This window comes from Dreissena polymorpha, chromosome 4 (genome assembly GCF_020536995.1).
Source record: "Dreissena polymorpha isolate Duluth1 chromosome 4, UMN_Dpol_1.0, whole genome shotgun sequence".
NCBI classification, from domain to species: Eukaryota; Metazoa; Mollusca; class Bivalvia; order Myida; family Dreissenidae; genus Dreissena; species Dreissena polymorpha.
Genome location: NC_068358.1, coordinates 95393139 through 95523085, shown reverse-complemented (window position 1 = coordinate 95523085; position 129947 = coordinate 95393139). Strand labels below are relative to the sequence as shown.

The 129947-nt window shown below is 34.5% G+C and overlaps 3 protein-coding genes across 7 annotated transcripts; all 3 read right to left on the bottom strand.

Annotated features, from left to right (window-relative positions):
- Window positions 1-13774: 13774 nt before the first annotated feature.
- Window positions 13775-17990, bottom strand: LOC127879061 (uncharacterized). 5 transcript variants are annotated; one of them, XM_052425652.1, is made up of 8 exons: window positions 17900-17981; window positions 17382-17426; window positions 17007-17093; window positions 16597-16675; window positions 15867-15993; window positions 14941-15145; window positions 14131-14211; window positions 13775-14000 (listed from the first exon to the last, which is right to left on the bottom strand). In XM_052425652.1, the coding sequence occupies exons 3-8, from the start codon at window positions 17082-17084 to the stop codon at window positions 13839-13841; spliced, it is 732 nt and encodes a 243-aa protein (XP_052281612.1). In that variant the 5' UTR covers window positions 17085-17093; window positions 17382-17426; window positions 17900-17981; the 3' UTR covers window positions 13775-13838. The 5 variants fall into 5 exon arrangements, with proteins under 5 accessions (XP_052281612.1, XP_052281613.1, XP_052281614.1 ...); XM_052425653.1 differs by lacking the exon at window positions 17900-17981 and adding an exon at window positions 17809-17894; XM_052425654.1 differs by lacking the exon at window positions 17382-17426 and having other exon boundaries at window positions 17809-17919.
- Window positions 17991-58215: 40225 nt separating this feature from the next.
- LOC127877832 (uncharacterized) lies at window positions 58216-75734 on the bottom strand. Its single transcript, XM_052424096.1, has 17 exons — window positions 75672-75734; window positions 74601-74684; window positions 73396-73476; window positions 72554-72616; window positions 72203-72286; window positions 70304-70378; window positions 69531-69593; window positions 69330-69404; window positions 68583-68645; window positions 67559-67621; window positions 66742-66804; window positions 60362-60412; window positions 60057-60110; window positions 59740-59935; window positions 59269-59346; window positions 58982-59047; window positions 58216-58736 (listed from the first exon to the last, which is right to left on the bottom strand). The coding sequence occupies exons 2-17, from the start codon at window positions 74642-74644 to the stop codon at window positions 58383-58385; spliced, it is 1473 nt and encodes a 490-aa protein (XP_052280056.1). The 5' UTR covers window positions 74645-74684; window positions 75672-75734; the 3' UTR covers window positions 58216-58382.
- A 3687-nt stretch (window positions 75735-79421) lies between these two features.
- On the bottom strand, window positions 79422-107267 carry LOC127878635 (uncharacterized). Its single transcript, XM_052425162.1, has 18 exons — window positions 106975-107267; window positions 104934-105102; window positions 103866-103927; window positions 96069-96134; window positions 90920-91003; window positions 89877-89951; window positions 89116-89190; window positions 88728-88929; window positions 88341-88418; window positions 88010-88090; window positions 87402-87688; window positions 82788-83102; window positions 82252-82323; window positions 81502-81576; window positions 81093-81294; window positions 80664-80741; window positions 80314-80394; window positions 79422-80024 (listed from the first exon to the last, which is right to left on the bottom strand). The coding sequence occupies exons 1-18, from the start codon at window positions 107265-107267 to the stop codon at window positions 79734-79736; spliced, it is 2586 nt and encodes an 861-aa protein (XP_052281122.1). The 3' UTR covers window positions 79422-79733.
- Between the last annotated feature and the right edge of the window lie 22680 nt (window positions 107268-129947).

Genomic DNA, 129947 nt, shown 5'->3' with positions numbered 1-129947 from the left:
GTGAAATGCCATAATTGCTTTATGTTGTATTGTGTCATTGTATTCGTTGTGGATTCAGGCTTTTTTTCCTTCTTTGCGATTGGCCATGGACGGACATTTCACAATTTTGACACGGCCAATTCACAATCCTTTCATGTCCGTGAATATTTACAAAAACGGCCGTTTTTAAATCGTGAAAAACGGACTGTTCGTGCTCAAAACTGTAAAAAGAAGAAGAAGAAGATGTTTAAAGAAAAAGTTAACGCACGCATGGACACACGACGGACACAGGACCATGACATAAGCCCCGCTGGCCAGATGGAGCTAAAATAAATATATATTTTTTTTAGGTGGAATTTTTTTGACCAGAAAGGGGAAACAAACAGCCTAGTTCGGCGTCTGTTATAGAAGGTAAAAAACCCGTTTCTAAAATGGGACCCAGCAATACTTCTTATAGGACCCAACAATATTTCTATATGGTACCTGACAATATTCTTACAATGCTTATTATACATGGGACCCAACAATGTTTCGTATATGGGACCCAACAATACTTCTAATATAGGACCCAACAATATTTCTTATAATACTTCTATATGGGACTCAACAGTATTTCTTATATGGGACCCAACAATATTACTTATATGAGACCCGAAAATTAGTGTAAACATGTTTATTTCTTATATGGGACCCTACGATGTTTATTACCCAACAATTCTTATTACATGTATTTAGGCAGAAATATTGCAATAATAAAGCTTCAAACAAGGATACATCGTAAACAACCTAATAAATAAATATTCTGCCCATTGGGAATTGGCAAAAATGACTTCGCAAACTGGAAATCTGAAATTGGAAATTCTGCAATCTGGTACAAAGATGGCGAAGATCACAGCTTAATTGCTTTATTCGTCCATTTAACAGATTTTAATGGCATAGAGGTTAAACGACTTTCGACAGCTCATTGGTGTTAATCTGTTGTGTAATGTCAATAAAGGTGTGGAAAAACTCGCAAGTCATGTTTATAACATGTATTCCCTATCAGAGCAGTATGTGTAAGAAAAATAAATGAAATAATCCAGGCAATTTGTTTCATGCTTATGCAGTGCAACTGTTAACAGATATTCACTTTCATTTTAACCCATTATCAGAAGTACCACTCAAAATGTGCAGCTCCATGAAAAACACATACATGCCAAATATGAAGTAGCTTTCTTCAATATAGCAAAAGTGATTGCAAAATGTTAAAGTTGGCAGAAACAGACCAACAGGGGAAAATCCATATGTCCCCCACTATAGTGAATGGGAACATAAAAAATAAAATGGGCTGGGTGGTGGTGGGGGGGGGGGAGGGGGGTATAGTGTAAGGGTGTGGGTGGTCATTTATAAGGTGGGGGGAGTCTATTGTGGTATGTCAGTTAAGAGTTGTTTTGTCAAATTATCAGTCAAATCTAATCATAAATAAAGAAGTTATGGCAATTTTAGCAAAATTAAATAATTTGACCTTGAGAGTCAAGGTCATTCAAAGGTCAAGGTAAAATTCAACTTGCCAGGTACAGTACCCTCATGATAGCATGAAAGTATTTGAAGTTTAGAATCAATAACCTTGATACTTTAGAAGTAAAATGGATCTAAACACAAAATTCACATAACCAAATCTTCAATTTTCTAAGTATAAAGGGCCCATAATTCCGTCAGAATGCCAGTCAGAGTTGCATGACTTTGCCTGCACAGTCCCCTTATGATAGTTAATAAGTGTTGCAAGTATGAAAGCAATAGCTTTGATACTTACGGAATAAAGTGGACCTAAAACCAAAACTTAACCAAATTTTCAATTTTCTAAGTATAAAAAGGGCACATAATTCTGTCAAAATGCACGCCAGAGTTATCTAACTTTGCCTGCCCAGTCCCCTCTTGATAGTTAGTAAGTGTACCAAGTTTGAATGCAAAAAGCATTGATACTTAATGAGTAAAGTGGACCTAAATCAGGGGGTTTTCAGCACTGTCTGCGCCTCCGGAAAACGGAGGCACTCCCAAAGCAAAACGGACCCGATCCCAAACCAAAATATTAAAAAAAAGTCCCAACTTCCAAAAAAAAAATTTTTTTTTTTCTTTAAAGAATGAAGTGTCTTATAACTTGTGTGACTAACCAGTGTTTGTTTTGGTAAAAAATATCTGCTATAAGGTTTTGACTGTTCAGTTCTTATCTCAGAGTGTAACTGTAACTAATAAACAAAATGCAGTACTTGAATAAACGTTGAACACGCCCAATATTGCATCTGTTTATATAAAGAAGACAAAATAACAAATAAAAACAAATTTATTGTTAAACTACTGAATTATTTAAGCATGATATATTCACTATTTTTCCCAAATGAGCTGTTTAATCGAAGCAAAATTTCCCCAAATGGCCAATTGTGTCGATAAAAATTCCCAATTTGGTCAGACTCCTTTTCCCAAAATAGACAGAAAAACCCCTGTAAATGCAAAACTTAATCGGACGCCTACGCCAAGGTGATGACAATAGCTCATAATTTTTTTTCAAAAAAATAGATGAGCTAAAAATGAAAAGATGCAAACTAACATGAAAATTAAATCTTAACAAGCAGGCTGTAATGATACCTTTGAATTTGATTTTGCCATTCACTGGATAATTCAAGTATCATATACATGTTTGCCCTAGGTGGCAGACCATTTAAAGCGGGTATATACGATCTTGTCAAATATTTATTAATTAATATAAAATGTGCAAAAACTTATTATACATATATTTCAAAATAAACTAAAATACAAGTAAAGAAGAACATTTGTCGGAAAATGCGAAATAAGCAGAATATTTAAAATTGAAATCGAAAAGCCTGTACAGCCGAATTCGCCAGCATGTATATCATGCATGTAAGATGTGAATCTAAATTTAGTTTAACGGTTCATTTTAAATTCCTGCAGCGATATTGATTCATACGACACACGAACACTTACTTAAAAGACGAATGCATCGGTTATTGTAGGAAAATATGTACGAATTATCTTCGTCACAATCAGCTTGGTGCGCAAGTTTGCATTTGCTGCATTTTATGAAATTCGTCTTAAATGTATCATTTTTCTTGCATATTGCGTGTTATTATAGCATATTTGTTTCAATATATTACAATTTAACGCATTTAAAAATCGAATATACCCGCTTAAAGTTATGTTGCTTTTTTCCTAAGAGATGTACATGAATATGTGTGCCAACTATCATTTGCATACTTTTGACAGTATTGAAATTATCATAACTATTTATCAGCCTTGAAAAAAACTGACAACCATGATGCGAAAGTTGGCCATAAAAACTTATTTTCTTTGAACGTTCTGCTAAATTGTATTTCACAAGATTGGCTTACTCAATAATTAGACAATTTAAACAAGAATATTTACCTACTTACTTCCCAATATTACCATTCAAAGTATCATTACATCCATTAAAAACTGTGAACTAAACATACCATTGGCTTTCTTTTCCTACAAATTATTGCAAAAGTAACTTAATATTGATTTTATAAAAGGTACCAGATAACACAAGACTAAACAAAAGGTCCAACAAGATGTGTTTGTGAAACACAATGTCCCCCTATATGACGTTTGACCTTGAAGGATGACCTTGACCCTTCACCACTCAAAATGTGCAGCTTCATGAGATACACATGCATGCCAATATGAAGTTGCTATCTTCAATATAGCAAAAGTTATTGCAAATGTTAAAGTTGGCGCAAACCAACCAGCAGACCAACCAACCAACCAACAGACCAACAGACAGGGCAAAAACAATATGTCCCCCACTACTATAGTGGGGGACATAAAAAAGCCCAATATTGCTCAACAGCTATAATAAAGATTGCTGAACTCTTATTGATTTGTGGGGTTGATTAACTTGGAACATAAGATGAATCTGATAGCTCATTAATTTTTGTAAAAGATGTGATCTCCAAGGAAGGAGCAAATTTTAACCAAAGGGGCATTATTTAAACAATCCTGATAGTGGACCAATTAGAGACGCTAGATACCAAATACAAATGTATAAATGCTCTTTCCTTTTTGTTACAGGGAAAAAAATAAGAATGTGGCGTCTCATCAGGATCCAAACTGTTTGCTATTCTAATAATATTCTATGAAAAAAACTCGAAGAAAATGCTAATTTTTGAAATTCAGCAGATGAATTAGAGCAGGAGACACATTTCCCAGCATGCAAAGGGTTAACAGCTGTTTTTGAGGATACAATTATGTTAGCGAAAAGCCATAAGCTGTTTGATGACAAAAGTTATGTTAGTAGTTTGACATCCATTCATGTGTGCTTCTTCATGATAATGGCATCATCTATTTATTAAATATGAGTATATGATATAACTAACCTTCCATGGTAGATCAGACACACTATAGTCATAAAGAAGCTCCTCTCCTGTCTGAATGTCTCTTTGAGCAAATAAGCATAGGTATGGTTTTTGTGTGTTCATTTTCAGCACAAAATAATTGTAGATGTCACTATCTATTAATGTAGGAAAGTCCATTAAGTCACTACTCAAAAATACGTAATAGCCAATATGGCGGCGCCCTTATTATCGATTCTGGGATTGTCTATATTGCGGAGGATACTGGCAGTGGTCAATGTATAGTGATTGAGCATGCCTGTATTTACGTCATCGTCCAAGATGGTGGCAAGCAGAAAAGAAATTACGATGAACGGCAAAATGATAAATAACATTCGAATTAACAACGGATACCATATGGTTATAAGGAAATAATTTAATGGGTGTGTCAATTAACCCTCAAGACTAATTTTGAGATTAAAACAACACATATTTAGTAGAAATCTGCACAGTGAATGTGTGTCACTGAAACCAGTGTTAGAAAATTGCAGTTCAGTCTACTAGCAATACATTTTAATTATATGGGTCTCAACATTAGTCATTAAGTGTAAACATGTCTACTTCTAATAAAGGGCCAGGCCCAACAATTTTCATTACTTATATGGATACCTAAAGTGTTAATTATAGATTTAATGTTAATTAAATTATAAGGGACCCTAGAATGTCAACTTGTATCTTTTATGTTGGACCCAACGATGCTTTTTACGTATATGGGACCCAACAATGTTTCTTATATGAGATCAAACAATATTTCTTACAATACTTTTTATATATGGGACCCAACAATGTTTCTTATATGGGACCCAACAATACTTCTTATATAGGACCCAACAATATTTCTTATATAATATGGTACCTGACAATATTTCTTGCAAAATTTCTTAAATATGGGACCCAACAATGTTTCTTATACGGGACCCAACAATACTTCTTATATAGGACCCAGCAATATTTCTTATATGGTACCTGACAATATACCTTATATGGGACCCCACAATATTACTTATATGGGACCCAACAGTATTTCATATATGAGACTCAACAATATGACTTATATGAAATCTGAAAATTAGTGTCAACATGTTATTTCTTATATGGGACCCTACAATTTTTATAACTGATAAGAGGCCCAACAATGTTTATAACATGTATTTTGGCAGAGGAAGAAGTATTGCAATATTGCAATATCATCTGTTTACCACCACTGTTTCCCTTTGAAAGAAAGGAAGTATCTGAAGAGAAGGGGAATGGGAAGCTTGGTATTAGTTTATAGCCGTGTGGATACATAATTATGGCTGAATGTTACTGCTTCTGTTACTGATTATCATAAAAGCTTTAAAGCAACAATCAATATTCCATTAAAAATTTCCTCTGTATTTTGGCAAAGAAATATTAATCTTAGTCTTTTACAGATGACACAGAGGGAAAGTTTTGAAAAAAAATCGGTTAAAAAATAATACAATATAAGAAGTGAAACTCCAGCTGCTGGAGCAGTATTGAATTTTCATTAAAAACAATTAGTAGGTCCTTTATTTAAGGCAAGTGACCGATTGCCCAAACAGTACAAAACAGCACAATACAGCACAATACAAACCAACATAAACACAAAATATGAATAAAGCTGGGGTCACCGCCTTGGAACGGTCAATGCAAAGCATTGGGGGTTTAAACCTGGTTATAGAGCGCTCAACCTCACACTTGGCCCAGCAATATTCATAATACATTTAAGTGTAAATAAAATTTAACGTCATAGCATTGTTACTCAAGTTAAACAATAATAAAAGGGAATTAAAACGCATTCAATTTAATTGCTATTTAATTACTCAATTGCATTGAAGATACAAGAGTAACAGAATTACAACTTTTTGACGAACGATCAAATAAAACTATTAACAATTGTCAACTACATTCCTTCTTTATAGAAAAGATTTGAGAATACAGAATCATAGAGTTAATATCTCAGATAATCATCGCGCAAATACAGGAAGAAGCAGCAATAATGGGTGTAAAAATTCCATATTACATAGCTTGGTTGTTTATGTGACTGCTAAACAAATTACAAGGCATTTTCCTGAACAATTCCAGGGAACAGTTAAGCATTTGAAACTTGAAATGTTTTATTTTATTCATAAACCCATGTGGGACAGACAGACACAGTGATTGCAGTATAGCTCCAATCACTTGTGGTAGGGGAAAGCCATATAAAAAGCTACAGCTTTTAAGTGGAGCAAATAATGGTTATTACATGTAATTAACCTTCGGTTTATGACAATTTATTGCAATTTTTCCCCAAAAGTGCCCGTCACATGGTATTTTCCCCTTTTGAAAGGTAAGGCCGTATCCCAGAGTCAATTGTTTGTTTGCTTAAAGGATTTGATGCCCATTTTATTTGTTCAAACATATAAAGGCAAAAACATGTAGTGCCAGCTGAAATTGAAATTAACAAACAAGATTAAATGACTTAAGGTCAAGGCTACAAAGAGGAATCTTAAATGATGCACAGTACCAACTCCAGGGATTTTCTTAACTCTTTCAGTGCTGGAACCGAATTTTGAAGGCCTTTGCAAACAGTTTGGATCCAGATGAGACGCCACAGAATGTGGCGTCTCATCAGGATCCAAACTGTTTGCTATTCTTATAGTATTCTTTGAAAAAATTCAAAGAAAACGCTAATTTGAGAAATTCAGCAGACAACATTTTAGCAGACGACAAATTTCCCAGCATGCAAAGGTTTAAGAACTTGACTTCCACTTGCACAGATCCTAGGCCCAAGCGTTCTTGAGTTATCATCCGGAAACCACCTGGTGGACGGACCGACAGACCGACATGTGCAAAGCAATATACCCCCTCTTCTTTGAAGGGGGGCATAAAAATCAGTTACTTGTTTTATTTCTGCATAAACAAACTGTTGAGTGAAACATCTATCAGACATGAAAATCATGCAAGATTAATACATGGCTCTATATCTAACATAAATGATATTTAAATTTTCATAATATTTAATGATTAATCAAATAACTGTAGAGAATGAAATTTTGAAAGGCCTTATTACTCACTTAATGTCATAAAGACTAGTCACTTTAGGGAGAAGTTCTGCAAAATCTCAAACAGAAGAAGGAATAACGTTGGTCCAGTTCTTTAAGATTAATATTAAATTGTGTTTTGGAAACAGTCAATCTTTAGAAAATTGAAAACAGTTTAGACAAATGATCGTTGTTGGCAATGTTATTGAAACGACCATACTATTGACTGCTAGCCGCTGACAATCGAACTGGACGGGGCTTTATAATCAATAATCGAGGTGACTGCCAACAGCTGTTGTGTTGGAATGTATTTGAAACTCTGACCTTTGGGCAAAAGAATTTGGTTGAATTTAGATTGATCAGGTTTAATGCCTTCTTGAACCCAAATTAAGGTCATTTTGCAAGTGGTCAGGACATGAACCAGCTTTCCTACTTCTTGTGACCAGTATTAGCCAACCACAAGTGACCCACTTCTTCCCAACTTGATTCAGAGGTTGGGGAAGAATGACCTACAAATACAATGTTACAATGTTCGGGAACCAATCTCTATGAAGAAACTTTATCCTACCCCCAGATTCAAACCTAAAAATTGACAGTCTGGCGCTCTATCAACTGAGCCATCAACTCAGCTAGCTGGGCAGGCCCAAAACATTTTGGATTAAAAAAATCAATGCACAGAAAGCAGAAAGCATACTTCATTTTTAGCATATGATCATATAACCGGACATTACCTAACTTTTGGTTCCTAAACATCAGTAAATTACAGACTGCGCATTGCGATAAATAGTTGATATTTTAGATGATATTTAATATATAGCATCTTCAAGGTCTGTTCTTTAAAACGCACTGATTGAGTCGTAATGGGAAAGACTCTTTGTCAAACATTTCGGTATGTTTTGCTGACATTTATATACAATTTTGTTGATTTCTGTCTCGTTTCCAAATCGAGGTTAAACATTGTTCGCGGCCACATGCTAGTATAACTATGTTGGCAAGCAAGAAGTTTAAGCATTAATTTTAAGGCCATTTAGTAGTCCTGCCTGCAAAAGTCCATTTCAGTTTTGATTCGTGTTTAAAGATTTTGCAGCACCTTAAATGAAATAAAGAATAAGGACAATAACAGATCAAGCGTGATAATATGCGTATTGCTAATATATTATATTAAAATATATGAAAATCTTGTTGATTCTTACAATAAATGACATCAATCTTATAGTTTTATTTATGATCCATGTTTAATATCGATGATTATATATGATTCAAATAATTTCATGGTTTTTAACACGCCCATATCTTTCTGATCTATTTAGGATTTTCATCAGATATTTCACACAAGAATACAAGATCACATATAGAAAACAATCAATAACAATAACAAAAACATGAATATTATTTATAACTGGCAATATAACTTGGTCCTTGTAAACAACAAAGTTCATGTTTCGACATTTTAAATAATATGTTAAATGCCCCCCTCCTTGAGTGGTTTTGATCATGTGATCCGTTATAGCTACAACTGATCCGTTAATGCATGAATTCTGCGGCGAAAAAAAGGTAACACAAATACATTTTGGATTTGACAAGGCGGACAGTCGCTCCAACATTATTTTGCCAACCCGGCTAACATCTATAATTAACAGACAATTAAATTTGCCAACTTGTTAACAGAAAGCCAATTTAACATGAGCGGATCAATGTGATTTTAATAAATCAATTTACTTATTAAGAAACTATGTTACAGTTGGTCGATTCTTTAAATGTAATTTAGCAATCTGTGAAAACAATATGTATATATTGTAATGTCAATATTACGCCAATAATTTACTACCAACATGGAACTTCTAACAAACAAACGCAGTCAGTCTGTGCTATGCTTAGAGGGTCACTCGTACTCAAAGAAGCACATGTCTAAGTCAACCATATGATGGTTATGCAGTAAATCGAACATGTCTGTACAGTCGAATTTGCCTGCATGTTGCATTTTATGAATTTCGTCTTCAATGTATAATTTTTCTGGTATAACATTCTATCAATATATAACAATTTAATTCTTTGCTATTATATAAATATAATCGGTGATAAAACGCGTAAGAAAGAAGACGGTGAGCCACTGACAGACACAAAAGACCTTTTGTTTGGATGTTTTTTCGTTTGTGTATTTTGTGTATATATATGTTTATAAATGTCATATAAATGTCATATCATAAAAACAAATGAAATTAAGAACAACATATTTGCGGTTTTTATGTTATCCCATTCGCAAAATGGCACTTACATGTATTCCAATAAATGTAATGTAGGAAATGTAATGTTTTGAATTGGCTAACTGTCAACAAGTTGGCAAAATTAATTGTCGGTTAATTATAGGTGTAAGTCTTTGATAGGCATATAGAACGTTTTGCCGTTGAATAAAAATAATGTAGGAGCGACTGTCCGGGTTGACAAAATAATGTAGAAGCGATTGTCCGAGTTGGCAAAATAATATAGGAGCTACTGTCCGCCCTATCAAAACATTGTAGGAGCGAATGTCCGCCCTGTCAAATTTAGCGTTAGCTAAAGAAACTTCAGCGTACAGTTTATATAGTATTGACATATCTGTACGCTGAAGTCAACCCTGTATCGAAAGTCAACCAGAGTGGTGACAGATTTATGTCACGCTATAAATCAAAGACAGTATGTTTTCTTGGATACATTCCTTCATATATTGGTGAATGAATATAAATTACTGCATCGGGGCATATTTTAAGATTCAAATGTTTCAAATGCATCTTACAATAGATGAAAATAACTCTCATCAGCCTGAAAGTCATAATTTTGCACCATTGTCACTTTGTCATGTGACGAGTTTTCATTTGGATACTTTCGGATCGACCTTGACATTTTTTGCTGGAATTGTAAACATTACTTTCGTTTTCTGAAATCTATTATTTGTGATTAACAAGTTACGTCTGGTGGATTTAAACACTGATTTCAAAGTGAATTTGGTAATTTTGAATATTTTGTACATTGATTTTGTATTTACACTACAATTTGTTTACAAAACAAGCAAGAATAATTATAAAAAAAAAACGGGAAATGTCTTTCTGAATTTGTAAACAATTGAGCACATGGTTTGTTACTAAAAATAGAAATAACATCATATGACCGTGAAATCTCGGGAGATTCGCATTTCAATCATGTGTGTCACGTCACTGTTTTTCTCGATAGACCAGTTGAATGTTATTGTTTACATTCGGGATTTTCCGCGCATGCGCACTGGCTGGTTGGCAAAAAACACTGGTTACAGTAACGTAAAACATGTATACATGTCGTTTGTTTAGTCAATAAAACGATACAAAAATCCGAAATAAACATAAAAACTCTTAAATAATAGTGCAAAAATATAATATTTAGTACCAATAAATGTATTTTCATAAATATAATTACCTCTGTATAAAAATACATATTAATAATATTAATACATCAGACTAAAAACTGGCAATCCAACAAAACAAAACAATAAATATTCTTTCATATTTTTTGTGATTGTAAGATTTTGGTAAATTATATTTCAAAGATAATAACACATACATTAATTTGATTATAATTATAAGTGGTGCAGATATTGTTATTGTTCATAAGCGAACGAAGGTGCAAGAGGGGCATTTAATCAATTATAAAACGAAGCCCTAAAAGCGGAATACATTACAATTAATAAACATTGTAGTAATTTTATTTTACATGGAATGAATTACCGTTTCGTTTCCATCGAATGACAATATCATAAAGTTTAGCATACATATGAAAAACAAGAACTGCATATTAAGCAAATTAAACTGTCTTTGCATGCACTCTCTTTACTGGTGGTAAGGAGTGATAACAATCTAGCATTTTATGATAAATATATCTATATATTAATTTATTTTACGCAAGTATTTTTTACCCTTTTGTTGTTTGCTTGTTTTCATGTCATTTCATACACTACAGAAACGTACAATCTTAACATGAATAGCCGAGTTTACATTTGCCGGTACTCGTTAAATACGTTAATTGTGTAGCAATGAAATTGCACAATATTTTTAATTTATAGTTATTAACACTCTATTATTATGATTAAACAGGCTAATATATACATACACTAATTCCTGTTAATCCATTTCGGACAAATATCTTCATTTTTTAATATGTTCAAATATTTTATTAAAGCAACTGTTTCGTATTTTGGCTTTACAATTTTGCTTAGATGATCGCTCAATATGCCAAGAGATGACATGGAGGTATCATAAATGATGTTTAATGACCAGACACTTGTATGCCACATGTGGTTTATGCAGTGGCCAAGAATAGGTCCCTGGATTTATCACACCATGTGTTCTTTGTAATTGTTTGGACAGTATCCGATCATAACGAGATAATCGCTTTATGATGAACAAAAGTGCAATAAAACACCGGGTTAAAACGCTGAAACAAAGAGTGTCAAAATTGGTGTGAATAATTAAATAAAAACAATTACATTTATCAAGAGAATTTATTTAATGTGTAACAAGGCAAGTTTTTACAGGCATGTTCAAATCAGTTACTATATGTTGCGTACATAAAGTCGATCTATTTGCTGTTTGTTTACATCCTTATTTTTGTTCGTTCATTAAATTTGTTTTATTCTGAAAAAATTTCAATATCAGAGAATTTTTTATCTAAAAAATGGTCGCGAAGATGTGCCAAGTAGAGATTTTTATGGTAACTGCATACCGTGCTCGTATATTGTGTTCCACTCCAGATTTCGTTTATAGTAAAAACAAATAATAACAACAATATAATCGTTCCAAAAATGCATTTCCTTGCACGCTTATGTTTAATTCAGACATAGTTAGTAAAATTATATTTGATATAGTGCATGATTATCAATAAAAACGATTATTATTTCAACTTTCTCTATAAGCGCTTATATGAATTTCACCTCTTTTTGCCAACCAGTGGGCGGAGTGTAATATTTGCAGGTGCGCGTGACTTCACTCGTCAACTGGTCTATATGTTAGAGCAGAAAAGATAAATGTTAAATGTTTAAGATAGTATTTTGTAAAAAAACATATCAGTTAAATGTGAAAAATGTCAATCTTTCCAATAAAGACATAAAGTAGCTGATTTGGGCCAATAACTGCTTTTACAAGCTGTTTTGGAGCGGTCTTTGTTAACTGTCAACTTTTCGTATATTCCTGGTTGACTTTCCTACTGGGGTTGGTCCATAACTTTAATGTTGCGCCATTCAAAATTCATAGAAAGCGAATTTTAAAGTTATTGAAGCCAGAACTAATTTAGCGTAGGAGCGATTGTTTGTGGGAGCGTTTGTCTGGAAACCTTATCAAACTGATGTAAAAGAAGTCTTAAACCATTTATTGCTTTTCCCCAGAACAACTTTATTACGCTACTGATCCGGTAATAGTAACATGACTGTACCACTAAGGCTAGTCCAACTGTCTTGTGTGGTTAAAGATTCTGTTCTTTTATAATTTATTTCCCCAGTCTAACCATTGCAGTCAGCCTAAAACATATATTGAACTTGTATCGCATGGAAATGATCTGATGCTACAATCATGCTTGCTTTCATGAATGTCACTATATCTGCATTAAATGCAGATTATAGGTTACATTTGTTTGTTTGCGGTAACAAGGTTGTCACCTAAATTCGTGCCACGGCTTTACATGTTTGAAATATGTTTTCATTGTCAGCAAACGTTTCAGAAACTGTGTCCTAATTATTGGTTGCAGTTTCAGTTTAAATTCAGTCATTTGCAGAATAATTTTAATAACCAAAAATATAAATAAACCTAATAAATATTATCGCCACTTACCTTTTTAAGTTTAACCGCGAAAATTGGCAATTTTTATTACAGAGTTGTCGGGCGCCGAGTTGTCGTTCGTTGCTATGCTGGTTCCCGGTAAATCACTGCGCCGAGGTTGGTCAATCTCATACGCAGTGGCCTCCCTTATTCTAGAAAAAGACATTAATGATTGGCGAATGCCCAAGGGAAGTAACTGCTGTGTGGAGTTTGACCTAATGTGTGCTAATGGGAGATATAGGCCCGACAATTCGAGTAAAATTACACATGCAAATTTGAATTTAAAAATAGTCATGAGTATGTTAAGCAGCCTTTTTTTAAGTGGGTCTTCAACTGTCGGGTCCAAGTGCCCGATAATCGACTTTGGGACCCGACAATCGACTAAAGACCCAACAATACGGCCGTAAAATGGACGTTTGACCCACCATTTTACCCAATCTGAAACTATATATATATATATATATATATATATATATATATATATATATATATATACATCTTATTAATAATATAATACATTCAATTATGAAGTTACTTTAAAGTAATAGTTATTTAAGTCAAATGTAAGGTAGTAATAGTGTGTGCTTTAAAAACGACACGCATATAAGACTAACACTTTATAATATATTAAATCGTGCAATTAAACGAAGGACAGTATAATTAAAACGAAATATTTTATTACAAACCAGTACCTCGTAAAGACGCATGCCTGATTCAGGAGCTGTTACTTTCATAACGTCTTTTATTAATTTTGATTGCGTTGATGTCAATTGACATGCCTGCAATCAGTTTGTGCACATTTAGTACAATGTTTATATACATATATGTTTTTGTTATATGCTCATTCTCAAATTTGATTTGATTACAATGTATAACTCTGTCTTTACATTAATTTAATTGAAGTCTTACCTCATCGTCTCGCATTAGAAGCGTATTTGTAATTTTACGTTTGTGAAACTCAGCATTTGTTTTACAAAATTCCATGGCATTCTGAAATAAATACGAAAAAATACTTCATGATGTTTCTTTGAAAGTCAAATTCATGTTTGTGTGTCAAATCACATTTATTTTAATATCATCACACAAAACGGTATGCTTGAAAGATTGCGAACCTTAATATTCCTGAAAACGAATAGGCGAAACGAAACCCCCTTTATACTAGCATACTTATACAAAAACAACACGTCCAGTTTATAAAACATGTATTTGTCTTCCTACACTTACACGTACTTTAAATTACACTGCCAACTGTATTAAATCCGTCAGAAATAATATTAACATTTTTGTAATGTTACTGGATGGAAAAATATATTTTCGTAAATACAAAGTTGATATAAATTTTCAACGCATTTACTGAAGGCTGTAACATTTTTACAATAATTCACGAATTATATTGTTAAGATCTTTCATCATCATTGAACATCCACTTGAGGGATGGTTACTATTGATTTTGAAACTTACTATTGGATCTATGTTGTATTTACATGTATATTGTTTCATGGTATAAGCCAATGTCTTTCCCCTATTTACTTCAAACTCAAGTCTTGTTTTATCTCTAATAACTAGCCAACCAATTTGGATGATGTCATCTCAAAGCGTTTTCAAGTTATAGTGCTCAAACAAAATGACCTATGGACCGACCAGACCATCCGACGGACAGGTGCAAAGCAATATTGTCGAAGGGGATCAATACTAAATTTATTCCTGCAAATTACCAACCACAAGAACGTTTAGAAGAATGTCCAAAATTTGTGTCTCGTCTTCAAAAGAAGGATCCTCCTGTAAAGTACCGAAGGCGTCGGTCCATTGATTGTCGTACAATTCTGAATATCGCTGACCAAGTTTCTCGGGTCTGTTGAAGTCGCTCAGATCGGCGATAGCCGGATTGTTGTCTGCCATCTTTCTCCCCATTAGTTGACTCAGTCTGTAAACAAACAAATTACGTTTAGTTTATGTTGGATGATTTGTTACGTGTTGCTTCATTACTAATATTAATGAATTTGATATACATATTATTCATGTCCCATAAATTTAGATCACATTTATTTATGTTTTATGTTGCCCGTGTAAAACTTTGATTCTTTTCCAAATTCGGTTACATATCTTCAACGATTCTCATCTGGTTTTCATTGAACATGTACGTATAATGGGAGTGATGTCACCAAAAAGATCCTCCCTATAAATGATCAAATGAGTTTTCGGAATCAATCAAACTCACACTGCGGTAAGAAAACAGATGAACATTTCATTGCGTGGCCAGTAGAGACCGACTACGTTTGTCAAGAGCTATCGGGAAGTGTAAGTGCTTTGTAAATATGCTTATATAGTGTCGCAGCTGTGCTTATCTTTTGAAAATATGTATGGAGCTGTCACTGATTTACATGTATGTTCTGTTCTGGTAAAAGACGTTAAGAATGACGTATTAAAACTAAACTTTGAACCTGGTGTGTTTGTTCTATTAAAGAACATGTATGCCCACGAAATAGTGAATCAATGTTTCAAACTTTGTATCTTGAATCATCGGTTAAGTAGAAAGTTAACGGACAAGCCGAGTATTGCATATTCATGTTAAATGCGAGGAAGAAATATGTAACTTATAAAAGCAGAGATGCTTACTATATATCATAATGAGCTCTAAGGCGTACCTATTGTTTGCGTCATCCAATTCTTGTTTCGTATTCGCAAGCTCCTTTTCAATTTCCTTCATTTTTTTCTCGGTAAACGCGTGACTATAATTAACCCGATCAGCACTTTTTCTGTTTTGCTGCAGTTCTAGAATAGGCATAATACTATTGTCCATTAATGGGGTATTTACAATAAAGGGTGAAAATTACTGTATTTGAATTCCTTATACTAAAGACGAAAGTATCAAATTGCGCTGTCAAAAGCTGGTAATCGGGGCACTTTTATGTGTTATGTATATCCTTAAGATGTGTAGCAAAATCTAGAACACTTTCTTTGTTCACTTTACAAACTGCATGAGACACGCAGTGAATTGTGTACGTCATACAAAGTCTTGTTCAAAACACGGGATTCGCTTTCTTGTGTATACATTAAAGATTACATTGTAATAATATATTTTTTTATCCTTATGATGTTGATGATGAAATTACTATGAGAGCACTGTGATGTATAACTCAGTTGTATCGAGTTCGTTTAATGTGTAACATTTTGACAACATCACACAATAACTTTTGCGATACAATTCACCGCCACACAACAGTCCATATTTATTCGATCGCTTAGTTCGATCCCTCTTATAGTATATATAACTGTATTTATAGTAATCTTTTTTCCAGCATTACGATATGAAACGTCGGTTATTAAAGGTTGATGAAAGGATCAGCCTTGCAATTCGTTAACATATAGCTTTACCTTCGTTTTCCTTTTTGAGTCTGTTTATGTCTTTCTGCATTGCCATAAGCTTTTCTGTCAGGTGAGGAGCTTGTTCAATCTTTATAATAAATGTTATAACATTATAACAATACGATTCAGCTTAATTAAGAACGTCACTTTCAATGAATTTAAGGTAAATCAATTTACACTGATGTTGCATATTTGGCTCTAGTTCCTGTATGAATGTAAATAGTTTTGAAATGAATTGGAAGAATAATAGCTACCGGTAGTCAATATATACTTCATTTGAAAGAAATTATAGAAATGGTAAAAACAACTAAACAATATACGCTGTTTTTTTAATTGTACTGACGAATGTGGAGCAAGATTTAATATTATAAAAATTCCGTTTCACTGGAGTACACGTATTTTAAATTGTGTAAAGTCACCTGATCTATTTCTCTCTTCAAATCCTCCCTTTTTATCGAATGTAGCAGCTTCAGGATGCTTATCAACGAATCCGCCATTTTGGATAACTAAACAAATCAATTCAAGTTGGAAAACACATCCATATAAATACAAAGTAACTTAAAACCCCGTTAACTAGCATATAAACACATAGGGGCATATATGTTAACGGTAAATACATTTTATTGCATGCTCTGGTTAAAAACATAGCAATTAAAAAATGTTGCCCTATTCCTTATGCGGCTGAGGTAATGTTTCTTATTGATTTAAAGCATCATTTTAACTTTGCAAACAATGGACTTTAAATATACCAGTATTGCATTGCAATAATCATAATATGTAAATATTGCACTTACTTGAGATATGTATTCACTCTTTTTTCAAATAATACATACTAGTGTCTGCAAATTTAAAATAAAGACAGTAATAACATAATGATACAAACAAAGACACAAAATGACAATAAAAACGTAAACAAATATACAATGTATTTAAAACACTTGTTCGTACATGTCTTATATCGGCGCCAATCAAATAGTAAATCCACATACAGTTTAACATTTATTGTTGATAATCATTTTCAAGCTCTGCGTATTGGATTTAAATCAAAAATGAAAAACTTTAAAATAAAAAATAAATAAAATAAAAAGGATTGATTTTTTCTAAAACGACAAATTAATATATTTCTATTTATCTGCGAGGATGGTGCGAATAAACGTAACCTATTTAATACACTATAAATAGCTAAATACGAAATACGTTCAAACTAACATTACGACATACTTGAGCAATTCTTTAAAGAACCATGTATATCTCAAATAAGTAATACAAACTCCATAACAAAGAAAGTACAACACAGAAACACATAAGTTACATTTCAAATGTCGAATCCTGACATTATTTGCTATGCGACCGTTAAAAACTTCCGCCTTCAAGTTTAAATATTCGCTGGTGTCCGATCGAATTGTAAAGCGGTATTCATATCGGAGCAGGGTACCAGGTAAGGTTTACGAACTTAAACTCCTACGAGCGTGATATGGTTAATGTAAATAAACCGAAGTTATCTGAACAAGCGGAACATTTCAATGCACCAGTAGTTTAATGTTTAAGCTGTGTATCTTATCGGTGTATTTAAATTTAAAGACGATGATACCAAAATGAACATAAATCACCTTGTCAATGACCAATTTATCGCGAGCATAAGGCGCTATGAATTTAACCAGATGAAGGTGTTATAGAAATCTAAAAAAATGGATGCCAAGTTTAAGGAGACCAAATATGGCATAGAAGTTAAACATTATTGATTATCAGATATAAACACATTTACTTTGAGACTAACTGTAGACCAAATATCGACCATCGACAGCTAGCGAGTGCATTACCACGGCCGTTAATCACGCGCGCAACTTATTTTTTGAGATGCATTAAAAATGAGCCGACAAAACTCCCGTTGTGGCGCTCAGGCCCGAATGTTTTGAAATTTCATGTATAATTTTACAGGGAGATTCGATTTTATATGTTTTTCAACATATTTCGCATTATTTTTTAAATTGGGCAATGCAATGCGATTCAGAGAAGATTTAATCATCAAAAAATGTACAGAAACATACATTACATATAAGTTGTGGCATGGTGGAATTTTAAAGCATTTCGATGAAATTTTTTTGTGTGACGAAAACATGCACACCCAATGAAATCGCTAAAGGCATCAAACGATTGCGTACAACATACATTAGATGCTACATGCGCAAACATATTGGCTTCTTGCCGACGTAGTATATAATTTCGCATTTTTCCAAAAGAGATGACGCAATGCAAAGGAGATGGCGGTATTAAAAGGAGGTGGCGCCAATGCAGGATGTATCAATTAACAGTCGTATGACAATTACATTATAACATGACGTACATTTGATAGATAATGTTATTTGCTATAATAAAAAAATAAAAGATAATTTATATACTTTCTTTTTCAACGTATATTCGAAGGCCCAAATCTTTACAGAACATACACACATTATATAATACATTAGATGTAGAAAAAAAAAGTAATAAACTCAATTAAGAAGTCACTAACATAGTGTACGATTTTTACAAATTAATTGTAATACTAAATTACACCAATGTTCAACATTATAAAAATAGTTCATCGACAGACATATTAAGTTTAAACCTATTTATTTTAGATCCATTAAATAGAAAGCCTAAGGCTTATTTGAAACGTTCTCGATTCCGTTTCCTGGGACTAGAACCAGTACTTGGTGTCTTTGTGGGAAATCTAAAGAACGCTTCCACAATGGGGATCGAGCCAACCTACTCACGATCGCTAGGCGGACAACATATCCACATTACCACGGCGACAGCCATATTTGTATATACAGTATGATAATTCACGAACTAAACATAAGATACTTCTTCTTCTTCTTGAAACGATGAGTTGTATTCCTTAATCCAAATGCTTTATTTACTAAAAGGCCTAGGTAAACGAATCTTAATTAGGCTTAAATAAGTTGTTTTTCCCACTATCAATTCCAAAATTTTGAAGAAAGCTCGGTCTTTTTCCGTTTACTTTTTTATATTATACATGTTTAAATGTTTTATCTTACACAGACGCACGTTGAAATCCATATAGACATTATTAGAAAACTACTTTTTCTAATTAAAAACGCACGCGACTAAAATGTGCTGAAGAAGTCTTATACACAAAATAATGTAAGCACTGTAAACATAATAGAAACCATTACATTAAATATATCACTTAAAAATAGCTATAAATGTGCATTTGCGCCACCTCCGATTCTGAGCGCCACCTCATAGGCACTGGCTCCATCTCTTTGTGAATAATGCAAATGTATCTATTAGATCGGCTAGAAGCTGATGTTTTTGTGTACGCATTAACTTGTACAGGCTCAAAGCAAACGTTTTATGTAATGAGCGATTTAATTGGCTGGTAACTTTTGCTCGTCACACAGGCAAAAGACATCGACTTGCTTTGACGAATTCTATCATTCCAAAACTTATAAAGGTCCTCACGTTTTCAAATGGGTTGTGATTGTATGTTTCTGTAGATCTTTGGATTAATTTATAATCGCTGAATCGCACTACATTGGGTGATTTTTTATAAATAATGCGAAATATGTTGAAAACACATATGAAACCTAATCACCCTGTAAAATTTTCGTTAAATGTCAAAACATCCGGGCCTGAGCGCCACCTCGCAAGTGGCATTGGCTCATTTATAAATGCATCTCAAAAAATAAGTGGCGCGCGTGATTAACGGCCGTGATTACGACCGCGGTGTTTCGTTACGGCCACTAATTGTTACGCATTGTCGCTTGAGTGGTCTCAAGAGAATAATATACGAATGCGCGAATTCACAATGCGATATCATACTGCGAAGCATGTAAAGTCAAACGGGCGAAACCACGGTGTGAGTTTTCGAAAATGTCTTATAATGCTCGATTGGTCATTGTCAGCTCGGGTACTACTTAAATGTACCATGGGTACTCTTTAAGTATACTTAAGAATACAACGGGCTAGGAAAATATACCTGAGCGTACTCGTGAATTCTAGCTCTATATTGGTCGTTCTGTGCGATTTTTTTCACATAATTTGTTAATTATAATTAAAATTATATAATCATAATTATGTTAATATTTATGTCAATATTTTATCAAATGGCCTTAATATTAGTGAAATTCATACTTTTTTGATAGATAGACTTTCATTTTTCCTCCATTCACGAAGAGCATAACATATAATACAAGCAAGGAAGTACAATCAAGTATATACACACACATGAGATCATAAATGAAACAAATCAATACATTCAATTAAATTATTTACAAAGATAAGTATAACTAACTATGTAGACGATAAATAATTGTTAATTCCTAATGAAAATAATCACATTGAAATAATAATTAAAACAATATTTTTTTCAGTGTAACTTATTCGCCGAGGATATGTCTTAAAGCGAAAGCGAAAATAAAGACATAATAGACGAATATACTAAACATGTGTCATAGGTTTTGCCTTCCACGGAAGGCTGCTATATAGTGTTAAGATACACTAATATAGACTGTAATACACTAATATAGATAGATGGATAGAAATGTCAACATATGTGTAAAAAAAAACAAAACAAAAAAACACACAAAACCTGGCTCAGAGCGTCTAACACTAGTTCATGATGCTAACAGCAGCCTTGCACAATTTAAAATGCACAAAATATGAGTCAACAGTTTCAGATATCATTTTCAGCAACGATGCACTTTGTTCTAAGCCACTTAAGTGGATGAAGCGCGAGAATTCCGTTATACCGATGCATTCAATTAGAGTTGTCCATAAATGTTTTCGCTTATCCTCTAACAGGCGGCAATAACACAACTTATGAATTACGAGATTAACGGTTTTCAGGCAACAATGTCTGCATTCTCGTACATACTGTCTCGACACAAACATACCAATGCTATTCATTATAGTTTTACACACGTTAATTATTCTTGGGTTGTCTTTTGCTACTCTCCATAGAGGGGAGTAATTATTGGAGTCTATTACATGCACAGTTACTCCCCATTGATCGTTGCCTTTGATGCGACTCTGTATTTCGTTCGTAATGTTCATTACGACTTTTCGCTCAACTATTTTTTTCCATTGTCGCTTTGTGGGGAAATTTCCATCCTGGACGTATGATCGTAAGACGTTTATTAAGTCGTACTTTTGTAGTATCCTGTATGCATCAGGGATATATCCGATGCATTGGCCTTCTAGTTCAATGTGACGTATAAGTCTTTTATTGAAGATATCTTTCGCTAGGTATTTAGGATTCAATCTGCATATTTGGCCGAAAAATGTTAGTTTTCTGATTTCCAGTTCATTCACTATCGGGACGGTATTAAGGGTTGACATACAATAATCGGTTGAGATGCTTCTGTCATACCATTGCATGTGTTTCAGGCAAAAGTTATGTGCAATAGAAAGTTGAACAAGATCACTTTGTGAGTTGTTGTTCCATAGCTCACAGCCATATAGGGCCTTTGGGATAACGGATGAGTTGAATATCGTTAAGAGAGTTGGTGGACTCAGTCTTTCAGGCGCTACCCCTTTTGAGCACAAGCTCATGTATGTTCCTCGCAGTCGCACGCATGCATCATGAATCGCATTATTAGTGGTCAGAAGAGAGTTGCATTCAATACCAAGATGGGTATACTTGTCGCTAGCGGGCAGACGATCATGTCCTAGATAGAAGGTTAAAGTCTCTTCTGTCTTCTTATAATAGACTAGTACTGAGCACTTCGATGCGTTATAAAGAAACCTCCACATGTTTGCATATTCATAGCACATCTTAAGCATCCTCTCCAGTCCATTTTTAGAGTATGATACTATCACCATATCATCGGCCACAGTAGGCGAAGCCATATTTATGTCATAAATGCACAGGCCATCACCACTCTCTTCAAGTTTCTCTATCAGGCCATTTATGTAGCTAATGTACAGCAGCGGCGAACTTTTGCCTCCCTGACGGGTTCCTTGCCCGATCGGTAGTGGTTCCGAGATCAATCCTCGATGGCGAACGCGGCTTGTTGAATTTCGATACATTTCACGAAGTGCGAGAAGGGTGTTAGTATCAATGACTGGATCAGGATCATAAACACCGGAAATTGCTAAGAGTTTATGAAATAGTCCATCGTGCCATACCCTGTCAAAGGCCTGTCGAGCGTCCAGGAAACATAGATATACACTTGATCCAAGCTCTTTTGCATAGTATAGACATTCGCGGAGACTAAAGCTAGTCATTATGCACCCAAGCCCGTCCTGAAATCCACCTTGTAACTTTCTGATAGAAGCGAGTATACCGACCTTGCACCGGCTTAATAAAATCGATTCATAAAGCTTTAGCAGCGTTGACGATAGTGTAATTGCTCGGTAATTATTAGGCTGGTCTCGCCGCTTTCGCCCGCCTTTAAATAGTGTAATAATCTCACCTTCCTTCATTTTGTCAGGTACATTACCGCTGCGCAGCATAACTGTATATAAGCGTGATAGGGGTTCAGCGATAATGTTCTTGCCATACAGCATGTGCTCATGGTAGATTTCATCGGGACCACAGGACTTTCCTTTAGATAGCTGATTTATACTAGACTCAACCATTGCAGGTGAAACAAAAACATCTTGAGACGGTGACAGGTTAGTCAATGCCTGCTCCACTCCCTGTCTAACAACATACTCCCAGTGTGAATCGAAGTCCGGGGAGCTTGAAGGGGTATTCAGGTCTTTAAAGTATTTCGCCCACTGCTCCGTTATTTCCTCCCGGCTTCTATACATCTTCCCATCGAAGTTGATGCCACCTCCTATGTCGGCACCGGATCCCCGTTTTCTTAAGTTTACTGTCCGCCAGAAACTCACACTGTCATGTACAGAGTCATATTCGAGTTTATGGTCAAGTTCTGTCATAAATTGTTCACCGCACCGCCGCATGGCCCTCCGGAAATGTGCTTTAAACGCTTTATAATCACGATATTCCATGTGCTGCGCGCCCCGTGGCCTACCAGCGCTGCACCACGCGGCACGAGACGAGCTCATATGTGCATGTAGTTCCGTGAGCCCATTTGTCCAGAACGGTTTCAAATGACGCCTTTTACGTTTCGTGGGGAAACATGTATTGGCACAATCACGCATACTGCTACACAACACCGAATACAATTCAGTTGCATCTCTAGCACTATTTGTATCAACTTTAGATAATGTTTCACACAGAGTGTCACAATATTGCAAAACATGAGCAGCTTTCCAGTTAATGCATCTTTTTAAATCACTGATATTGTCATCAACATGAATCTCAAAATTAAAGCAACATAAAATTGGTCTATGTCTAGAAACATTTAGACAAACATTATCAGCAATTTCACAATGTGTCACAAAATACAATAATTCAGTTGGTACAAAAACAAAGTCAATCAATGAGGAATATCTATCATCATAGAAAACATATGAATTAGATGGACCAATACATGATTCATGAGTATTAACGGCATACAAATTACAGTCGTAAGCAAATCGACTTAATAACCTGTTTCTAAAGCTATGTTTAGGAGATATAATGTCTGCATTGAAATCTCCTAGAAATATTGCTTCACCTTGCTCACAATAGGTATTATAAAGGTCATAAAGGTTGTTTAAACATTCACAATATATCTGATTAGAATGATTAACACATGGTAAATAAACTTGAAATATGTAAATGTATTTCCTCGGAGCAATTTGCATTTGTATTCCTGCAAAACACAAATGCTTCGGCAGGTTTTATTAAAAAAGAATCGTGTTTCGTTGTCCTCAGCGCGTTTTACAACAACGGACTTTTGCGGGAATAAAACTAAGATACAGTCTTAATTGGTCGGATACGTTTTTGTACATGTACATTTACCGTATCCGGGGTACATTTCAGTAGTACCCGAGCCGACAATGACCACTCGAGCACTAGTAATGTCTCGTCTTATTGCTGCAACGTTGATTAGCGTAATTTTAATATAGCATATTTACTTTTTTTACAAGGATTTCGTTTCATAACAAAATCTTAATAAAGCACACAATGTAAAACGTAACAAGAGAACGTTAAATTACGATGCCATGTCGCACGAGAAAGCGAGAGAAAGAAAGAGAGAGTTACCGCGTTCACGCATCGTGATCTCGTTTTCTCGCATATTGAATTCGCCCCATTTATCGTGTTCTTGCTTTCTCCCCCATTTAATTGAGAGGTCGACCATGAAAAAAACAAGTGACCATAACAGAACACCGTAGAGAAAAAATCTCAATGTATTGAGTCACCTTTTGTCATCTGATATGGTCTCCACTGTTTCCACCAATTTATCTTCCCGATTAATCCGCATAGTAAATATGCAGTACATGAGTTTAATGTTGGCCCATCGGGAGTCTAATAAACTTATCTCTGAACATCGATTTGTTAAATTTTAAATACGTTTTATGTTTAGTCCTTATATGTTATCAGTAATAAACCTGCTCATTATATTCAGTATACTCAACTATGAATCTGACATCAATACGCAATTAAGAGAACGAATTCCTTACGACAAAATAATTCAATGAACCTTTTGCATGGGAGGAAAGAAACACCAATATTAATGTTAAGGTCACTAGGTAAAAACCTTGAGGCAAAATAGCTTGTAACATGCCATTCGTTTCAATACAATATCTCAAGCACTCTTGCCCTAGAATCATCCAAATTGGTTTACTGATTATCTTGACGGAACAAACAGACGACATTTTAGTTAGATTTAATAGGTCAATAGTGAAGATCCTAGTAGCATGTTATTGTTAATTAATCTATATAGATATCTAGACAACGACATGACGTTCGAATATTCAGCTTGGTATGCGTACTTCAGGGCGTAGCAAGATGAAAATGAAGTGTACGCCTACGGCATTAGCGAGGTGCGAAGCGCCGAGACAGGGGAGGTGTGAGAGGGTGTATCCCCCCTCTCACAATGGCGGTATGGGGGGGGGGTCTGTCCCAGAATTGTTTTTAATGAAGACGCCATTTGGTGGCATTTTACTCGTTTTTGTTGTACAATATTTTGCAGTCGCCGAGACCCAGTCAGAGTTATTTGATTTATTGATTGGATTATGCAAAACGCCATTTTCAACAGTATTTTAGTTTTATGCGGCTGTCTGTGAACCTGATATCTCCTCGGGTATTATACGACAATATTTTTAAGATTGGTGCGCTTTCCTCATAAAAACAGTGGTGACTGAGCCATGAATAAACCATGTCAAAATGACAAAGAACGTCGGAAAGAAAGATTGCAGAGCGGTAAACTCGATTTTCCGTATCCTTGTTTACAATGGGTTATCGCTACCGTCTGAGCTATTGTGTCAAAATTTCAATGACGACTCGATCATAACTTATTAATCTCACAATCAATTAGATAATTTAATATGTAACATTGTGGAAATTTATTTTAAACAATTGTGTTCTCCCAAAAAACCAATATGACCTATTATGAAAAAGTTAGAAAACATTGTGGAAAAGGAATGAACGATCGCAATAACTTTAAAAATCCAAAATTCTGATGTTATCGGGGTCATTTTATCTTTTTTTCACAATCTTTTCGAAAGATAATTGAACGTAATTGTTTCAGTTGGATCAGTCCTAAAAAGTCAATGCCCGTTTTCTTTCTTTTTTCGCGTAAACATTTCCAAAACAGTTACTCCAGATATTTCGTTTTCACTGGAGCAAATGTTGAGCTATGTACCGGGGCGCAGCTGCCAGGAGTCTTGTTTCTAATTCCGACATCAGGTGGTCAACGAATGGGAGGAACATATTAGGCTTCTAATAGCCAGATGTGTGGCTGCTGGAAAATTCGGCGCAATAGTGTCTCAAATGTGGTGTCTGAGTTACTTTTCCCTTAAGTGTACGCACAATGCGTTATAAAGTAACTTCGATTTTTCAATGTGTACGCAACTGCGTTTTCGCGTACGGGCTGCTACGCCCCTTTGCTACTTTTAGGTAAGGAGTGTCTTTATAAAGCAGTTCAAATGTCAAGTTTTACGGACATTTTAGCAGTGACTTTGTTTTTGCAAGATATCTCGAGAGGTATTTGAAGTAACAAAATCGCGCTTTTTTATTTTGGAGGACATCGAAACTGCAAACGATTTCCTTCTAAATTGTCAGCACCGCAAATATCTTCGTAATAATCTGTTTGGAGAAATCCCGTGCCATCTCAGAACAAACAATCTACTCTTTGGATGCGTATACCTTAACCTTGAGCAAAACAAAACAATAATTCTTAGGGTCCAACGATAAAAACGCTTCTTATATAAATAAACTGGTAACAACCCTCCATATTTGATGTCGTGTGTCATTCCGTTGTTGTTCCGAGTCTTTTCACTCAGTTTAAACTCTCTTAATGCCCTATCTTTCAAATATCTAAAAATGCTTCACTTCCCTCACACTTCAATGTTAAAACGCTGCATCAATTGCCTAAACTAGTTACATTCGCTAATTTCTTAAACGATCTAAGAACACCTATGGAAAAGAATTAATAGTTTTTTTAGTAACTTGTTTTCTTATCCACTATTGTATGAATGTAATTCACATGCCATGTTTAAAGTATAATTATAATAATAAAAAAACCTTGAAACCAAGTTATTAAAACAAATAAAACGAATAAAAACAGTTTAGATATGTATTGGAGGAGCTCATTAAAATCCGGACCATTCATATGCTTATTCGGTTAACGGAAAGATTAACCTACCAAATTATATTCAATACATACTTGAAATCATGATCAAAACGCATCGGATACCAAGAACTATTTCCTAAACAAAACATGCGTCCCATATTAAGATAATGTTTTCATTTCAAAGTTTTATTTACATCGGTAAGTTCTTTTTAAGTAACTTGCATATTCGGCATATAGCCCTATATCCACATACCTAGTTTGACAAACCTCAATTTTGTACTTTTTGAGGTTTCGTAGGGTCCAGATTTTAGAGTGTTTTTTTTTCTGCAACCAAAAACATCACAATGCTTGTCCGTCTAAACCAATTTAATTATTGAGCCTATTCCTCATATTGATTTCTCTCCTGAAACTGTGTCTCATTTATTTAGCTTTATAACTTTCTTCGTAATGACATAATCCAGATTTTGGAGTGGGACAAACGAGCGGAAAGACACACGGACAAAAACAATTATTGTGCATACTCTTTATCTGGCCCTCTGCCCAAATACCAAGTTGAACCAACCTAGCTTGCGTACTAATAAAGGTTGATCGCAGGATCCAGATTTAAGTTTCCATAATTTATGTAACCATAGAATCTGTAACCATAGCAACCACACTTTTGTGTGATGAAAAAATACGTTAATATTTCCCATACGGTCCTCTTTCCACATACTAAGTTTCATAAACCTATTTTACTTTTTCTTTGAGTTCGACAAGCTCCAAAACTTAGATTTCAAATTTGTTTGTAACAAACTCATATGTTACCGAAGCTATCAAACGTTTTATCAGACAATACAACTGAATACAACTGAAGTAAGGTACTATGAGCCTCTATCCACATACCATGTTTTATTAACGTAGCTTGTTCATGTATCGCAGGACCCAGCTGATACTTTTTGATTATTTTTGTAACCATAGCGACAACGATTTGGTCCGACGAAAGAACTAAAATAACGCGCATATTCCCTATTTTGCCCTGTAACTAAATACCATGTTTAATTAAATTAGATTCTTTTTAAAGTTATCTCAGGTCTAGATTCTGACGGACGGACCGACACATGGACAGATGAATGGACCGGGGTTAAACCTACAGTCTTTTCAACGGTAAGTGACCTATATTAATAGTAAAAGTATATACATCAATGAAAACAAATATACTAAAATAAACACACATTTACCATATTTCATATAAAACCCTTTACTGCCGATTAATTGTGTTTTATTTTCTTTACGATTTTTTGTTTGACCGTAGACTTTATGATCCAAGATCTGATTCGACCATGCCTTGCGCTACGCCTTTAAACAGAAGACTTCCGCCCTCATTTAGATATATTGCCGGCCATACAATGAACTTCACCAACGGGCCCGCTTGTGTGTATGGTCGGTAGGCCTCGTTATCAAAAGGCTGACCTTTCCTATCGATTTGTGTATCCATAAAGAGGGGCGGATCTTGTATCGCCATCGACCAGCATATGTCTAGGCATTTTTGACAGTACGTTTTAATGATAATATGTTTGAACAAGCCTAGTCCAAACACGTTCGTCATCTCAATTGCCATTTCCTGAAAGCAAAATATATTATCAAACCATTGTTATAAAGGGCTGATTCATTTTGGATATTCTTAAAGAAACCGTAGATGTTCATTTAATTTGCATGATATTGCAGAAACAAGTAGTCTGATGCATTCATTGTATTAGGTATATTCAAAATATCAGTGTCTACATCAACATAAAGATTAAGTCGTATCTACAGAACCTCAAAAACTTTATAAAGTTTCGGATAAATAGTTTTTTTTCTAACAATGTAAAGCTGTAAAATAAATTAAAGATAATTTTGAGCGGTATGACACAATGGCATATACTTTTCTCTTGATAAAGTTAAGATGTGTTAATACATAAAGGAATACAAAAGATGTCGTTACGTGTCGTAATTTGGGATCAGCCTTATATTTCTACCTCTCATCTTTCAATTTCTTCAGTAAGTGTATGTCCGATTCCTGTAAATATTAGTCTATCTATTAAATATGTTTTAAAATATCATAACATAATTACACATGTGTCAGATTTCGTCCTCTTTAATATCAAATTAATCCCGTACATAACATATTATTTGTTTAAAATACCATGCTCCGATTGTGCTTTAAGTACAAAAAGTCGGGGTGTATTTCAATTAATCATAAGAATACACCGTCCATTTATGATAGTATATGATATCAGAAAGCGATTTTTTTATAAGAAATTGTTAAAAGGGCAACCGGTCTCTTTGTATAAAATCGGCCGATCAGTCAGCATCACAACGTTGAACGTCGTCTAAGTATACTGTTTGAGGACCGATAGGGATGCCAATATATAAGCCAGGAGGTTCGAGTTTATCTGTGCAATTTCATATTTAAAACCGCATATTTTTTTTACAAAATATTATGTTAACGATAAATAAAAAAAAAACTAAATTAAATAATATTAATTAAATGCACAAATGAACGTCTTAGATCTAAATTCCATTCTTAAAGTTGGTCATTTTGAAGAGAGAGCAATTATGTCATTTCTTAAGTATAGCTTTGTCGTGATTTTTGGTAAACAACAACCATGCGTTATTTACTTTTATATTTACATTTCACTGTATTTAAGAAACGTTTTTTGACTATGAAGGAATTTCTTAGTTATCACAAGAAGCTAGACAAATATCGATAACGAAAACATCGATGATAGAAAAGTCGATTAAGCCTCCCATACTTGCGGTTAGAATTGAGCAGGCATCCGAATGTAACAGTGCACCTTGGCCCTTTGCAATAACGTATGTTATCGGTGTTTGGAGATTAGCCTACATAACGGACCTTTGTTTCGTATACATTCCATAACAAACAAGAATCATAGAAGCTATAATATATTCCAATGTTTAAATATCGATGATCTGCTGTGTACAAAGTTCAAAATGATGATTTTACTTCAATATTAAAATAACCTATTTTAACAGTACTCTACCTTAAAGTAGGTCGTCACAATATAATAAGCCAAAGCTGGTTTTATGACAATTACTTTGAATGCCTGGGGTTACAACTTAAAAATCAATTTAATATATACCAGTGTTAATAATTGCCCGTGAATACAAAAGATCGCCGCTATCTGTTGAGAACAAAGTAACGAATCCCAGACATATCAAATTTAACCCCGCTGTAGTAGCATCCACTATAAACGAGGTTACGCAACATCACACTATAGTTTTATTTTCCTGCAGCTATTAATAGCCTCATATTATGAATAACCTGTGCTGAGACAAAAATACTTCAACATTAACACGCAGTAGATAGTGGACTATTTTAATCATGCATAAACATTCTCTTCCGCGACACGTATAATACAAAATTGTTTATTGATTTTTTTTCTATATACGCTCCGTTAAAAAATATTCCATTTAACACGATATTTTACATTATTTTTCCATTTGTGAATGAATATAGTTGAAGAACTCAAACCTCTTGCATACATTATGAAACTCTTTCTCGTGCGGATGCGGCAGATGCGACAGATGCGGCAGTTATCAGGTTTATCGTAGTTAAGAGCGAACTGACTTTAAAGTTTTAGAACTAACGTTAGTGTTTTTTTTTTCCAACTCCATTTTATTTCAAAATTGCAAACAAATACATGAATAATAAGCTAAATATCAATATGTAATGCATTCACTGATATGAATCAGACAAGAGCATACTATTTGCTGCAGATTACCTAACTTTCAAAGTACATCATTTGTTATAACATTGAATCAGGTGCACGCTTTAATAATAACACAATTGCATGTGATTTTGTTTTGGAAAGAAAAAATAGGAAAAGGAAAAGGAAAACAATCCAAAACATTACCAAGTGTGTGTAGCGTAAAATATAGTTATGAGTTGTCATAACACATGAAAATGGCACAAAGATTACTTTGCTTAAAAAGTTACAAGCAAAAAACATTTCTTTGTTGGAGATAACATAACTTTTAAGAACGTTATTTGTTTTCTCTTTGAAAACAGGTAACTTCCAGGTACACAATTTGTTATCTCGTTGAATCAGGTACAAAGATGTAAACGTGGCACAAAGAATCCTTTGCTTAAACAAGTTACAGGCAAGAAACATTTCTTTGTTGGAGATAACATAACTTTTAAGAGCGTAATTTGTTTTCTCGTTGAAAACAAGTTACTTTAAGGTACATAATTTGTTATCTCGTTGCATCAGTTGCACATTTAACAAATAACACTTTGGCATGTGATTGTGTGTTGGAAGGAAAATATGAATAGTAAAAAAAAAGGAAAATAACAACAACAACAAAAAAAAACAGACACACTACAAAAAGGACAATTGAATCCCAGTTTGTGTAGACAAAAAAGTTAATATGAATGGTAATTACAGATGAAAATGGCATACTGAAACAATAATACGGCAGGCATTTTCCAGTAAATAAGGACAAAAAGTAAGTATAAATAAAAATAACAGATGGCAAAGGCATAAAGAAACTATAATAGGTGCATACATTGATACTGAAAGACTTTTAGGTTTTGCATTTATTTGATAAATCGAGATACGATGTAGCTAGCATTTGTAAAAAGTAAAGACAATAATAAAAAACAATCCTCAAATCTTAATTCTAAGTTTGTGAGAAAATTGCATTAAACAATTTCCATTCACTATCAAAGGATTCTAAATTATTTTTTGAAATTGCTATTTTAATTATCAGATTATATTCGTACGTTATATATTTCTTGGCTCCTGTTATGCTTGTAATGCATATATTCATTTTACACTTATATAAGTATAGCTTAATAAACAAAATTGCAAGCGAACATCTAAAACCCGTTGGTTGATAAAGGCAGTTTGATTTTCGACTTTGGAGTACAGCTTGATCACAGATCGAACGTTTAATTTTCGATGTGAGCTAAATTGCGCTGATAACATTCTGATTCAGGTTTTAAATCGCACATCACAAGCGAAATGCTCTGATTTAAAACCAATGCAATTCGAAGTCCATTTTATGCAAGTTTTAAACAATAAATATGTATAAATACGATGCTGATGTGTTTTTCGAATAGTGTAGGAAACTAAAATTCATTATTTTTAACGGACTTTTTCACAGATTTTGACATGTATTAAAGTGTGTCATTAAATTCTTTATATTGATAAATGTTAAATTGGATCTAAAAAGCTCCAGTAAAAATAAGAATAAAACTAAATTAAGAAAAACAGACACGCTTAACTGGGCTAGAACCACTGATTCCTCGAGTAAAAGTCTAACGCTAAGACCACTCGCTCATCCGTGCTCCTACAGTCATGTATTTTATACTTTGTATTAGCAATATTCGTAGTGTCACAACATTTAACGTCCACAACAGAACTCTCGAAATTATTCACTCGTTTCGCGTTGCAACGTTTTATACTTTTCAGGTTTTTAAATCGTGAACAGATGCATATAATTAATATTTTACAGCATAGTAAATGTTCAGTATTAATGTTTCCTCACAAATATCATAATTACATAGACCATTTACGAATCTGAAACCATGTTGTTTTTTTTTTATTTTGTCAATTTACCAAAACATGAAAAGGTCCCTTTAAACTTGTGATGAAAATGTAGTTCCGATTCAATGATGTTTTGACAAGTACCGTCTCATTGATATTGCACGTTAAAAGTAACTGTTGGAGTGAAATAAGAAGCATATGAATAATTGCTATTCTCCACTTATTCACCGCCTAACATGAAGTAATAATCTAACGTTTGAGTCAAAGAAGTGTTGAGACTGCCTGGTTCACTTTAGAAATAGACATATGTGAGGTAAAATATTGTCATGCCCTAGATTGTTTATGAAAACATGTGTTTATGTTCATGTACATTGTTCATTTTTACCGTTTATGTTTTGCATCTAAATGACTATGTCACTGTTATTTAATGCTTTTATTGGATGCTGTGTGGAAGTTAGAGCTGATAACAGCCGAAGCCTACCTTTTGCGCTTCTTTATTATTTGTAATATCCTTTTTAAAAGTCTCATTGTTTAAGCGTCTGTTAATGTGGCAGCCATTTTTGCATAAACAGGAAGTTGATTTCCTGATGCTGACATAAGTGCCTTCTGGGTAGTTTACACTGACTACAGTATTTTGACAGTTTCGTTATACAATATCTTTTGTTAAATACTCATATTCCTTCTTAAAAATTGTTTAAAAAGGTAATAGTCATCTTTATAAATGATTTATTGATTTAATTGATATGTATTTGACTACTGCTTCATTGTAATATCGTCAGAAATATCATTTTAATATGAGTGACATTTACCGTGTCAAGAACGCTCAAATTTTATTGTGCGCTCTTGCGCGCTTTACTGCTCGTTGTTTGTGCGCTTTTTGTGCACAATTCATATGTGCGCTTTTACGTTATTATTGCACAACGTTATGTGTGCGCTTTTGGAGAGTATAAAAGGCACTGAAAATTCTCATTCGAGGACTCTGAACTTTGTTTTCCTAGGTGTGAGACCTATTTTATTTTTCTTATATAAGCATTTAAAATACATTTTTCAATAAGACTTAGCTATTAAAATTCAGACTGAATTTTATAAATACTTAAAAATTGCATTTGTCATCTTTTTAGAACATTATAAAATAGAAAGTGCAAATACTTAACATGACACATGTACGTGTATATTGCTGTATTATAATGTAAATGTCTGAAAATTAATCTGTCTGTTAAGAAATATATATATTGAAAGTTGTTATTTATTTATTCGTTATGAATGAATAAAATTTAGAAAGGTTATAAAACTTGAGTTTGTATATTTTTTTGACAATTTTAAAACAACTGAATAGGCAAAATGTTATTCTTAGTTTACTGTTTATCAGAGTCCATTTTAGTTCCATGTTAAACTTGAACAAAAGCTTCAAGTTTGGAAAAGTTAAAGAAACAGAAGTAAAATCACAGCTACCGCTCGGCTCGTGACATAATTTATGGTGGCAGCGAAGTGGAATCTTTGATTTCTACATAGATTCAGCGATTGAATCCAGTCTTCGAAAGCAAAATGTCAGACTCCGAATCAGAACAAGAGAATGAAGTATTCTTCAGAACAGCAGCTAACCAGCATTCTGAAGAACCATATCAAGAAAATAAAACAGCACCAACATCATCTAAGTCCAGTACCCCTAGATTAAACAAAACTGTTTCCAACGTAGAAATGTCAAATGGCAATACAACCGACTGGATGAAAGATGCAGTCACAAATATGGTGTCAATGCAAAATCAGATGTCAAATGCTTTACAGAATGTTACAACACTTCTAGCAAATTTATGTGATAAAAACAACAAACAAGTACAAATTTCCCCCCAGGAACAGGAAGCAAACAATAACCATTTCCGTAATGACAGAGGTCAGGGTGAACAAATGTGGGACATTGGCTACCAGCACCCAAGGGAGAACAGGTCTTATGACAGGCAGACAAGAAGTGTAAACCCTCATAAATGCAGTTCAAGCATGAAAATCCCTTCTTTTACTGGCAAAGATGAGTGGAAAGTATGGATTAACAGGTTTGAAATTATTGCTGAAAGACTTCATTGGAATGAAGAAGAAAAACTTGACAATTTATTACCAAAATTGCAAGGCAGTGCTGGTGAATTTGTGTTCACTCAACTGAATCATGAAGTTTTAACCAACTATAGAGAACTTGTTAGTGAAATTAACAACAGATTTAGGGTCATAGAAACTCCAAGAACTTTTGCTGTAAAATTTAGCAAACGAGATCAGAAAGTAGGTGAAACAGCTGAGGAGTATGCTGCAGAACTTAAACGTCTGTATGACAAAGCCCATACAAGGAGAGACTACAGAACACGGCAAGAAGATTTAGTGAGAAGATTCCTGGACGGTCTACGAGATGAAGAAGTGCGGTCAGAAATTGAGTTTATTAAGGAACCCGAGGACATTGATGAAGCAGTGTACCATGTTGTAAATTACATACAAACCAGAACTAGGCATCAATTTCACGATGACAGAAAGAGAAAATTTGTGCGTAGAACTTCGGGATCAGAAAATGAAATAGATTATGAAGTGATTGAAACAGATAATGACGACACTAGCCAACATGCCTATAGAGTCCCAAACAAGAGCCAGCAAAAGCAATTTAATTCAGAAAATACCAAAACATGTGACATGAAGACTGATATTTCAGGAGAGGCTGCAAAAAGCAAAGAAACTGATGTATTGCAACAAGTTCTTGAAAAACTAAATCAGTTAACCCAAGCCCAACAACAACAACAAACTACTGAACATGGTTTTAAGCAAAAACCCAAGACAATTAAGTGTTATTCTTGTAACCAAGAAAATCATTTTGCTAGGGATTGTCCATTGAAGAATGCCAGGTATCAGATTGGGCAAGTTGCAAGAAAAGACTTTTATCAAAATCAGCCTTTAAACATGAAAGGACCAAGCCGATTGGCCGAGGGGAGGTCCTGGCAAGCATAAATGGCCATGATGACTCAGCAAGTGTAGCCGAAGAAATTGTGCGGCGCAAAAGAGCATTTAGTAGTGGTGTCTATATCAAAGGTAATATTGAAAATGTGCCAGTTATTTTAACAACTGATACCGGAGCAACAAGAACAATCATTTCAGACAGAGTTTACAATAAATTGGACCCTAAAATTAGACCTCAGCTTAACAAATCAGCTTGTTTGACAGGTGCAAGTGGAATTCCTTTAAAAAAATGTGGAAAAGCATTTTTTAATATTGAATTAGGGCCAGTTTCAATGTACAAAGAATTGATTGTTGCTGAAATTGAGGATGATGTTTTGTTAGGAATAGACATTCTGCAAAATGATGATGGAGGTCCCGCAGATATACTTTTGTCAAAGGGAGTCATAGTTTTGAAAGGCAAAAATATACCATGTATTCAAATTGGAATGAAAAACGATGTTCGAAAAGTAACAGCAGCTGACCATTTCATTATTCCACCTCTCAGCGAAGCGGTCATTGATGTGTTTATTGAGCGTAAAGAATCAGATGATGTGTCTAAAAAAACAGATTTTATTGTAGAACCTACACAACACTTTTGTGAAACATATCCATTGAAGATGGCCTCAGTATTAGTTGATATAAATAGAAACCCGACAAGCAAAATACGTCTTTTAAATCCATTCCCATATAGTGTGGATATTAATCAAGACTCAGTATTAGGCCAAGCCGAACAAATTGACAGTATAAAAAGTACACTTAAAGGTCAAGAACACACAGAGGAAGAGGACAATCATTTCTCAGTACGCCGAGTTACTTTCAGTCACAAATCGGAGCAAATTATCAATAACGTGCAAGAAGAAATATCCTTAGAAAATAAAGAAATTCCAGAACACTTACAAAAATTGTACGATACGTCTGTTAAAAATTCCAATGAAGAAGAAAAACAAGTCATAGCAAAGCTGCTCATTAGATTTCAAGATAGTTTTTCTAAAAATGACCTTGACATAGGTTTGACAAACTTAACAGAGCACCCTATCAATACAGGTGATGCACAACCAGTGAAACAAGCTCCAAGAAGAGTGCCAATGGCGTATGCCGAAGCAGAAAAAAAGGCAATAGAAGAATTACTGGACAAGGGAGTAATAAGAAAAAGTACGTCACCATGGGCAAGCCCTATTTTGTTTGTTATGAAGAAAAATGGACAGGTCCGACCATGTATAGATTATAGAAGAGTAAATGCCCTTGTCAAACCAGATGGATTTCCCCTACCGCGAGTGCAAGATTGCCTAGATGCTGTAGCTGGTGCTAAATATTTTAGCACATTTGACCTTACTAGTGGTTATTTCCAGATCCCACTCAAAGAAGAAGATATACCAAAAAGTGCATTTGTCTGTAAATATGGACATTATGAAATGTTGAGAATGCCGTTTGGACTCAACAATGCTTGTTCAACCTTTCAGAGGACAATGGAGCTTGCTCTTCAAGGTTTACAATGGGAAACATGTCTTATGTATATTGATGATGTGATTGTCTTTGGCAACGATTTTAGCCAGCATATGAGCAGAGTGTATGAAGTTTTAGAGAGAATAGAAGCTGCTGGATTGAAGTTGAAGCCCGAAAAGTGTGAAATCTTACAGGAAGAAGTCTTGTTTCTTGGGCATGTGGTATCGAAACAAGGAATAAAGCCTAACCCAATCAATGTTGCAAAGATAGTTCAGTGGCCGGTACCCACAAATGTCAAAGAGGTCAGACAGTTTGTTGCTATGGGATCATATTACCGTAGATTTGTTAAAGATTTTGCCATACTTGTTAGACCAATGGTAGAGCTCACGAAGAAAGATGTGACATTTAAGTGGCATGATGACTGCCAAAGGTCTTTTGAAGATCTCAAGAAGATTCTGATCAGTCCAAATATAATGGGATATCCACTTCAGGTTGGAGAATTCTGCTTGGACGTTGACGCCAGTGACGTTGGCATTGGAGCTGTACTTCACCAAAACCAAGATGGCCGTGAACGTGTTATCGCATATGCAAGCAGAGCACTTAACAAGAATGAAAAAAAACTATTGCGTAACTGAAAAGGAACTTCTTGCAATCCGTTACTTTGTTGAATATTTTCGACAATACTTGTTAGGCCGAAGATTTGTTGTGAGAAGTGACCATCAAGCATTAAAATGGCTTTTCAAGCTTAAGGAACCAAGAGGAAAAATTGCAAGATGGATTGAAATCTTGTCACATTATGACTTTTCTGTTGAATACAGACCAGGACACAAGCAAGGTCACTGCGATGCCTTATCAAGGTGTAGAAACCCAAGAGACTGCGACTGCAATTTAGAAGACATGAATGAGCCTCTAAAGTGTGGTCCGTGTAAGAAGTGCACAAAAAAAGCACAAGACATGGTTCATGAAGACTTTTTAAATGATTGTTTGACGGGAGTAAATGCAACCTGCAAAGGGCAAACGTGCGATACCCAACCAATAAGGTCAACAAAACAAATGGAAGACAAGCCTGAAAGTTCAGGACTTCAAACTCAGCTTCCAAACTTTGTACCATGGGCATGCAATAAATCATTAGAAGACCTTCAGAAGTTACAATCTTTTGACCCAGATATAAGCTGTATTTTGGAGGCGAAAAAAACAAACAAAAGGCCCAGCTGTAATGACATCTTAGCACTCAGCCCAGCTTCGAGACACTATTGGGTTCTCTGGGATGTTTTATTTGTTCGAGATGGATTATTATTTAAGAAATTCATAAGACAGAACCAAACTGATGAGCACTTGCAATTTATTGTTCCATTTGTTATGAAAACTGATGTTCTTTTTGAACATCACAACTCTGTAATTTCAGGTCATTTGGGTGTTAAGAAGACCTTAGAGAAAATTCGGCAACGGTATTTTTGGTATGCAATGAAGACTGATGTCCTTTTGCATGTTAAGAGGTGTGACACATGTGCTGCGAACAAAAAGCCAATGAAGACACCTCGAGCGCCTATGGGTTCAATTACAACAGGTGCACCATTTGATGTGCTTGCAACAGACTATCTTGGTCCACTGCCGCTCACAGACCGGGGTAACAGATATATTCTGGTGCTAACTGATCTTTTCAGTAAATATGTTGAAGTAATAGCTGTACCTGATCAGAGCGCAGAGACGTGTGCATCTTGCATTCTCAATGAATACATTTCAATGTGGGGTTGTCCGCTAAACATCCTTAGCGATCAAGGTCGAAACTACGAGAGCAAGGTCTTCAAGGAGTTGTGTAGAATGCTGGAGATAAGAAAGATAAGGACCAGTCCACGAAACCCACAGTGCAACGGTCAAACAGAGCGTTTTAACAAGACCTTGGTGCGTATGATAAAGGCATACCTTTGTGGAGAACAAGACCAATGGGATAAGAATCTAGGATGCCTCGCAGGAGCTTATAGAGCCACACCTAGTGAGTCGACCACTTTGACCCCAAACCTTCTTACCATTGGCAGAGAAGTCAGTTTACCATCAGAGTTGGTGTTCGGGAGCACAACAACATGCGACAACAACACTATTACATCGTATGGAGATTATGTCGACTGGCTGCGGTCAAGATTTCAAAAGGCACATCAGGTAGCAAGGGATCACCTTGGGACTGCTGCCAAGCGCAACAAAGCAATTTATGATGCAAGAGTGTCAATAAACATTTACAACACTGGTGATGTTGTTTGGTATCTCAATGAAGCAAGAAAGCCTGGAATAGCACCGAAGTTAGAACGAACATACGATGGTCCTTTTCTGGTGAGCAAGAAAATTTCAGAAGTGAATTTCAAGTTACAACTAGACAAGCAAGGAAATAAAAAAATTGTTCATCATAATAAACTCAAGCCATACCAAGGAGATCAAGTACCAAAATGGATTCTGAAAGAACAACGGAAGTTAAAATTTTAAACCATGATGTTTCATATTGTGTTTTAATATATTTTGTGTGCAGTTATAACATTTGTTTTAGTCATGTACATGAGTGTAAACCAAGATGGTTTGAACTTCATTGCATTAGATGATGCAGAGAAAAAGATTATATTGTTTATTTATTTGTGTCTTAAAAATGTGTATTTTTAAAACTGTAAAAGTATTTGCACCTCAAAAATCACAATGGATACATATTTATGAAAAAAAAATCAGCTCTTGTAATTGTTGTTATAAGTAATGTCAACAAAAGAAAACAGTATTTGTGATGGAATAGTGCTAATGTGATTCTGTTATAGAAGAGATGTATAGTTAACTTGTGGCATGATTAAGTTGTGAAGTTAAAATGTCAGAGAGTTGTTTAAAGTCTTAAGAACGGGTATTCACGGTATTGAATAGGGAAAGGTTGACCTTAAGTATGGTCGGGAATGAATCACCATGTGTGATGGGCAATGAGCCGGGAACCGATTGATAAAATGCAATGATTAAGAATAAGCACGGGTTTTGAGTCTGACAAAATAATTGTTATCAAGTTAACAGTGCAACAGAAAGCACAGCAGTGAATTTGAGCGTTGTATATATTTTGCATTTGAATTTTCGTCAGTGAAATGATTCAGTGTAATTGGGTGTTAAATTCATCAGAATTTGAACGAAATCAATTATTTATTTATTTTTTAATTTTAATTTCGGCGAAAGGAAATATACATAATCCAAAGACATAAGTGGAGAACAGTTATTTGTAAGTGATGTGATGTGACTAAAAATATGTTTCAGAAGAAAAGTAACAACATGCTTGTTATTCATTTTCAGTCGACAATCCAATCATCTTTCCATCATGTCTCAATTCTCATCCAGTAGTCAACGTCGTCGCGCCTATCAGTGCCTGAAATGCTACCATCGGATGGACAAAGTGTACATTGAGGCGAAATACCGCGTGTACAACCATTTCCTGAAGGAGCACATGAGTCTGGATCAAGCTCCATACTACTGTCGTCTGTGCCTCTTCAGATGTTTCAAACGCGAAGAACTGGAAAAGCATGTTCAGAGTTTCCGTCGTCATGCACTTGTGCTCCAGGAGAAAAACATCCCTGACAGTCCAGAGTTCCTTGTCAGTAATCAATCTCCATATCTCATTACTGACCGGGATGTTGCTGTCCTTTCTGCTGAAGAAAGCAAACGCCATTGGCTCTCTATCTCCAAGAAGCCTGACATTCTGTCTCAAGCCATACAGTCTGTGCTTCCAGACCTGAGTCCTGTCAGCAACTGGCCACTGTCTCCTTTCCTACAGCAATCTTCTCCAGCACAACCGTCCAGACTTACTCCTCTTCAGACATTTCAACCTCAACCCATCACCTACGTCAACCTCTCGGAATGCATAGGCCCCCTGCAACAACTGATCAATGTCATCGGAACATCAACAAACACCCCAACGCTAGCACCAAATCAACTAACCCTGACCAGCCTCCCACCATCTCACGCCGCACAAACAGAAGCACCTCAAGCCATAATCGACCAAGAAGATCCTTTGACCACTCTGCAAACCATCGAAGAATGTCGTGCTCTTGCCCCTGAAACAACATCTGACTCCAGCTCTTCATCTGGCTCTTCATCATCTTCATCATCAGTCTCATCCAACTCTTCTGTTAAAAGACACAATGAACTAATGGCTGTGTTGGCAGACATCAATAACAACTTGAAAAATATACACACAGAAATCAACAAGCAGTATCGCTTCAATTGTGACTTCACAAAGAGCATGGCAGACCTCACTGACATCCTGAGGAGTCAAAACCAACCCACACAACCAGCAGCTGAGTGTCCCCCACCCACATATCATCATCCGGATTACAGCCACAGCAACACCCATCACCGTCTTGACCATTCTGCAACTGAAACATCTACCGTCCGATACAACCAGCACCGTGACCGTTCTCCTTTGCGCCCCAGAAATCACGACTCGAGGGACAGACATGACAAGGAAAACCACCGCGACAGAAGATTCGTGCATCGTCGTATGTATTAGTTGTCTGAAACATTGAAACATTGTCATTTCACTTACAATAAACCTTGAATAACATCTTTTAAAGCTTTGCATATTCAGGATTGTATCATTTAGTGCTTTAAATTATCTAGTCATTTTGTTTAGAAGGTTTAATAATTATTTAAGTATAAATGTTTGCAAGTGAATACATGTTGACTAATTAACTTTGGTATTCAAGTTGAAATATGGTATTCAAGATTTTCTTGAGAGTAATTTTTTTGTTGTATGTAAAAATATTGCTGAACAGTCAGTTAAATTATTTACATTGTGTTTACTTGTACAAATTGGAAGTCTAGTCATCACATTATTTATATTGACTTTCTCTGATCTCAAATAATTTATTATTGTACATAGGATTGAAATTTGTTGTGATTGTTTTTACAGCATTTTGTTGTATGGTAGTTCTTGTGCTTTAAGCAGTGAAACATAACACTGTACAAAGTGTTGTACCTTAAAAAATGCTCTAAATCACACTGTACAAAGTGTTTATTTTTTTTTATATATTACAGTTTTACTAATATTGTAACTGTTAGAGAGTTAAAGTACAAATTTTTAATTACTTAATTATTTTAAGGAGGACCTTTAAAATTGAAGGAGGGGTAATGTCATGCCCTAGATTGTTTATGAAAACATGTGTTTATGTTCATGTACATTGTTCATTTTTACCGTTTATGTTTTGCATCTAAATGACTATGTCACTGTTATTTAATGCTTTTATTGGATGCTGTGTGGAAGTTAGAGCTGATAACAGCCGAAGCCTACCTTTTGCGCTTCTTTATTATTTGTAATATCCTTTTTAAAAGTCTCATTGTTTAAGCGTCTGTTAATGTGGCAGCCATTTTTGCATAAACAGGAAGTTGATTTCCTGATGCTGACATAAGTGCCTTCTGGGTAGTTTACACTGACTACAGTATTTTGACAGTTTCGTCATACAATATCTTTTGTTAAATACTCATATTCCTTCTTAAAAATTGTTTAAAAAGGTAATAGTCATCTTTATAAATGATTTATTGATTTAATTGATATGTATTTGACTACTGCTTCATTGTAATATCGTCAGAAATATCATTTTAATATGAGTGACATTTACCGTGTCAAGAACGCTCAAATTTTATTGTGCGCTCTTGCGCGCTTTACTGCTCGTTGTTTGTGCGCTTTTTGTGCACAATTCATATGTGCGCTTTTACGTTATTATTGCACAACGTTATGTGTGCGCTTTTGGAGAGTATAAAAGGCACTGAAAATTCTCATTCGAGGACTCTGAACTTTGTTTTCCTAGGTGTGAGACCTATTTTATTTTTCTTATATAAGCATTTAAAATACATTTTTCAATAAGACTTAGCTATTAAAATTCAGACTGAATTTTATAAATACTTAAAAATTGCATTTGTCATCTTTTTAGAACATTATAAAATAGAAAGTGCAAATACTTAACATGACACATGTACGTGTATATTGCTGTATTATAATGTAAATGTCTGAAAATTAATCTGTCTGTTAAGAAATATATATATTGAAAGTTGTTATTTATTTATTCGTTATGAATGAATAAAATTTAGAAAGGTTATAAATCTTGAGTTTGTATATTTTTTTGACAATTTTAAAACAACTGAATAGGCAAAATGTTATTCTTAGTTTACTGTTTATCAGAGTCCATTTTAGTTCCATGTTAAACTTGAACAAAAGCTTCAAGTTTGGAAAAGTTAAATAAACAGAAGTAAAATCACAGCTACCGCTCGGCTCGTGACAATATTAAAGGGGCCTTTTCACGTTTATCGTAGTTCGATTCGTTTTTTGCAATACTAGATCAAAGTAAAAAGCAAGGATAGACTCGGACGGAGCCAGGGTTTTAAATGGAAACGCACACATTCACTATTGGATGTGAGAGTTGCAAGCCACACCCGTAAGTCGGGAGCCTGCGCCCCACCCCTGTCCGGGAGAATATAATCTGCGATATGAATTTAAGGCGTGTCGATGTACTTTTGAGCGTTTTAAATTATGTCACATATACTTTTTCATCATGCTTTGATTCAAATAATTCGTTAGAACTTGCATGCAATGCTCCCAAATCATGAACATTTTGCACTCAGTTTCCGCAGCCAAAGGACATTGTTTAACGTGCTTACTGCATAGTGACAAAGAGACGTTAAAGAAAGTTGTTCACTCTTTGACGGAAATGCCATTAAATGTATGTACAAGTACAACGATATTTTTTAAAATAGTCTTAAATAATTATAATAACTAAACAATCTTAAATAATCAGTTTGCCCTGTCCGGCATTTAAACCTCGGAGCTTTCGTAGATAAAAAGTGTGGAAATCATATACATCCAAAATTATAAATGAAAAGCGTTACAATAAGCGTTAACGACGCTTAAACAATTCACCGATTCAATTGATTAGTATCAATTAACGAACTGATCTTTATTTTCCTTTATAAAGATTGTTATTTTGCTTATCTGAATGCAATGCTCGCACCATTTTTAATCTACATGAAACAAAACTCTCATTTTCATAACTGTGAACAAACATTCATAAATACGGTCTCGTGTTCGTATTAAAAACAGATCGCGAGGTTTTAGCGTAAACAATGCATGTGTTTCCCATTCAGACGTTTTTATGAGTTCAAATATAAAGATCTTCCATTCGACGTGTATTTTACCAGGGTCAAAATATGGAAGAGGATAAATGAAGAGTGATTTACCAACCCTCCTGCGTCTGTGTGCACATGTGCGTTCCTGTATTTAGCTACATCATGTTACTTGTGTGTTTTTTTAAATGCTTTAAGTCTATATTTAATTTATTGTCAAGTTTTAAGTTCATGTTAGAATAGATTCTAATACGCTTTGATGGTGAAGGATGTCGCAACGTTAACGGACGTCTCTAGACTCCTCAACTTAGCGGGGCAAGGGAGGTCGACCTCCGTATCACAGTAAAAAGATAAAGATTTTTTTTTGCATTAATGAGTAGACATCCTTGCAAAATACGAACACCCATTCCTCTAATTATGTCTTATTAATGTCAAAATGACAATTCTGGATATTTTTCAATTAACATACTTATGAATCACATATTTTTAAACAATTTATTATTCGTTATGTGTCCACGATACAATTTTTTATAACTATTTAAATCAAATAATCTTACTGAACTTATATTGTCTAATAGTATGTTTTAATTTGGTGGACGCAATTTGATTGTGACGTGTTTAATGATATAAAATGAGATCACTGTACCAGTTAAGTGGGAACCCTAGATAAGCTAGGTAATTGATCCGCCACACATGTCATGTATGCACATTTATTGTATATCAAAGTTATCTGCAATGTTTTCAAATCAAACCGAAACAATGTTGAACAAACGAGGTTGAGAAATTCTTATCTTTTGTGACATAAACAAATGATTTCACAGACGGCAGACAGCTGTTTATTGTCAGGTTTACGAGTCAAAAGAACACATCGCCAGAATTTGGCGGCAGTCAATGTTATTGTTTGTTATATCATTTTGAAGAACGCAAACCATAAACATACATATTGTCAAATGGGTAGGTTTACATTGAACAAACAAATGGTCGATTCGGTCTGTAAGGAACTAATCAATGTACTGGGAAAATATACTTAAAATAAAGTCATTTATTGAATATGAATATTAAATTTTACAATATTGAAACAGAGGAAATTCATGTGTGCGTCTTACTGTCAGATGTGTGGTGTGGGCATCACATCATCATTTATGGACCTTAAATAAAAACAGAAGGACACGAAAAAAATAAGAATAAATTCGTTGTCACTGTTTAATTGTATTTCAATTAGAACCTATCTTTCATCGTATTAAAGAATTATCATAGAATTAAAGAGGGATCTTAAGAGTAAGCCTTGTTGTACTAGGGCAACTATTATGTGCGCATAGTCTGCGATTTTAGAATTTAACAAATTATTTACATCAAGTTTTTTACCATAGAACATAAGCTCATATAACCATTGCCACACAAAGACCGAATTAAAATGTTCCCAAAATTAAATATTCAATATTTGGAGCTGCTTTATTTGTGAACAATTTGAAAAAAGAAAATTTACAGGTATAGCAGGGTAGTTTTATTAGCAATCAATAATAAAACAGTATATGAAAATTATTGTTTTCAAATTAAGATAATGGACGGACTAACGAAATACGAGAAAACAACATATAACAACAATATACACGATAAATAACTCACACAAACCAATATTCTATTTAACACAATTTATAATGCATTAACCCTGTTTTGCTTGTTAACAGGAATAGCTCGTCTCAATCCTACGGAGTCCCCTGCCATACCTTGTGCAACGCCTTTTTGAAGTAGACTTCCGTCCTTATGTAAATATAGGTCCGGCCATACAATGAAGTCAACCAAAAGACCCGATTGTATGTATGGTCGGTAGGCAACATTATCAAAAGGTTGGCCATTTATATACAAGTATGCACCCATGTGAACAGGACTGGAGGGTCCTGTATTTCCATATACCAGCATATTTCTATACACTTTTGAACGTACGGTATGATCCTTTTGTGTTGGGCATTTTTTTCACCAAACAGTTCCTTTATGTCAATCGCTATTTTCTGAAAACAAACATATTTTATTAATGTAAAAAGAAGTATTTATGATTATTTGCAAGTTTAATGACCCATTGTTCGATGTGAAACCCAAACAAATATCCAATCAAGTTAATCTTATTCCTAAGGACCAGATTGTATGTATGGTCGATACGCAGCATTATCAAAAGGTTGACCATTCATATTCAAGTATGTATCCATGTGAACAGGAGGGTCTTGTATCGCCATATTACAGCATATTTTAGACACCTTTGAACGTACGCTATGATATGTTTGTGTTTGGCAATTCTTTCACCAAACATTTCATTTATGTCACTTGCTATTGTCTGAAAGCAAACATAATTGAGTATTGTATAAACAAGTATAATGTATCATTTGCATGTTTAATTGCACATATCTCGATGCGCAACCATAACACAGATCCAATCTAGTTGTCCAAATACTTATTTTATAACGGTCAGATAAAACTCAATCTGTGTACGAATATAGAGAGCAGCTAAAAAGTCATTACACTCTGTTATTGCTCATCATGTTTAAGTTTCTTCCGCCTGTCTTTTAGTTGCTTCTGCAACTGGACATCAGCTTCCTATAAATATTAAGTGCGCACAAAATATATTTAATCTTACATTTATCATGTGACCAATCGAGCGATGTAACACATAAGAACAGCCTAAACTCTCGTCTGTTAAAAAATATCGCATTCCGGCTATTCTTTATACGCATTTAAAATGTATGTACTTATTTTGAATGCCATGCGGTTATAATCGAAACTCAAACTATTCATGAATGTCCTCAAATGCATTACCGAATTGAAAACAAGAAAGACACGACGGAGATCTTGCAATTCCGTCGACGCTTTTGAATAGCAGTGGGTGTATATTTTCTGATCAAAATAGAAATAAAGATTATTTATATAGTGCATTTGTAAAAGTTTTCATTTTAATGTTAGTTTTATAAGTTTCAGTGTTCAACTGAAATGTTTACTGATTATTACCCTATTCGTTACGCAGATGCAAACATGTTGATTTGATCGCAAACAAAAATTTATGTTCCGTATGAATAACGTCGTAAATGGTTATGATTAACACCAACACATGTTTATGATTCGTATAGTGCTTATCCTTACATACTTAAAGCGACATGTCTTCATCCCCTTGGTAGTTTAATATCTGTACTTTCTAATAATATGTACGCGTTAACATACATTTTTGTTTAAATCTATGCAATCTGCTAATATTATGTACAACACGTTACCGGGCAAGCTTCCAGCAGTGGGTTTACAACGTCCGCCTCATTTGTGTTTTTTTTCATGACTTCATAACTGTTTGTCCACTCACCATCGTACAGTCCTGAAAACTGTTCGGCCAGCTTTGTCGGTTTTTAAGGATCACTAAGGTCCACTATATTTGGTGTTCGTTTACTGAAAAATTTAATTACAATTTCTCACTGACTTGTACTATTTTTACTGCAATGCACCCATGACGACAGATTAATTCTTCGACCGGATAATTTGGAAATGTTTTAAAGCACTGTTTCCGGGAATAAAACCAGCGAGGAGATAGATTTTATTTCAGTTGTATAGAGTTTGGTCGGATGCTGCGGTACAAATATGGGAAGAAAACATTCTGAGTTCAGTGGAAGTAAACCTAATTTAACGTGCTATTTTATGAGAAAACACGTTTTGTACATTTCAAACTGCCACGTGCAGATAAACACTTTATCAGAAGGTGGTTGTTCGGCACGAATGATTCCACATTAAGCAGGTTAATCCGTGTAATTTGCAGATAGCAGGAGTTGGGAGCATGTTTCTGGACACCCTTTTGTAAGTTCATGTATTATTTATCAAGATACAAATAAATATTTCGTCGATTGGCGCTCAGTACGACTCACTATGTTTCATTGCTTGCGTTCTGTCTTGAAACAAAACTGTGTTTAGCTATTAAATTAGCCCTTTAGCTACATCAGTTCCTAATACGCTTATTAGTTTTATTTCATATTTAATTGTACAAAAATAATTACTGAATATATATATAACCTTGTCGTTAGGTCGTCATTAGTTGCGGTCAGCTCTTGGATTCTTTTCGAAGTTCTGTGAAACAATGCTTTAACGTTACTTTGACATTGTAATTATGAGATAGATTGTAAAAAGACAAAGTAAAAATAACTAACTGACGTGTAACACGCATCTTTATGTAGTGTATTGTCTCCGATATTTCAAGATGATAGCACTAATTTCTAAATTAAACGCTTATATGTAGCTTTAAAATAAAACGATCTAATAATATCGATTTATGGTGGATACCTGCAGCAACATATGCCCTCTATTTCATAGGAGAAACGCGATAATTATACTCACATTTCCCGTAGAACATTTAGCTCTTCCTCTCGTTGTTTACAATCAGCCTTAACCGTACGCAACCTAGCACAAACCGATACTAGCAACAACTGTTTAATTTAGTCTGCTGCAACGATATATAACTTTTCAAAAATTAAACCGAATTAGCAAACTTTATAGAATTAAATGTATAGCATAAGATTCACATAGCTTATAGTAAGTAACATGCTGACCATGTGAAAATAATAAATATATTTATTGTAAATGCTGCAAAACGTTTAAAATGCATAACGCAGGATGATGAATAATGTACATGCAAACATTCACATCTTAAGGAATAATACATTAAGGTTAAATGCTGTAGGTTAAAAAGTGTAGAAGACCCTCTTCGGACAAGTTAAATTGAAGGGACAGACAGACGACGGACAGGCAAAAATGGATATCCTAGCTATTACTGTATACAACAAAGCGGGGGTAAAATAACTACTTAAATTTCTAAAATCACTCCGTATGAGTTATTTATTATGTTAAAACTTATATAACAATTAATTCCACAAACTTACTGGTCTGTAATAGCCTGCAAATCCTTTGCACTGTGTTCAGTAACCCTTTGCAATATTTCAAACTGTAAATTAGATAAAAAGAAACAAACACATAAACAAACATTATTTAAATGATAATTGTGCACAATCAAGAGGTTATTGAACCAAGGTTTAATTTGTATGCACTTTATTTTACCAAACTATATGTGCCTTGCAAAGTTTTACTTACTTATACAGCAAAATCTTGCACATCGATTCCGAAATGATGGCTTTTCATGATAAGATTATATCATTATAATCTTATTTGGTTATTTGGGGGAAATTTGGTATTTTTGGGTGTAATTTTGGTTAGATTTTTGGAGAAAATTTTGTGTTTTTTGCGATTGGGAAGCAGCCGAACATCGGCGTTTATTCTGGTAAAAAAATCACTGTGTAACAACGTACCTTCGAAATATGGATACACACACACAAATGAAAATCGTATCCCTACCGCAGGACTATTAAGAATTTTTACATCGCAGCCGGTCGTATACATTTACAGAAAAAATAATTAATAAAAAAACAACAACAAAAAACAACTGTGCACACTGTGCACACCGTTGTAAATTAACGTATTTATATTGTTTATTCCTGTCGATATTTTAATATATAAAAACCGAATATGAATAATAAAAAAAGTAGATGTACCTTTCATTTGCGCCCTCCAACTGCACTCTCATCTTCTACAGCTCTTGTTCAGTTTGCATCAGCTTTTTATCCGTATACTGGTGAACAGAACTATTCAGATGAACCATTTTACTTTTCTGTTTCAATTCTGAAATGAAAGTAATCCACGTCGATCTTTGAACAATTCCTAACATTTAATTTGATACCCGGATGAAGATTTAATGAAAACGTTATAAATGGCAACTCGCAATATGTCAATCAAATGGGCCAATAATCCTGCGGTGATCCAATCAGATTTCGAATTTTCGGCACTCCTCTTAGCAGTGCCTTATCTCCGCCATTTTTCCGAAAGTGTTGCAGTATTCGAAGGAATGTTTTCATCTAAGATCATGTTGTTCATGCTACATGTAGTATTTTGTGGAGTAAGAGTTGAAAAATGTATCCAACTCACTATATTTGATACGAACATGCCGTGGGCAATCATTCTTCTTGATTATTTACGAATTTCGCTATTTGCTTTTTCAACAGTCTTGTTTCATTGAACACATTACAAAACGGATCTGTTATCAGACAAATTTTAGGACAATTTTCCAAACTTGTGCCACAGCAAAAGATATAAAGTTTAATAAAGAGCTTATTTGCAGACTAAACAGCCGTCCCGCACCAGGTTAATGTTGTCGGAGTAAGAGCGTGATTCCGTAAATTTAATCAGCCTAGCTAATTTACTTTATTTATTACAGGATGCACAGGATGCACAGGATGCCGAACATAGTTTTGATAAGTGCTGTTATCCTAATGACCACAATTTTGATCTTTTGAAATAACTAAAATAATGCGCATATTCACGAAAAGGCCCTCTTTCCACAGACCGAGTTTCATGAAACTAGTGTATGTACTTTTTGAGTTATCGCAGGATACATATGTTTTGAAATAGCGTGCATACATAACATAGAAACCGCTGTCCTTATACTGAGTTTCATCAACCTTGAGTACAATTGCTACCATATATTTTGTCTAACTGAAATTCAAGTGCATATTTCGAACATGGCCTCCTATGAAGTGACTTGCACAAATCTAGCGTAAGAACGTTAAATGGAAGGACAGAGGTCCGAACGGACAGACAGACACAACTGAAGTATCGTACATATTCCCCATATGGCTCACTATCTTAAGCTAAGTTCCACCAACCTAGCTTGCGTACTTTGTGATATATTTCATGATCAAGATTTGCGTTATTAATTATATCTTTAAGCATATGTAACCATAGCAACCAGAATTTTGTGTGACGAAAACACCTGAAATGAAGCTCATATTCCCCGATTGGCCCGCTATCATAATGCAAAATGTCATCACACACGTTTTGGGTACGTTTCAGCTTACAGCAAAATCCATATTATAGTTTTCAAATATTTTCAAATATTAAGTAACGTACACATTCCCCATATGGTCATCGAACCACACATTGACATTAATCAACATAATTCAAGTACTTGCTCCTCAGGTTACACAGCTAGGGGACTTTCTACATTTCTTCAATACAAATAAACTACACATACCAATTGTATTTTTTAAATTATGTAAAAGCATCATATAACAAGAGCTATTATTTCTCATACCTACTGATTACCAACGTAAGACTTGTGAACACTTATATATATATGATGACAACGATAATGAACAATTAAGCAACATGTGTTGTTTGGTTGCGTTCGATGAGGTTACTTAAGCCAGAAACACAATTGCCATAGTTAGAAAGTTACAGTTACCGAAAATCAGCAAAATATGTTATCTGAATAGAAATTCAAAGTTTGTTTCTGATAATGGACATACTATCACTGTAATTTTATGTGATTTATTTCAGCCTTAGACGGATTTACATTACATAAATATTTCAAATGTCTGATAATTTGAATGATTAAGGGAATGTTTGATTAAATCTTATTTCGCACATTTTGGAAGTGAAAAACCAAGATTAACAGTTTTATCATTACATAGCGCGTCAGCTGCTTCCGTTTCTCGTTCTTAAAAAAGTTTGTGATCACGTGAATACATTGGGCGATGAGATGGGTTGTCTGGTACTTTTGTGAGCCGTAATATAATCACATTATAAGCGCCAATAAACGCAGTATGAATATTATAGCTTTTTCCTGTTTTAGCAATAGCAGTACCTTCGTTTTCCTTTTCGAGTCGCTTAGTATCTGTTCTCATTTCTTGTAGCTGTTCTGTCAGTTGAGGAGTCCGTTCGATCTTAATGTTAAACACGATAAAACGTTTTAAAGGACTTAACGTTAAATTGTGTTGGTGCGAAGTTGAAAAAGTAGCTTTAGTACATATATATTTGGTAATATTTCTTCCATTTCAGGAGAATAACTTGAACCTATTTAATTATCAATGATATGAAATTCTATAAAAATAGATATTATATAAGGGATTAGTTTTTTATGTTGAGAAGAAGGTAGATCGAGATATTAAACTGATATAAATGTCCTGACATCTTTATACCTGATCAATTTCTCTCTTAACATCGTCCGTTTTCTCCGAAAGTAGCAGCTTTAGAACTCTAATGTTTAACATGGAATCCTCATTTTTTGGAACACTGAAGAGTTAAATAATTTGTTGAACATGTATGTATATGTGTATATATTTTATGTGTACATTGTTCTTAAACTCTACAAAAAGACACAACTCCTAAATTTAAATAGATAATGCATTTTTTGTTAATATTCTTCCCACCTTTTATATGTATTCAATCGTTGTTCAAGAAATAACTACCAACGTCGGAAGATGTTAAATGGAGCAAACCAAAATAAACTGATAAATAATTAATTACAAGGAAATAAAACAAATATACTGCCTACATTAAGGCATGCTCAAACATATCATATTTCTGCGCCAATCCGATACAAACCATACATACAGCAGCAAAATTATCGTCGTTATCTATTGCAAGCAACGTTGATGGGATGTTAATCTGGTAAAAATAACACACAATTACAAATGGCACTAAGATAAATTCAAATTGTGTGTTTTCGTTTCCCTATATCTAGGCTTCGAACACTCTTAATCATTTTCCGTAGAAACTATACCTAAACAACGATAACGTTCAAACTCATAATCACAATAAAGTGTACAATGAATAAGTGACGATATGTTCTTCAAGAATAAGTTGAAGTTCCCTCATTAAATAAAGTGTTCATTAACACAATAACTTACATTTCAAATATCGAATCTTTCACACTGACATATATTTAAGTATGCTAAGCGACCGTTATAAACTTCCGCCTTGAAGTTTAAATATCCTTTTCAAAAATAGTTGGCATCCGTTCTGTTTGTAAAGCGATAATCACATCTGTGCAGGGTACCAGGTCAGGTTTTAATACTCCAACCTTTACGAATGTGATATCATATGAACCGCTGTTCGTGGTTAAAGAAAATAGACCGAAGCTAGTTTAAAATAACGAATACGATAGTGTGTCAATGCGAACGTTCATGAACTTGTAAGCTGTGCATGATATGTTGTTCATCATGTTAATCAATCCGGCTTTCAAAACATAGTTGTTAAAAGGGTGAACGATGTAATTAATTATCAATTCAATAAGCTGCACTTTTTAAGTCTGTGAAATTTAAAGGCATTTTAAGGTACTAATATCAGAAATAAGCAACTCGTAAATCCGCTTAAAATTTCTTGATTATCATTAAATATTAAATTTTAACTGCGACGAACGAAAACCCGACTTCTGGTCATCGACAAATAGAGAGCTAGAGTGCGATTCTATGGTGTTCTGGGAGAGAATGTTTTGCTTTCTCGATCTCATAGTCAGGCGACACATCACTTATTTATGGTAACCAATGCGAATTTGCAATGAAGAAATTCGTATATAAAAATGCTTTGCAAATAACATCGTGTTAAGAGCGTTTAAATAATAATAAATGTCGAATTTTAGTCAGTGCTTTTTATTTAATTAATCAATTATTTAATTTTATTATATTTAAACTATGTACTTATGGTTATCAGTTGGTTATATCAATCTCTAGAATCGCGCGATTTGCAAATAGTTGTATTGTTAGCTTCGGTCGCTATTTTGGAAGCAAATTTAAAAGGGCCTATGTGCATTGCAATTATGTGAAAAATATTATTTTTTGACTCCAAGTTTTTTCCTGTTACAGATTGGTACCATTTATGTTAGGCATCTGATAATACGAAGTTGTTAGGCTTGCACAAATGAGCAGTTTTTTTTGTAAAATATGCTTAAAATAGATAAGAAGCCATATCAACTCAGTCCCAAGTCTTAAAAAAGCAATGCTAGCTATTTTCAGCAGCTGATTTGGAATATGTTGTCCCTATATTTGAGGGAGTTATATTCCTAGCTGTTTTTGAATTGTTAACGGCATGTTACCAGGTGTCGCGGTTCTTGAATGGTGAAAAGAACTGATTTTCGATCCCAAATCTTGAAGTGACGAGACGACAAAAACTCGATATTGTCCCTTAACAGGCGCAGACAGATAATTCCAGTGAGCGCTCTGAAGCTGCGTGATAGTAATACGAGATTGCAAGGTCGTGCAAAAGCGTCGTGCTTGTGATTTTGCCCTAGTAAATCCATACGTCGATAACGAAAAAACATGATTTGAGGTTTAAAAATTGTGCAATGAAAAGGCATATACACGCAGGTTTTTGTTTTACCAATCTTGCACGGAATACGCTCGATTGCGCATCATGATATCGAAAAATCGTCATCTTCGAATAGTGTCATTGCGTTATCGAGTAATCCAAAAGTTAAAGAGCAATATTGCGATGCTGCTTATCGAAAAAACGCGAAATCGGCGATAGAGTTAGCGATATCGAATTTTGATCGAGCTTTCTCACATTATTATATCACTTCTTCTTATATTGTTATCGAGTCCACGCGCTTGTATTCCCAATGTCGGCCATTCAAAACATAGGGAGGTCCTAGCAAAAATACAAGTTGATTATAGTGTGTCTGATATTCATATCTCAACACACACATGCATTCTTGAGAACTTAGTAGATAATTAAATGTAACATGTGATCTAATTAAACAACAACACATTATTGTACATAAAATAAATTATTTGAACAACATTTAAACATTATCAGTGTAATTTAATAATTATTGTGAATTGCATTGGTGCTGTATTAAAACGTTGTCAACAATAGTTTTTCACTTGAAATATACAATTAACCTCCCGTACAGTCAAGTTACCATTAACGGATCAGTAGCAAAAATATGTTGTACTCGTACAAAGCAATACATATTTTGCGAGTTCCATTATACCTGGTTAGACAATATTACATGTTCCTACTGTTCGCGCAAATATTCGTTTTAAATTGCAAATTGCGAAGCTGTTTTTGTCCGAAGCGGAATTTATGCATTAACGGATCGGCTGTAGAGAAAACAGATCACGGGATCCGAACCACTCAGGGGGCATCGCAAACGCTAATGTAACTCTAAGAATATTTACAATAACCAAATCACATTGCCAGTTAGTTTTTGTTGCATGTCTTTGATATAAATAGTATAACTTGTAAACCAAATGAGAAATAAACTGCATCTAACGAAGCAAAGAAATTGTTTAAAAAATCTAACCGTAGGAAATAAACAAGAGTAAACTATAGATATCTCGTAAAGTTAACAACGAACGTTTTTGATGTTATATAATTTACATAGTTATAAATCATTTATTAATTAGTAACGTCTTATTCTCTATATGTCCACGATAAAGGGCTTATGACTATTGAAATCGTTTCGCTGAACTGCTATTAATGCAGTAATATTTCCTAATAATGGGTTTTGATTTTATAGGCGCAATTCTTTTTTTCCGTGTTTAACGGAATACAATAAGATCGATTTACCAGTTCAACTAGAAACCCTAGATTAAATAAAATTAAATGCGACATGATAGTCAATCTATGACATAATTATTTGGCAAATGTATTTATTAGATGTAAACCTCTTTAGTCGATAAGCAAATAACCGTTATATCGATTGTTTAGTCTATCTGTGATCCACGCATACTTATTTTTCATAATAATGTCGAAGATTCGTAAAGACAACTTAAATACGAAATTCATTTTTACTTCTACAATATGGTGGTGTTGCGGTATAAGAAATAACCAATCTAATGGACTTAAAGTTGCCAGCTGAAACATTTATCCGCCTCTTTTATCTTGCAGAACATTTGAATGTTTGTATAAAGAACAGAAAGCATGGCTATTGTTCTGGCTTTGTTGGTGTCGTGGTCTGTATTGGATATCTTGATAAGTTGAATAATCTTATTAAATAAATAGTTGTCCATCGCCAGTACGTGTATACATAATTGTGTGCGGAACAGCATGTCGAGAAGGAGTTGTATCAAACGCTTTAAAAATAATTTACTTAGTTTACCCTGTATGCCATGCAACTCTCTCAGAAGCGATATGGATTATTTTGATATATTTGTTTTAACCAAAGCAGAATAATCGTCCTTGTGTGTCCCGTATATTGTTCACATATCTTAAGTGCACGATGTAAAACACCAAGTGTACGACATTGCAGTTAAACGTCTCGTGTGAGACATCAGGTCATGCAGCAAACTAAAGATGTGTTGTAATGAGTCTTCGAGTCTTGACTGCGTATAAGCTAAACAATCCGCAACACCAGTATGAATGTTCATTGTATTTCAAAGCACTATGCCATTTTTTTTCCAATCGAACCGAAACTATGGTGAATAAACGAGTTTGAGGAAATCTTATCTTTGTGACATAAACTAATAATTGTCAGATTTACTAGTTAAAAGAAAAATGTGCTGGCCACAGTTATGTTTGTACTTTATTATATTAATGAACGCATTCCTAAAACTATATATTGTGCAATGGGTAAACATGGTCGATTTTTGTGTAAGAAACGTATGTATGCATTGAAACATTATACTAAAAATTAAAGCCATTTACTGAATATGAATTGATTTTTAGGCCGATTGCCTTCTGCAATTTGCCCCATAGGTAACATAATATACGTATACCGAAGAGTGTAGTCAATTACTGCATTTAACCACTTTGCATCCAGATTCTGCATTCGCAAACAAAATAGCGCGGTCCATCCATGGCAACGTCTCTCTACTGTGGCATTAGCACCCGAATAACACGCACTCCTCACGGAAGGTTTATAAAGCGACGAAATATCGGTTTAATACTGAACTATCTATACTTAACCGATACAGCGCATGTATGTTATTTCGTTTTAAGAAATCAACTTCGTTCGCTTTATGAGCGACAAAATTTAATTATCACGCGTTACATTTTTTACTGTAAAAAAAACAACATCTCAATGTTTTCTGCGCTACAAAGTTTTTATATGTCAATTCGCCCGTGCTTTTCATGCCAGTTTTGAACTTTTTCCTTACACAAGAAATACATGTTTGTGGTGCCATTTTCACAGCAGCTTATTAATTTGCGTTAATGTTGTCCAAGTAATCAAAACAATCTCGTATATGTCCGTCCTAACAGTAGAACATTATCAACATTTATTTTTTATTCCCATAAAGTCGCTGTATGACCTACACTGCGTCGGTGTGATTTAAAATCTAGCAAATAAATTAATTGAATATATATATATATGATTAATAATTGAAACTACATGATGTATAGAAACCATAGGACAACGTTTGTCTTCACGAAATCTCAGATACATATAACACTAAGTCAGAGTAAAAACCTAGGTCACCAGTTCAAATGATAATAATCACCATTGTATTCACAAACGTATCGCAGTTATGAATTGGCACGTGCGACAATGATTTGTTTTGAAAAGAAGCTTTTACTTTAAACCCCAATACCTTAATCGTATATTATATTGTCAGCCTGTCACCCTTCCTTAATTCCATCTGTTTTATTCAACAAAGTAGAAGTGTTGGCATCACGGTGTATAGTGTTTTTACGACCACAAAATTTTAGCAAAATCGCCCCACCAGTACTTTCAGTACTTTGATTTTTTAATTGTTATCTACTTTAAGATGTGTGTTGTTTGCACCAATTTATCATTGATGGACCTTTTATAAAATCATTATAAACATAAATATTTATAAATCCTTAGTCAATATATTATTGTATTTCGATTAGTATTGAACCAATATTACATCTTATTATAAAATTATCATAGAATTGTCAAGGTATCTTAACAGTTGGTATTGTTGTACTAAATAAATTTATGTTCGCATAGTCTGTTATTTAAGACTTTAACATAGTATGTATATCATGTGCAGTAGGAACATGTTGAAACAATTCAATATGCAATATTCGGAAATGCTTTCGATTTAAAGTTTAATTAAAAAGCAAACTGAACAGGTATAGTAGAGAAGTTATATACAAATCAACAATAAAACAGTATATATATTATTGTTTTAAAAACAAATATTTTATGGACTTTCGAAATACAATACATACCATATAACAGGAAAGTATATTCGCAGAAACTCACAACAGACAATAGCAATCTTAAGGTTTACTTGTATAAGTATTATTTTTTTTATAAGCAAACCATGTCGTTAAACGCAGTTTATGATGCTTTAACTCTGTTTTGCTTGTTTACTGGACTTGCTCGTCTTCCTCCTACAGAGTCCTCTACAGTTATACCTTGTGCAATGCCTTTTTGAAGTAGACTTCCGTCCTTATATAGATATAGTGCCGGCCATACAATGAAGTCGACCGAGGTACCCGACTGTGTGTAAGGTCGGTATGCAGCATTATCAAACGGATGTCCCTTTTTATTCAAGTCTGTATCCATGTGAACAGGCGGGTCTTGTATCGCCATTGACCAGCATATGTCTAGACACTTTTTAATATACGGTTCGATTTTTTTGTGTTTCGCAATTTGTTCACCAAACAGGTCATTCATGTCACTTTCTATGATCTGAAAGTAAATATAAATAACAAAGATTTAAACAAATGTTAGTTTAAAAATATATTTTGTACCGTGAATGTCACATATCTTCGAGAGTTACGAAAATACACATCCAATCAAGTTGTCGTAATTACTAAATTTATAAAGGTCGGATGACACGACCTTGAGTAGTTGGTTGGGACATGTAAATGCATAAGTTAATATATTATGTGATCGAATATATGGAGCATTTAAAAAGTCTTAACGCTTTGTACTTGTTGATCAGGTTTAAGCTTTTTTCGCCTGTCTTTCAGTTGCTTCTGCGAATTAACATCGGAATCCTGTAAATATTAACATGATATATGATACATTATAATTTGACACGTGATTAATCATCAGGTTAACATAGTAATTCATCAAATTAAGACAGCATAAACTAGTCTTTCAAAAACTATCAGCCTATAATATATACATATCTAAAACGATGAATGGAGACTTATTTGTGAAAACAATGGCTATTATATAATCTCAAACTATTCACAAATCTTTTAAAATACATTACCGAGTTGAACACAAGAAAAACACGTTGAAGATCATTCAATTCCATTGACGCTTTTGTAATGCACTTGTCGTATATTTTCTAATCAAAATAGAAATGAAGATCATGTACATTTTTATTTATAAAATAAAATGTTAATATGAATATAGTTTAGGTTTTATGATAAGCAGAGCTCAACGTAAATAATTATTATTCTATTCGTAACTGAGGAGCAAACGTGTTTATTGGATCGCAAACTCACATTTATTTTCGGTACATTTGTGTCTGTAATAAAAATGTAAATGCTAAACGATTTTCACCAATGATACATCTACATGATAATTATTCGTAAACGAATTTTCCTAATAAAATGAAAGCGACACGTCTTCATCACATTTGTAGTGTAATATATGTTCTTTCGAATACTTTGTACGCGTTTACATACATATGTTTTGTAATCTCTGCACTTTGCTTACAATATGTACATATAATTACCACGCAAGCTTTCAGTAGTATGTCTACTACGTCCACCTCTTGTTTGTGTTTTTTCATGACTTCATAGCTGTTCGTCCAGTCATCGTCGTACAGTCCTGAAAACTGTTCGGCAAGCTTTGTCGGTCTGTTAGGATCGCTCAAGTCCGCTATGTTTGGGTTGTTGTCTTGAAGCTTAGCGCCTAGATGCTTGCTCAGTCTTGCAATAAAAATGTGTTTAACACTCAGCCTTTCTTTTCAAGAAGTACAACTATTTTTAAATAAATGATACAATTGTTTTTTACATTACAACAACAAAGAAGTAATTGGCATTATTTAACCTTGTCATTAGTTCTTCATTAGCTGCTGTCAGCTCTTTGATCCTTTTTGAACTCCTGTAAAACAATACATTAGCAAATGGCAGCATTCCTACATACAAAGTGAACACATAATTAATAGAAACAGCAAGCTGACTTGCAATGTATGTAATTTAATAAGATAGCACCAACTATTCGAAAGTCCAACTGGATAATTATAGTTTGTGATTGGCACATTTATGTTAAACAATTGAATATAGTCATTTACTGATATTGTTTAATATTTAATAACTACAGCAAAAGATATATAAATGACACATAAATCTTACTCTGTTAGCTGTTTCTCTCGTTGTTTAGAATCAGTCTCAGCAGTGATTAACCTTGAACAAACAAGAAATAAGAACCAATGTTTTTTATATACATGGCACTGCACTTTTTGTAACCATTGAACTAGTTCGCGCTTTGCCTGATCCTTTACTCTTCGGTTCATGAAACATAGTAAGCATTCATCATTCTACGTGATATTGACTCATGTTACAATTTCAATAAATACATCTACATGTTAAAACCAAACAAAATAATCGCTTCAATAATCCGTGAAATATAACTCGCCAGATCTGAAAACTTGTATTTTGCAAATTGCTACCTCTCCAAGGCGGTTGTATTTTAATGTTGTATTTGTTTAGTTCTTCGCTTGCTTAGTTTATGAGTTTGCGTTGAAAGTCAGTCTGCTCTTAACTGCGCTAGGAACGATAACCACATCTTCTTGTGTGTGTGTATGTAATAAATAGTGTTTAACAGCTTGTCGGACGGCATTGGCCAGTTTGTCATTGAAATCTGTACATATTGTACATATTGGCTGCTTTCAGGGAAAACGGGGCTTAATGCATGTCAAATAAGTGGTGTCCCAGATAAGCCTGTGCACACTGATTAGCCTGTGCAATGCACACCAGCTAATCAAGGAGGACAAGATCTGATTGTATGGTGTTTGTCGTTTAAAGAGAGTCTCTGGTACTGGAATGACAATAAATGCATATGCATTAAGCCCTGTTTTTTTTCAAAATGAAGCTTAAATTATCTTTCCTATTAATGATTTGAAAAAAAGGATACAAGTGATAATAACTTCAAAGTAACCTCTATGACAAGGCAAATAACTTTTAAATCAAATAAACAACCAATGAGATCTAAATTTTTACGTTGTGGCATTTTTTTAGTAAACATCTAAAAGGGACCTTTTCACAGTTTGTCATTAAATGCTTACTATTGATAAATGTAAACATTTGATCTTATAAGCTCCATTAAAAAAACAAGAATAAAAGTAAAGAAACAAAAAAATTACCCTAAATTGTGCTCGGACCACTGACCCCTGGAATAATATTCTATCGTTTAGACCACTCGGCCATCCGTGCTCATACAGTGAGAGATGTATTTTATACTTTATATAAGCCATCCTAGTAGTATAAACACAGAACAACAGAACTCTCCAAATTATTAAATCGTTTAATTTCGTCAATTTATCAAAACGTGAAAAGGTCCTTTTAATTTCTTCAGACTTGTAAATTGAATAAGTTCAATACACTGTCATATCTAACATCATGAATAACTTACAGGTAAAGTGGTTGCCTGTTAGCTTGGGCGAATAGATTTAAGCCCAGGAAGCTCAATTTCGTAAGTTGGTTACAGTTGGGCTAAAAAGCAGGGCAACTTTTCAAAGCTTGAACAACTCAATCCAATAAATCATAAAATACAAATTGGCGAGACATGATGCATTATAAGTCTGTCAAGTCAGCAAATTGTTGCTAAATAATTTAAAGAAAATAAATAAAGTATTAGATACACATAACACAACATGTACATGATTCTAGGCGTGTTATTCTTTAGCAAGGCAACCGAAATTCTAAAGATGGATCCAGTGCAGCATCCAATTGCGAAAACAAGAGACATAATGTTGTTATTTTGTCTAAATTATCTCTATAACATAAATATGAGGATAAACAATGCACACACATCCCGACCTGTGCTTAAAGAAACACTCATTATAAATCTGAATGGGGTTGTGTTTATTTCAAACTTTCGATAAAGAAAGCTATAAGATAATTTTGAAAACTGAGTTGCGTCTAAGAGTATGCAATAGCGAAGAACTTCAGTGACTTCAGCGCTTTGATTTTACTGATGTGATCAAACAACTGTTTGTTAACAAGTTTATTAGTTATAACACTTAGTAGATTTAACACGTAAAAGGCTACATAGGACATTTCTCCGCTGATATACGACTATCGTTTCGTGTATTATACACCATTTTAAATGAATAAGCGTCATCCAATTGTGTTCACTTTTGAAGGGACGCTTTGGTAAATTGAGAAAATCGAAAAAAAATGTTTCAGATTCGCAAATATTTCTTGAAGTTTTGATATTTGTGGGGAAACAGTAAAACTGAACATTTACCATGCTCTAAAATATCCATCATTTGACGATTTAAAAACATGAAAATTATTAAGCGTTGCAACGCGAAACGATTGAATAATTTGGAGTATTCTGTTTTTGTCGTTGTATTTTTTGATACTACGAGGATTGCATATATAAAGTAAAAAATACCACGAACATGGTATGAGAGGGGATAGTCTAGTGGATAGAGTGGTAGAGTTTTGTTCCATGGATCCAGGGGCCAGTGGTTCGAGCCCCATTGAGGGTTACTTTTTAAATTCTTAAATTGTATTCTTGTTTTTTACTGGGGATTTTTAGACTTACTGTTAACATTTATCAATGTAAAGCATTTTATGACAAACTTCAAAATCTTTTAAAAGGCCCCTTTGAAGAGTGATTAATTTTTGTTTAAAATTACGGACAAATGTGTTTGTGCACAACTCCTAACATGGAAACTTAACTCCAATTCTAGTAGCGCATATTGTCAAGGTTAAAAGGTTACGTTACATTTAAGCTGTTATTGTCCTTTACTGACAGAAAGGCTACGGCATTGTTATTGCATTTTTTTCTTTAAAATTCCTTTTTAAATTTTTACTGTACCCTTTCAAAACTAATGCACCCGAGGCGTCGAATACACTGTCTGCGACAGTTCCTTCTTGAAAGTTAAAATGCGATCAAAATACAATGTGTATTGCTTTTCTTATTTTAGATGTAAACAAGGGAATTACATTTAAATAAATTATATATAGAATATATGCCTTAAAGCAACTAGTAATATGGTAGATTTCAGGTAAGTTAAATATAATTGCCTCAGATAATGTGGTACAGAAATGGGTAGACATGCATCGTTTAACGTTCACATTAATTCATATTTAAATAGAAATGGTGCGACAGAGGCCGACGCCTATCCCCACGCCACATGTTTGACCTTGGGGGCGCCCAAGAGTTGGTAGTTGGGCCATGTATAGTTGAGATTGACCGTATGTCAAAAGAGAAGTTCAGTATCAATTAGAAGTGAATCGGTGTAGAAATGAAGAAGTTATAGTAAAAGGCAATTTTGGGTGGGTGCGGCCTATGTTGGCGGAGCGTCCAAGGGTTGGTAATGGGGCCATGCATAGTTGAGATCGGCCGTATTGTCATAAGAGAAGTTCAGTATCAATAAGAAGTGAATTGGTGTAGAAATGAAGAAGTTATAGTAAAAATGCAATTTTGGTGGGTGTGGCCTATGTGTGCGGGGCGCCCCAGGGTTGGTAATGGGGCCATGCATAGTTGAGATTGACCGCATTGTCATAAGAGAAGTTCAGTATCAATTGGGAGTGAATCGGTGTAGAAATTAAGAAATTACAGTATAAGGCATTTTTGGTTGGGTGTGTTCAATGTGGGCGTGGCGCCCTAGTGTTGACTATGGGGCCATGCATAGTTGAGATTGACCGAATGGTCATAAGAGAAGTTTAGTATCAATTTGAAGTGAATCGGTGTAGAAATAAGGAAATTATAGTAAAACGCAATTTTGGGTGGGTGTGGTCAATGTGGGCTAGGCGCCCGGGTGTTGGTAATGTAGCCATGCAAAGTAAAGATTGACCGTATTGTTATAAGAGAGGTTCAGTATCAATTTGAAGTAAATCAGTTTAGAAATGAAGTAATTATAATAAAAGGCAACTTTGGGTGGGTGTGGTCTTTGTGGGCGGGGCGCCCCATGGTTGGTCATGGGGCCATGCATAGTTGAGATTGACCTTATTGTCATAAGAGAGGTTCAGTTATCAATTTGAAGTAAATCGGTGTAGCAATGAAGAAGTTAATGTAAATAACATAAAAATGAGTGAAAATCTCGCACCAGGCCCCACCCCAACCCCCATAACTTTTGACCCAGGGGTCAGATAAAAAATCCAAATAGTGCAGGGTCGCACATATGCTCATAGCTACCATGTGTGTAAGTTTCAAAGTTCTAGTACTAATAGTGTAGGAGGAGATAGTCGCCAGGACGGACAGATGGACGGACGGACAGACGTCGGAGATAACCACAATATCCCCATGCTATTAAAAAGCGTGGGGATACAAATCCAATCCGAGTATAGATATGAGTTCATTAAAGGTTATGCTATTTTAAAGGAAAGTTTTTTACTCAAAACGTTTTATTGCTGGTTTTGCTGTTTAATGCTGCTATGTGCAGATACACACTTCGTTATGCACACAAAGCAATCTGTAAACATAGATATCCCTGTAAAATCGCTTGAATTTGTGGAAAACATTGGTAAGTATTTGGTTTTATTTTAAAACTAAGGCATTCGGTTGATTTTCGGCTTGTATGACAAAAACAACTAGAAATGGCGCGACAGAGGCCCACGCCGCCTGTTTGACCCCAGGGAGGCGCTCCAGGGTTGGTAATGGGGCCATGCATTGTTGAGAATGACCGTATTGTCATTAAATATGTTCAGTATCAATCGGAAGTAAATCGGTGTAGAAATGAAGAAGTTAATGTAAAATAACATAAAACAAGAGATGAGTTTGTCAGAAACACAATGCCCCCTACTGCGCCTCTTTGATTTATCTAAAAAAATTATCATTTGGCAGGTACATTATTGACCTCCCTTTAAAGCTTATTACTTCCCTTAGATTTGTTTTTATTTGCCTTTGACCTTGAAGGCTGACATTGACCTTGACATTTCACCATTCAAAATGTGCAGCACCATGAGATAGATACACACGCATGCCAAATATGAAGATGCTATCTTCAATATTGCAAATGTTATGGCCAATGTTAAAGTACATAACATAAAAAAATGAGTAAATCTCTGACCCGGCCCCAGCCCAAACCCTATAACTTTTGACCAAGGTGTTAGATTAAAATTCAAAATAGTGCAGGGTCGCACATATGCTCATAGCTACCATGTGTGTTACTTTTAAGGTTCTAGTGCTTATAGTGTATGAGGAGATAGTGTCAAGGACGGACGGACGGACAGACGGACGGAGAGACGGATGGACAGACAGACGGACGGACAGACAGACGGCGAAAATAACCACAATATCCCCACGCTTTTCAAAAAGCTTGGGGATAAAAATACATCTGCCAAAAACAAGTACTAAATGTATAGCACAAGATGTACATGTCAATTTATTCTAAATGTGTTTCAGATAATTGAATTATTGTGTTCGTTGCCTTCTTTCATCATCAATATACTTCGCACCTTTCTCATTTTCGTATCGTGAAATATGTAGTGAGGTTTCATTATTTGTGCTTTCTATCGGTTCAATATTGTTTCTTATTTTAAACCTGTTTAAATATTAAATGATATGTACGTGATCAATACAAGTCAATGAGCTGGAATCTTATATAATTGTCATTATCGTCATTTATGCAATGCTATAGTATTTCAGCTTGCTTAGTTTTTAAAATGACGACATTAGTAAACAATTTCTTTCTTATTCGTGTGATAACTTAAATGAACATTTAAATGCGAATATCAACTTTATCAATTTTATAACAGCTATAATGTAACCGGACTTAACTTAGCTTAACTTAGCTTTGTGCTTTATGATCCGCCTGTGTAATAGGATTAATACGAGCGATTCTATTTAATTTTTATAACTCAACAATCCACTACAGCTTTAGTCACACACAAAACAGGAAACACAAAAAATATTGGAACGTGACATACCTGTTAACTTGTACTAACGTAAAATTCATACGAGTTAGATTGTATACAAATTTCATGGGTTTATTCAATATTTGACCGGTTGTGTATGGGTGATGACGTGACCCAAGGTAATTATTATTCGTACGCGTTACAAATACATTTTTTTTTAACGTGGCATCTTTATATAACAAATAGAGATTTACAGCTGAATACAATACCGGCTAAGTTACACTCGGCACAATATAACAATAACACAGTTCAAAGAAGTATTACACTAAAATACGACCTAACATGTGAATACTTATTGTAACTGTATTTAACTTAAAAAAAGTAGATTTGTATATTTATAGCGGCATATGATATTGCTAATATTATGGCTGTGCGCTATTTTGTATCATGTATCATGGTATAGCACAAACCACTCGATTAAGAAAGCCATTAAATGATTAAGATCAATTGGGTCAATATTTCGTATATATTTCAAAGTGTTTACTGATTTTATTTTTTCATTACATTCGTAAAGGAAACTCGAGAATTGATAGTTCCAACCGAATCGTTATATTCCATAAAGGCACAATTAATAACTATGTACAGTTAAGTAGCATGCTTTCATAATATTGCCTAAGAGCTGCTTTAAAAAATGTTCTTACCTTGATTGAAGATTACTAAGCTCTGTAACTCGTTTCTTACTCTCAGCCTCAGCGCTGTTTAACCTGAAACAACAGTGAATTGACACATATGTGTGTAACATGATTAGTACGAGCGATTCCATTTAATTCGTATAACTCAGCAATCCACTACAGCTTTAATCACACACACACGAAAACAACTTAAAAGATCGTGAAACACCTGTTAACTTGTACTAACGTCAAATTCATACGAGTTAGAGTTCATACAAATCTGATAGGTTTGTTCCATATTGGACCGTGTGTGTATTAATGATGACGTAGCCAAAGGTACTCATTATTTGAACGCGTTACAAATAAGTTGTATTAATGTTGCATATTTATATAAAAAAATAGAGTTTACCAGCTGAATACAATGCCGGCTAAGTTAAACTCGGCACAATATAACAATAACAAAGTTGAAATAAGTATGACATCAAAATACGACCTAACACGTGAGTAAGTATTGTAACTGTATTTATCTTAAAATAATAAGATGTGTATATTTATAGCGGCATATGATATTGTTAACATTATGGTTTTGTGCTATTTTGTATCACGTATCATGGCATAACGCAAACTATTCGATTAGGAAAGTCATTTAGATCAATTGGATCAATATTTCGTATTTATTTCAAAATCTTTTTGAAAGCATTTGTTCATACATTTCGTATAGGAATTCGAAAATTCACAGTGCCAACCGATTCTGTATATTCCATATAAGCACAATTTATAACTATGTACATGTCCGTAGCATGTTTTCATAATGCTGCCTAAGAGCTGCTTTAAAAAATGTTCTTACCTTGATTGAAGTTCACTAAGCTCTGCAACTCGTTTCTTACTCTCAGCCTCAGCTTTGTTTAACCTGAAACAACAGTGAATGACACCAATGTGTATTTACTTACAAAAACAAATATAAATTGTTATATTTACAGTGCATAGTTGTTTAAATAGGAAAACGGTGCACGTGCTTTATTTATACAAACAACGCCTCATCACAAGCGTATGGAAGGATATGTATTAATTGTAATGGTAATGTGTTGATTACTTACGGATGTTCTGGAGATTAAATTTAGACGCGTTAGATCTCTAATTTTGTTTTGGTACTGTTGTTTTTTTTTGGTTATCGCTAATGCTTGATTCAAGTAAACATAAGTGTTTGTTAATTGTTTTTACTGCAGTGCATTTTATTAATAAAACAAATGTTGAGTTGTTAACACGAAATCTGTGGTATCACTTGTGTACGAAAAGGTGATGTCTTGTTATAATTGTTTCTTACTTTCTCGTCGACATAATTCAATGGAGGATTTTTTACATCTAAATTAAATTTTACCTAACGTTGGATTAAAATACATGTACGCACATGTGTGTGATTTCAAAAAAGCATCATTCAGGATTTGTTATGCGCAAATTTGTTTATGTCGTTTAAACATCAAAAAACTTTCTAGATTAAAAACTATTCATATTCAGTTTTAGGCTTACTGTGCGGTACAGTAACTAACAAATCATATATTGTACTATATAAAAGCTTTATAACGTTCACGTGTGTTGTTTTTGCCAGACGCTTATGACATGCGCCAGTTTGGTTGATTTTATAATCGCATTAAACAAACTTAACAATGATTCTCGTTCCTAAATGTATTCATTTCTGTTAAGACTAGCAACTTCAGACCTTATTGAAATGTTATGTTACTGTTATAGGATAATGACATACAATTGAGCTAGTTACATAATACATTTACGTGTATATGATTATATTATCTTAATATATCATATATATTTCGTTAATGTTTGTTACAGGTCTATACTGGATAGCATGTGCTCACCTTGACTGAACGTCATTCAGTTGTTTCTCGAGTTTAATATTCTCAGCATCAGCTGTGTTTAACCTGAATCAAATAGTGTAATAAAACCAGTATTTATTTACATGGAACACGAAATAAAAGACAACGAATCAATACCATGTGTACACAAAATGTAACAAATTGTAGTAAATAATTGATTGTATCAGCAATAAATAGTTTACAATACTTTGATTATCAGTCATTTCATTTTTCGAATAACCCCCGCACGACCAATATTAAGTAACGTTTGTTATCAAATTTAGCATGTGTAAGTTCATGCTTTTGACAACTATGCATATAAATCCAATTCAAAATGAAAATGATATAGGTAATACAAATTTGTTTTACTACGATGCAAATACGATCACGTGAATCTAATTAGTGCATTTATAATATTTTACATGGAGTTTTATTCATGTTCATAAGTGCGTTATAGACTGCGTTGACGTCTGAAAGCATCGCAACACTGAGTGATATAACTAGGAAAATAAGAAAAGGTATTAATATGTTCTTAACTTGTTATGTATAAAGCACATGTATTATGTGTGACACGTTTGACTGACAAATGTTACTTAACACTTACTTAAGTTTTTATTTACTACACAAGGGTAATATTTTCTAGTTCTTAAAACGAAGTATAGTGAAAATGAAATGAGCATTATTTTAACTATAATATCGCTCTTTTCAAGCGTAATATTAATCGTATCGGTGTTCAAATATGATTCTTACTTGCTTTTGCATGTCGTTAATTCCATAGTGTTCTCTTTAAGGTCGCTTTCCAATCTGTCACGCTCTTTTTTCGTGCTGTGGGAAATTACAATATGATACATGTCACAGAGAAATATGAAACGTTATGATTTTATGAAATTAAATTGTAATATAAAACTAGGCACAAACATTAATTATTTTTCCATTTTTATTTCATCTTACTTTGTCTGCAGTAGCGTCATGTCTTTTTCGAATTTCTTTTTGGCTTCAGATAATTTGTCAATTCTGCAAAACAATTGTGACAACATTTTAAACAAATCACTCAATTGAAACAAAATAACGTTAACCAAATATATACATGTATATGTAGGCTGTTTATGTACGGTATCAGTTGATGTAAACATATTGTACAATCTTAACACATATTGTACAATCTTAACACACTTATATGTTTTAAACTAACATATGACTTAATTAGATAAACACGTACACAATATTATTTCGTAACAGTTTCTTGAACCATATATATTGGTGTTTTGTTTTGTACAACACGAGCTTAATTATTAGTTACAAATCAAGAATATTTCCGAACAACAGAACAGCGTCACTAATGTACCGGAATGTGAATATAAGGTAAATGATACTAAGTATACAAAACTTGTATATCATTTAGTTAATTGAACATGAAGCGATTAAAAGACAAGACGTTTTCACTCATAATCTTTAAAAATCAATATTTCAATAGGTGTATGTCTGTCAAGGGGGTATATAAACTTCTCGAGTTAATGATAATTGTATACGATAAACAGCTATTGTACGTGTAATATAATAACATAATAAATTACATTTAAACAATATATCGACTTGACATACGTTCGTCGTTTAGTTTTGAAATAGTGTTGTTCTCCATATGGTTTCACGTTAATTGATGGAATAAATGCAGATGAAAAGTTTTTGATTAAAACACATCAATATATTATTACTGTAGCGCGTACCTTGCCTGCAAATCATTCAGTTCTTTATTGGCTTTCTGTAAGTCTTGCTTGTCCTTCTTTGTATCTTTGTCAAACCTTCATTTAAATTTAAAGATATATGTACATAAATATATGCATTCGAACAAAAATACGTATTTATGATATGCATTTAAATTTTTACTTCAAATAAAATAGTATCAATAATTGTAGAAACATACACACCGTGTGTATTGTTTTAAGGGCCGTGTCAGAAGAGAGTTAGATATATAAGGTCATCCAATATAATCGCACGATATTACGATCATTAAATAGACGCCTATGTTATTTTGATTTGGGTAAATAACCGAGGTATGGTGTATTCAATATTAAAAAGTTAAACGTGAACACAATTACAATTACTCTATTCTTTTATAAAATAGAATGCGTTTAAACGAATGAAAAACAAACTTTAAAGATAGCATGTATTCGTTTCAGTTACACGCATCATACGTTGGTATTCTGTTTTTTACTTAACCAACCACATACATAATTAATCCTATCAATGACATTTTCGTACAAAATAAAAAAGTCTTTATTGTACCGGGATGTGAATATGTTGTTAATAATACGACGCATACATAACTTGTATTTCAAGTTGTTCAAAGTACACGAAGCGATAATCTGACATGCCGTTCACATTCTTTTCAAGAAGTACAGACGCATTTAAATAAATGATACATTGTATAGTACATTACAACAATATAGTAGTAATTGACATTATTTAACATTGTCATTAGTTCGTCATTAGCTGCTGTCAGGTCTTTGGTTCGTTTCGAACTCCTGCAAAACAATACATTAGCAAATGGTAGCATTCCTACATACAATGTGAACACTTAATTTACAGAGACAGCAAGCTGACTTGCAAAGTATGTAATTTAATAAGATAGCACAATTTATTCGAAAGTCCAACTGGATATTTATATCAGTTTGCCTATTACACATTTCTATTACTCTTGCTATTTCAAATATAAAATAGCAGCCAATCACGAGTGACGATACAATGAAATAGCGCTCGAATGACATGATGCAGCAGAGGGAGGTAAGTCCGGTTAATGTAAAACTTTACCGTTAATATTTTTGTTCGTTTTTTCACCTTGAATTGAAAGCTTACATGATAATGAACAAAATAAATACAAAATCGATGCATAATTTATTAATTTTAAACCCACAAAATCCGTTATGAGTGATAAGAGGGCCGATACAACGGATGATCATGCTATACAATGCAAAGTCGACAAAGATAAAATACAAAGTTAGTTAATTGCAGTGAAAATCATGAAACTGTTAACTTTCACGAAACATGCACTAATAGTTTTCTCAGTATCAATCGTGTCAACTTATTGCTCCGATGACATATTTATTTGAACGAAAACCCATAAAATATAAGCTCAATTTGCTGATTGGATTGTCATAAATCCACGGTCCATTCAAGTTACAGTAAGCAACAAAGTGTTGATTGTTTTGACTTAACTCTTCGTATAGACAACAAGTCACTTGCCTTTAATGAACGCGGATGTTAAAATATTGCAAACACTCAAAACGTTCCATTAGGAGAGGCATTGTTATATTCTTTCTATGAATTTAATTGCTGAACACCAGCAATAAACATAAAATCATCAACACTGGGTTAATGGCTTGGAAAATCCAACGTATAGAATTGTTACTTTAAAACGGATTGAGGGCTAGCTAAACCTCACCTCAAGTTATCAAAAGCCAAACGTGTAAACGATATCAATCAGGTGTACCTATGCAGCTAGAATATTAAAATATGAATGGCAATAACGTGACATCTTAATTGTCTTAAAGTGATAATATGCGCATCTAACGGTACATGTATATGCTATGTTTATACAGCATAACAATCTTATTAATTACGCTTACGTGGCCTTCATTTCTTTGAATTCTTTATTTGCTTTTTCAAGATCGTTTTTATACGTGTCCCTCTCCTTAGTAACCATCTTCAACCTTTAATAATAAGCAAAAGTCATTGTAAACTAATACGTTTTATTTCGCAATAGATGTTAAATGATTGGAGATAAATTTTAAACATTATTATATTTTGGAAAGGTCTAACACTATTAACAGGTACATTATAAAACTATGTGAGCAATATATATATATACGATACAGTAAACGAAACGGTAAATAAAAGCATACAAAACCAAAAATACATATAATTTTATATTTATACGTTTACAATATAAATAAACTAAAACAAATCACTTTCATTACTTTTCCGTCAGCTCTTTATTGGTTTTTTCCAGACCAGCCTTGTTTTTTGAAGCGTCCCGTTTGCTATTATAGTGAAATACACAAAATGTGCACATTTACAACATCCGATATATAAAAGCATGCTAAATATTTGCATCAAATACTATCAAGTCCCATCAGGACATTGTAATTTCCATTGATTTGTTATAGTATTTTCGCGTATTTTGTGAGGTGTGCCTATTACTCTCTTTACTCGCCTACACAGACGTATTCCCTTTACTAAATGATATAAAAATTGTAATATGACGTTTGAAGTAAACACATTCATAAATTCCCAACAAATAATAAAATGTATGGCCTAATGAGGGAAAGGTTCTATAATTTAAACAATATAAAATCAAAATAAAGCAACTTTGAAAACTCTCTGCTATGAGTACATGAGTGTTATGTGTTACCTTTGAACATACAAAATGTTCGCAGTACTACCCCCTCCCCCCCAAAAGAAACACAAAAAAAACAAAAACAAACAAACTCATACATAAAACATAATTCATATAAGACGAATACTGAATAATGTATTACGAAGGTTAATTTATTCTAAAATAAATAATACAAGTTGTTGAGTCTATTAGTGACTTTTATATACCTTAATCTAAACATAAAATACTTGTTCGACACTTTCTTTCATTTGACATAAACTTGTTTGGGACAATTACTGCATATGTAACGCATGTACTATTCAGTTAAATGTTCGTACTCATGCCTTAAAGAAATTTAATTAAAAAGGCTGATTTATTCTAAAATACGGGAACGTGATTTTTGGCGAGCATAGTGGGACAAAATCTGTAAATAATAAATAATACCCCTCTTTAACTTCTGGTGTTTTAGTTGTGTCGACTTTATGGTCATCATTGTTCTTGCTCACTTCTGAACTAGTTCTGGTTCTGAAATGGTATTCCCCAAGTCATAGATTGTCTTCGAATAAACACAATGGAAAGAATGAACTCCGAATGTAAGGATTGCCCTTATTGTTGCGAGGATATTATCACAATGTGTATTTAAGTTAATAGATTTGTAAATGCATTTAGGTAGCATGCAAAGCATTGAACGAAATAATGTAGAAGCTAGGCTTTATACATTTGATTTTATGCTGAGCTTTCCTTTTCAATGTTTGAAGCGCACTAGCTAGGCAGGAAAAACATCTTTTACCAATACGTGTTTTTGCAATTTTCACATGACAGGGATACAAAGTACGACTGTAAACTATCAATATGTATCATCATCATATTATAAGTAATTGAAACAAAGTACATCACAAGCGCAAAATTACCGGTAACACAATATTTTGTGTATAAAAAGCATGGATGTTTAATAACCATAATATCACGTATTGTTGAGGATGTAAAACGATGAAAGCATAGCCCAACAGTAAATCCCAAAATGGCAATACATTAGATTTTGACTGTAAAAGAACAAATGAAAAATTTACAGTGTTTAGATTTATGACTTTTATGGCCCAAATTTTAAAATAAAATTTAGAAGTGCCGCCGAAGGACATTGAGATCTGTATAAAATGTCTCGCATAGTAATTTTTATGCTTGATTTAAAAAATATCACAGTCACAATAACAAAAACAATCTGTCTGGACGTCGCACTCAGAGCTGCCAGCAGGAAAAAATATGCCGTTGTTAAAATCTTCAATAATTACACTCTATAAATACATTTTGATTAAGAGTGTTGCAAAAGATTAACATATTCTATTTATGCAACATAATACACAATATAATAATTTTGACTACTTTATGGACGAATGATTGATGTATTCTATAACAGTTGCTGGGCTGTCTTACACAATATTTCAATGTTTGCCCTTCTTAATATAAAGCAGATACGATAAATAACTAAGTTTAGATTAACCGTCAAAAACTTAAGTTTTTATGAACAAAACTGATACCGAAACATATAAATATCAGATAACGTGGGAATATGGGGAAGGCTAAGTAGTTATAATGATAACATATATTTGACAATCGATACAAATATACTTTCCATATATGAATCATCTTACTGTTTCAAAGGGGTTTTGGTCGTGGTCGGTTTGCCTTTCTTCATTTCATCATTGATTTGACTCACATCCGAATCGATTCGAGTTCTGTCAGAGATTTAAAATAGTAAATAGAAATCAGTTAAGTTGATCATTAAGTTTAAATGGAACATCGATGCTTTGCTTTATTTGCTAAATAACAGATTGCCATTCAGCACAGCAAGAATTGTCGTTGATGAAATAAATTCCCGTGGTATGCCATTTATTGATTACACGCCACATATTGTTTTAAACTTAAAAATTCCATCACTTACGTTTATGCGCGTCGAGGAATGATCTCTAGATACAATGTGTACATACTTTTACAGGACATTACTCTGAAATCTTTAAAATCATGCCGTATAAATAACAAATACGAAAAGTCAATAAACTAACGTCTGGGCACCGGTCTTAACGAATATCTACTGAACAAAAACAAGCTCATGCTATTATGATTAATCAGTCAAGCGCAAACATTTATATGTTGTTATGTGTGTACTTCGCAGATAAAAATAAACCACAGAACTGTGTAAAGTAATTAGTATTTTAAATGTATATATAAAATATTATATATGAGAAAAACCTTAGGTAATGAATAATTAAATAATTATGTAATAATACTAGACGTGATTACCCGCAACGCCTATATTTTATTAGAAATAATAATTCAGCTTATTACAATTTAGTAATGTAAAGTGTCTTAGGGCTTAGTGCCTCTTTTCAACACGTGTAGCAGTGGAAGCACTCCCTTTAAAATAAAGCAAAGTTTAAAAAAAATTACATTGGTTTAAATGTTAAAATTGTATGATTATTGTACATCAATAGTTTTACGCATCTTATAGTCTCCCTTACAACAAGTACTTATAAGTTATCTATTCAAATCGAAAGTAGACTTTTGTTATTAACCCATAAAGCAATATGCAATTAACGTGCAACGTTATCTTCTGCAATTAACGTGCAACTTTGTCTTCTTCAAATCGTCATTATCTTCATAACAGAAAATATTTCATACTTATTACGATTAAACTATTTTAAAATAAATCAAATTTCACCCACCTTTCAGCTTAACCAGGAAGTAAATTGATGATATTAGTTTCGATTTGTTTGTTCTAATATTTGTTTGAAGTAAATAGCAACGAAAGGCTCGGGCGTAGCCACTGTTTTAAAATGAATACACAGTCACAATAGGGATACGACAGTGATACGTCGCTCACGTAGATGGGGGTCGGAACCCTATTCCCCTTTCCACGAAAATAAATCATGAGCATTTTAAGGCAAGTTTAAGCGTTTGACGTTTTCAAATATTTTACCTAGTACAGAAACCAAATAATTCTAAACGAAGAATGTCTAATGTGAAAACTGTTATTACTTTGCCAGCACAAATGTTGCAACTCTTTTTAGAATTACAATGAGAAATACATTTTAAAACATGAATATACACAAGAAAGAATATTTGCAAAAGAATGTAAAATGTGTGCGATAAATTTAACAATCGGACTCTCTAACTTAAAACGACGGTTTCGGAGACTTAACTTGGTTTTAAATGAGTTATATTTGATCGTTCAAGTATCCCAGATCTGTTTATCTTCCCGACATCGAGAATTACCTTTTCCCGATATCGACACTACAACAAAGAGCGCTGGCGGGCCAAAATCAAGACCGCCATACTTCCGTCATTAAACGTCAATAAAACCGGTTTTAATACAAAAATCGGTTAAACATCGCGCTTATTTAAATGTGTACATCGGTCTGATAAACGAGTTTTAAATCGACCCGAAATCGGAACTGCAATACGGCGCGATGTAAGACCTACTTCAACTATCCATGCACCGCCGTCAGCTGGTATAAATGTGAATATCGGCTAGACATTCGGCGGATCTGATAATTGATTGAAAATGGCCCGACACCCGCATGATGGTATCCTACTGTTATTCCATCGCGATTTGGCTCATATTAAAAATAGCCTAATGCTGCTTCGAATGAGCCTCTTTTTTATTGTAACTGAGCTTAACATGTGTTTGCAGTTAAATAACACAACGGTCATGGAAATAAAAGGGGCATATGTGTTTCATTATGTTTTTTCATTAGTTGTTTTATTTTAGTCTTCTCTAGCAACGCAAATGAAGGTATTTTGATTAAAGTTCTGCCAAAAGTAGATTAAAGAACACATTACACAAATAATAACTAACCGAATGTAGGGATCGACGAACATGATACTTTTATTGAAAACACACCTGTTTTAAATTAACGAGCAAACCTGGCCCCATTAGTACTGATTGCTGCTGTAATTGTGTTTCGCACTTTTAAAGTGTACGTCTAGTGCGCTACGCCCTTGCTGTGGTTTCTGATAACCGTTGTTCGATCAGAGCTTGTGCACTTAATTCGTGCTTAGATGATTGTTTCAGTAGAAATGCAATAAGAGGCGATTTTTTTTTTAAATTACAAGCTAACCATACTTTTTCGAGATTATGTTTATGTTGATAAATTTTAAAACGATATTTAAAACATATATTATATCGTAATCAACGTTTGAGACGAGTAACATCCCTGCTATATAGCAAACACATAAAATATATACATATCTGTTCATATAATAAACACACAGTAATTTCCATAATTATCCCCACGCTTTCAAAATGCGTGGGATATTGTATTGATCTCCGCCGTTTGTCCGTCCGTCCTGGATAATATCTCCTCCTACACTATTAGCACTAGAACCTTGAAACTGAAACACATGGTAGCTATGTGCGACGGTGAACTATTTGGAATTTCGAACTGACCCCTGAGTCAAAAGTTATGGGTAATTAAATGGGTAAAAAAACGTATTTTACCAACAACATGCGACGCACAGATAATCACCTTTGACTTCAACTCCAAATAGTGCAACTTCGCACATATGCTTATAGCTACTAAGTGTGTAAGTTTCAAGGTTCTAGTGCTAATAGTGTAGGAGGAGATAGTGGCCGATGGGGGTTGGGGTGGGGCCCAAACATCTCTTATGACAACACGGCTTATCTCGACCATCCATGTCCACATTACCCACCCCAGGGCCATTGATAAAGGTAAGGGCAGCTTGGTTCCCGTCCTCTCTCAAATTTATCGAGAGGTCCACGGGTACTACTTCCCTGTACCCCACTTTTTTTTTCGTACTCATTTTTTTTTCGTACCCAATTATTTTCGTACCCAAATTTTTGTTCGTACCCAATTTTTTTTTCGTGCCCCAATTTCCACGTAACCCCATATTTTTTTTCGTACCCAAAATTGTTCGTACCCATTTTTTTTCTTACCCGAATTTTATTTCGTACCCAAATTTGTTTTTGTATCCAAATTGTTTTCGTTCCCAATTTTTTCGTTTCCAAATTTTTTTCGTACCCAAATTTATTTTCGTACCCATTTTATTCGTACCAAAATTTGTTTTTCGTACCAAAATGTTTTAAGTACCCACCTTTTTTTCGTACGCAATTTTTGTCTTACCCAATTTTTTTTCGTACCCAAATTATTTTGGCATAATTTTTTCGTACCCAAATGTTTCGTACACAAATTGTTTTCGTACCCAAACATTTCGTACCCACATACACAACTGTTGTGATGTAAATACACTTAAATGGATGCTTTTACATCCATCCTCTTTAAAAGCATCGTCACACCAGAACTGTCAATGCTTTGATTCTTGTGTCATTTATCATCCCCACGCTCCAAATTGGAGCGGGGGGATAATGTGGTTATTTCCGCCGTCTGTCCGTCCGTCCTTGCCACTATCTTCTCCTACACTATAAGCACTAGAACCTTGAAACATAAACACATGGTAGCTATGAGCATATGTGCGACAGTGCACTATTTGGAGTTTTAATCTGACCCGTGGGTCAAAAGTTATGGTTTTTGGGATGGGGCCGGGTCAGATATTTTCACTCATATGTTTAGGTTATTTAACATAAGCTTCTTCATTTCTACACCGATTCATTTCTAATATATACTGAACTTCTTTTATGACACTACGGTCAATCTCAACTATCCATTGCCCCATTACCAACCCTGGGGCGCCCCGACCACATAGACCACGCCCACCCAAATTTTGTTTTAACATAACTTCTTCATTTATTCACTAATTGAATTCAAATTAATACTGAACATCTTTAATGACAACACGGTCTATCTCGACCATCCATGTCCACATTACCCACCCCGGGGCCCCACCAACATAGGCCTTGCCCACCCACAATTGCCTTTTAATATAACATATATGCGGCGTGGGTATACGCGTCGGCCTCTGCCGCGCCATTTCTAGTTCGATCATGTTTTGTCAGTTTTCTTAAATACTTTAATCGTTTTGTTTACTAAGCTTTTGCTTTCAATTCTTATTTTGCTGTTTAAATGCATTTATTGATACCAATACTTGATCATACTTACGTTAGTATTTTTCTCACTACTATCAGTTTAAATGATTAAGTTAATTGAGTAATTTTCAACTATATAATGAATAGCACTGTTTCTGACTATTCGTAAGTGATTAAAGACAATATATGATGGGCACAAACAATATTCCGGAGTTCTTTGCCAGAGTGCGTGGTTTATTATCGCGATGTAGAATAGCTTCTGCATATTTATGATTGTATTGTTTAGATTTACAACTACACATCCTGTAAACCAAATTATTAATCCCCAAGAGGGATGCGCTTAAAATCAGAAGATGTTCTTCCGGAGATACATGCATTTACAGGAATACTACCATGTAACATAACAGCATATAATGCTCAAACAGACCCATAAAGCAATAACATCGACTTTATAAATTTTGTATTTCTTTTTAATTTGCTTACAAATGCCGTGAAGCTAATAATCTATTTACAAGTGCGTATTTTGTGATTAATTTGGGGCTAAGAGTGAGATGCAAATACTATTTTATGACAAAACACAACAAACTCCATTTAGAGTTTTACACAATATTACAAATATCCGTCTAATGGGTGCCAAACACAAGTCTTCAAGCCGAATATTCTTTTCAATTAATGTTTTAATATTAGAAGTTTCTGAATCTTGTTCATGTCTTTCTACTTTTCGGGTTTCGCGCGTGATGCTTTGTAGTCACACACGTGTTACCAATTCAATAAATAGTGCAATTTACCGCACATTTGTCCCTTGTGCTACGCCTTTGTAAAGAATAGGACCCTTTGCAGTTAAATAGACCGTTGGCCAAACAATATATTCAATATATTTCCCACTTTTGGTGTAAGGCCGAAACATTGATGCATCGAACAGATCGCCTTTTCGGTCGGTGCGCGTGTCCATGACTACTGGGGGATCCTGTATGACCATCAACCAGCATATCTCCAAACATTGTGTCCAGTAGGATTTGACATAAGGCTCGTTAATGCTTATTTGGAAAACTGTTGAAATAATTGTTTCCAATGTCTGTGATTGAAATAAAAAACAAGTTAAATTCTCACACGTTCAATGCTTAGTTTATAATTTTATTTATACATGACATACAATGCTCAATAATACATTTAGGTGTTAAAAGCTGGATTGTGATAGAGTGTATACAAATACAATACAAATACGTTGATGCAGGCATGATTTATTTGCATTTTATGTGATGCACTTATCTAAACAACATACATAAATCCCCTTGCATTAGTAATGAATACTTAAATAAGGCAGAATGTTAATCAAAAACGCAACTAGAAGAAAACAACATTACCTTTCCGATGCTCTTCGTATCAGCCAGATATCGCTGTTTTCTGCATTCTATCAGCCGTTTCACCGTATAAACGGTTTGTTCCTATAGTATACAATCATAAAATCTACGTTAACGCTACACAGGGACGAAAACCTAAACCTTTCGAGTGACATATATTTATAAAATTATGTTGTTTTATTCTTCATAAAATAATGAATGTACGCATATATATCTGTGCAATTTGCAAGGGCTGCGTTGAAGGGCTATTTATCAGTAATAAAACTTTATATTGAATTCAATTTTGACATTTATATCAAGACCATATTTTCACAAACGTGTCTGTCACGTAATAGATTATTAAACATCCTTACAGGGCTGAATATTTGTATTGCTCGGGTAAGGTCCTGCAAGTCTTTTGCTGACGTATTCCTGCACTGCCTGTATATAGTCTGAATCAAATAATCTACATGTATTTGAATAGTGCAGTTATATCAACACCTGAATTAACCACCATGTTATTGTACTTTTAATTAAGTTTTAAGATAAACTCTTATATTTATATAAATTTGCAAGTATATAAGCTAAATTGCATAATTTGTAAGATATAAAAACACACTTTGCAGAATAGAAAACTATTTCGAAAAGCAATGGCACAAAGTCAATTGCAATGTTTTGTAATAAGATTCAACAGCGTTGCATGTAAGTTTTACCTACTGGCTCGACAAACCTCCATATATGCGCATATATTTGGATGGTATTAACTTACATAAACTTTCGGTAATAGATATCTCAAAGATTACCACGCAAACTTGAAGCAACCGTTGAACGGTCTCCTGCTCGGTACTACCAAGTTGTTTTCTGAGAACCTCGAAGGCGTTAGTCCACTCATTGTCATACAGCTCAGAAAATCTCTCCGCCAGTTTCGTGGGTCGGTTTGTGTCGCTGAGGTCGACAATGTTAGGATTGTTGAAATGCAGCTTGGCTCCAAAAGCAGCACTTAATCTAAAAGCCAACGGAAAAGCAAAGTGTAGAAGTCTTAAAATGTTGAATATTGGCACATGGTGCAAATATGATATTGGGCGTCCATGCCTATTTATATACTAACTTGTTAAAAATCAAAATATAATAATTAAATAAAAATCATTTGCGATGTGATATATTCACACATGCATGTTGGTTTGAACATAAACGAGTTTGAGTTCTGCGAACCTTGTCCTTAGGTCGTCACATTCTTTTTGAAGTTCTATAATTCGTTGTTGAAGTTCTCTCTCAGTCCTATTTGTTCTGTAAAGACAACATATTTATAACATGGTCAATGATATGAGCTATCAATAACGTATTCAGCTAATTGGTCTTCCATTCTGAAACGCTGGTCGTTAAACAACAAATTATATCTAAGAACAACAACTTCCATAAAAACAATAACCACACTACTGCTATCTCTGTTTCTGCTAATTTTGGTAATAAAATAATACAATTATTTGCTTATAAAAAAGTTTCCTTATAACCTGACAGTTAAGTTGATTTATCATATGATTTTATTTATATCAAACATGCGAGCATATATTTATATATATTGACGGTCGCCTTTAGCGCTGAACATTTATCTGCAAAATGGACACTTTCTTCGATGGTATTTTATTAAATAAACCAACACTAACAATTTATTAGTATGACAAAACAAAAAACGAGAAGGGGAAATAAGTACACATTTTATGTGTTCGTCTGAAGTACTCGATCTTCAGAAATGACATATCATATTATATTGTATTAGTATTTAACGCAATCATACTCACACAGTATAGTTTATATCTCTTATCTCAGCAATAGAGCTGAAGATTTACGAGTAACAGTAAGTTCGATGAAACTGTTTTGTGCAATATAGTCATGAAAGTATAGCAATTATTCGCTTTTCCCACAAATCCCGATAGCTGACATGTGCAAAGTCACACAAATTACCGTTCCATCATTTCTTGGCTGTATTCAGAGGTTTTCATCGTTGCATTCCATAACCGGCCTCTCTCGCTTAGCCTTGAATTTAACAACGCAATTAAATCACATTTACCGTTTATACAGTTTGTTACCAAATCTGAATAATTAATTTCCCATATTGTTTTGTACAGTACGAACACATTTAATATGTAAAATAACTGCAATCTACAATGCGCACACTGTAAAATGGCATTGTTTCTATGTTTATGTACATTGTTGTTTTATAAAATTAGAGCGAATTGTTTACATCTAAGCTGACACTCTGTAGTTACAAACCATCTTTATTTACATGATTTTTTATTTTGTCGAGCATGCGTATGGTTTTAAAGGACAACCTATTTAAAACCTTTTAAATTGCATGCTTTTAAACGACAGCCACATTTATTGTTTACGGAAAAATTCTGACAAAAAATTCCTTATATGAAAAACCCATGTAATTTATGTAAAGTGTTGATACATTTTGAGAGCATTTACATCGCACTAAACAAAATACTCAGACGTACATGAAGGCGTCTGTACGTCGGTTTGTCACAAGCGCTTTTGATCTAGATTCATTGTAGTCTGCTTCCTGTTTGTTGAGCATTTCATGTCTTTCCTCAACCATTTGATTGCCATGATTGAATGGACGACTGCGCATTATAAACCGACTTTCCACATTTTGGTTCCGGTGTTCACGTAATAATAGTTTATCGTCAGACCTGCCGCTATTATTCCGGACTCGTCTTGTCAATGAGTCAATATCATTGTTGACACCTGACAGTTGCGGCAATTTTCGGCTCTCAGAGTTTTTGCTAGACGTTTGAGTATTCATTTTGATAAAAAATGATTACCGTTATTAAGACAATACTAGGAGAGAACAACTGCGAACACTCTTGCGATTCTGAAACGAAAATGAAATACAAGAAAGCGTTGTATAAAATACTTTTTTCTCGAATGATGTAAAAACGATTCTACCAGATGTAGATTGCGTGTTTTGATTTTTTTTCCAAAATAACATTAAGCAATATATACAGTAGGTAAAAACACGAAAACGGCTATTGTACTTACACGATTGCAACGAATAAATCCGTTTTGCTTTTAACAAACGTAAATACCAATGTGTCTTTGCAAGACGTGCTTTCACAGTTTAAACACACTGCCTGCGGTTAGATGATTATATAGGTCTATGCGATAGTGCTTTTCACACGTATTGCCTAAAATTAGTAAAATAAATTGTATAACCTCTCATTTGAAAAACCTAATGTATAGTAAACATGAACTTCTCTATTGAATTAGAGTATAGCTTACCGGGTGATGTGTAGCCATGCGTGAGATCGAGAATGCGCCTGCCACTATTGAAATGATCTGCGTTATTGTAATCTCCGTGAAAATCAATATCAAATATTTGTTTAAAGAGACATGTTAACGGTTTGGTACTATAACAATTACCATATTACACATTTGACGCTGAATCCCAATCACATTTTTATGAGGAGGAATATAATACGGACACCCAAATATGCGTTTAATATACTTTTGCCATCAGGAAAGCATCAGTTAAAATAACATAAAACACGTTAAAAAGCGGCTTTAAAAAAAACGAATGAACACTTTTCGAAAACCAGTACAATAGTGTGTCGATAATAAGTACTACTATTAATACCGATTATATTGGCTAGATTCATGTAGTAGAAATGTTTGTCTAGCCAATTGGTTATGAGCTCATTTGCTTAAATCTGACTGTTAAGATATATTTAATGAAAACTGAAAAAATACAGATATATGTGGACGTTCATTTTAATAAGGAATAATAACAAAATCATAGGAGCCTTCCATAACACTCGCATAAGACATAAACACCGGATGTCTTTATTTAAATTTACACACACGGAACACCATGGTCGCTCTGTTACATGTCATGACATTTTCGTTAAAATGACATATTTAAAAGTCAGTAAATACAAATAAGTTTACTCCACATTCCATAAGGTTTAATAAATATTATATCGTTATTTTCAAATTCTTTTAAAACATGTTTGATTTAGATATGGTTTGTAATGTACCGACTTTCTTTGCTACACTATTCGCATCGCCGTTTGTGTCACATTTAGTTTTTTATTTTCATTAGATTCAGATAATTCGTCAGAACTTACTATGTTCTAAAATCATGAAATCTTGCAATACGTTTCCGCCACCAAAGGACAATATTCAACGTGCTTATTGCATAGTGATATAGAGAAGTTAACGGAAGTTGTTCACCCTTTGACGGACATGCCATTACAATGTTGAACCCCTACAGATATATAATATTTAAAATAGCCTTTAATTGTTTGGAAATCATAAACATCCAAAATGATCAATTAAAAGCCTTACATAAAGATACAATAACGATTAAATAATTCACCGATTCAATTGATTAGTATCGATTTATGAACCAATCTTTATTGTTCAATACAAATATAGTTATTTTGCTAATTTTAGTACCATGCAATCATCTACATTAAAAAAAATAATATTTTACACCCTGTGAACTGTAAACACACGAAACTACTTGCGGTTTTAAATTAATAAATACATGTTCGTATTAAGATGAGATGGTTTGGTCATGTTTTAGCGCGTAAAAAATCATGTGTTTCACATTCAGGCGTTTTTATGAGTTGAAATATATAAATCCGCCATTCGAGGTGTATTTTACAACTTGAAGGACGACAATATGGAAGAGGAGAAAAAAGGGTGATTCACCCAACCTCCCGCCTCTGTGTGTACATGTGTGTTTCCTAGTATTCAGCTACATCATTTTGCATGTGTATTTATTAAACGATTAAAGTCTATATTTAGTTAATTTCAAGTTTTGTAAGATTGGATCCTAACACGAGTCTTTGAGTGTAAGGATGCCGCAGCGTTAACGGACGTCACAAGACTCCTGAACTGAGCGATGCAATAGAGGTTGACCTCCCCTTCACATTGAGGCCGACAAATTATCAGTAGACATCCTTGAAAAATATAAACACAGATTCCTCTTATTTTATCTGTGTAAACTTGTTGTTATCATAATGGTAGTGGTGTTGTTGGTGATGATGATAATTATTATTATCATGATGATGGTAGAGATGATGATGATGATGAAGAAGATGATGATGATGATAAGATGATTTTGATGATGATGATGATGATGATGATAATGATGATGATGATGATGATGATGATGATGATGATGATGATGATGATGATGATGATGATGAAGATGATGATGATGATGATGATGATGATGATGATGATGATGATGATGATGATGATGATGATGATGATGATGATGATTATGATGATGATGATGATGATGATGATGATGATGATGATGATGATGATGATGATGATGATGATGATGATGATGATGATGATGATGATCACGATGATGATGATGATGATGATGATGATGAAGATGATGATGATGGTGATGGGTGATGATGGTGATGATGATGATATAAATAAAGATATAAATGAACGAAGACGCTACGAGTCGTTGCATACAAGGGAAAGGGAATATATAACTTTAAACAGAATGTGTCATGTTTAACAAATATTGATTAGGTTATTGAATAATTCATACGATGACACTGATCAATGCAATTGAAATTGTCTATAGCGTTATTCAAATAGACATTAGACAAGTTGACGATTCACGAAAACAACTTGCAGAATAAAAGCCTCTGACATCGTATTAAAACTTTAATCAATTTATCCGTAATGTGTATGTTACTAGTTTCTCTCTAAGAGAGAGAGAGAATACACGCAGTAGGTTTATTACCACTTTCCAGAAACGTATGTATTGATTACTAATAATATAATACTGAAATCTCTTATAACAATACATCCCATAAACCGTGAAAAAATTAACTGAAAACCGGACCCGCGAGTTTAGCAATCGTTAAATAACAAAATAGCAAATGGTATTGTTTTTAAATGTAATACCGTATAAGCCGTTGCCACGCCCCTCGATTTCTACATGTTCACGACTATAGCTGTTAAGACCTACACTATGTTATTTAATAATATCGACATTATGGACTTTTCACTGAATAGCCTTCTTACCGTATTTATGAACTTCGTTGCGTATGCGTTCTTCACCGTTCACTATAATAATCCAATTTATACACTCACATTATGCATAAAACATAACTATGTATGACTATATAAATTGCTCACAAACAAATTCAGACATCATACGTTTTGATATATATATTTAATTGAATGAATAACATATATTTAAAATACACTGGATTCAGTTCCAAGATTGGGAATAATCATATAAACATATATACCTATATAAATATACATATAATACCATATAACAAATATAATGTATCTTGTAGTTTAATCATTTTTATTATATTATATGATGTTATATTATATTAGATTACATAATGTCCTATTTCCGTAAAACAACAACAGACACCAAAGCAAAGACTATATAATTGTGGATGCTAATACTCCTGCAAAAATGAATAGGAACATAGAAATACTTATTATTATTTGGTAACCAGTGCCTGCATCAACATACTTATTATCTTATTTGTTTAAATTAACATCAAAACACAGATGCATGGTATAAGACATGTGCTCAAAAGCTTCTTTTCAATATTAAGGCACACAATAAAAAGGCAATTAACGAGTCTATACACATACTTGGCGAATCAAATCAACACAGTACATAGAAATAGTGTGATATCTCCTGATTATAGTGTATCTCTAAATTTATATGTTTAAATCCGTCATGTACTATTGAATATGCTAACCTGATACATACAAATATATACTTGTAGATTGTTTATCTTGGATATATATATGATATGTTATAAAACAAAGTATGTAGTTTCTTTGATTTTGTGCGGTATTTCTTTAGTTTAAATTGCCTTTGATATTTCAGTCGACTGAATTGCGGATATGTATTGTTACATTCGAACACTTAATCTTAGCAAAGCTGATATAAACAAGTTTATACTACCTCTAAAATATATGTTAGAGGTACCGTTGTTTCTTATCTTTTGTTTATGTTCTAAAACCAACAACGTATGTCGAGCTCCATTTTATAATCGCGCAAGAAAATCAAGGAATGCATTTGCAACCAGGTTTAAATATACGGCGTATCTTTACCCTGGGCCACGCCTTTGTAAAGAATTGAACCTTCCGTGGTCACATTCAGCGCAGGCCACACAATAAAGTCGATGTATTTTCCAGGTTTGGTATAATGACGATACCTTCCGTAATCAAAGACTTCACCATGTCTTTCGGCATTTGTTTCCATTGACACCGGTGGATCTTGTATTGCCATGAGCCAACATATTTCCAAGCATTTGTGCCAGTATTCTTTAACATTAAAATCATCTACCTCCGTTTTAAAAAGTTCTTCCATTCTTGGTCCCATCGTCTGTTATAAATAAGAACGCATACTACCTATAGAATTAGGCAAATACATCGATTATATAGATTATAAAATGCGATATTAAAAATTTTCCAATGTGTGTAAATAACTATACAATACACCATATGCCTGTAAATATATTATACTGGCGAGATGTTAAAGTGTCAGTGCATTACCATGCGTCATTATTAATTAAATGTGATTAAATTCTTAGCTGTACTTTATAGTTAGGTCGTCTTTGAACTGGTCGCAAATTTTCTGTTAAGCTTGAAGTTTCAATGTTTGTGTTGCAAATAAAAATAACTACGTGTTTTGCATAGTAATTACCTGTTTGATTCGCATGATGCCTCTTTGATAGTTTTTCTTTCTACTGTTTTTCAAATCTTTAATCACCGGAACGTGATCGTTCTATGGTAAATATGCATGGTCATCACAAGGGATCCAATTCCGCAACAATAATATTAGGTTAATAGTGACATCAATTTAAATATACACGTATAAAATATAAATTACAAAAGCTTCTTACTGCGATTCAATTCGAAACGGATACACAATCGATACAAATACGGGTTTCATAATACATAGCAGTATAATTCTTGAAAAGTTTACAAAAACACATGTTTAAGATACAAACACATTTACTTTAAATAATACTTACAAAATTGAACAGGTCAATTGCCCTTGTCAGTTGTGTCAGTTCAGTTTCGGCTGTTGCGCTGCACTGCTCGTATAATGTCTGGATAAGGATTGTAATAAAACGTGAAAACAATGTTTGAACGCACATCGATTTAAAACGAAACAGGTTTACATTGGTATTGAATGTAAGTGTTTAATACCTTGTTTTGTACTTTTCAAATAATAACAAATTATTAAAATGTCTGAAACAATTTCTAATTATAACATAATAAAATAACTTGTGTTTCTTATGTTCAGTTGGTAAACGAAACCGTATATGTGTTCCAATTTACAATGATTAACGGTTTATAATTTCTTACACTTAAGCGAATACTCAGAGGCATAGTAATTGATATGAATTTCCTATTACCAGACAAACGTTTAGCAGAATTTGAATTGTGTCCTTCTCTGTGGAACCTGGTCGTTTGCCGAGAACCTCGAAGCAATCGGTCCACTCATTGTCATACAATTCAGAAAATCTCTCCGCAAGCTTTGTGGGTCTGTTCATATCACTTAGGTCAGCGATATTAGGATTGTTGTCCATCAGCTTGGCCCCAAACGTTGCACTTAAACTAAGAATCAACGTATTAGATTTATCGTATAACGTATGCGACTATTGATTATAGTTCAAGCGGTGAGTGTTTTGTTGAAAGCATGACAGTTACAAATATGGTTTATTGAGAATAATGGCACGTTTTCTATATGTGAATGCCTTATTTGAACGTTTAAGTGACGTGTATTAAATTAGTTTGCCCTACCGCGTCCTGAGATCGTCTATTTCTCGTTGAAGTTCTGATATTGTCTGTTGTTGTCTTTGTACCGTCTGATTTGCCCTTCAACAGATGAATTACTATGTGAATAATAACATTCATATAAACTGCGAACGTTACATACATTTGACAACGTATTAATAAAAAAGTATGGTCAAGAAAAACACACAAAAACAAATATAAATACAGAAAGGTGTTGTTTTTTTTTTAAATTCTTTTAGGTTTTTACAAAAAATATGCATCACATGTAATCGCTGAAATAAAGGCAATAATTATGGAAATATAATATGTAAAACGAGACCATCCTCAGCTTTTAAGTTTGCAAAGTCCATTTTAGATTGCTCGACGTTGTCAAGATATTTTTCTCTTTCAACTTTCAGCGTGCGAAGCCTGAAGTTTATTTACATAGTGAATGCAATATAACAGGTAATACATTAAGTATATATCAAAATAATTTAATATGGATTTTCAACAAATAACAACCGACAATAATGTGTGTACAATAATGCTTATCGCAATATCATTTAGATAGCAATTAAGGTGATTCAGCTTTAGGTTGTGTATTTGATGGTCTGCCACTTAAATCAGCCATATAAGAGTTATTGTGCAGCTGCTTTACCCCTATGGCAACTATTTAACTAATAATCAACGCCAGCGAATGATCCTTATTTTTCATGTTGGTAGTTTATTAATTTGGGCTGTACTCCAATCTGTTGATATACATTTTTTATTAAATTAGTTTGCCCTACCGCGTCCGGAGATCGTCTATTTCTCGTTGAAGTTCTGAAATTGTCTGTTGTTGTCTTTGCACAGTCTGATTCGCCCTTTAAAAGATGCTATGTGAATAATAACATTCATTTAAACTGCGAACGTCACATGCATTTGACAACGTATTAATGATAAAGAAACAAGTACATCTAACAGTCCGTGTAAAAAAATGAACATATTTAATACAATAAATTTAATAATCGCATACACATACGTGTGTATTCATTCTCCTTTTGGACTTATTATCTATTTTTGTTGCTTTACCACCAAGTGTATGATATAATGGTTTATGCAGACATGAAGACACTCGTGATAATCGTTCACCCAAGAATGTACTGATAGATAAATATGTATATCCAATTTGTACAGTGTTTTCTATGTGTCATTAAAAGTATTGTATCAAGCAAATAATCAAGAATTAAGTATTTCTTATCTTTGATAAAACCATAAACTATCCAAAACAATAAAACAAGTAAAATTCGCGCTTTAAAGTGTTTTTGAATAGAAATTGATTACTATTAACCGGGTTGGAGCAAATAAACGAGTTGGTACTCGGTGTTGGTGTCAGCAAACACCATGCATGATTTTACATATCGCACGACACCCAAACTGATATGTTAAATATTATTTGATTCAGAATAAAACATTGAGTATGTGTGTCAGAAGAACCACAAACTAGTTGGGATTTCCAAACCGTGAGCATTTTTTGTTTAGTTAATAGGTTTTCGACTTTTAAATCGAAGATATAGCAATTGTATACAACTCATATTGATCCGATGTTATGGTACAATTTTGTTGTTTGTTTTTAATTCGTTACACACTCGTTGGCTTGAGAACCTAGTAAAAGCGTTTTTTGTTTTTTTTCTTAAACGTGCCGGATACAAATTCGGACAAATACAACGTTGTGTTAATTTTATTTTCTTGACATTATACTTATCTTATACTTCAAATATTACATTATTAAAAATAACTTTATTAAATGACATTGTCGAATTTAAGCGAACATGTGTTATTTATATGTTACCGAAATTTAATGTCTTGACAATGGCCATTCAGTTGCAAAAGCTCACGTTCGTATTTTCTTCGTTTTGCTTGCTCTGCCTCAAGTCTGAAATGTAATAATGTCAAGATTTACTTACAAAATCGCGATCAACAACTGAAAAGTAAAATAGTGATGCTAGAACACAAATCACTATAAGAGGACGCCATTTAGCGATGTGCACATCTTGATGTCTCATCTTCGAATCATATTTAGCAAAGCCGCCTTTATTTATTTATTCATTATTTAAATTCGAAAATGTGATGCAACATAATGATTAAAATATCGCGTTCTGAAACATGCAGATTTTTTTCTGTCAAATACATTAATTTGAAAAATGGGTAAGATCTATGATCTCGCATATTTTGCTTGCAACCTCGCATCGTAATCTTGCGATCTTGCATATTCAAATCGGGTTCTCTCATCGGTAGACCACGATGTTTGTATTTAAATCAATACGGCGCTAACACTTTGAGAAGACGTGCTATTTAGATACGACTTTGCGAAATAAATATTCGATATTGCGATGGTACGATGCGTGATAGCGTTTCACACTATATAACTATCGCGATCTCGTGTTTCGTGTTGACTATAGGATCGATTAGATATTGTATGGGTAAATGTTTATTTTTATCTATAATACTCTAAATAGCATGTAAAGTTCATTTACAGTTACCTATCATTACTTTGTTACATAAGATTGTGAACTCGTAATGTTTACAATACGATTGCATGTAATTGTAACGATAGAACCCATTTCTTTGTTATTTAATGCTAATTATCGGGCCTCATTTGTATAAAACTGTACATTTGTCAAGTTATGTAAGTTTTCAGAGTTTTCTGTTTGGTGGTTATAATAGGGGTTTTAAGCACATTTTTGTTAGGCACATTATTCAGTGTGGTAGAAGATACAATTTACGCCAAAATACGATTAAATACGTTTAGTTTTAAGAAACTTCGATCTTCATATTTTTTTAAATTGTTATGTTTTTCTGTAAAGTAAGACTTACGGGCCCCAGTAATTTACGCTTGTAGTCGTACGATATCGGATGATGTGTACATGATCGATTTATGTCTATTGTTATTGGTCATTTGAAGAAATGTTGTTCAGTTCGTGTTCATGGAGAGCATGTTTCTCGATTTTTCGGTAAACGCTGCTGTGCGGTTACACGTATAAATCGGCAGACTATTTGACATACACAGACAGACGAGACCAGGGTGCAGGATCGCGTGACTTTGTGGGAACCAGAAAGAAGTTATTTTTGTCGAATAACTTTTTAAAACAATTTTTTAATTATTTTAACTTGTGCATAAAATACCCCGTTGATTATGCACTCTGGAGACACACCATGCTCGTTTTTATGTGTTTTGTGGCACAATATATTCCATTTGAATTTCCCGAAACGATATATAATCATACAACACACGAACACTACCTTGGTATATAAACATGTGTTAAATATATTCGCCCGCAAAAAACAAAAGCAAGCATTTTGCATCTTGTAAAATCTATGTTACCAGACAGACCACATCTAGCGTTGAAATTTTCGCCATTACTTTAAGGAACTTTCTAGCCAATGACTGTGCGCCATTCGGGTTTGCGTATGTTGGATGCCATACTGTTGTTCTCGTAAAAAGATGGTCGTTGTCTTGATAGGATGCATGCATAAACTGTAATCGGTCGTGCGGTTGGTCGACATGACGTGATCTGATTGTCGACACACCAGGGTCCGGTTTAATAAAAAACTACAAAACACGACTGTAGTCGCGCGACTCTGCGGTCGACCGACGGTTGTCGGCCGCCAACTGACAAATTGTCGCGTTCACGGAGAAATTTGCCGCGACTGTGGTCGCGTGACTGTGTGGTCAGTCGACTGCGGTACTGTTGTAGTCGCTATTTTTAGAAAATTATCACTTCCGCCATCAACATTTTTTTTATTTATTGTGCGAAAACTCATATCACGAAAAGTAAATCTTATATTTGTTAAAATAATATGATATTATTTGTTTAAACAGAATTCGCTTGCGGATTCTTCGTCAAAGGTGTGTTTGTAATAATATTCATTAAGTGTTCAAAGTTCAAATACAAAATCTGACGCAATGAAATAAAATCTACTACTATGGTTCACGCGTCTCTGGACAATGTCCTTTCGCGTGTCAAAATTGCAGAACCTTAAACATACTTGCCAACGCAGTTTCAAGATGTTGGTACTAAAGACCGTACATTTATATGAATATTCACCATATACCAATATGAATTAGTGCGCTCGACAAATCGGACGGAAGGACGGATCGAATGAATAATGCTCGTAGATCGAGGAAAACGCGTGCAAAAACTGCATTGTGGAGTCTGGATGTCTACGGAAGTCTTTAAAACCAAACAACGGGTTTGCAATCAGCATTGGAATTCACTTATGATTATGGACATACTGCTGAGACATTTTTGTTAAAATGTTCTTTTATATCTGGCTTCTAAATCTGCACAATAATTATTGCACTTAAAGGTTTGATAGATTGCATTATCGTCTGCAAAATTCATATTAATGAGAACCTATCTAAATAAGGTTGATATTTCTATTTTATAGGATTGAACTTATGACACTTTATCTGGGCAATGATCGTTTTGTTAATTATTCATATTCCATTGTAAATTTCACTTCAACTTGATACACATACTCGAATAATATGTATGGGACTCTTCCAAATAAATCTAGGTACATGGTGCTGAGAAAATTGTATTTCGGTGAGTTCGTTCCTGCATATTTCATAATACTGTCAACATATCTGAGATTTGCTTTATTGATACCATGCTGTTTTGTCTAAAGTAAACGGTATTTTTATACAGGATATATTTCACATCTTATCTGAAAAAAAACCGTCATGATTCGTACTGTCGGTACTAGGAGATTAATCAAATGAATATTTGAAGCATCTGTCAGTATTATAAAAAAGTTTACTTACACTTATCTTGTCTGTTTTTAAGATATTAGTCTGGTTATTGATGGCTCGAAAATGATCTAGTAATCCGAGTGTTTTTTAGCATTATTTTTGTGATCTAATTTTATTATTGATGTCTTTATCAATATATCATTTTATTTTTCATCCTACAAAAATGACGTAATGATTCATGAGGGAAAATACTTGTCCTTTATTTGTTGATATTTGTTTCTGTTTTTCCCTTCATTCGTTGTAACCACAAATTCTTTCTTCTAAAAGCCATTATTCATTATTAATATTGATGTAGGTTATATGACTCATTCAATATTGTTATTACAAAATTAAATTGGTACTGTTTCTTATATATAAACACGAAGTGATGTAACTAAGTATTAACACCATTTTACTTTACACTTTACTGCATGTATAAATCATTTGTGCGTATGGTATAAGTATTGCCGTTTTTTTATACCATGGTGTATTTTTACAATTTTAAAAGAATGCTATCAATATACACGTATGTTGTCATTCCATATAGTTCAGTATATATATGAGCCGTACTCTGTCAAAAGTGGGTTAAATGCATGTGCGTAAAGTGTCGTCCCAGATTAGCCTAGGCTAATTAGGGACGATATTTTCCGATTTTATGATAGTGTTCGTTTAAAGAAAGTGCCTCCTTAACAAAAGTCTATTTTAGGCACACAGTGTCGTCCCTGATTAGCCTGTGCGGACTACACAGGCTAATAGTGGACGCTACTTTACGCACATGGATTAAACCCCCTTTTTACAGAGCACGGACCATATGTAGAGTAATGCGTCAACGGGACACTTTGAATGTAAAATCAGTGCCTTCAACTGAATTCATCTCAACGTACGTGTACAATTTGCGAATTATAGGCCAAGATAAGTTCCAAAGAAAGTTGCCCTTAATGAGCAGTGTATTGAATGATATTGGTGCACATAAACCCGGGATTATTTGAGCATTGCCGTCCTTTGGGACTAACCTTTAACTTTCAGTGAACAGTTTGCACTCCTCTCTTGTATTAATACTACTCTTTATGAGCCGGTAGAAAAATAAATGACGCGACGTTTAGCATCATAAAACATATTTATCCCATTGTTATTAAGGTAAATCAATTAAGTGCATTTCTTCTTAACTACTGATATGTATTACTTTCCCTTGCTCGAGACATCCGTGTATTGGATGGGAAATACGCATATTGATGATACAATATTGTATAAATTTCGGAAACTTATTCTAGATCTACAGCAAAGGTGTCTTTGAGCTCCAATAACTCTCCTTGGTAAGCGAAATCGACGGAAAAGTTCATCATCATTGTACATGTCTAATGGATTCAACCTATCTTTAAAAACTCGCTCTCTTCGAAAATGTCTTCGCATTCGATGAACAAGTCGCATTGAGGCCGCCATGATTAAACTCGAAACTATCCGCTTTTATTTTGCACGGGTTTTCAATGCCGACAAAGCGTCAAGCGACGAGCAGTCGTGGTGTGAGGGGTAGACTGCGGTCGCTCGACAATATGTCGAACAACGCGCGGTCGATTGACGACCGTCGCTCTTCATTAAACACGGCTATCGTCGCACGACGATTATTCGCTGGTACAACCATAGTCGCCCGACCATGGTCGCTCTCATTAAACCGAACCCTGGCAGGACTGAGCAACTCATTTGGAGACTGTTCGTAGTAACCGTGATTATTCCCCTGAACGTTCGTTTGCTTACTGTTTACACGTAATTGTGAAGTCGACTTTTCGCTCTTGGGATTTGCTTTTGATTCCTTGTGTCCCATTTTATTGAACTAAACTCGATCTCAGTTTAAACTGCCTAATCACAAGAGCCTTGCGCAACCAATCTAAATAAATCAGCATGACAATTGAACGTGAAACGCAAATCAAAAGTTATAAAGATTTTAATCGTCGTGAAGACAACTATTATTTTAACTTATATGGGAATAACATTGAATGTACGCATGTATAGTCGATGCATGGAAATCGAAAATAGTAACCCGTATCGGATATTACAGGATGTTTATTAAGCAAATACATAAAAAATATTGCAAACCTACATGTTAATTTATTTCAAAATATGTGTACGGAAATATGTCTTTAAAATATGCTAGCATAAAATAACGTTCAGAAAAATAAATAAAATGCTTTAAGGTAAGGAAATCACTTACCTGTCTTTGCGAACAAGGAAGTATAATGATACATTGGTTTTCCACGTATACCAGTTTAAATACGCTCTGCAAACGCACTTATAAACCTTTACAATTATTTAGAATAAAGATATACGCACTACATTTAGTGTGCACTTGATTTAACTTAAACCTACCAGCCATGCAGGGAAAAACAAACAGTTAGTAAATAGGACTTTTTTTAATGAATTGTTAAAAAACATCGGTATTATAAATGTGAAATGTGACAAATGATAAAATAATAATCTTATTATACGTTACTTAAATAAATTTTACTTTTGGTATACTATGACTAATAGCAGTATTTTGTGTTAAGAAAGAACGTCTATATTCACTCTTACGCCATCCTCGTTAGTAAGGGTGGTTATATTATGTTCGATCTGTAATGATTGAATGCATTTTGAACGTAAATCATTAAACATAAGTCCTACAAAGTATTCGTATTAGAAGAATTAACTAATTCGCAAAGATAAGATCATTGGCATTTACAAAACACATTTCTCAGAATGATTAAGAAGTGTTCATTTCTCAAATCGGCGACATTCACTTGTTAGAGAAGTAAACCACAATTCTGTTGTAAGTGCGGTTTTCCGTAAGTGCAACACGTTGTTTTGCTTTTTCGTCGTATGTAGCACACGGTCGATAACGTGAAGAAAAGATATGGAGCCGCTTACCGGTAATCTCGATGTGTTATCGCGCCGGTAAAATCCTTATTCAGCGTCTTTATATCGTTTCTCAACATCTTGATCTCGTATTATCGCCCTTGTTTTTTAAAATTTCTATTATACGAGAACACGAATAAGATATTTATGTCGTGATCTCGTATCATATTCTTCCAACTTGCATCGTGATCTCGCGATATCACCTCGTATTCTCGCGTATTTGCATCGTACTTTCGCGTACTTGCATCGATATTTCATGCTTTCGATATTTAAGCTACAAGGGCGAGAATGAAAGGCATGATGCTGTGATGCGAAACAGCCAAACGCCTATGCCAGATCACTTTATTAGTATCGCGATTTTGCAAAGTAATTTCAGTGATCTCGTCTGTTCATAAGCCGAGAACGCGATATCATATTAATGATTGCGTTAACTCAAAGATCTATTACAGTTTTGTTTTACATATGTGCAGGTGAGTCAGTTTGGCAATATCTTTTTAAAAATGTCATGTAAAATGTAAAAATGACAATAAAAAACAGCAATATATTGGAAAAAACGTCTGCGTTATATTTAAACTCTTTAACAAACTGGTGTGCTTACGGATATAATGTGTTTTTTTCTGACACCGAAGTGTTAAAGGTTCGACAGATCCATTTGAAATCGATACATGAGCATGGGACACATGTTTATCAACAATTCAATTTTCATACCGTTCACTTTTTTTTCGAAAGTTGTACACATCATAAACATGAACATTTGTTGCAGAAGTGTAACAGACAAACCAAAAGGAAATACGTTAACAGTTTTAACATTTGTAGTCGGTTCGAATCCATCATCTCTGTATACATATACAATATGTATACTTTTAGAAATAAGTTTTTTCACTCGATTTATTTCAAAATTTAAACGCCCACTGAAAACATGTTCAATATCAATTATTTAATTTCAACACATTACAAAGACAATCGGTGTTTGTGCATAAAAGCAAATCGCCGTTGAGTTAAATCATGGAATGACATCACTGAGTAAAAATGGTTTACAAAGATGTCGACAATTTTGCCCCACAGAATACCATATTGAAATATGTGTCTGAAATACATTACATACGCTGAAAACAAGCATTTTATACATTCAGAACACATGGCATTAGTCCTTCTAAAATGATTTCCATTTATGTTTGTTTGACCTAAATAGTTAATTTTTCGGTATTAAAGTTAACCCAAGCAAGGTGTATTTTCTGGGACACTTTGTATACAAATCCTGAAACGATTGTATACAAGGGGTTCTTCTTTAGGACATCAGTTGGCGTCCGTCACTTGTAGGTTCACAAGAGCCCCAACTGGCAACCGTCAAACGCCAAGCAGGCTTGGTTTGGGAACGTCACCAGGCACGATTACTTGTGCAAGCTGTTTTCCAAGGCACGCTAGAGGGAGGTCGACGTCGAGGTCGTCAGAAGAAAAGCCGGATTGACAATGTAAAAGCGTTGACATCCCTACCCATGGATGAATTACTCCCAGCAGCAAACAGCACACCTGACTGGAGGGAGATTTCTGTATCGCCGTCCCTCATTTTCCCCAAACGGCCAAATCGGTAAAGGGAATGATGATCAAAATCGAGAATCACAGCTCGGCTTAAAGATCACAGGGGCGCTTAAGCCCATAAATGCATTCACGAAGACGAAACGGGAGCTGTAAATTAACTCTGAATACACACAATACAAAATAAACATTTCGCGCAGCACAGGAGCTGAGTCTATTAATTAGCAACCTTTAAAACAGCCGATTCATTATAAGATCAACGAGAAAAAAACAGAAAAATGCAATACCATTTTACTAAGTGATCGATAGAACACGAATTTCATTATGTAAAGCAAAACAGTTATTAAATAAAACATTTATAGTTTTATAATTGTTTTGCTTTACATAAGGAAATAATGCATTCAAATTAATTTCATAATTGTTACATATATAAGTAATACGCTGTTAATTAAGAAAAATCGTGACAATCGGAAATAATTTATCCATATGCGCTTTAACTAAAAAAACAAGAAAAAGGTTTGTTTTTGATCGTTTTCGATATTTGAATAATACTTACATTACTATTAAAATCAGCATTTCCCATCGATGGCAAACTTCGTCCGGGGAAGACATAATGAACAAGCAAATTCGTTGAATTGATATCCCCCCCCCCAAATAAATTGTGTTTATGGATAGGCGTAGACCTTTGACCTCAATGTGTGACCTTGACCTTAGCCCCTAGGATTATGGGTGTTGAATGTGAATCACCCCCATATGATTGAGAAAAACTATAGTTAGTTTTATGGCATGGTCAAGGAATTGCTAAATAATGAATCATTCATCAAATGTGTGACCTTTTACCTCGCTGTTTGACCTTGCCCGTAGCCCCTAGGATTATGGGTGTTGAATGTGAAGCACCCCCAGATGATTGAGAACACAAATGGCAAGTTTCATGGCTCTGGCTCATGTGTAAATGGAGATCAAGCTGTAAGCTCATATTAAAAAGCATTTTTTCAGGATACAAAGGGCCATAACTCAGTCATTAACAAATGGTGTACACTGCCATTTTGCGTGAATCATCCTCTTATCCATATATATACTCATACGAAGTTTTAATGAAATCCGCCAAAGCACTTCCAAGATATGCTTCCGGACGGACGGAAAGACGGACAACGAAGCTTTAGCCCTGCCTGCGCATCTCGCAATCTTGTCAGGGGATACCTAATGGGACCACGAAATATTGCGTGATTTCTAGCGGGAAGCGCAGCTCCTGGCAAAACTGCGCAATTGCGCAGACTGAGCTTGGGCTACCCTAGCCGAAGCGCCATAAGACCCATTGTTGCATAAAGCGGCTCTGAAAGTGTGATTTGAATGTGTCTTAAAAATGCGTGTAAATCATACAATAAATACCATATGTTTCAATGGTAAAAAAATAAACTTATAATAAGCTTACTTATGCAATTACACATATGATGTGATCCATCGTTGTATAATTTTTATTTACGAACATTTACACATGGTTTGAATATACGTTCACTTTATAACACACATTTTATGCGGTGAATATGCGACGAACAAGTGAAAAAAAACAACAACAATTGAAACATTGTTTTGAATTTAATTATTTATAAACGTATTTCTTAAACTTAATCTCAACGTCATGATATTATACGTAAGCGTTTCCGATCGCCAAAATCGCCAATGTCGATTCAATCTTTCAGATGGCGATTAAAGTTGACAATGTAAAAGAAAAGGGCGATTGTACAAAACAAAAATAAACCTTTTTCTATACATTTTTCGGTATTCCCTACTTTAAAGAGCACTCGGTACATAATTGTATACGCTATGAAGGTCAAAATATACTAAACGATTTCCTTTACAAATTCAATGTAAAAGCTATACCTTTAACAAACAATAAAGACAAACTTCTGCGCATAGAGACCCCATAAAGATACATCTTTTCAAAGGGCTTTCGAAGCCGAATTGATTTAAACAGACCTTACCAAAGGTATAATATGCGCATTGGCCTTTAGAAGGGAAACTGCCTAAATGATATCATAATCGGCTTATTATAAGATTTGTTTGAGTGCATGCAAAAAAGAATGCATCATACGTGGTCTATTGGAAATAAAAGGTCAATAGCATCCTTAGAATGTGCATTTGTGTTTAGAAGTTCACAAAGCATGTACTTCATGCAACGGGGATGACTTGTTAACACTTCGTTTATTGTAACCTGTGTTTCGAGGCGATCGACCTATGAATGTACTGTTATAAATCCAAAATAAGGCAATAAGTCCAAAAAATAAGTAAGAGCTCAGTTCCCTGTTTAAAAAATTAGTATCTTATACCAGCGGATACGTTTTCATAATATGTTTTGATTAATATGTGCAGCTCGTTCAAAGCCAAATGTAGAGTTGACAGGCGTGATTTTGCTGAATGTAACTGTTAATAGATGTTCGAGCTTAACTGCCTTGGCATGGTAGGATCAAACACAGTTAGTAAATCCGATTCAGTCCAAGAGTCATGCCTCAAAGGCCAGCCCTGATTCAGAGGGCAATAATGTTCGAAAGTTGTCTCTTAAAGTTACAGGGCATTTTGTCTCGTGTCATGTCTGCATCGTCTATCTGGTTAGAAAGTCGTGCTAATTAACGTAGATCTAATACATTTCAATTAAAAGTTGAGAACGTCTTCTTAAATGATTTTTTATGTGGTACGTGCATCAAATGTTAAATTTTATTGTATGCAGTTATTTAAATTGTGGTGTATTGATATATAAAATTTATAATCGTATATTATCTTTGTTTGGATTGGATACGATTTTTGAATATTGCCTTAAAATCGGCCGTTTATAAGAATGCAGAAATAATAAACGTGTTATGGTGGGTTTCAAATAAACAGAACTTGTTAATAGAACACACATTTGTTTGGTGACACATCATTTGAATCTGTCTTTCTATTTTGAGACTCAAACTCAAAGTTACGATTGAATTTAAGATTTTTATTGTTAGTTGTCATACAATAATTTCCAGACTCATTTGAATTTAGAGAAACATTGAAATAATAACGTGTTTACTTTTTGTCAACAAGAACAATGCGCGCAACAGTGTTTTAGATTCATTTTTTCGACGAAAGTGGCGTCTTCAGACAAAAGGGGAATGTCGGGGCATAACTGTTCCCTTACACATGTCGAGTTAAAATTTAAAATAACAAACAGTATGTTATTATAGTACGATTTGGTATTTGCATACACTGCGAATTTTGATATATATATAGTTGTAAATATATGCAAAACGTCTACATCATAAAGATATACTAAGTACACTGCTTAAACTAGAGGGGCGCCCCAGGGTTGGTAATGGGGCCATGCATAGTTGAGATTGACCGAATTGTCATAAGAGAAGATCAGTATCAATTACAAGTGAATCGGTGTAAAAATGAAGAAGTTATAGTAAAAGGCAATTGTGGGTGGGTGTGGCCTATATGGGCGGGGTACCCCAGGGTTGGTAATGGGGCCAAGCATAGTTGACATTGACCGTATTGTCATTAGAGAAGTTCAGTATCAATTAGAAGTGAATCAGTGTACAAATGAAGAAATTATAGTAAAAGGCAATTTTGGGTGGGCGTGGCCTAGGTGGGCGGGGCGCCCCAGGTTTGGTAATGTGACCATTCATAGTTGGGATTGACCGTATTGTCATAAGAGAAGTTCAGTATCAATTTGAAGTGAATCGGGTTAGAAATGAAGAAATGTAAGTAAAAGGCAATTTTTGATGGGTGTGGTCTATGTGGGCGTGGCGCCCCAGGGTTGGTAATGGGACCATGCATAGTTGAGATTGACCTTATTGTCATAAGAGAGGTTCAGTATCAATTTGAAGTGAATCGATGTAGAAATGAAGAAATTTAAGTAAAAGGCAATTTTGGATGGGTGTGGTCTATGTGGGCGGGGCGCCCCAGGGTTGGTAATGGGACCATGCATAGTTGAGATTGACCGTATTGTCATAAGAGAGGTTCAGTATCAATTTGAAGTGAATCGGTGTAGAAATGAAGAAATTATAGTAAAAGGCAATTTTGGGTGGGTGTGATCAATGTTTGCGGGGCGCCCCAGGGTTGGTAAAAGGGCCATGGATAGTTGAGATTGACCGTATTGTCATAAGAGAGGTTCAGTATCAATTTGAAGTAAATCGGTGTAGAAATGAAGAAATTAATGTAAAATAACCTAAACAAATAAGTGAAAATCTCTGACCTGGTCCCACCCCAACCCCCATAACTTTTGACCCATATGCTCATAGCTACCATGTGTGTAAGTTTCAAGGATCTAGTGCTAATAATGTAGGTGGAGATAGTGGCCAGGACGGACGGACGGACCGACAGACGGCGACGATAACCACAATATCCCCACGCTTTTCAAAAAGCGTGGGGATAATAACAAACTGGCAAACAACTATTAAATATACACTCGTATAAGCTTATTTAAATTGTATCACTGAATTTGTATTTAGCGATTGCAAAGTTTGAAAAAGAACAAACGCAGGAATGACCCTGAATTCAGCGCTTGTTGAAGTTTTACTCATAAATTTATGCGGGGTTAACAGTACGAAAAATTAATAGCTGTACCGAAGAGCATATGATTGTAACAATTCAACTTAACAATACATGCGAAAATTTTCTATCCGGATCCCTCCCCCTCCTGTCAATAAAGAATCATAGCGTATTTGCGTAAACATTGGTACTAACGATGACGGAGCATGCATTCGAAACAATTTTAAATGCTCTCGACATCAGTTTTTCATAAAGTAAAGGGTGGTTTATATTTGGTTTTGTACATAAGCAATACAATATATATCAAACACTTTGTTTAACAAAGGTCCTAGATTTTCTCGGAGAGGTCTTATAGTCTTTTGTTTTGGGCTTCATTCGGACAAATTAATTGTAGTACTTTTCAATTTGCAATACAGGTCTGTTAGATAAGTATGTATTTACATGTGTGTGTTTTGAAAATAATTCGGGACAAAATGTGAGATGCAACGCACCTTTTAACCGATTAATACACCTAAAGCTTAAGTACAGTGACACAAGCTTTAATAAGGTTAAAAGATGTGCTTTATGTGCTGTTCTGTGTTGTACAGGCAATTTGTCAGCTGCCTTAAATAAAAGAATAGCGGATGTTTACACATGTTTTTCTATAGATGCTACTAGAGTTTTATTATTCCTCTATTTTCTTTAACAAACAATTTCCTGAAAATAATGAAATGACGTGCTATATTTTAAAAGCAGATTATGACGAATGAGATCATAATCAACCATAACGAAACTACAAATACATATTTTATGGGCGCCATTACACGGCTACCAGCTGAATATTTTTGACAACTAATTTTGTTCAATGTTTAAGTTTCTTTAATTTTTATTGCTGTCCAGTTGGCGTATTTTTCGAGTAATGCTTTGCAAGCACGAATGTATTACCACTGCAATAAATAGTCTTAATTATCGTGCATTTGTCCCTTGTGCTACGCCTTTATTAAGAATAGGGACATTTTCATGTAGATAAAGCGTGGGCCACACAATGTATTCAATATATTGCCCACTTCTGGTGTAAAACCGATACGTGGTTGCATCGAAGTGATTGCCATTGCTGTCAGTGCGCGTGTCCATGAATACTGGGGGATCCTGTATAACCATCAACTAGCATATTTCCAGTAGGCTTTCACATGGGATTCGTTAACGTTTGTCTGGGAAACTGTTGAAATACTGGATTCCAATTTCAGTGATTGAACGACAAAAAGCATTAACAGCCTAATTCGCAAATGGTCAATCCTTAGTATATAATTTGATATGTACATGACATACTATGCCGAATAATAAATTGTGCTGTGTAAATCTTGTAGGTTATAAAGTGTGTCCACTTTCAAACATATACGTGATTGGAGTTATGGTGTTTTTAAATTGTGTTTGTTCCAATAATGTAAACAAGACAAATAATCCTAGATATATTAGTAATGAATTCTTAACTAAGGAATAGTGTTCATTGCAAACGCAATTAAAAGAAAACAACATTACTTTTCCGATGCGCTTTGTATCTGCCTCATATCGCTGCTTTCTGCATTTTATCAGGCGTTTAATCGTATGAACGCTTTGTTCCTACAGTTAAACAATAATAAATTAATACATATGTATTTATTTATTAATATATTTTAGTTATATATATGAAGTTTACAATAGCTGCCTTGAAGGGCAATCAACCAGTGCTAAATCTTTGATTTTGACATTTGTATCAAGACCAAGTTATCACGTGCATGTCAATCTCTTAATAGATTTAAAAAAATCTTACAGGGTTGAATATTTTTATTCCTCGGGTAAGGTCCTGCAAGTCTCCAGAAGACGCATCCCTGCACTGCTTGTATATAGTCTGAATCATGAAATGTACATGTATTTGAAAAGTGCTATTATCTTAACACAAGCATTAACATACATGATATTGTACTTGTTAATTTAGTTTTGTGTTTAACTATAGATTAATTTGCAATTGTGTAAGCTAAATTGCTTAATGGGTAAGATATGAAAAAAACAGTCCACAGAATAGCTAGACAGTTGCGAAAAGCAAGGGCACAACGTCGTTTTGATTAAGATAGTGACTTTATGACGACTACCAGGCAGATTGAAGCAACCGCTTTACGGTCTCCTCCACGTTACTGCCAGGTATTTTTCTGAGAATCTCGAAGGCGTTGGTCCACTCATTGTCATGGAGTTCAGAAAACCTCTCCGCCAGTTTTGTGGGTCTGTTTGGGTCACTAAGGTCGTCAATGTCGGGGTTGTTTGAATGCAGCTTGGCTCCCAAAACAGCACTTAATGTAACAACCAACGGAATGTTAAAGTGTACAATTCGTAAACATTTGCTGAATACCGTTACATGCATCAAATGTCATATTGGGTAAACATTTTAATTAACATGTTTTTTAAAATAGAAATATACTAATTTCAGATTCCAGTTTTGCATGTGATGTCCGAAAACGTTCGTGCTTGTTTACATACAAACGCGCTTGGGGTCTGCAAACCTTGCTCGTAACTCGTCACATTCTTTTTGAAGTTCAAATATTCTTTTTTGAAGTTCTCTCTTAGTCTAATGAGCTCTGTAAGGAAGACATATTTATAACAAGGTTATGGAAATGAATTATCAATAACGTGTTCAGCTAAATGGTTTTTCATTTCTGAAATGCTGGTTGCGAAACAAGTCAAATTGTATCTACTTCTATTACTACTACACTATTACTACTACTACTACTACTTATACTACTACTACTTCTACTACTAAAACTACTACTACCTCTGCATCTACTACTAATTCTATTACTACTACTATTACTACTACTACTACTACTACTACTACTACTACTACTACTACTACTACTACTACTACTACTACTACTACTACAATACTACTACTACTACTACTACTACTACTACTACTACTACTACTACTACTACTACTACTACTACTACTACTACTACTACTACTACTACTACTACTACTACTACTTCTACTACTACTACTACTACTACTACTACAACAACTACTACTATTATTACTACTACTACCTTGAATATATTAATATTGCAGTAGCACTGATGTTTTATACCGTCTATCATCACATATGATTTAATTTATATTCATATATGTGGATATAATGTACAATGTCAATGTATATTAAATAACTAACTACTTAAAGGAAAAGGTCAAACGGCAGTGTTAAAAAATGTATGTTTAATGTGCTATTCAATAACAATTGACATTTTTATATCGGATCTGACACAGTGTCATTTCATTCCAATTATATGAAAATAAATTACGGATTTTTTTTGGGATACCCATAGTGTGAAATGACAACTTGTGTAACTTCTTTAAATCTTAAATCAAATCCTCTCGAATACGGAATACCGTTAGTGCCATCGTGGGTATACATTAAAATCCAGAGGGCGACAATGCGATAGTGCGATAGTACGATGGCGACAATGCGATTGTACGATGGCGACAATGCGATAGAATGATGGCGACAATGCGATAGCATGATGGCGACAATGCGACAACGCGATAGTACGATGGCGACAATGCAACAGTGAGACAATACGATGGCGACAGTGCGAAAGTACGATGGCGACAGTGCGATAGTCATATCGTACTGTCGCCATCGTATCATCGCATTGTCGCCATCGGACTATCGCGTTATCGTACTTTCGTCATCGCATTATCGCATTGACGCCATCGTACTATCGCACTGTAGCCATCGTATTGTCGCACTGTCGTTATCGTATTATCGCATTTTCGCCATCGTACTATCGCATTTTCGCATTGTCGCCATCGTACTATCTTACAGTCGCCATCGTATTGTCGCAATGTCGTCATCGTATTATCGCATTGTCGCCATCGTACTACCGCACTGTCGCCATCGTATGGCCGCACTGTCGTCATCGTACTGTTGCATTGTCGCCATCGTACTATCGCACTACCGCATTGTCGCCCTGTGGATTTTAATGTGTAACCACGATGGCCTTAGCGGTATGCCCTACTCGAACGACTTTCACAATTAGTTTTACAAAAAAACATGCTTATAAATTAAATAACATTGTAAAGAATGGAAACCTTATATAAAACATTTGTGAATGTTATAAAACATTCTTATATCATTTACATCGCACTAAAACAAAATACACAGACGTACATGAAGGCGTCTGTATGTCGGGTTGTCATTAGCGCGTTTGATCTGGAATCATGGTGGTCTGCTTCCTGTCTGTTGAGCATTTCATATCCTCTCTGAACCATTTGATCTCCTCGATAGAATCGTCGACTATGCATAAACCGACTGTCATCGTTGTGGTGCCTTGGTTCACGCAATAGTCTACTGTCAGATCTGCCGCTATTATTCCGGACTCGTCTTGCGTCAATGTTGTTGGCACCTGGCAGTAGCGGTAATTTTGGGCTCTCGTAGTTTCTGCTAGACGTTTGGTCATTCATTTCGTTACAAACAAGTTACGTTCCGTAGACATTACTAGAAGTGCAAAAGTGCGCAAACTCACGCAAACCTGAAACAAAAGATGACTTAAATTATGGTATTGAAAGTGAGTAGATACGATTTGAATGTCAACATGTTTTTCCTACAATCTTACACAAAAATAACACTATGAACGAGGAATTTAATTTTTAATTTGTTACATGATTTATATGGAAAACTCAGTTAAATAATGTTTACTTGATGCACATGTTTAACGAACTAGTTACGCCTACACATACAAGTTCTTTCTGTGCGTTCCACAACTTGCCTTGCGTACGTTGAGAGAGAGAGAGAGATAGAGAGAGAGAGAGAGAGAGACATTTAGTGATCATTCCACCCACGATCTGGGGACAAGGTTGGAAAGTTGGGACAAATTTGATGTCCCCACATCAACGGTTCATATTTCGAAAGCTAACGATTCATCCGCCAGTTTTGCAAAGATTGAGGTAGTGGGGACATGTGTCCCCACATTATCATCTCACAGTCTCTTGCCCATATTTCAAACCAATTTCGCAGGCGATATTCACCATCGAAAGCATTCTGATCACCTCGAACACTGTCGTTAAAGAAAAATAAGCGGAAATAAACGACAAGTTCCGAACGATACCGGAAGTTGTCCGAAGCATGAATGGAAAATGGCGGCATCTAAACGTATGGTTCTCTTTTGAAATCAACTCAGTTTGACAAATTTATGCATTTATGTTATTTTATTTGATTGCAGTGATAAAAAAATACTCTATCCATTTTCCAAAGTTTAAAGTTAATCTATTTCATTGAATCAAGATTAGTAAAAAAGGGGTATATGATGGAGGTTCCGTCACATTGCAGTTTCGTCCCAATAAATTTACTGTTCAAAAATGGTAGACGATTCATTACAATAGAAATATATATTTTAAGTTAAAGTGATATTATGGGCATCTAGCAGTTTATAGGTGTCTATCGCAACCGTTGTTTATTTTTGGTGTATTTACTAAATATACATTTATATTTGTTAATGCAGCATCAACATACTAAAACAATATCCCGGAAAGAGAAAAATAATGCATTTGAATATCAACCGTACTTTCGTTTGACAACTGATCATGCATGTACGATATGAACCTAAATTGAGTTTAAGTGCAGATTCGTTCATACGACACAAAAACACAATTTTGTTTTACGGATCATTTCGGCTTATAGGACTGGGTGGGTCACGAAAGAATATCGAATATAAAATATATTTTTATAAACAACTGTTAACAAGATGAGTTGAAGATAATTGGTCAGTAACCACATTTAACTAACTCTTTTGACCTGTTAATTCTTTTCAGATCCATTCAACAGTGAAAAATGCCCATAATATCACTTTAAAACATTTATTGCTTAAAACAGTTAACAATGTTTATAGCATTTCATCCACATATATTGATCGAAGGCTAGAACAAAATAAATTTATCAGGAGCATGAGATAGTAAATATAATCTCATACAGTTTAGCAGAGCCAGAGGCGTAGATTTTAGTAACGATATTCTGGTCTTATTTGCTGCATTAAAAAAATTAAGATATGCTATATAATATATTTTCTGCATTGGATGTCATCAGTAATTCAAATTAAGTAAGGGATGGCCAGTGGCATAAATATTGCTAAAATAATTTATTTCTGACAGAGCGATATCTTGGGCAAACTAAAATAAAGTGACTCTACACTTGCCTGTTACATGATTTAAATATGTACATAATCGTCTTGTGGAATATTTTTGTACTGACCTGTTTCAATTGCTAGTTGGTGCGATGAAGCTCTGAATCTTGCAAGGGCGTTCTTTAAATGTTTCTTTCTAATAACATCGACAGTTTTTAACCAATGAGTTTTTAAAGTGCATATGTGTTGAACAATGAGCTTTTTCCAAAAACAATGAGCTTTTTTGGTTTAACACTGAGTTCCGAGTTTGTTATAACTAAAAATACATAACATTAACACTGAGTTCCGAGTTCAATTCTTTGAATAGAGCCATTTCAGCAAAAGCTTATTCGAAAATGTACTTGCCTCGCTGACGCTCTCGGATGATGCTACATGTTTATTACTTTAGGCAATTCCAAATGCAGCCTTCAAAGTTAATTGATCTTGACAGGGTTTTAATTATTTTTATGTGTGGCATTTTGACAGTTCAGAAAGCGAAAGCGGATGCGAACGTTTTGATGGTTTACGTAAACCTTATAGTTCAGGCACAAAGCAGAGAACCAGTATAAAACGCAGATACGAATGACGTATGATCTATTACACATATAGCCGGTGTTAGAGTAAAAATCAACTTTTGCGTTCCGATAAAATGCGTAAAAATTCGGGCTGTGTCAAGTGTTGACAAGTATCTTTCTTGAGAATCAATGAGCTTTTTTAGACGCAGATATTTTTGTCGCATGCGCTTCTGGTAATTGTAATGCCCAAATAACGCTTAACTCACATGAAAAATTATCACTGCATTGAGATACGTTTTCATTTCAAATGAATATTTAAACAGTGCATAAGATTTTAATCATGGTCTTATTTTCTTAGTCGTCTTTCTTCAGCATGTTGTAAACTCGATTAACTATGCAAATAATTCTATTTTCGTTTCGAGAGTATTTTGTGCCAATATTGTATGATATTATATTTATGATAAATATATAGTGGAACTCTTCCTAGTTCTCCGTATAGTGCGGCTAGGCATGTTGACCTTTTTACTCCCAATATATGTCTTAATTATCGGGTATGAATTATTTCTATGTCGGTCGCTGGGTGGAAGCTCCATAGATACCTTGGAGCAATAATTGGGGCCGAAATAAGGCCCTATTTCCCCTCCAAAAAAGTATATATTTTGCCCCATTTTAGATAAAAATTCCCCCAGCACTTGACCAATTTTAGATCAAAATGTTTAAAAGTAAATAAAATTGTGATATAAGGTGCTTCATATTTAATAGACAGTGGTCAGATGGTAAACAAAGACTAAACAAGTGTTTTAAGAAATATGTTCATTGTTTTGTATGCTTTGGTTAAAATTCCCCTATTTTGAAGAGTGCCGCTGATCTTCCCCTGCCTAAGGGCTCATGTACTGTTCCCCCGAACCAGAGGGAGACGCTTGTTAATTTATGACGAGAGAATACAGCGTGTTGTGCAAAGTGTCTCGGGGTTCTTAGAAAGTTTCCATTTTTGAAAGATGCATTCCTAGGTATTTTGAATGACTGAACAACTACGATTGGAGTGCTGTAAATTGAAATATCTAGATGGGTATGTCTGCCGTTTTCACATACCATCGCTTTTGTTTTACAGACATGTATCATTAAACCCCAGTTAGTACAACATGATCGCTCTATGTCTTTGAGCATTGATTTAAGGCTTTCTTGAACATTGATTTGGAAAAAAATACCACATCGTCAGCATATATTAATTAAAAAAAGTGTAATAGCTTTTAGAATTACAATTCCTGGTAGGTTAGAGTTTATTTCAAGGATCAAATAATAAACAAAGAACATAGCTAGTAATGGTGAGCTTGAATCACCATGCTTCATGCCGATATTGTAGCTAAAAAAAGGAGACATTTCCTACATGTTTTATATTTCAGTTTATCTTGTTTAATATTTGCTAATACATCAGGATCGTTAGTTTATACGTAAGGGGCGATGATTACCCCTTAAACGTGTGAGAATAATTATAATGTCATTACCTCACTTTTTGTAGATTTTGACATTTTAAACATACACAACACCCGGTGTAATTGTTGGATACTCTCTTTTATAGAATTACATTGAACGAAACTATTAAGTACATATAATTTACCTTGTGTGCAGGCGATAATCTTGTTCTAAAACCAGTTAGAAATTAATATACCCTAAATTCTTCATGAAATACATAACTATGCATACCATTACAATTTTTTTAAGTTGTAAATTAATAAGACTTTTTATTCGCTGTAAATTATAACCTATTAGTTTCGTCTAAAACCCAATCCAATGTGTAGAGAAACAAGTTATTTATAACCGACCTTACACAATGCATATGGCTTCAAGCGGATTCGGAGCAGAGATAGTGTTTTCAGATCTGGAATAGCATTAATTGAAAGTTTTAATTAACTTTGATTCTTTGCAATTAGTACAATAATGGTGATTCTTTATATTGAATCACTCTTGCATGATCATTATTAGCCGTTATATGAATGTGCAACCATTAAAGATTCTGACCAGGAATCGAGCAACTGGGCGAAGTGGGCGATTAGATCGCCGCGGCATTCTGGCTTGGACTACTGGGAATGTTAATGGGCGTGTCAGATTCTGGGCTAACCGGGAAGGTACGAACGTTTGTCTCGCTTTGTCACCAACAGTGTGATCATACTCGGTGTACAAGCCTTATCGGTGACAGTTATCAGTTTAGCTATACTCGTTTTTTTATTACATCACTTCCTCATCGCGCCTACCTTTTCTGTTGATATTGTGTTAGGATTTCCCCTATAATGCAAACGATAGTCCGTGGGTGTGTTACGCCACTTCCTTACTCTGACCTACTTAGTCTGTTGATTTCGCGTTTGGGTTTCCCCTGTAATGCATATGGTTATATTCATGATACATTGTACTTGACAGGGTTATTTGTCTTGAAGATGCATTCTTTAAAATGGCCCCATTGCCATTGAGTACCGCACGTCATCTAAGCCCAGTGTGGCCACACTTTGTGGCTAAAAGATTACTTCGGCTCACATGCAAAGCTGAAAAATGTTAACATTCTCTTCACTTTAAAACTTCAAAATTGTGGAAGTATTGTATTTCCTACTTTATTTCAATGAAATAAAGATGATGCTTCAGGAAAAGTTGAGCTTAAGCCTCAGTTGTACATATATTTGTCATATAATTGGTAATTTGTTAATGATTTGGGGCAAATATATGTTAAACATGTTATTTGAATGAAGAATGATTGCCTCAATTGATAAACAAAAAATCTGTTGATGAGTATAAGTTTATTTGGGATAAGAGCTCAACTTAAGATATTTACAAAGATTCAAAATTTCTTTACAGATTTGATGTTTACATTTTTCTGCTTTGGTTTTAGCCAAACTTTCATCAAAATCCTCGTGGAACGGCCGCAGTAGCGATTAAATTAATATTCACCTTATAACAATGCCATCCAAGTAAAAACAGCAATACGAAACAACTGTTTTTCATTCCAGCCCTCCGTCATCCGGCAACCTGAACACTCTGCGCCAGCAGATCCACACGGCGCACACTATGTCCAGCAGAGCCATGTCACCAGGCCCACACTCAGTCAACGGTCAGTCGTCGCAAAGCGTTTACTTCGGACTGTCCAGACGCGGACGTTTGACCTCCTTGGCTGGTAAGATACGCTCGCGGCTGTCGTGGTAACCCTAGGGAAGTCATGGGGAAAATTGTCTGATAAATTAGAGAGCCTTAACTTTCTGTTGTCGTTCATTTTTCTGAGTAGATATTAATGTGTATACACATATAAATATATATTACAAATTTATGTTGTTCTTTCTCAGTATTGATATACTAGTGTCTACAGATATGATAAAAAAAAGTTTTAACTCTGTATAGATATGCTAATATGTCTACAGATATAAATAGAGACACATTTATGTCGTTCACTAGGTCAAAGGTCAAGGTCACTGTCACACTAAGAGTGAAAATCTTTTCTGATCAATAACTTGTGAAAGGATTGCCCGATTTGCTTAATACTTCACATGTGCAATAGCCTTGGACAGTAGATGACGCCTATTGAAATTGGGGTCAGCAGGTCAAAGGTCAAGGTCACTTTAACACTAAGAGTAAAAATTGTTTCCGATCAATAACTTAAGACGGATTGCTCGATTGGCTTGATACTTCACATATCGTGCATTGGCCTTGGACAGTAGTTGACCCCTATTGAAATAGAGGTCACTAGGTCAAAGGTCAAGGTCACTGTGTCAAGGCCCATTTTGTGGGGCATTAGTCTCCGACCGCGGAGCTCTTGTCTAGTTAGCGTTGATGTAGTCCTCACTATGATGGAACTTTTCTCTCACTCTCGAGTTAGTGGAGACATTTCTGTAGTGGTGACAATTTGTAAATTGTATATGATGGAATTCTTCCTCTCACTCTCCAGTTAGTGGGACATTTCTGTAGTGGGGACAATTTGTATATGATGGAACTTTTTCTCTCACTCTCCAGTTAGTGGGGACATTTCTGTAGTGGGGACAGTTTGTATATGCTGAAACCAGTCTTCGAAATTAGCTTTGAAAAGTTGCATGCCAGTCGGGCCAGTTATTTACGAATTTGTACATGCCCACCATATTTGTTACATGCCTTTTTTAACCAAGAATATAACAACTGGCTGCAGAGTGACATGGGCAATGTTTGACACGAGAACCGCTGCTCCCTTGTCATTGACATAGGACTCTCCTATGTCTAATCCCTTTGCCTTGTCAAGTTTGCAAATGTCAACAAAGTCCCTAAAAGACTTATTACAATTGATAATATAATGAGCTGTTCTAAATTTGATAGCTAATTTTTCATAGTCAGCTTTCTCAACTGAATGAGACACCTGGCAGCCCTGGACTTGAACACATCTTGAGTAGAACTGGAATTTTGGACAGTACTATGCTCATTTAGTGTGTTTTTTCATGTACTTTAATTATACCCCCGCAAACAAAGTTTAGGGGGGTATATAGGAATGAGCTGGTCTGTCGGTCGGTCTGTCCTTATAAAAGTGAATTTTTGTATGTGCCCGGCAGTAAATTTACTCGCCACAGGCGATCGGGCGTGTGCTAATTTCGAAGACTGTGGAACTCTTTCTCTCACTCTCCAGTTAGTGGGGACATTTCTGTAGTGGGGACAATTTGTATATGCTTGAACTCTTTCTCTCACTCTCCAGTTAGTAGGGACATTTCTGTAGTGGAGACAATTTGTACTATTGTATGAAAATGTTTTGTGTTTGTCTGACACTGCTCTTAAATCTTAAATGAACTGGCAGCCATGTTTAATTACAGATAAAGCAACAAAAGTCAACAAAAGTCAAACAATAAATCAGTAAATATTGAAATAATATTATAAGTCATGTATGGAAATCTACTAGACAGTTGTTTAGAGGGTTTAAGTTTGTGTAATATTTTAATTATCAATTAACTTGAATTCCAATGTAAATTTCAGTTATAACTATTTTCTATACATTGATTCAGTGTGTCCAGTAGATACAGATTTTGATTTAATTATCACAAAATACATCACACTATGTCATTTGAATTTCAGAACATGAACCAGAAAATCGAGGTCAAATTCATGATCCAAGTGGTGAAAATCGAGGTCAAGATCTGGACGGAAATCAAGATGGTGGTAATACTAATACAGTTTCCATAAAGTAATCTTGATGTTTTGAAATTGGTGTGTAAGAATGTACTTTTATTTAATTTTGGTGTGCAAGTTACACATGTAAATACCTTTCAAAATTAAAGATTTGGATCGATATGCACAAATCGCCATACAGGTACTTTGCTTATGTGGATTCACATGTAGAGAAATAAAATACTGGCCTAATACAAACATTTGGGTTATAACTGGGATACAAACACACGCTGCACGGCGACATCACTTAATAATAATGCAAAGTTAGTTAGCCTTGGATCGCTCGGCCACCGCAACAACCCCAAAAGATTTTGTGCAAATAACGGGTATCTTAAGTGGTCACTATTTACAACTTATGCATGCATTAAGCAAGGTCATTTGGGTTTTTATGCCCCAAATCGAATGATCGGGGGTATATTAATTTTGGCCTGTTTGTCTGTCATTGTATGTGTGTGTCTGTCCCAAAACTTTGACCTTGGTGAAAGTTTTGATTAACTTTCATTACTTTTGCAAAAATTAAAATAGAAAATTGATATTTGGCATGCAATTGTATCTCATGGAGTTGCACATTTTGAGTGGTGCAAGGTAAAGGTCATCCTTCAAGGTAAAAGGTCAAATGCATACTGGGGGGTCATAGTGCTTCACAAACACATCTTGTTCTAGTTAGAGTTGATGTAGTCCCCACTATGATGGAACTCTTTATCTCACTTTCCAGTTAGTGGGGACATTTCTGTAGTGGGGACAAGTTGTCAATGTATTTAAGCTAAAGCAAACACTAGTGTGATTCAACGTTGATTTTTTTAAAGATTTATATGAACATCAAAAATGGGAATTTCAGTTTATGAGCAAAATCATGCACTACTAATTGGTTGGGCCTGGTTGTATTGAGCTTGGCATAGTCACTACAAAGGCAGTTTGCTGTGTGTGAGTGTGTCTGTGTTGATACTACTCCTCTTGACCATTACTCTGGCATATGTCGGGGATTTTATAAAAGAACGTGGCACACATGTTCATATAATGAGACAGTATGCCTCATACAAGAACCATTATGTAAACTAATGTTCACAAAGATGACACTGTGTGTTGTGTGTACTATCTATTTGTAAAGCTCGAAGATCAAGGTCACAGAGGTCAAATGTTAGAATTTTGTCTAAATCAGCTTAACTTTCTGGACCCTCTGTCACAGGTAAGGGTATTTTGAATATTCACCATGATCAGATGTAGTGTCATCAACAAGTAACATGTGTTATGTTTACAGGTCAAGATCACACTTAGATCAGATGTATATAATTGGTCTAAATATCTTGTCCGGACCATGACTCTATATACTGTGAAACCATTTATTTTCGCCAGCACGAAATTTTGTCATTTTTATAAAAATGACGTTTTCGTCAGCACTTAAATTCGCCAATTCCTTACTTTGAAAAAAAATAAAAATGCTTCATTCAATATCCGATTTGTTTGTAAAACATGTCTGAAATATATCGCGGTTTCGATAAATCGTAGTGGGGAAAGAGGGAGGACACTTGAGAGTCACTTACAGGAGGTGGGGCCTGTTTGTCACAGTCAATATACTAGTCTTTTGTAATCAGGTGATCAGTAATTTGCCCCCATTAGTGTATCATTCTTATGATTAGCGTATTAGTGGGACCGCATAACCGTTAACGAGTGTTTGAAACCCAGGTTTGAAACAGTGAAGCCAGTTGCCAATAGTAGCTCAGTATGACAAACAACAGCAAGGGGCATACAACATAATGGTATTTTTTTCTGATCGTTTTAACCAGGATATCATGGTTATCAAATTGGCTTATGTCGGCAGGCGGGTAGGCGTACGTGAACAGTTTCTTCTGTGCGCAACTCCGCCAACATCTCTATAGAGATTTCAAACATATTTTGTGCACAGGTGTTACATAATGGTGTGTTAACTGCACTTAGGAATAAGGTATTCCTACAAAACTAGGTTGGCCTTTAAAATTAGGAAGATACTGTAGGGATCCCTTTTGGGATCACTGGGATCAAGGTAAAGGTCATTGACACAGAAAAGAAGAAAATGAAAGGTTTTTTGCTCATTAGCTTAAGTTAGGAATAATAGGTAGTTTATAAGAAGATTAAGGGTTTGGATTACTTTTGGTTCCACTAGATCAAGGTTACTGTAACTAGTATCTTTGTTTCCTTCATTTGAAAACCTTGTTTTCGTAAAATATCCATGTTTGATGTTTTTTTTCATTTCATCACTAATGCATAGTCATGACGTCCTGTTGTAAGATCTGACTAGTTACAATGGTAACATAACAGTAGTAAAACAATAGCAAAAAATCACAAGGGTCAATTTTGGATTTTTCAATTTAACTTTAAATGCACTTAGAATTGAAATTCAGAAAATACCTTTTACCAAAGACCATAATAGAAAGTCGTGAATGTCAACGTTAATAGATTTCTAAAGTTATTCAATTATGATGTCATTTCCTCTCGGCCATGGCTTGGATTGGATTATTGTGTAGAGAAGCTATTGATGTATACATAACGCAGTCACAAAGTGCAAAATTGCGCATACAATTACTATCAAGGTTGGTCGGCAAACGCTAAAAAATTTAGCATTTGAAAATAGTGTAAGTTATTAGCAGTAAAGTATTAACATCCCTTGTTTCTTACTGTTCTAGAGGTGAGTTTCTTAATATTGATCTTCAAATCCATGTGCAGTGGTTTGAATCATGTCTGTAACAGCTGTAGTTTATAGGCTAATGTCAGTGCTTATTTTAAAAATACCAAAATACTTCAGCTTATGATAATTTGTTACATTTTCAGCATGGCTTTATAACGGAATCAGACTGTGGAGCAGAATCTGATGCGGTTCCTTACGCAGTAAGTCTTCCTTTGGTGACATTTAATTGTCTATATTTGTTGGGCTATGTTCGATATTAAACATGAAAACTGCAAATACTAAACTAAAGATTGTTTAAAGGATCAGAAGACATGTTGCATGCATGAATCATGTAGCTTGCTCAAATATCAAGGTCGCAGTGACCAATTGAAGTGGTTTTTGCATTAATGAAAGTAAATGTGAGGTTTAGTCTGGACGCTCTTTTATTTTGAAAGTGTTTGTGTGATATAATGTCTGCCACACCACTCATTTAGAAATTATGTTGGGCATTTGTGTCGTTAGGAGTCAGGACATATATCAAGTTCAGCTATAGATTTAGCTCTGATAAAAATTTAAACAACGGGTTTGAACATACATGTATAACTGTTTCCTATCTATTTGTATATCGCTGATGTGCAATGTGTGGTTTTTGTTGCGTTTCAGGTGCTGAATTCTGTTGAATAGCCAGGGAATGAGGCTCATGCAACGGACTCCAGGAAACAACCAGGTGATCTTTGAATTAATATCCTGGGGGCCATTTCATCAATGATTTAATGAAAATCTTAATTTACGATTAAATTTTGAAACCCGAAAATATTCAGGCTGTGAGGTAATATGCACTAAAATTTAGACCATGGTTGAGAGAACAATTAAATGAATACATTTACGTAAGATAAATACTATGACACTATGGCATTTAGTAATAATGGCTCATTGAATTATGTATCATATTCTAATTTTGTCATGCGATGATTGATGAAACGGTCGCCTGTACTGAAAGACATACGCTTTCTCGCAAAATACAGGTCGTCTGCTAACAGTGCATCCCATGACATACACCTATGGTTAAAGCAAAAAGTGATAATTCAAGGGATGCTTGTATTTTATCTGCCCAATAACTATAACAACTGGATGAAAATATACCTGGGTTGGTCATCTAATATCTTCTAGGATAAGTTTAAAATTCAAATTCTCTTAGATGAAAAATTTTGGATTGATTTTTCTATTAAAACTTAAATTCATTAAAATTTGCTCACACGATAAAAAAACTAACTACAATTTAAGAAATATGTTTTCGATTTAACCACAAATAAGCCAAAAACACACACATAACAAGGATATTGCTCAAACAAAATTAAGGAATTTTAATAATTTTCTTAGATTATATCTGTAAGAGAATATTGCAAATATACCAGCCCTGGAGTGTTTTAATTCTGAAACATAGATCTTTCTTGCCAAAAAGTTTTAAATGACCTCTGTTTTAAATTTTCTCATAAAATATTGATATAGCATATACTAGTATTTACATCCCCGATGAGGGAAATGGAGATATCATGCTTGTCACATCGCGTCCCAATCTGTGGTGTCCCAGTTGGCTTAGATAGCTTAGTTGGTAATGTTCCAGACAAGGGGGTCAACTTTTGATTCCCGGTCCGGCCATATACTCACATGGTGATTTGAAATGATTTCTACAGCAATTCGCCCCCTACCCATGAATTAAGTAGGGCAGCTATCAGTTTTTGATATGTATGTGGTTAACTCCCAGGATTCGTGTGGGACAACGTTAACTGACCACTGTGATATGACTGAAATACTGTTGAAAACAGTAAAATTCAGACAGACAAGACAAGACTGAGATGTCCCATTAGTATGGCATTTTTCACTACGCATATCAAATATCATGGCTAGATAACTCCATCAAAGCAGTGTGTGTGGGTATTTATTCATCTTTAATTATAGCTCGAGTTTTAAGCAAATTAATCCAAACTTCATACCAATAGTGCATCTTTACAAAGAAAATCAATACAATAGCTATTATTTATATGTCAGTGGATGTATCGTTTGTGTAAACTAATTTTATTTTTTTCCTTGTACTTTCATTTTCTGTTCGATTGAAGACTAAGCATTCAGAAAATCATCCAAAAGATCAGTACCATTTCGATAATTCTGACCAAGATTCTAATTACAAAGATGGTAAGCATAACACATATTGATGGGGTGGTGGTGGAAGTAAAAGTAGAATACCAGTAATCTGGAACTTGGCAAATGTAAGTTTAACCTAGCTCATCATCAGGTACAAACAAACCTTTACCGTTATAGCTTGAAGATGCATAATCGTTCATAAAAGAGATGTGTTCAACTTTATATATACTTACCATAAATTAGTGCAACATGGTGAAGCGTAAATGTTAAAGTTTGTTTGTGCCCCCCTGATTAGCTGGGGAAACCCCATATATTCTTAATTCTATTTAATTCTTTTGGCCAGTTGTTGGCACTGTATGAAAAAAGCAAGGAGGTCTTGACCTCTTCTTTACCCAAACAACTGACAACATTATTGGTATGAATGGTGTCACAGATTGCTTGATTTATTTGAAATTAAGAATGTGGTGACCGTATCATGAACATCATGCATAACAAAGCATTTGACTAGTTAACCCTTTGTACTTCACGTGCACATACTAGACATAATTTTTTATTGTTTTGATCAAACAGATCAAGCTGATTCCAGCGACTCAGATGGAGAACCAGCCGTGAAGAAGCTCAAGAGTGAGTTTATTTTAAGAAAGTTTGTTATTTTGAGAAATCTTGGAAATTCTACTCACAGTTTTTATTTGCCCGTTCAAATCGGGGAGTATTATAAGATCACCCTTGGCGGGCGAAGTCCACAGCAGTGTCCGGTCTCTAATTAATGCAGTTTTGCATCCGATCTTCACCAAACTTGGTCAGAAGTTGTATCTAGACAATACCTAGTTCATGTTCGAATATGGGTCATGCCGAGTTAAAAACTAGATCACGGGGTCATATTTGTTTTTCAAGAATTTAGCATGGTGTCCACTCTCTAATTGAAGTAGATTCATCCGATCTTCACCAAAGTTGGTCAGAAGTTGTGTGTTAATGATATTTAGATCAATTTCAAATATGGATCATGCCGAGTCTTAATGCATTTCAAGGATTTAGCATGGTATCCGCTCTCTAATTGAAATAGTTTTCATCCGATCTTCACCAAATTTGCTCATGCCGGGTCAAACAATAGGTCACAGGGTCACTTAGTGCGTTTAAATAAATCACCATTGTGTCTTTTACCCTAGTCCATTAGTTGTGATATAATGCTACACTTGTTTCGCCGGTTTTTGTTCGTGCTTTCCACGATATTGAAGAAATTGACAAGTTGCCCAAAACCTTCCAACCGGCGTATCTTGTGACAGTTTGGCACACTTGAATGAGTCAGCTAGAATGATCCTTAAACCTGAATATGCTACCAAATCTAAAAGATCATGATGTAAAAATAGTAAAATACAGAAACGTTTAAAGAATAAGTTAAAATTGGTTAATTTGCCATTTATGTTGTTTCAGGAAATCCGAAGAAGAAGTGGACAGATGAAAAGAAGGCAGCATTGAAGCCGTTAGTGCTTAAGGCATTTAGAAAGAAGAAACCACCCACTAAATCTGACATTACAAGGCTATTAAAAACAGTATTGTGAAAGGAATGCCCTGGTTAAGCATTAAGCATCAAGTGTGGGCCATGGCCCAACAACAATTAAAGCAGGCAATGACAGTGAAATCATCTGTGTGTAAGTAAGGAAAAACATACATGTACAACCCTGAGAAACTAAAGATTAGTGTGTTATGACGTTTTAAAATTGGTTGTGTGTAATCATACTAATGTATCAGGTGTGGAAATTGCAGTGATAGTATAGTACACATGGATCCTCATATTGGATTAAATCTTTAATCCATCGAGTGTAGTCATTTTAGTTTTTAAAGTGGTCATTTGAAATCATATGTTGAGCATACATAAATATGAGCTTCCTTCCAATTATGTGAGGTTTTTTTATTTAGTGTTAAGAAACGAAGTTTTTATCTGCATGTCTGCATTTAAACAAACTATCAATAATAGATAGAGGTGTTACAGTGCAACAATGTTATTGCATGATTAATATTTTGATTATGGAGAATATTAAGTATCTAGTATCACCTGTGTACCATTGATGCTGTGACATTGTCTAAAAAAGTTTGTTCATCATTTTACATGTATTCTCTTTTTCATAAATCAGATTTTGAACTATTTGTATTACCCTTTTGTTGGCAACACCATAATTAACCTTTTTGTATAGGCCTATTTTTAGCTCGACTATTATATATGAAATATATATATAGTGGAGCTATCCTACTCATCCCTGCGTCGTCGTTAGTGTGAGCGTTGGAATGTTAAAGTTTGCGTATCATCCTCAAATATTTTCTATGTCCTTTGACATATTGCTTTTATATTTTTCATACATCTTTACCAAAATGACCCTATCTATAAACAAGAGCAGACAACTGTATCAAGCATTTTGTAAGAATTATGGCCCTTTTCCACTTAAAATATGCATATTATTGATAAATCTATGTTAAAGTTTGCGTACCACCTCACATATTTTCTATGTCCCTTGACGTATTGCTTTCATATCTTGCATACTTCTTTACCAACATGACCTCAATCTACAAACAAGAGCAGACAACTGTATCAAGGATTTTGTAAGAATTATGGCCCTTTTTCCACTTAGAATATGCATATTATTGATAAATCTATGTTAAAGTTTGCGTACCACCTCACATATTTTCTATGTCCCTTGACATATTGCTTTTATATTTTGCATGCTTCTTAACCAACATGACCTCCATCTATAAACAAGAGTAGACAACTGTATCAAGCATTTTGTAAGAAGTATGGCCCTTTTTCCACTTAGAATATGCATATTATTGATAAATCCATGTTAAAGTTTGCGTACCACCTCAAATATTTCCTATATGCCTTGAAATTTTGCGTTTATATTTTGCATACTTCTTCACCAACATGACTCCAATCTATCAACAAGATGCAGACAACTGTATTAAGTATTTCGTAAGAATTATGGCTCTTTTCCACTTAGAATATGCATATTATTGATAAATCTTTGTTAAAGTTTGTTTACCACCTCAAATACTTTCTATGTGCCTTGTCATATTGCTTTTATATTTTGCACTACTTCTTTACCAATATGACCTTAATCTATAAACGAATTCAGACAACTGTATCAAGCATTTTGTAAGAATTATGTTTCCTTTTTATACTTAGAAAATGGAAAATTTGATGAAGTTTTGTGTTTAGGTTCACTTTATTTCTAAAGTTTCAAAGCTATTGCTTTCATTCTTGCAATCATTTACTAACTATCATAAGGGGACTGTGCAGGCAAAGTTATGTAACTCTGACTGGCATTTTGACAGAATAATGGCCCCTTTTATACTTAGATAATTGAACCTTTGGTTAAGTTTTGTGGTTTGGTCCATTTTAATCCCAAAGTATCATAGCTATTGCTTTCAGACTTGGAAAACTCGTTAACTATCGTGAGGGGACTGTACAGGGCAAGTTGCATAACTCTGGTTGGCATTTTTACGGAATTATGGCCCTTTTTGTCTTAGTAACTTAATATTGTGTTAAATTTTGTGTTTAGATCCACTTTACTTCTAAAGTGTCAAGGCTATTGCTCTCAAACTTCAAATACTTTCTTACTATCATGAGGGTACGGTACCTGGCAAGTTGAATTGGCCTTGACCTTTGAATTACATTGACTCTCAAGGTCAAATTATAACATTTTGCTAAAAGTGCCATAACTTCTTTAGTTTATGATCAGATGTGATTCAAACTTTGACAAAACAACACGTACCTGACATACCACATTGGACTCCACCCAAACCATCCCCCACGCTCCACCCCAGAACAGAATCTAACCCCCCCCCCATAAACACAAAATACCGTCCAAAGATTCCCACCTAAGCTATAGCTATCAAACTTGAAATTAAATCTTATTAGTTTGTTTTATGTCTTACAAATGTTCTATAGATCGTGGAAAATATACCTGAACTTTGAATCGTCTATAATGTACAACTTCTTTAAAACATAAGCGATCAATATGTTTCAATTATAGTCCTCTTCCAGTTAGAATATGACTATATTACCTTGACCTTATTGAATATGAACAATTGCCCCATGATGGCTTACGTTATACTGTCAAGCACTCGAATAGTCGAGCGCGCTGTCTTCTGACAGCTCTTGTTCTTTTCAGATAACATAGAATTTTAATATCATAGAAGACAACAAATCCTAGAGCATTTATTATGCTCCCCCGCATATAATGATTGAACTTTCCGTAAGTTCGTCCATTAGTTTGTCTGTGCTACCTTAAGTTTAATTTCATTTGAAATAATTTCCCTGGGGTCAAAATTAGCTCCGCCCTGTGGGTCACTAGTTTTACATAATGTAGAGTAATTCAGGGAAACATTTGAAAAGCTTCTTGTCTGTAACTCAAGGCCAAGAGCTTTTATTTTTGGTTTGTAGCATCATCAAGCAGTCCTTTAAAATGTTGTTTAAATGATGCCCGTTGTGACAAAACTTGGCATGCCATGGGGTCACCAGTTTTTTATAGGCATATACATGTATAGGGAAAACATTAAAAAATGTTGTTTGAAGCTGCAATGCATTTGTATAGGTACTTGTTTGTTGATATAAGTTTAAATATATGTTTGTACTGAAAAGATCTTAATGCAGTATGAGTGATGCATTTGTATGGAAGAGTAAATATATCTCGCCATTCCTGTGTCTCAATATAAGCTTCTAAAAACGTTTGCCATGTGTTACCATTCCATTGTTTTCATTAAGAGTTTCAATTTGATGTCTATAGAAAAAAATATATTGATTGGTGCTTCTCTCTGAAGTTCAGCTGTTATTTCATGAGGAATAATTGTTATTAATTGGTTGTATTTCAATATATCCGCATTACAAACATTGTAAATTCGGTTGATCTCATGAAAAGTGTAAAATCCTTTTGTTCTATTGTCAAATATATGTTGAACACATGTAAAACCTTTGTATACCATTCATTATGATAAAATGTTCTCTTATTATCATTATATCTGTTGTTTTGATTAGAGGATTCCTACTGTTACACTCTAATTAAGACCATGATACGAGATTGAATATCCTTTAATAGGGTTTGTTTCTGATAGTACTTGTATTGTTTCTAAGTCTAACTTTCATTCATATACCAGTGATTTATTATAAAATGTCCTTCCTACTTCCATTGATTTTTAGCTCCACTGGCCAGAAACCAGCGGGGCTTATGTCATGATCCTGTGTCCGTCGTGCGTGCGTGCGTGCGTCCGTTATTTTTTTCTTTAAACATCTTCTTTTCCTAAACTACTGGTCCAATTCTGATGAAATTTCTCAGGAATGTTCCTGGGGTAAACCTCTTTCAAATTTGTTCAAATTATGCCCCTGGGGTCAAATTTGACCCTGCCCCGGGGGGTAAAAAAATTGAAAATTTGCTTATATAAGGCCTATTTTGTGAAGACTTTAAAAATCTTCTCGTCCATAATCATTGGGCCTAGGGCTACCAAATTTGGTATGTAGTGACATCTTATAGTCCTCTACCAAGTTTCTTCAAATTATGCCCCTGGGGTCAAATTTGACCCTGCCCTGGGGGTCAGAAAATTGAAAATTTGCTTATATAAGGCCTATTTTGTGAAAACTTTAAAAATCTTCTCGTCCATAACCATTGGGTCTAGGGCTACACAATTTTGGTATGTAGTGACATCTTATAGTCCTATACCAAGTTTCTTCAAATTATGTCCCTGGGGTCAAATTTGACCCTGCCCCAGGGGGTCAAAAAATTGAAAATTTGCTTATATAAGGCCTATTTTGTGAAAACTTTTAAAATCTTCTCATCCATAACCATTGGGCCTAGGGCTTCCAAATGTGGTATGTAGTGACATCTTATAGTCCTCTACCAAGTTTCTTCAAATTATACCCCTGGGGTCATAATTTGACCCTGCCCCAGGGGGTCAAAAACTTGAAAATTTGCTTATATAAGGCCTATTTTGTGCAAACTTTAAAAATCTTCTTGTCCATAAAAGTATGGCATAGGGCTTCCAAATTTGTTATGTAGTGACATCTAATAGTCCTCTACCAAGTTTGTTCAAATTAAGTCCCTCGGATCAAATTTGATCGTTCCCCAGGGGTCACAAAATTGAACATATGCTTATATTGGGCCCATTTTGTGTAAACTTAAAAAATCTACATGTATTTGTCCATAACCATTGGGCCTATTTCTACCAAATTCGGTATTTAGTGACATCTAATAGTTTTCTACCTAGTTTGTTCAAATTATGCCCCTGGGGACAAATTTGACCCTGCCCTGGGGTCACAAAAATGAACATATGCTTAAATAAGGCCTATTTTGTGCAAACTTTAAAAATCTTCTTGTTCATAATTATAGAGCCTGTGGCTACTAAATTTGGTGTGTGGTGATATCTAATAGTCCTCTACCAAATTTGTTCAAATTTGACCCTGGGCTCAAATTTGACCCTGCCCCGAGGGTCACAAAACTGAACATATGACGTTTACCAGGGGAGATTACTGCGGCCGTGTGTCTGTAACCAACAACAACAACAACATCTTGTAAACATGAGATAAAACCCTGTCATTTAGTGCCATTTTAGATCAGATGGTGACTGCTTACAAAGGAATTGAAGTAAGAAAAAGTGTTATGAATGTTTTTCTTTTAAACTGAAAAAAGTTGGGTTTTAATTAAATATGTCGAAAGTGAACATATATATACGGATAAAAATATTTCGGATGACATGTTAATTTCATGTCTTTTTTGTAGTGTTTAAACTTGTTTAATAATATCTAATTGATTTTTAAACACAACTTCCATGAACATAATTATTTAAAGAAAAGTCAATATATGATACTGCATGGTAAACTCAAACTTTGTATCCAAGAGAAGGTGTTTTAATAAATGAAGTGCACTGTTCTTAACTATCGTATATGCTGTTTTTTAATAACTAATGATTCATTGTTTCATTTGTGAATCGTGACTCATGAATTGTGGATAGGATTGTCAATTGCTCAACGATCCATAGATCTATATATTTCTGACCATTTTATAATTTTCTTAAAATTAGTTATGAATTGATCTTAGAAGTCAAATGTATTACTTAATTATAAACATTTATAAATATAAAGAAATAATCTTTAGATTATCATAATATTCTCAGGCCTGTTGGTCTTAGGGATGTGTTGGTTGTTAATTATATTTTGAGACGATTCTTTACAAAGAAAGATACTACTATTGTATTTGTTATAAATGTGTGAAAGGCTCTAAGAAGGAACCAGAGATTATTAACCCTTTACCAAACACTAACAGGATTTTACGGGTTTGTAGCTGACAACTTTATAAATAATTGTGATAAAAGGAGAAATTGCTCAAGATGAGCAATTTCTCCTTTTATCACAATTATTTCTACACTACCTGATCATTTCCTTCCTATTCCATTACAATTTAATTGTCGTCTGCAACCTCTTTCAAATTGGGAAAGTCCAAAATATGTCGTTTGGTAAAGGGTTAAGGCATTTTGATTCCTAATGGGTCTTGTGAATCTGTTTCAAATCAAATGCGTAGATTTGATCTTCAGCATCTAAAAATATGTGAAATAGAAAGAACGACAATATATTTTGGCGAGATAAATGTACCTACGTTATAAGCAAAGGACCTGTGCAACAATTCCCGGGCTTTTTAGTCTGTTTAGTTAACACGGTAGTAACTTTTTCCATATATAAAAAAGCTCACCCTTCCAACTTTTAAGCGCCCAGTGGGACGAGGGATAGAAAGAGAAAGTCACATTCTTGAGTACATTTCAACCCATGTGCATTGCACGTTTTTTTCGCATAAAAAAACAGTGGAGCGATACAGGGCCATTATGGCCCTCTTGTTTTAAATCTTAAGACTGGAAAAGTGAATAAATTGTTGTTTAGTATATCTGACACGTTTAACATGCCAAAAAGTTTTTGTTCGGAGGATATGACCTCATTTATTTACCCTATTGTTGTTTGAGTGCATCCCCTGGGTACACTTCATACATTCACATCAACAAGTTTACGTCTGATTAAAATATAGAATGTTTTACCCTATTGTTGTTTGAGTGCATCCCCTGGGTACACTTCATACATTCACATCAACAAGTTTACGTCTGATCAAAATATAGAATGTTTTCATTATGGATGAAAACAAAGACACCTTTTAGACATTGGTTTTAACTTTGGACAATAGAGCACTGTCAAGTTTGTTAAAAATTATAATAAAGATTGAATGCTTTGAATCGAAATTAAACTGTTAAAGATTTGTGGAGTTGCTTTTTATTTTCTGTTGTTGTTTTTTTGGCATGCATTAGTGAAGATTTGCTATTGTCACTTATTATAGCGTAGTCTAGTTTCAATCCCGACAATCAAATCTGTTTGTTGATACTATGCTGGGATTTCAATCTGCGTTATGGGTTATGCGTTATGGGTTATTATGCCAGGGATTGAGCCTGCGAATCTGCATTTAGGTTGTTATATCAAAATTGAACCTGTTCGTGTTGTCGACATGACATTAGATGTAAATCGAGGGCTGAACGGAAAACTGTTGTATCTTCTTCTTTATTGTCCCCTACCGGTTTCACCGGAGGGGACTTATGGTTTGCGCTCTGTGCGTCTTTCTGTGAGTCTGTCTGTCACACACTTTTCTGGATCCTGCGATAACTTTAAAAGTTCTTAATATTTCTTCCTGAATCTTGCAACATGGATAGTTGGCAATATGGACATTATGCATGTCATTTCATTTTGTTCCTACGTCAAAAATTGTCGTTGCTATGGCAACAAAAAAATAATAATCTGAAAATGGTGGAATTTCTGACAATGGTGGAGCCGGTAGGGGACCATATTGCTTGACAATAGCCTTATTTAATATGAGTTACAACAGTCTTCCATTCACCCCTCGAAATGTTTAGAGATAATATGTGGGTTTGTTCCATTTACTATCAAATATCGTCTACGAGCATTGGGCTTGTCGGCAGCCTGCAAGTACAAGTCGTACGGACGAACGAACGGTAAAGCAAATACACGGTGTTTTTTTTTCAAATGGAAATGTATTACGATCACGAATCTGATTTCAAAATATTTTTAATATTTTTTTCGATTTTTTAAATGGCAGTGGCTAGTGGTACGGCACCGTACGACTAGACAAGAGGCTAGCCGTACGGCTAGACAAGAGGCTAGTCGTGCGGCTCTGTACGTATAGCCTTTCCTATGCAGATTGTCTAGCCGTACGGCTGTTATGACACATAAATATATTGATTAATTATTGATCTACGTGCAGATTCCGAAATTTCTAGCCTTAAGACTAGTTCGTGTAGTCGTCGTCACGGAATTTGCAATCTGGTTTATGTTTCGTCGTGGTTGGAAATCCGATCCGTGCATAGTATATAAAGAGTGTAAACAAGGGAGATATATAAATGTAAATTTATTCCGCCAAACAACAATTACAGCAATCAATAGAAATCACAGTTATGGAGTATATAAATACGTATTGTACATGCAAATATCAAATGTATACAATAAATATATAGTAAATAATATTAACTAAGTGAATGAAAATTGCGACATCACAATGAGAAACGTTTATAACAAAACAAATAAAAGGAAACTTAACGTGAAAAGGATAAAACGATAAAAGAAAATGGGAAACGGAAATTTACAGAAATTTAAAAAAGCATTATAGAACGAAAACAATTAAATATGATTTTATTGCTTTCAGATAATAGCACTTGACAAAAGCATATACAACATGAAGTTATATACCCTATTTTCACAATATGAGGCACCATTTCACGACATGTAATGTCGACTATGCAAACAAATAAATCAACGGAACGAAAATGATTGCTTTTTGATGTGTAAATTCTATTAATGATGCAGCGGCAACAAAGACGCTGATTATACAGTGTGAATACACAGGCTTATCCGTGTCTTTGTTGTTCGTATGAATGACAAATGAAGTTGCTCATATCTTAAATGACATGTCACTTTAAAGAAATATTACACGAGCCGCGTTTTGAGAAAACTGGGCTTAATGCATGTGCGTAAAGTGCCATCCCATATTAGCCTGTGCAGTCCGAACAGGCTTATCAGGGATACCATAAAAGCGGAAAGTGTCGTCGCTAATTAGCATGTGCGGACTGCTTAGGCTTATCTGGGACGACACTTTACGCACATGCATTTAGCCCAGTTTTCTCAGAACGCGACTCACATTATTTACAGAATCATACATTTGTCAGAGACAGATCGTAATGCAAACGCATCTTGTTTTAAGATCTTTAGTAAAGTACAACTTTTTTACATCGAGAATGTGCATCGTGTGAACTTAAAGTCGTAAAACGTATTCAAGCGTGTATCAGACAATCTATTCCCTTTATCTAGAACATTCACTGCAGAACCATAACTTCGTTTTAGGAGTATCCGATATTTCTGCACAATGGTAATGGAACCAGCCGAGACACAGGTCGCAGCACACACATCTAGTTTCTAACTACTGTAAAACTGTACACAATTTGA

What these genes read in the sequence shown, in the direction of transcription:
- LOC127879061 (XM_052425650.1), bottom strand. Translation starts at nt 17,586, where the DNA reads ATGTTAAACTGTATGTGGATTTACTATTTGATTGGCGCCGATATAAGA. An exon ending in TTGGCGCCGATATAAGACAT is followed by an intron (nt 17,094 to 17,535) that starts GTACGAACAAGT and finishes TGATTTGTTTAG; the next exon opens with TTATCCAAAATGGCGGATTC. An exon ending in TTCTTCTAAACGTTCTTGTG is followed by an intron (nt 14,212 to 14,940) that starts GTTGGTAATTTG and finishes TATTTATTTCAG; the next exon opens with AATGCCATGGAATTTTGTAA.
- LOC127877832 (XM_052424096.1), bottom strand. Translation starts at nt 74,644, where the DNA reads ATGAAGAAAGGCAAACCGACCACGACCAAAACCCCTTTGAAACA. An exon ending in TTCAAAGAAATGAAGGCCAC is followed by an intron (nt 70,379 to 72,202) that starts GTAAGCGTAATT and finishes ATTTAAATGAAG; the next exon opens with GTTTGACAAAGATACAAAGA. An exon ending in TACTACTGAAAGCTTGCGTG is followed by an intron (nt 59,347 to 59,739) that starts GTAATTATATGT and finishes TATTTTGATTAG; the next exon opens with AAAATATACGACAAGTGCAT.
- LOC127878635 (XM_052425162.1), bottom strand. Translation starts at nt 107,267, where the DNA reads ATGAATGACCAAACGTCTAGCAGAAACTACGAGAGCCCAAAATTACCG. An exon ending in TGTCAAGACATTAAATTTCG is followed by an intron (nt 89,952 to 90,919) that starts GTAACATATAAA and finishes CATCTTTTAAAG; the next exon opens with GGCGAATCAGACTGTGCAAA. An exon ending in ATAGACGATCTCAGGACGCG is followed by an intron (nt 88,930 to 89,115) that starts GTAGGGCAAACT and finishes GTTGATTCTTAG; the next exon opens with TTTAAGTGCAACGTTTGGGG.